The 144,179-nt window shown below is 31.1% G+C and overlaps 3 protein-coding genes across 14 annotated transcripts in view; 2 read left to right on the top strand and 1 right to left on the bottom strand.

The window, feature by feature from the left end:
• The window catches only part of LOC127729831 (V-type proton ATPase subunit G 1-like), a 7,292-nt gene extending 4,793 nt beyond the window's left edge, over positions 1 to 2,499 (top strand). Inside the window, exons 2-3 of the mRNA XM_052237758.1 lie at positions 864 to 964; positions 1,821 to 2,499. Of these exons, the coding sequence (XP_052093718.1) occupies positions 864 to 964; positions 1,821 to 1,988 (269 nt within the window). The 3' untranslated portion in view covers positions 1,989 to 2,499. The remainder of the gene's footprint in view (positions 1 to 863; positions 965 to 1,820) is intronic.
• A 25,777-nt stretch (positions 2,500 to 28,276) lies between these two features.
• Positions 28,277 to 95,289, top strand: LOC127729801 (dynamin-1-like). Of its 12 annotated transcripts, none has more exons than XM_052237696.1 (28): positions 28,277 to 28,499; positions 36,722 to 36,795; positions 38,878 to 39,027; positions 42,906 to 43,109; positions 44,035 to 44,133; positions 44,445 to 44,553; positions 45,038 to 45,232; positions 45,984 to 46,119; positions 46,816 to 46,895; positions 50,950 to 51,088; positions 55,744 to 55,901; positions 56,869 to 56,917; positions 59,255 to 59,281; positions 62,472 to 62,585; positions 67,694 to 67,803; positions 69,571 to 69,700; positions 74,301 to 74,447; positions 76,152 to 76,208; positions 76,897 to 77,075; positions 78,473 to 78,637; positions 80,126 to 80,143; positions 82,465 to 82,500; positions 82,798 to 82,830; positions 83,124 to 83,156; positions 83,436 to 83,468; positions 83,881 to 83,916; positions 84,996 to 85,037; positions 91,886 to 95,289. In XM_052237696.1, the coding sequence occupies exons 1-28, from the start codon at positions 28,336 to 28,338 to the stop codon at positions 91,965 to 91,967; spliced, it is 2,799 nt and encodes a 932-aa protein (XP_052093656.1). In that variant the 5' UTR covers positions 28,277 to 28,335; the 3' UTR covers positions 91,968 to 95,289. The 12 variants fall into 12 exon arrangements, with proteins under 12 accessions (XP_052093656.1, XP_052093655.1, XP_052093657.1 ...); XM_052237695.1 differs by lacking the exon at positions 67,694 to 67,803 and adding an exon at positions 67,064 to 67,176; XM_052237697.1 differs by lacking the exon at positions 67,694 to 67,803 and adding an exon at positions 66,670 to 66,776.
• Positions 95,290 to 109,379: 14,090 nt separating this feature from the next.
• LOC127729818 (LIM/homeobox protein Lhx3-like) lies at positions 109,380 to 140,005 on the bottom strand. Its single transcript, XM_052237735.1, has 5 exons — positions 139,852 to 140,005; positions 128,440 to 128,614; positions 114,832 to 115,034; positions 112,082 to 112,402; positions 109,380 to 111,139 (listed from the first exon to the last, which is right to left on the bottom strand). The coding sequence occupies exons 1-5, from the start codon at positions 139,964 to 139,966 to the stop codon at positions 110,775 to 110,777; spliced, it is 1,179 nt and encodes a 392-aa protein (XP_052093695.1). The 5' UTR covers positions 139,967 to 140,005; the 3' UTR covers positions 109,380 to 110,774.
• Between the last annotated feature and the right edge of the window lie 4,174 nt (positions 140,006 to 144,179).

Raw genomic sequence — 144,179 nt, 5'->3', positions numbered from 1 at the left:
GCTGTGGATAGCAAACTATGAATTGTAAATAGTAAATACATGTTATTTCTAGTAAACATGGTGAATTTACATGTATATTTTAAAATATATTACAGAAAAACGCAAAGGTAATTGAAAATAAAAGAAAATATAAAAATAATGCATTTGAGAAAAAACAGAGAGGACCAAAAAATATTTGTCCTGTCCCCAAGTACCTATGGATATTTATACATGATACAGAATCCCTGAACATGCTGAATGAGTTTAAATGTAAAATGCAAAAAATCTTTATTGTTAGATACAAAACTATATCAGGACACAATTTCTTAAACTTTATGGTAAATATTTTTTATTAGTAATAAACCATTTACAAGATGTTTCGTCCACTGATCAGAATTACATTGTTTTGTACCACATAGTTTAGGGACATAATATATAGAGAAACTGCAGAAGGCCATTGGCAGAAACGTCAATACAATAATATAATGTACCCTTTTGAAATTTCTGCAGGTGGATAAATATATTTATCAACCTGGCATTTTCCATCCCAGAAAGAATTTTTGTAACTACATGTATAATATAAGAATTTTATCAATTCAAAAGATAATGCTATGATGTTTATTTGAGGGGAAAATTTGATGGGGTGCATATCACAACAATTAACTCACATTTTAATAAATATTCTACTGAAACATGTATAGGCATGATAGGAATTCACACATACTAAACCTTGCAATATCAGTAATTGATGAAGATATATACAATGATAAATAAAAAAACATTAAATGTGACTTTACAGTAGGTATTTCTTGTTAGCAAGGTAAATCCAGCCTACTAAGCCAGATGGCGCTTTACTTATAAACTGACCTCTCCTTCAATTTTAGGTAAAGCAAAAAGATTGAAGCAAGCTAAAGAAGAGGCTCAGGCTGAGATCGATGGGTACAGAAAACAGAGAGACGATCAATACAAGAAATATGAAAAATCTGTAAGTGTATTTTTTTTTTATCAATGTTTGATAAGTAAAAATTATTTATCAAATTGAAGCCCTTTGAACAAAATTACACAAATGAATTTGTTATGTTCAATAAAAGTTTTGTATTTAAATGGTATGATTAAGGAATATTCCAATAAAGTGAACTAGGGAGGATAGTAGGGACTTCCAGATTCCCCCTTCAATCAACATACGCTGACTTTGAGTAATTTTGCACTCATCTGATCAAATGGACATACATAACTGTTTTGCTCACTGTTGAAGGCCATATGTTGACCTATAGTTGTTAACCTCTATGTTATTTGTTTTCTGGTGGAGAGTTGTCTCACTGGCAATCGTACCAGATCTTATTTTTATATACAGTCCTAAATGACCTATACACCATCTCAAAAATTTAAACTTCCCTTCCTAAGTACCCTCCCAGAAACATGAGGGTCTGGATGAGGTTTACTGAGTAATGGGCAAATTATGCAGAATAAAGGCATATAAAGAATGGAGAAAAATAGGCCAAAAAAAAAAGAATAGAGAAAATTCGCCTAAAAAATTTAAGAATACAGAAATGGAGGACTCCCCCATTCAGACCCTCATACATTTAAAGGGAATAGCCCTGTATTTTGATATTTTCATACACACAAAAACCTTAAGGTCTGTATATATCCTCTGTGGACAGTTCAGCTCAGTTGTCATATATTCAACAAAATGACCCCTGTCCCTTCCTTTGAAAATCATTTTTTTATTGAGATGAGTGTTATATAATATATAACAGTGTAAACACAAAACAATGTGTACAAATGTGAAATGGTTAATAAGAAAACTTTCAAATTTATTTCATTTTATTTTATTTTTTCAGATTTTAGGTTCCCGCAGTGATATGGAATCACAGATAGATGTTGACACAAAGAGAAAGTTAAAAGAGGTGGAAGAGAATGTTAGAAAGAATAAAGACATTGCAATCAAAAAATTACTTGACTTTGTTATAGACATTGAACCAGAACTACACAAAAATTACGTAGAATAATAAATTATAAGATTTATTGATATATTAATATATATGTTGTAAACAAGAGAAATTTAGTATGGTTAGATTGTTGGAGAATAAAAACATGTAGGTTCATGATAATAAACATAAATGTCCAAACATTCCATTTTTCAGTTATAGCATATTTTTCAAAACATTTGTTATTTAAAGTCAACATATATTATTGTCAAATTAGCATGATAAGTCATGACATGTTCAATAAACCATTAAATTAGATTGTTTTGTATAGACTAGGAGAATTGATAACCTTTAATAATATGCAGATTTATATTCAGGTTTTCCCTACTAACGGCAAGGAATATTACAGTTTATACTTATTCAGAATTCAGTGTTTTACACAAGTATAAAATGTTTAATAAAGAAAATGTCATCTGGAAAAAACGTGATATTTATTGTCTAAAGTGAGAAATGAGTAATGTGGTTACATTTGGTCAAACTGTTGTTTCCCTGAGAATTGTGTTTCATGCTAAATAAAAAAAAATATGTATTGCTTGTCGACTGATAATCTCTTATTTTTTATACAACACTAAACAACTTTTGGCAAATTCAAGATCCTGTCTTTATATATGTCTTAATGAAAGAATAGACATAATTAACATCTCTCAAACTTAATTTTTATGCCCCCGCTGTAGAGGAGGGGGCATTAAGTTTAACCCTTGTCAGTCTGTAAGTCCATCCGTCTGTACGTCCCAAAATTGGTTTCCGTTCTCTAACTTTAGTTTGCGACAACCAAATGTTATACAACTTATACATAATGCTTATTACCACAAAACACAGATCAAGTTTGAATTTTGGTGGCGTCACTTCTGCCTTTCTAGAGTTATGCCCCTTTACAAATGGAAAAAATGCTGAATTTTTCGTTTCCGTTCTTTAACTTAAGTTTACCTCAACCAACGGTTATGAAAATTATGCACAATGCTTATTACCACAAAACACAGATCAAGTTTGAATTTTGGTGGTGTCACTTCTACCGTTCTAGAGTTATGCCTCTTTACAAATGAAAAAAATGCTGAATTTTTCGTTTTTGTTCTCTTACTTAATTTTCCTTACTTTTATTGCGAACCCAATGAAAGTTTTCCACAGTGCCATCTCTATCTTGACCAGGTATTTAAACTTTTGCAAGTTCACCTGTCCTATTGAATAGATACAATAGCTATTGTTCTCTGTGTAGTTTATTCTCTGGGACCTTTAAATTTCTTCTTAGAGAAATCTATCATTCATTGATTAAATTACCTGAGTAAAAAAAATTTCTTATATATAGACAAAAATACTGTTTTTATACTCATTAACTGCATGTGATGATGTAGTTATTCAATATTAATAATATATTTTCATTCAGTTTAATATAAACATTGATTCAATCATAAAAAATTGATTTCTGACAAAACTTTCAACATTGTTCCTTTTAAAAAAAAATTTGTTTGACATGAATAAGAACTTGAAAATAATGATGTTTCAAATTAAGATCTTCTTAAATGTATTCTATAACTAAACAAAAAAAAATCAAATTTCAATAGGAACATTGATAAAACTTTTGTTAGAAATCAACTTTTTATGATTGAATCAATGTTTATATTAAACTGAATGAAAATATATTATTAATATTGAATAAATACATCAGCACACGCAATTAATGAGTATAAAAACAGTATTTTTGTCTATATATAAGAAATTTTTTTTACACAGGTAATTTAATCAATGAATGATAGATTTCTCTTAGAAGAAATTTAAAGGTCCCAGTGAATAAACTACACAGAGAAAAATAGCTATTGTATTCATTCAATAGGACAGGTGAACTTGCAAAAGTTTAAATACCTGGTCAAGATAGAGATGGCACTGTGGAAAACTTTCATTGGGTTCGCAATAGGTATCTTATACTTTTGTTCTGCAGTAGGAAAAAGCGCACATGTTATTTCTTGCTAACAAAGCAGGATCAATTGTATTTTCCCAGTTTAAAAAATGGTAATGAGTTCTGTGATCTCAATATTTTATTAATATATAAATACTAATATGTATATCATTCTAGTCATCATTTTGATTGGACGTTGCTTTACATGAAAATGTCATTTTTATTTTCAGGAGGAATTTAAGTCTTAGTTTTTTGTCAAAATATACAAAAAACATGATTAAAGATGGTTAATTATTTTTTTTCTGTAACTGTCAAAACACCTTTCTTCTTCATTTATAAGAAATGCTAAATTTGATTTTAATCAGAAGAATATCTGAAAGTCTTTCAGCAGATAGAATATGTCACCATATTAAAAATACCCGCTTGAATGATATTTAGTATAAACGATGATCCAACTTATGTTTCTCACACATGTTAACTTCTATGCCCTTAAGTTTAGTGCATTTTATTCTCACATTTTTTGTAAATATAGACAGGACAAAAGTCTAATGAAATCATAAGAAATTAAACAAATATTACTGTTTTTGCTGTTCCTCATCCTGAAGCTTCTGTGATGTCTCCAACAATAAAGTCCATCAAATATTGTAGAGCGAGTAATCTCGAGACTGACCCCTTTGGTGTTAACAAGTATCATTTTTATTAGCTCCCCTGGCCCAAAGAGTATATTCTGATTTTAACCGAAACTTTTACCAAAAAAAAAACATGTAATACTGGGAAAGTATGCCAGAATAATACCGGTAGTACAAAACCAAAAGAGGTAGGGTCAGTTTTCCATAAATTTATTACCTACTGAAGGCCTTTTTAGCTCACCTGACCCAAAAGGCCATGTGAGCTATTGTCTTCACTTGGCTTCCATCATCATAAACTTTTTCAAAGATCTTCTCCTCTGAAACTACTGAACTAATTTCGACCAGACTTTGAGTGAATGATCCTTATGTTATGTTATCTAGTATAACGTTTGTTTTTTTATTCCAGTTAGTCAACAAACATGGTCACCATGGCTAAAAATAGAACAAAGGGATAAAATACAGATTTTTGCTTATATCTCAAATACTAAAGCAAAAGCAGGTCAAAATCTACATGATAGAATATTTTAAGACTACTATTGACACCCCAATTTGGAGTTATTGTCCCTGACTTAGTCATTTTTATACGACCGCAAATAAAAAAAAACGAAGACACATTGGTTTTCGCACTCTAACTTTAGTTTAAGTGAATGGATCTCTATGAAATTATACCATAAGGTTCAATACCACAAAAGGAAGGTTGGGATTGATTTTGGGGGTTATGGTACCAACAGTAAAGGAATTAGGGGCCAAAAATAAGCATTTTTGTAACTTCCAGACATAACTTGTGTGTTAGTGTATGGATCTCTCTGACATTGTACCATAAGGTTCCATATCACAAAGGAAATGCTGGGATTGATTTTGGGGGTAATTGCCTCCAGATTTTATGAATTAGGGGACAAAAAACAAGCATTTTTCTAGTTTCATGACAATAACTTGTGTGTAAGTGTATGGATCTTTTTGAAATTGTACTACAAGGTTCCATATCACAAAGGGAAAGCTGGAATTGAGTTTTGGGGTAATTGTCCAAAACGTTTAGGAATAAGGGGCCAAAAATAATCATTTATCTAGTTTCCAGACAATAACTTGTGTTCAAGTGTATGGATCTCTCTGAAATTGTACTGCAAGGTACCATACCACAAAGGGCAGGCTGGGATTGATTTTGGGGGTAATTTCCTCAAAATTTTAGGAATTGGGGGCCAAACAGGGGCAAAAAACAAGCCTTTTTCTAGTTCCAGGACAATAACTTGTGTGTAAGTATATGGATCTTTATGAAATTGTACTACAAGGTTTCATATCACAAAGGGAAAGCTGGGTTTGAGTTTTGGGGTAATTGCCCTAAACAGTTAGGAATTTGGGGCCAAAAAACAAGCATTTTCCTAGTTTCCAGACAATAACTTGTGTTCAAGTGTATGGATCTCTCTGAAATTGTACTGCAAGGTACCATACCACAAAGGGAAGGCTGGGATTGAGTTTGGGGGTGATGAATCATAAGGGGGTTCAAAAAATTTGGGGGGTGATTTTTTTTTCCTTTTTTTCTTTAAAATTTTCCATTTTAAATTGGTTATTTCTGATTTATATATAAAAGCAAATAATAATGATATGGTTTGAATAGGTAAATTAAAACTTTTTAAGTTCTTAGACCACATTCATTCTGTGTCAGAAACCTATGCTGTGTCAAATATTTAATTACAATCCAAATTCAGTGCTGTATCAAGCTTAAATGTTGTGTCCATACTTGCCCCAACTGTTCAGGGTTCGACCTCTGCGGTCGTATCAAGCTGCGCCCAGCGGAGCAATTTATTATGAAATGTCTTAGTTTTTGGTTATTATCTTGAAAACTATCATTTGGCAAAGTAAGATCTACCAATAAGTTTTAAGGGCAGAATTGGTCAATTGATCCCTTATAGGAGTTATTGCCCTTGAAATACTTCAGTTTTTAATTTTTTTATCAAAACCTGTGATAGACAGAAAGTTTGATTGTTGAAAATGTTCAGCAAAATAACACCTACAAATAAGTCAACATGACCGAATTGTCAATTAATTAGATATCGGAAGATGTGGTATGAATGCCAATGAGACAACTCTCCATCCAAGTTACAATTTATAAAAGTAAACCATTATAGGTCAAGGTACGGCCTTCAACACGGAGCATTGGCTCACACCGAAGCCTTTATATGAGATATAACCCTTGGACAATTTTTTCATTTTTAAATTATTTTTTTTTGCAGAAACTATGATAGAGAGAAACTTCAAACAGTTAAAATATTCAGCTAAGTAAGCATGGTAAGACCTACAAATATGTCAAATGACCAAATTTGTCAAAAATTTTAGCGCTAATGTTAAAGAGTTAATGCCCTTAAAGATGATTTTTACCATTTTTTTTACTTTTTTGCAGAAACTATGATAGGTAGAGCCTTTAAATGGCATGTTTTAATGCACATTAATATTCACTTTAAACATTATAATGATAATTGATGCAAGATCTACACAAAAAAATACAGGTGAGCTCTAAGGAACCTCTTGTTTTAAAGGTCTTTAAATCTCTTCAAAAATATCAAAGCTATACTTTGAGGTTTCTACAAAATTATGTGGTATTTCCGAACATTTAGTAACCAGATTATAAATAGATATAGGAAGATGTGGTATGAGTGCCAATGAGACAACTCTCCATCCAAGTAACAATTTATAAAAGTATATATAAATGCTTGCTTTAAAACTGTAGTTTTTGGTAGCTGTTGGAAATTTGAGAGATTGATTAAAGGATAAAAACCAAAACCAAAGTTATGGGGGAAGTATAGGTATCGTGTACCGCCTTAATTTCAGGTATATATTCTACTCCAGGAATAAATTACCTTAGCTGTATTTTACAAAACCTCTTGGAATTTTGGGTCCTCAATGCTCTTCAACTTCGTACTTTATTTGGTCTTTTGAACTTTTTTATTCGAGTGTCACTGATGAGTCTTTTGTAGATGAAACGCACGTCTAGCGTACAATATTTTAAGCCTGGTATTTAGGTGAGTTTATATTCAATCATTTTTTGCTAGATCACTTGAAATTATGAAAATTTTCAAAATCTATGTAAAGTTTTCTTCAACTGTAATCATTCAACCGAAAAACAGTTTTGATTTTATGATTATATGTGAAAGATTAAACCATGAATAAAAGGAAGTTTTTAGGGTATGTCAATGAAGCAGCAGCCCACCAACCAAACCAATTAAAAAAATAGAGGTCAACATATGGTCTTAAACAGTAATCGAATAGCTCTAAATTGCAGCGAGTCTTTAAATCAAACCGTAAAGAAAGTCAAAGATCCGCAATAACTGACCAGAAAATTTTCTCATTTGGAACAAGAACCTATGGCAGGGTTCAACTAGTTTTCTTAGGTCTACCTCAAACAGGGTCAACTTTGTTTTATCTCCAACAGTAAAATAAATAAATGCACAAAAAAATAGAACGAATGATGAATAAATACAGGAACGACTCTATACTATAGGTATAAAATATATATATAAAAAAAACACTAGTACATTCTTTTAACAATGCTGTGAAATATCATTATTTACTGATAAATTTATTAACACATTTACCTCTCGTGTTTCTTCTTATTCCCTTTAAAAATAAATATCAGACTTGAACTGTGGTGGATAGTTGTCTCATTGGCAATCATACCACATCTTCTTATTTTTATATTAATTCTATAACAGAACAGTTTGTAGTTTATAATAATCATGAATCGAGAAGGCATTACGCCTGAAAGTACAAGTGTTCGTAATCACTTATATTTCTCCTTAACAACAGATGAAATATATATGTTACTCATTTTTCTATTCACGAAAACAGGAAGGAGACGTCGAAAATGTCAGTCAGTTACGTCGTGCATTTTTACATTGAAGTTGAGGTTACCAAGGGGGACGCAATTTTGGGAATTTATTGCGATTTATCTCCGAATTCAGCACGGTGACATATGTTTATTTGCTATCATTTGAGAAAGGGTGACAAAGGGTAGTTAATGTACAGAAATTAGAAAAATTACATCGCAAGTACGCACGATTTTCGAATGTCCATCGTCCAAGTTAAAAAAAATCTTGTCTTCAATGATAAACTATTATTCTTATATGTATTTATTTTTCCCTTATTTTCACATATCACGGCTTCACTGAAAATGAATCCAATTTTATTAATTTATGACGAACATTACCTAAGTTTTTTTAAACTTTGCTAACTTTTTTACAAAAGTGCAAAATCCCAAATTTTCAGCCTTAATTTTTTTTCGAAAACTATCACCTATGTTTTATTTGGTGATATTTTTACAACTCGCCTAGTCCTTTAACGTATTTCAAAATTATAAAAAATGACAATGCAACGAGAAACTGTACACACAGTAATGACCAGCTTGTCAAACTGGTGTTGTCTGAGTTTCGCATCCTGCTTCGTCAGAATGCGCTCGCTGACAATGGAATTGCTAGTTTTCCTCCCGAAAGTTGGTGGTTGGCTAAAAAAAAAACAAAAATCAATCAATCATTCAATTGATACAGAACTTACAATTAAAAATATGTTATTCATTTATTTAACTAAAAAATTCAATCAAACAAATCAAAAAGAAAAGTTCATACTCTCGTCAATGCCGCATATTCTTTCCGCAGATGTCACCATATTATTTTCCTTAAACGAAAATAGAATTAAGATTTCTTTGAGAGATACAATGCGAAGAAATATTATAGAAAATAAATAAACATACAAACTTCTAGATCTACTTAAATGTAATTATAAGTAGTAGCAAGAATGATCGGTTGAAGGGGAATTATCTTAGTGCATGTTGCCTCGTGATATGTATCTATAAGTAAGTCCACAGTAAGCTTGTTATAGTGGTTCTTAGTTGCGTTATGTGAACAATAGAACTATGCCCTAGGCATTCATTTAAAACAATCAAATTAAAGTTTGATACAGAATTTGAATTACAGGATAGCACAAATGCATGAATTAGTAAAATATCATACTGCAAAGTCATATCGTAATTATACAGACACTTGTGTTTGAATCGCATTTGTTAAGCTTAACCATCATAGTTCAAACGAGTATCCGCAATCATGAATGTTAATCATGTTAATGATAACTGGTGTGCTAATGATAAATTGTCTAAAGGGTGGGACAGTTTTCATCGAAATAGTGGACCACCGCTGTATCGCAGATCATGGATATTTGACCACAAAAATGCCTTCCCAAGTTTTGGAAATTTGTCATACTTACAGAAAGATCAAACTGACAGTACTGAGAAAATAGATAATTATCATGTATAATGTTTAGACAGGATAATTATACAATTAATAAGTTGTAGAATATGCTTCATTTAACCTTTCCTGAAGACACGAGCGGTCTCTTCATTTATAAAGGTTTACACAGACTCGCAGCTGGTATTAGTCTCTTTTGTGTCATGTCAAATATATCAATGGGCTGCAATTTAACATTGTTAATATAGTAATGGTAAGTAATGTATATATCATTGGGTCATAAAGTTTCATCTACTGAAACAAGTGTTGAATGACAGTTAAATAATCATTTATCGTCTAAATATAAGTTTATTACAATGTCATCGGGCTACTGGACATTTCGGGTAGTTTATTACAATGTCATCGGGCTACTAGACATTTCAGGTAAACCTTTCTAAAATTGTCCGTTTATAAATTTTGAAATAATAAAGAAACTAAGGTTTCAACTCCCTCAGGCAAAGTTGACCTTAGATGAATTTAGCTATTTGTTTTATGTATTTTTGTCATATAGCTCTTCAACTGTTTCGGTACTTATACATCCCTCGGATTTCAAATGTTTGGCTTTGAGCGTTCCTGATGAAGGTAAATCCAGAAAAGCGCTTCGGACGCATGAAATTATTAAACGTGTTCTTTTCAATTTATTACAATGTCTTCGGGCTACTGGACATTTCGGGTAGTGTATTACAATGACATCGGGCTACTGGACATTTCGGGTAGTTTATCATAATGTCATCGGGCTACTGGACATTTCGGTTCAATAAAATAGATCGATACGATAAGTCTAACACGAGTGTTGAAAAAAGTCAAAAGCAAAATCAAAAAGTTCCGACTTTGCATGTCCTGATAAAGATGATTTAAAAAAAACAGGGCGAGTGTCATTAATAGAATTTAAGTCTTGTACTTAAATTCAGTTATCACGGTGCGCTGTACCCTATATGTTTTGTTTGGTTATTAGTGAGTTTACGTATACATTTATACCATAATCTCATTGGTGGTTATACTGAACCTTTAAATCTGACTAATGAGCCTTTTTCAATTTGGATCCAAGGAGGAAGGCAGGAGACAATTGAACTCCAATATAAAACCAAAAACCCGCCATCCCTCCCAGTAAATTGACTATTTTGTAAATATAAACAAGTGTGGACACAGATTTGTGTTATTTGATCGGCCAATTTTTGTAATGACTTGTGCAGGGGTTAATTATGCAGAATGTCCGTATGTGTACATGACATTCAAATTAAACGTTTTGTTGTGTTTGGTTTGCAAATGTGGACACTGTTTTACATCAAAATAGTAACAGATACTTGGACATGTTGGAGAAGTTAAAATACAATAACAGTGAAGGACATCTCTCAGAAGAAACACTTGAGAACTTCAGTAAACATATTTGTTACTGATATTGAACATGCAATTCTTGTAAATATATTTAGAATTGGAAACTGCTTTGGTTTATGTTATCTTTTCAGGTGATGCGTGAAGCCTACGTGTATTTTGCGAAATGGACAGATGAAGAATTCCGTTGATGTAAAAAGAACTGTCGTCAAAGAATGACTTACAAATGTACTCGGATTGCATAATTCGCTGCATCAAAAAACATTTCGTTTTATAAATAGTATCATTCACTACAGATGAACAATGTAAGGGTTTTGATCCCTCACCTGTACGTGTTCCCACGGTGATCCAAATTGTTCTAATCTTATATTCAGTTACCACAATCTGTGGTAGTCATTTATATATATATTTGATAGTACGGTTGCCATAATCATCGATATGCCGGTAACCTCATATTTTCAGATATACAAGTCATGGACAGTTAAATTGCCAGCGATCTGCGGCACATACATACATTTATATTGAGATCACTTATATAAAATATGTATAAATTTAAATAATATTAAAGGCTGTGGCCAAATACTGCCAATTTGTTGTTGGGTTTTAACAAGCATCTGGGATAATAAAACAAGGGTCACTTAACATGTGTTGACACTTGGCTACTAAGGGTTATGCTAGGAGTTTAACGATTGTGTTCTATTTATTTTTAGTTATATACCGATTTTTTAAAGGTATTAGTTTCATACGATATTCACGCCATCTTGAAATTATTACGTAACAAATATCGGTTCTCATTTGTTGCCTTATGATTTTGGAAAGATTCTATAGGCTACAATGAGATATAGAATTGGGAACATGTCCCGGACAGGAGAAGATATCAAATACGGAAAACTTACAGTATGGGTATTCAAGATCCGATTCGATACCCGATTATTGAATAATTTTGCTTATGCAGTTAATTTTGATTAATTGATAATTTTGAAGTGATATGGATAAATGAATACTCAATTTCGTATTTGCTTCGCACTACTGTGTGAAGCTTTACATTTCATTCGATATTCACGTCGTCTTGAAATTATTATTAACAAATATCGGTTCTGATTGGCTGCATCTTGATTTTGCTAAGGTTGTAATAAATTACTGAGTTATCTCGACTATCAATTATACAATAATCATCAAGGATTCAACTCCGATGTCATTTCAAGTTTTTCTTTTTAATGTTTATGGGTTGCTCTTTAATTGACAAATTACTCTCATCGCTTTTAACTCATATTACTGATTGAAAAAAAGAAATGCTGACATAAAAGATAAGCACTTGACTGTACAGTATATTATATACAGCGTTTTTTTTTTCTGGAGGATACGTCTTATATATATATATATATGTTTACATGTACATGTACATGTATGTGAAATAAGATGAGATGTTTAACAAGTATACAATGTACCGAATATTTAAAATTTAAAGATCATAGCAATCTTGAGAAAATTACAAATAGAAATATCTGGATATCAGTAGTTGGTTTTTGTCTCGCCTTGGCAGAGTCAAAAAGCGAAACATAGGTATGCTGTTTCCGGCGTCAGCGGCTCGGCGACGTCAACAATGTATAAGTTTGTAATTATGTCTAGTTTATGGGGAACCACTAGTGGTAGGTCAATGATATTTGGTATGCAGTTGTATTAGCATTGGCATATCCCATTACCATGGAAACTATTTGGCTTTGCTCCCTCAGTCATGGCATATTGACTTTGAAAATTTTACTTAGAGTTTTCATGTATTAGTTTGTGATTAGGTCAGTTTAAGGAGAACCATTAGTGGTAGGTCAATGACAATTGGTATGAAGTTGTATAAGCATTTTATCACATCTCATTTCAATGGAGAATATTTGGTCCTTATCCCTCAGTCATGGTCTATTTAATTTGAATCTTTTGCTTAGTTTACATGTATTCGTTTGTGATTAGATCAGTTTATGGGGAACCACTAATGTTGAGTCAATGATATTTGGTATGCAAATGTATTGGCATTTGCTAGTTTCATTTCCATGGAGATTATATAACCTCACCCCCTCATTATGGTTCATTGACTTTGTGCACATGTTAATGTTTGTGTTTAGGTTTGTTTAAAGGGAACGACTTATGAAAGTTCAATGGTATTTGGTATGCGGTTGTATTAACATTGGCACATCTCATTTACATGGAGATTGTTTAGCCCTGTACCTTCAGTCATGGTTCATTGACTTTGAATACTTGCATAACTTGCATGTTAAAGTATTGCTATTTTAATTTCAACATTTCCATTATCAAAATAACAAATAGACGAGACATAGCTCTGTGCTAACAGTTTATTTATATACATATATAATCCAGAGTTCTCTAAATATACTACCGAAATTTACCCAAAAGAACTTACTTTCACTAAATCTAAAATAAACAGCAGTAGTTGTCCTTTTCTAGATTTGGACATTGCAATCTCTAAAGGAAAACTCCATACTAAAATTTACGACAAAAGAGACGACTTTTCATTCCCTATTGTTAATTTTCCTATTTTAGACGGCAATGTTCCTTTGGCTCCATCATACGGTTTTTATACATCCCAACTCGTTCGTTATGCCCGTGTGTGTAGTGATGTCATAGATTTTAACGAACGTAACCAATGCATCACTGGTAAATTATTAAGTCAGTGATTTCGTTACCATAAATTACGTAAAACAAACTTATTAGTAAAGGTTATCTTACCAATGTTGTAATTAGATCTTTGAATATAGTTTACATTGGCACTAATATCGATTTTGACATCAGCAAATTAAAACATAACTAAATATGTATTCTTTTCAAACGGGCTGTATAAAGACACACCCACGTTCATTTTGGTCTATAAAGAGGTTAACTCCTAACTGTCCTACTGCCTGTCGATACATTTATTTTTGGCATTGCACAATTTCTAATTTTTAAATGCTCATTTAATCAGGTGTGTGAATTTTTTCTTAATAAGATTATGAGGCAAAGTGGTATATAGGGTAGAAAAATCAAAACTTTGAACAGATTCGAAATCACCAATATAAGCATGCAATTTATCAAGTACTTCCAACGAATTTTTGACACTCCAAAAGTAATTAATCCACTATTATCAAAGGCCTTATTTGAACAATTTATTACCAGGTTTTTGATTGTACAAAGTGTACTAGTAAGTAGAATAGATAGTTTTGTAGTGGAACAATGGCTTGAAGGTGAAATAAATCGATATTTTTAAGGAGTTTTGTGCAGCTTCGGAAGCCAGTACATAGTTGAAACTTTCATTGTATTTGGTTCTGCTTGTAAAGAGGTAGCTAAAAGTTTATGTTTATTACAGATGTCATTTTCCGAAAATGAAGTCAGTTGGAATGTTTGTGAATTCGTGATTTCCTTTTTCAGAACCTCAATGTAAAATTTACGTCAAACAATAATGATATTTTTAGCAGTCTTATCAGCCGGGACAAAAACAAATTCCTTGGCGAGTTCTTTTAGCTTATGTTTGATACGAGAAATAGGGCTATTATGGCTGTTGTTAGGAGTAAAATGTTCTTTAAAATGTTGAATACATATATCAACTATGTTCATTATCGAATTAAAAAAAGAATCTAATGATTTATTGTCAGTTTTTTTCTCGTTTTAATCCATTTAGAGCAGTAAGTAAGGAGTGAGTCGTGGATGATGCTACGACACTCATTCCAATTAATAATTGACGGGGGAAGATATTTATGTACTTTACTGAGGAATGATTTCAACTCTCGGTCACGAACGACGTTAAAGTCTCCTGTTATAACATGGGAACTGGGGCCATAAATGTATTCGGAATTACTGCAATTTCATGACGTAGGTGTAATTGTCACTGATATTAACATCTTTACACACTTCGCTGTAGTCAAACACATATTTCCGGGTAGATTTATAAATAACAAATACAAATAAGAGGGAGTTCAGTATTATCAAAATAGCCAGGAATTTGTTCTTTAACAGAATGATCATTAAAAATACCGGCAATATTTACAAAAACAAAACCTTTATTTATATAGTTTCTTGTGTTACCTATTCTGACATCGGTCTCGGACTTCTTTTAAACAGAGTTTTACTGTGTGTATTGCTGTGTGTTTGTTTTTCTACATTCGCTAGAGGTATAGGGGGAGGGTTAATTTGATATCTTACAAAACATGTTTAACCCCGCCGCATTTTTGCGCCTGTCCCAAGTCAGGAGCATCTGGCCTTTGTTAGTCTTGTATGATTTTTAATTTTAGTTCATTTATATGTTTTGGAGTTTATTATGACGTCCATTATCACTGAAGTAGTACACATTTTTGTTTAGGGGCCAGCTGAAGCACGCCTCCGGATGCGGGATTTTATCGCTGTGTTGAAGACCCATTGGTGGCCTTCGGCTGTTTTCTGCTCTTTCACATATTCCCCATTTCCATTCTCAATTTTAATATAACGCGTAAAAATGTTATTAAAATTATGATGTGATACATCAACAGTGAAATAAATTTAAAATGATACCGAAACAATTTTCAATCAATAATCTAACAGATAAAGATTGCGATTTTTTTTTAATTTGGGACAGGCAAATGAGCATTTGGTGTTAACTGGCTTTATTCTATTACAAATTTCCACTTTTATCTGTAGCGTTGGAATAACAAACAACTCATAGAGAACGTACAAAAAATGTGAGCAGAAAAGGCATCTTACTTTACAAAACTTGAAAAAAAACATACCAAAAGTCCAAGTCAATCACAGTAATAAACAATGCTCACAGTAACTGAAAGCTAGCTCAAAGTATCAAGTTAACCTGCTGATGTTAGAAATCATGCAGACATACACTGTTATGGCTGCTACTGTACTTCGCTGCAGAGCTTATATAGCAACGCCATAAAAAAATAAAAGAACAAGTTATTTAAGTTGATAAGATTTTTTCAAAAGTTAGGTCAAATGACATAAATTATACATCAGCGCAAAACGAGTGACAGTCTGAGGGTTGTACGAGAAAACATATCCTGTATGTATATAAAAGAGATCTTCAAATACGGAATACAAAATAAACGTATTCTAACTAGATAATCCGTTTATTGACAGTTGGGTTACTTGTGTTTAGCCCAATTTCCCCTCTCTTTTCACCAATAATTAATCATTGGTTGATCTTCGTATTCAAACATTTTGAAAATAGCTCCCTAAAATTTTCACTCAACAAAATCGATATTAAGATTTAAAAACAAATTAAATACTTTAAAACAACATTTTGTGTTTGATCCAGCTGACAAAGAATTTTGACGTACATATAAAATCTACGCATTAAAATAAATTACTAGATTATGTAGTTTCATTCCGACTATTTTAAAAGTATGAATTATTCGAAATACTAGGGATTTTCTTATCCCAGGCATAGATTACCTTAGTCGTATTTGGAACAACTTTTTGGAATTTTGGGTTCTCAATGCTCTTCAACTTTATACATGTTTGGCTTTCTAACTTTTTTTATCTGAGCGTCACTGATGAGTCTTATGTAGATGAAACGCGCGTCTGGCGTATCAAATTATAAGCCTGGTACCTTTAATAATTATTAATCGAATAAATAGTTCATTGAAACTGGACACATTTTAATGACTTACCAAAGACCCACAACTTTTGATTTATAGCTGCACTTAATATATGTTAACATATTTTTAGTAGTAGATATTATAATTCCAATTTGTTCTTGGAGGATTCTTGGTTCTTCCAAGGAGGTTGTATCGTGACAACCTCCTTGGTCCTGCTGAGTTCTATTTTCAAGTGTACTGTATTATGTGTGCAAACAAAAACAAAAAACAAAAAAACAAGTACTTTTGCTGTCATTATTTTGTTTGTTTTCATTTTGTTTTTATTGTATTCTTTCTGGGAAATAATAGTCCTATAATTAATATTTATTCATTTATTTAAACAAAATATATCCAACCAAACAAGCTAAATAAAAAGTCCAAAATCTCGTCAATGCCACATATTCTTTTCGCAGATCATCATGTCACTATTTTATTTTCCTGAAACGAAAATAAAAATAAGATTTCTTTGAGATACAATGAGAAAAAAAAATTAAAGAAAATAAATAAACAAACAAACTTCTACTTAAATGTAATTATAAGTAGCAAGAATGATCGGTTGGAGGGAAAGTATCTTAGTGTATGGTGCTTCGAGATATGTATTTTTAAGTTAGTCCACAGTAAACTTGTTATAGCTTATTTGCGCTTTGTGAACACAAGAAATGTTACCAAGGCATTCCGTTAAAAAATAAATTAAATTTTGATACAGAATTTGAATTACAGTATAGCACAAATGCATGCATTAGTAAAATTATATATCTACACTTTTATGAATGTTTGAATCGAGGCGTATTTAAGATTAACTATCATAGTTCAAACGAGTATCCGCAATAATGTTAGTGATTAATGTTGTCTATAATAGTCTCAGATAATAAGGCAAATTGCCCCCCCCCCCCCTCCCCGACTCAGGCCAACGCCAGCGTTATACAGTCTTTCAAGTCTTCAATTACCATTGTGAATTCGAACCCCGTTCGCAGTTAGGCGCGTTTGACTCCGATATCAATTATTGCCAGTTGCCTTACCGAAAGTGGATGGTTCTCTACAGATACTCTGTCCGCCAGTAAAAATTGACCGCCAAGGTATAGCTAAAAAACTAAAAGTGGCTTTTAATTCCAAAAACCATTCAATCAATAATTTGACATGACATGTGTCTAGTCATTTCAGACAAATAAAGAAACTTACCGAAATATCTCTCTCAACATTTGAACGTCTCCGATAATAACATTCAGAGACTCTGCATCTTCCATCATATATTTATCTATTTCTCCTATTGTTGCGTCTGTGAAAATAGTAATGAATAGTACAATGTATTATAATATTAGAAACGATATTCTTAACTCTGTTCAGTCTTTAAGTCTGTTCTCAATATTTGTTTTTTGTATATAAACATAACACATTCATTTGGTAGTTGTACACATAAATCCTCCGCAGTTTCTTCAGCCACAATATATGCTTAATAAATTAATATCGGATTTCTTTAAAAAGAACAAGTCCTCGACTGGCAATATTCCTAAATGTATATATAAATGTTTAAGTGTATAAATATGTACCGTCTCCATTTTTGTCACCGTAAATTTACATACTTGTTTCACATTTTGTCATACCGAGGCATAGTTTACTATTCTGTTGGGTTTTGCTCATTGATGAAGGCCATACGGCGACCTATATTTGATAACAGCAAACCCACGTCCTTTGGTGTCTGGTAGATAGTTGGTCTTATGGTCTAATTAATACCACATCTTCTTATAACCATAAGTGGGTTATAAGGTGCTGAGACATCAACCGCAACAACTTTGCACTATAGCACCGTACCCGAGCTGAGCTATAAAAGATATGTCATTCGTCAGTAATCGGTCAGTCCTCACAAGGGAGACTCGTTCTATCTTATCACTAGGACTCGACCAAGTACAGTCAAACGCGCTCATATCCAATCTGATCGAATTTAAGTTTAAAAGAAAAATGAAAAAAAAGCTTACCGAAACGTCCTCGGATTTCGGCCAGCTCGCCATACAAATCACTACCATAGTCTCTAAATTTCAAATCAAAATCCAACAAGCTGAAAGCTGAATATTATCCGAACCAACTGTCTTTTAAATAATCTACATCATCTTTTATCTGCTCAAGATCTTTCTTGTCTGGCATTCTTTCTTTAATTTTCATATACCTCCTTTTCATGATCTTTGTCGTCACGTTCATTTCCTTTATCATACATTCTGTGTCTGTAATTAAAATTTATAGATATGGCGTTGCTGTCATGGAATATAAGTTCCTTTAAAATACCAGTTCCAGATGAAGATATATATTCTAGAATATTATTTCCATTGGAAGAAATATTACAGTATTTACGGATAAAGGGTATGTAACGTTCGCACCAACAAGAAGAGATTAAAGCATTTTTTATAACAGAGGAGGATTATTCATACGTCGAAACTGCTAAATTTTTTATCCCATGCTGAAAGCTGACTTTTGATAAAAAATTTTAATGTATATTTTTTTTTATGCTTTAATTGGGTAGCTTCATTAAATCATTTTTTAATGCTTTTCGACAACGACTACTGTAAATTCCTGAATATGTATGTAATATTTGCTGCTGAATATTAAACAGCCCAAAATATGTAAATTCTTCTTTCGAAAATTACCCGAGTAAAAGTGTGATACTGATATTTCTTCATCACCATTGCTGCATTGACCAACAACTGTTTTCATTTCTGAAAAGTAGTAATAAGAGAAACGAAGCTAGTGAAACAATATTAAGCAATTTGTAAAATCATTTTTAAAACGTGCATTTGTTTTTGTTAACTTTTTGTAAGGGGAAGAGGGGGTAAGATTGAAAGAAAACCTCTTTTTGTAGGGCGGTTAATTCATTGTTTTTCTTTTTAGAATTTTCTTGATCAGTTTTGTAATTTGACAGTGTTGCTAGCTTTTTGTCCATTTCGCCCTTTCAGTAAGTATTTTCTGTTGACCATGCAGACATGTTTTTTTATCAACCGTTCTTGTCTTCAGACGGATAGGACCTTTCGAATGTTCACTTATTTATTTTCCTCTTTCATTCAAAGGATACGGTATTAAAAAACAGATATATATATATATATATATATATGTGGTATTCTGAAAGATTTGATAACGACTTAAACAAAAATTTGCATAAGGTCACATGATGGATTCTGTCAGTTAGTGAAAACCGTATGTAGTTCTATAGACGGCCTTACTATTGTGTGTGTGTTGTTGGGTTTATGTCACAATGACGTATACCAACATCTGCCATTCTGCAATAGAACTCTTCAAACTGCACAGAACATGACAAATAACTAATACTTTACCTTCAATTTCTCTCCATAGCAATCTGAACTGACAGGCAGCAGCTAAGAACAATCCACAAATCAAAGTGATCATGATTGTGTCATTCCAAGTGAAAACATATCCAAACGAAGTTTCCTAGAAAAAAAACGTTACAATAAATCAACACTAATATATAGTATCATATGTTACTGTTTGGAACTATCCCACTTATATAACACATTGTGTTTTAGTTCGGATTTAAATCAGCACAAATGTATATGATATTACTAGTTAAAGTCATACGATACTTCAAAATAAAAAAAAAAGTTGAATGTGTTTTATATACTTGAATGGCTAAGTTTTACTATAAAACAAGTGTACGTGGACATTCTTGTAAAAGAAAATCCTTTAACTTATCAAAATCTTCAATCTGATTAAAATTCTGATCCATATTAACTCACGTGCTCGTATGAGTATAACGAAATGAGAGAAGTATATTTTAATTAGATTGCAAAATCTTCAGAAATGTACTGCTATTTAATTACTGTCTTCCCGTATTCAAATTCGCCGATATTAACCATATGAAGTGACCTTGAAGTGATGAAAGAATGTAAAAAACGTGCACTGGAAGGTAAATAGTAATAATTGTTTCTTAAAGAACACATTAGATACACCAAATCGTTTAACTACTGTTTAAGATGAAAAGTTTAATTAACAAATAGGAACGCATGGAAAATATGAAAAGTTATTAACATAACTTTTTCAAATCATTTATTTTTCACGTACTCCATGATTTTTTGTTAACTGCTTTATCAATGTCACGATCCGGTAAACTTCGGCAATACATTAGAAAGTTAACTAGCTTGTGATCAACAATCACTGAATGAAATATTATTTGTCGATAAGATAATACGTTACATGCAGCAAACAACGGTAACAGATTTACAAATTTGCTGTACTCGCTTGCAAAATCCATTGAATCGGAATGTCAATCGGAAAAGGAGATATAAATTACATAGAAAAAACTATTGCTATAATGGCAATCGGGAACACAATGTATATTGTATCTGCCGTACTGATTACTAATAGGGTGTATTTATCCAAAACGCCTCGTTTAGGACGGAGTCACTAGGCAAAATCAATTGCTTTAATGGCAATCTGGAACACAGTTTCTATTGTATCTGCCGTAGTGATAACTAATAAGGTGAAGATTCAAAACGTCTCGTTTAGGACGGAGTCAAAAGGCGACATATCTTGTCCACCCTGAACTAGCCTTTTTTATTGGCAGTTAGGGTCGTATTTCCAATCTCGTAGGAACCATCCCTTAACGAACTCATGTAGTTATGGGCTTTGATTGCAGATATAATTATTTTTTTATGCATGTAAGAATATGAAGATTAATCAATCTAAAGTGAATTATCATAAATGTTTGTGATTTATTCAAAACGCAACGAGAGTTCGATTGTAATGTTACTTTTAACAACAGTAGAATCGCTTGCATTTGGGGTATCGTTGTGTAAAAGTTTATAATCGTTTCCAAAGTGGGAATATAAGCGAAGTTCAAAATTAATTGTTATGAAAAATCTCAAAAAAAGTGAAATTGTGATACGTCAAAATGTGATCAAGCGTATAAAATAATGTCAAAACAAAACTTCATATCTATGGTGAATATTTAATTTACCTCATAATCGACGAACTCTTGGTCAATAGTATCAAATGTAAATTCAGCTTCCATGCTGAAAAAAATAAAAAGATAAAATAATTTTCAATATAATAACCCTTTTTGTTGCTTATATGCATATATACATGCAAGGTTTTTTCTAAATGAAAATCAAAGCAAAATGTACAACATAATGTAACGTTACTGTTACAGTGGGCTCCAATGCTTTCACTGAATCTAGTGTTACTAAAATATCTAACCGTGACAACACGTGGTACTAGTATGTCGGCTGAAAACATCTTTGTTACCGGTATTCTGATACATACAGACGCGTACGGAATACGTGCATTTTTTTTTTAATGAATTAGATATCACGGATAGAAAATGTAAATCAAAAAAAATAGTTATGCGAGAATTAAACTGCTTAATAATTTTTTAATATTAATTGTATTTTTTTCATTATGCAATAAAATACAACCGGCAGTTGCAAGTATAAGATGTATCCAAACAAACACTACTAGCGGGAGTTTTTAGAGTGTTAAAGAAAATACAACCGGCAGTTGCAAGTATTAGATGCATGATCCAAACAAACACTGCCTGTGGCATTCTTTATAGTAATATAGAAAATACAACCGGCAGTTGCAAGTATTAGATGCATCCAAACAAACACGACCAGCGGCAGTCCTTCGCGTTAAAGCTTACCTAATTTTATCTTCCGGATTATTCGTTTGCTGTAGAATCATTACCGACATAAAGGATGCCAACCAAACAACAACAGCCATGTCGATAATTGATGATAACTTTGTAGCTTTAAACAAGACTGAAGTAAACTAATAACGCAGCAAAGAAGACACCCGAAAAAAAACACCCTCCACGACGTGCGGTTGCGGTCGCGAATGAAGGCCATGTAACGTCATAGTTACTTTTACAATGCGACTGTTACATGCGCAGTCCGTCCGTTGATCTACAGAGCTCATCATCCAAGGTATAGATAAAGGGTCTAATCTTATTTTCGATTGCAAACAGTCGTCATGAACATACATGTAATATTTGCCACTGGAGTTAAGCAAATATCAATCAATTAATTCCATTTCCATGGTTCAGTGATTAGCATTGTTGTTAAATGCGATCTGTACCGATGTGTTGAAATTCATTTTAATGCTTTAGAGTCAGCTTACCACATGTGCTTTATTTATTTACTTCTCGTTCGATTCGCCCTTGTATGTAACAACGTATTTGATTTTTAACGAAAGAAATCTCTGTTATACTGAAACATTATAACACCAGGGTTTTCGATATCACAAACTTGTCAAAACATTTATTAAATTTTATCATCGATACAAGGACATCGTCAATATAAATCAACGTGAGGTATTTTATACGTTCAGGTATTTCACATCCCACCTTTTATGGTGATATTCTATACAAAGCACAAAAATGTCGTCATTCACTTCAAAAGCTAACCAAATCTTTAAACAGACTAATTCAGAATTCAGAAGGTATAGTTACGATACTGTCATTAAAGATGGCATTTTTGGAATTAATATTGATTTACTCATATAGGGTTTATGTATTGGAAATAAATACATTTATTCTAAAACCAGTTATTGGCATTATACGGGTTAAGTTCTTCTCGTGTATTTTATGATAATATGATACTAAACCCTTAACGGGAGGGATTGTTCTGATGAAGACATAATCAGTTTAATTGAGGTCTGGAGCTGGCATGTCAGTAACTGCTAGTAGCCCTTTGTTAATTTATGTTGATTATTGTCATTTAGCTTAGTTTCTTTTGTTACCTCTTCTAACATAGGACTCGGACTTCTTTTTAACTGAATTTTACTGTACGTATTGCTGTGTGTTTGTTTATTCCACATTGGCTACCTCTAAAGGTATAGGGAGATGGTTGAGATCTCACAAAACATGTTTAACCCCGCCGCATTTTTGCGCCTGTCCCAAATCAGGAGCCTCTGGCCTTTGTTAGTCTTGTGAATTTTTTTTTTATTTTTGTTAATTTATATGTTTCGGAGTTAAGTTTGACATCCATTTTCGCTGAACTAGTAAACATTGTTTTTTAGGGGCCAGCTGAAGCCCGCCTCCGGGTGCGGGATTTTCTCGCTGTGTTGAAGACACATTGGTGGCCTTGGGCTGTTTTCTGCTCTTTGGTCGGGTTGTTGTCTCTTTGACCATGTTGACGCATTCCCCGTTTCCATTCTCAATGATATTCTAAATTCAATTTTGGTAGACAAAAATGATTCAAGACCGGTCTGAATTTCAATCTGAGTGTGTTCTTCGTCATAACACTACACACAATATGCATCATTCTGAAGCAGTGAGCTCTATACGATTTAGCATGCTTCTGGTGGTTGAAGCTGCATTTGACTAATCTGTTTATGAAAAATTTCTCTGGGCATACTGACATTTCTTCATAAAAATGGTATGATTGACAATAAGACAACTCTCCACCAGAGACAAAATTACGTAGAAATTAGCAACTATAGGTCACCGTACGGCCTTCAACAAGTCAGTCAATACTGACTGATTTAGCTTCATAAATTACTGGGTTATCTCCGACTACCATGCAATCATACAATAATCATTAAGGATTCGACTCCGATGTCAGTTCAAGTTTTTTTGTGGTTACGAGTTGCTGTTTAAATGACTCATATTACTGATTGAAAAAGAAATGCTGATCTAAAAATTAAGTACTTTGCTGTACAGTATATTATACAGTGTTTTTTCTGGAGGATACGTCTTGTATATATGTATACAGTATAATAGAAATAAGATGAGATGTTTAACAAGTATACAATGTATCGAATAATATTTAAAGATCATAGCAATCTTCAGAAAAATAGAGATAAAAGTAGCTGGATATCAGTATACTAAATTTGTAGCTTTGAAATAAGGTTTATACATTAAATATTTTATCATTTGATAAATTAGATAAATTCCCCATGAAAGCCAAAGGCCCTTATACATGTTTGACAAATATATATAATATAACGCGTAATTTTTTTAAAAATTATAATGAGATACATCATGCAACAATGAAATAAATCAAAAATGATACCAAATCAACTTTCAATCAATAGCCTAACAGATAAAGATTGCAAAATAATTAAAGACTTCTTCATTTGGACATGCAAATGAGTATTTGGTTGGTTAACTGGCTTTATTTCATTCCAACCTTCCACTTTTATCTGTAGCGTTGAAATAACAAATGACTCATATATATATATATCTAAAGAACGTACAAAAATTGTGAACAGAAAAAGCTTTTAACTTTACAAAACCTGTACAAAACATACCAAAAGTCCAAGTACAATCACAATAATAAACAATGCTCGCAGTAACTGAAAGCAAGCTCAAAGTATTTAACCTGCTGATATTAAAAAATCCTACAGACATACACTATAACATCGGCTGCTGAACTTCGGTGGATAACTTATATAGCAACGCCATAAAAAAGTAAAAGAACAAGTTATTTAAGTTGATAAGATTTTTTTCATAAGTCAGGTCAAATGACATAAACTATACATCAGTGCAAAACGAGTGACAGTCTGATAGTTGTACGAGAAAACATATCCTTTATGTATATAAAAGAGATCTTTAAATACAGAATACAAAATGGACGTATTCTAACAAGATTATCTGTTTTATTGACAGTTAGGTTATTTGTGTTAAGCCCCATTCCCCCGTCTCTTTTAATCAAGATTTGATCACTGGTTAATCTTCGTTTTAAACATTTTGCAAACAGCTCCTAAAAACATTAACTCCAGGAAATTGATATTAAGATTTAAAAACAAATTAAATACTTTAAAACAACATTTTGTGTTTGATCCAGCTGACAAAGCACCTAAACTGTTGTCGTTGTTTTGACGTACGTATAAAATCTAAGCTTTAAATGTAATACTAGATTATGTTAATTGCATTCCTACTATTTTAATTGAATAAATAGTTGATTGAAACTGAACAAATTTTAACGACTTGCCAAAGACTAACAAATTTTGATTTATATCTGCACTTAATATACGTTAACAGATATTTAGTAGTAGATATTGGAATTCCAATTTGTACCAGGAGGATTCTGGGAGCTGCCAAGGCGGTTACAATGCCAATGAAGTTGTATATATACAACCTCCTTTGTCCTGCTGAGTTCCATTTTGTACTGTAACATGTGTGCAAAGAAATAAAAACAAGTACTTTTGCTTTGTCATTATTTTGTTTGTATATATTTGTTTTTATTGTATTCTTTGTGGGAAATTATAGTCCTGTAATTAGTATTCCTATGTGACCAACTCTGTCCTCCTTTGAATAGTTTTAATTTTTTTGCACTAATGTTAATTGTTAAACAATGGGATAATAAAATGTAAAACAACACAAATGAGAAAACTAATGACTCTAAATAAGCTAAAAACTTTTTTGCAGACAGCAACCAACGACAACCGCTTGACTAAAGGCTCGTGTCTTGAGACAGGCAATTAAATCATTTGGCGGGCCAGGGTTAGACAAGTTTGTGAGCCTCTAGGACAATGGTTTGACAGTACAGCCTTAAAGCGAATGTATAGCTGTAATGTCCGTATTGTAGTGAGTTTACTCTTTTGGACCTTTTGAAATCATTCGATATGGTATCGACATCTGGATTTTGACAAAGAAAAAAACTGTTGTTGAGTACTAGCAATATAAAAAGGAAGGAACGCTGTTCATTAGCTGTCAAACGGATGTTAGACAAGTGGAAGAATCTTATTTGGTATTTTCTTTTCCTAATCATGACCTGGAAGACATTCTCACAGAGTTGTTAAAAGTGAATAATTGCATAAATTATGATAAATTGCAGATGATACAATATAATTGGTATCTGAAACAAAAAAATGTTTGCTACAATTATTCAATATATTGTGAAAAATCTAGATTAGAAATAAATGTAAATAAAACGAAGATGATGACATTCGGTAAAAAAGGGGGATAATCATAAATCAGAATAATAAAAAGATTGTTTACAATTTTTTTTAAAGGTCAGGTGTAAATGATAATAATAATAATAATAAGCTCATTCAAGCAAATGAAGATCGATTAATTTTCTATCATCAATTCATTCATATTAAAAATTTATGACAGTAACGCGTATAAAGCTTTGGTGTGCGGTAGAATAGCTCCGGGTCGTAATTTAGCTCTAAAAAGGGAATTGTTATTTCCATCAGTAAAACATTGAAAAACCAAGATATTTTGTTTTACTTAAAAAAAAACCAAGCACAAGCACACCTTTTATCTTATTTTCCAATTGTTGTTAAAAACTGTGCTATTTAAGAAAGCATACAATTGCCTACGACTTTATATAAACAATAACTGTACTATTTTCGCATCCACACTTCATTTTCGTGATTTATGTCTGTTAAAAAAAATCTGGAATCTTTCAAGTTTGCAAATAGGTAACGTGAGGGTACACAAATTGCACCTATTTTTTCACCTACTTTTATTTATGATCAAGACAAAAGTTTCCATTCTGTGTTTATTATGTATCCTTAATTACTATAGTTCCACAACTTTAATTTTAAATCCATATTGAATAATAGAAAACTGGGTTTGAACCAAACGAACCATGATTTTCTGTAATAAGGAATACCCAAATTGCATCCATGCTTAAATTTACTACGTAAAAATCGAATAATTGATGTTTTTTTTTTATTTCTCCAAATATTTAGAACAATTTGACAATAGTCCATGCTTCCTATTAAGTTTTTAAGAAATGGGGATGCCTGTAACATATTTTAAATGCTTCTTTTCAAAGTTTTACCTTTTGTGGAAGTAGACGTTACAGTAGATTTTACTTTTTCCAGTGAATACTTCATCTTTTGATATAAACCGTAAACGTTTTGTGTATTTTTAAATATATTTAGCTATGTTGAAAGACGTGCATAATGTCAAATCATAAAAAATACAAAATGTTTAGTCTTGAAGAACACTTGTAAGATTTCCGCTCGGCTATTTTTGCTAAATGGGTGCAATTTAGATACTCGCCGTGGTGCAATCTGGGTACCGTGATGTTCAGTAAGGGGGATTTTAACTGTACACATAATACAATAATATGTCTCTGGTTATGCAAAGCAAGACAGTGAAGCGTATACAAACTTTATTTTATTTTATTATTCCTCAAAGGTTTTAAATCATGAAACAATAAGCTCATCATCAACATTAGTATCATCATCAGACACAAGATACATACTGCATTTCATAGGTCTGTTATTATTATTATTATTATTATTATTATTATTATTATTATTATTATTAAGATGAAATAAGGATTGAAACAGGTGCTAAATATTTGGTGAGAATAGAAAACATGAAAAGATTTTAGATTTAATATATATCGCGTAATTATCAAAAATAATATATGAGTAATCAATAAATCATTCAGGTAATATCCGTGTGTAAATGTGTCATATTATATTTTAAAAATAGAGTAACCTCCCTTGATATTTTCAAATAAGAAAATAAAATGTATTTTAAATGAAAACAGACTACATTTTGGAATAAATTTTCAATGTAATAAAGATAAATCATTAAAAATGTTTCAGGTATCCTTTTGATTGATGATGTTAGTGGGGGAGCCCGACTGTTATCATTTTGAAATGATATAAGCGGCCTCGCATAATCATTTGTCCGCCATGAAGTAAACTATTCAGAAGGGTAGACAGACGGAAGTAACGAAAATGTCAGGAAATGTTGGCATGGAGCAGCTTATTCCCATTGTGAATAAGCTGCAGGATGCCTTTTCATCTCTAGGAACACCATTATCTTTAGATTTACCTCAAATCGCCGTAGTAGGAAGTCAAAGTGCAGGAAAAAGTAGTGTACTAGAAAATTTTGTAGGAAGGTAAGATATCAATCATCAATTGATTAGTGGTTGCTGTCAGTGGTAATGACAGTCTTTTGTCAGCAATACACACAATGAATATAGCTTATATCGTCTGTTTATTATTCTACCAAACAAATTACAAAAGCACTTTATAGATAACATACAAAAAGCCTAGGACATCAAGGGGGCGTAAATCGTGTTAATTTGTTTACTTTTCACTCTTCAAATGAAATCAAAACTAAAATAAATAAACATGATTTTAACATGGATACCAAGAATATTTTGTAACAATTTATAGCTTCATATGTTACATACAGACTTCAGAAAGTAAAATCAACGAATAGGTTGCAACCACTTTCTGAATATAAATTTAGCTGAAATAATTGTTGTATATATAGGCTATTACAACTTGGTACCCTAGCTGCATATTTGTGTCACTAGATAAAACCTTTCAAAATGCTTGGTGCCATACCTGTACCCATAATCCTCTGCAGAATACCTTAAATTTGATCGATTGAGTGTTAGTTGCTTAACGTCCAGTGGCAAATATTATGTACAGTCAGGGGACTTATTGAAATAAGTGATTTTTAAATCACTTATTTAAGTAGCAAATTCGAAGTTTTGTCACAAATTGTGATTTTGTAGTTTTACCAAAATTTTAAACCACATAGATTTAGATAATATCTTTTCATTAGTAAAATTGAAAAATATGAACTTTTTGCTTCTTTTAAGTAGCAAGGTTTATGCCTTTGATGAAATCATTTAGCTGCAAATTCTATTTTAGTTGAAAAAATGCTATAATAATGGCTTTACATAATGAACTGATACTTTCTGAACAGATTTTTCCCAGCAGTGGGAGTATTTTTCCTGTAAAATTCAAGGTTTCATCTTACAGATTATGTAATAAAATTCTACTGTTCGCGATAAAAATTTCACTGTTCGGGGGGGGGGGGGGGGGGGGGGGGGGGGGGGGGGGGGGGTGTGTGTTGAAATTAGTGGGGGTTATTCAAATAATGATACTTAAAGAAGTGATTTTTTGGAAGGAAATTGAGGTATGATACTTAAACAAGTGATTTTGATGTCATTATCCTAGATTCAGTACAAGGTCATCACCTGACATGACCCGGTCATCCTATCAACACAGATGTTGGTTCTGATAATTTTAGAAACATAATTAGTCCCTGGATCATTAGTATTCTATATTTAAAGCTACAATACAATTAAATCACTTAGTCTAGTGATTAATTTGTACTACTTAAATAGGTGATTATTAAAGAAAGACATAATGTTACTTGAATCAGTGATTTAGAAAATCACTCATTTAAGTAAGTGATGTACATGTACAGGATGAGAACAAATTAACAATAAATTCAATAGGTAGGTACTGTAACAGAAGCCGTTCGGGATAAAGTTTAGGGGAAACTTGGACTGCCACTGGAAAATGATCATATATTTGATAGGGGCAGAAATTTTGCTTTGCAGTAGGCCACATACAGACCCTCAAAGAGTTGTTGCAAGGATTCTTAACTTGCAGAGAGCAGTGCAGTCTCTCTACACGAGGCATCTGATTCACAGGGGTCTCAAGCAACTAGTCATGCCAGTAGCATGTTTGTGTATACCTTTATGCCTTAAGCTTTATAGAGGAAGAGTCCCCCCATGATTGGATTTAATGTTCCCATTCTGACCAAGCAGGGTTGCATACTTGTACATGTACATCCCACACAGCCAAACAGACGCCCCACTTTGGCAAGTGTTTTAGTGCTGATCCGAAGAAGAACAAGAGTAGCCATCTGGCCATATTTATATTATCTAGTCACCCTTGAGGGACCTTAAATTGAGATACTGTGAGAATTAAAATGTATCATGTGAAAGATTCTGAGTTTGCATCTCCTTTGTCATTCCTCTGTATGCTTTATAGAAATGGCAGCAGCAACTGTCCATCACAATGACAAGTTTGAGAATTTTTTAAAAGTGTAGAATTACTAGAAACATTTTTACTGGTTGAAATGATGAAGAGTTACAGTGCAAAAAAAACTAATTGAAAAATAGGCATTTCATCTAAAACATATATGGTGCATTTATTTAGACTTATTTAGATTCTATTAACTTTTGGTTAATGGCTTTTCTAGAAATTGAATAAAATTCAAGGTAGATCCCTCTGAAAAATTCCTCAGTACCTATCTTAGAAACAATATTAATAATAATAACATGATTAATACATGTAAGGTATTCAGCATGTTCAGAAGAGTTGCTAACCAGAAATTGCTGTCTTTTATTTGATTAAGTGCATTTGCAATATTTTCCTCAAATCCAAAATATTTTTTTGTGCATAGGAGACATCTTATTTGGGCAAGTGTCCCCAACCTGATTAATGCTCTGACTTAGACTGATTGGATAAATAGAATGGTACATGTATATGTCACACAGTTATGTTCCTTGAGATAATTGAAAAGTTGTTTTTATAACAAAAATATCTGTTCTCACAACAAACACCTAGTAAAAAATTAGCAGATTTAAAAGGACTTACTTACTAATAAGCAAATGATCTTACTTGTTAATAAGCAAATGATAAGAAAAATGTCTCCCAACATTTTTGAAATGTTTACATGTTATACATGTTATATGTGAATAAATTATTTAGGCACTTATCATTGCTTGTCTCTTGTTAAAGACATATTCACATTTACATTGTAGGTGTCTTGATTTTTACATCGCGATGACCGTGAGGGCATTCCGATGTATTGTTGCCACAGAGATTTCTACTTGCGTAACTTTCGTTTTTGACTGGTAACTGATCTCTAATTATGGGACATAATCGAGTGCAAAATAACATTCCTTATCGCTTGTTATAAATTCATTTCTTCAATGAATACTCATAAAAATATGTTTTTATATGACCGCAAAAAATTTTTTGTTTAGAACATAAATTAATAATATGAAAATGTTTTGTCGTTACAAATATATATATATATAATTAGTAAAAAATCATTAATATCTATGCACACTTACAGAAAAATTGTGTTAACGCATGCGGAAGAATATCTCGAGAAAGTTTTGCGGGAAAATATGAATGCCTACTCAAATCCAATCTATTAGGAAAATCGAATTATTACAGAAGAGTGTCCACCATGCACTTGCACTGCACTATTATTAGAATAGTAGAATAGAATGATATACAAATGGATGAAAATTATAAATACATGTAACTGTTATATACAAATATTATTATATTAATATAATATATCAACAAACCAAAGTATACTAATTTGTATCACTACAATATAATAGTTATTACGGTGATGTTGAATTCCCTGTCATTTATTCATCATCCACGCACGAACTTGTCTCAGAAAAAATATATCTCTGTACATTAAATTCACTTTCAGGTATAGAGATGTGATTTTTTTTTTCTGAGACAAGTGCTTGTGACCATCCACAAGAACTTGTGGTCATCCAATGTTCAGTACTTCAGTACTTTGATTTAGGGGGTTGTTAGGTTGCTATCTTATTGGCTTATACTCCACGACTCCTTTATTCATTCATTTAAGGGCCTCAGTGGTCTAAGTAGTCGAACTACTGAACCACTAGCCTATCAACACTGAGGTTGTGAGTTTGATTCCTGCATGTGGCAGGTGCGCTCTACTCCAGTCTTAATTGACTAGGATTGTCAGTTTTCCTACCAAAGGTTGTGGTTCTCTCGGGGCACTCTGGCTTCCTCCACCAATAAAAACTGGCCGCCATGCAGCCAAGAAATAGCACAATAGTGCTGAAAGTGGTGTTAAACATCAATCAATTCTTTATTCATTTAAAATAAGTCTGTTTGTTTCCTTAATTGTGGCCTATAGTTAGGACAGTATTTATGACATTGGACATAAATCCATAGAGTTTGAAGGTACAAAGTCTTTATGGTTAACTTAAAAATGTGCTCATCATATCCAACAGCCCTAGTCCAGGCTAGTAACATTTCTAAACAGCTGTAAGGATTCGGTTAACTGACCAGTTAGTGAGTCAAGTCTACCAGAAAAGTTCTAAGAAATTTGTCTTGAGATGATTGGTTGATAGCTACAATATAGTTATTTCTATAACCCAGTGTCAGCAAACATGCCTCTGGTCAGTCAGGTCTGTGGTCAAGAGAGATAAGACTGAGTCAGATGAAATACATTATAGAAACAAATAAGGAAAGGTTGAGGAAAGGAAAAAAATAATATACAAGAAAACTTAAAAGTGGGCTAGTATCTTCTTTTTTACATTAATTGTTCTCTTACAGACAGAATACACATTTATCTTTGTGTATGTAATGTCCTTTTTGGTTTTGTTGGGTTGTTGTCTCATCTCCATATATCTGACAGTCTCAAAGACATTTTAGCAAATTTTGGAAATATATAAATGGAATTGGGATCAACACCAAAAATAATACTCATGAGTAACTGTAGGTAAATGTGTCACTGGTTTTTAAAAAGTTAAACATAGAATAAAAACAGATATGAACTCATATTTATATACAAGACATACAATTTATCTAACAATTAGAATACATTTGTATGTAATATTTATAAATATAATTATTTAAAATGATTCACATACAATGTATATCCTTTTTGGATACTTACAATGTAAGTCATGATGGCAGATATAATTTTGAATATTAGACTGACATAGTCCTTTGCCTATCATGAAGTAAATTGTTCAGGAAGAAAGGAGTAATCATAACAAACTGTAACTTGCCATGGCAGGAAATGTTGGTATGGAGCAGCTTATTCCCATTGTGAATAAGTTACAGGATGCCTTTACTACTTTAGGAACACCATTATCGTTTGATTTACCCCAGTTTGCTGTCGTAGGATGTCAAAGTGCAGGAAAGAGTAGTGTACTGGAAAATTTCGTAGGAAAGTAAGAAAATCATATAGATAAATTTGTGGAAGTTGTCAACAATGTGCACATTGTCATGGTTTTTTAGTGAAATTTTATCTAAAAAAGAATTTTTTTTCTGGGTTGATTAGTTTTTTTGAAATTTTGCTCACCAGCTGGCAGCACATCCTTGGTTGGCATAAATGGCTGTTTCTGGTCCCTAAGTTAGTCCACCTGAAATGTTTTAGAGCTGGAACCTTTATTACAGAATATTTAAACAGATGTAAATATAGCACATACATGCATTTGTCATAAAATTTAATACTTTTCATTAAAATTTTCAACAAAATACTGTCATGACTGTTTACTGGATAAAGTAATTTTTTTGAAATTTATATGTACATGGTTTTTCTATATATAGCTTAATGTATATATGTAACCTCACTTGCAGTTTTCAAGCTAGAAACTTTAAATTCTGATTATTCAACATGCAGACAGTTATATAAGCTTACACTAGTTGGTGTGTAAATTTGCATCTGACGAGTGCTGTTTTAACTTGACCGTATTCATTCATTGACCTGTAAATTAATTGTAAAGGTGGTATTTTAAATGATCCAGTAAATGAAGCATTTTCAATTAGAATTAAGTAGGTCAAATTTTAAATGCAAGTATTTGATATAAGATTGGTGAACAAAATAACCATATTGTAATCATATCTGCATTAGCAATTTGCCTTAAATTTAACCTTAAAATTTTTCTTGAAAAAATTGACTTTGTAAGCATTGCATAATTTCAATTTCTGTTAAGTGTTCATGGTTGGAGCTCTTATAATTAGCTAGTATGGCTGTAAATATACAGATAGAAAAAAAATGTCTTCCTTCAATTATTGGTCTACATTAAGAGTTGTTCCCAGATAAAACATGTATTTAGTCGTATCAATACATGTTACATGTTTTCCTTTTCCCCTCTGGCTTTTGTATCAATTATCGGTAAATACAGGCAAGCCATTAGTTTACTTCTAAGTGGATAATATTGCATAGCACTAAACAATTTGGCATTTTGCTGCAGACAAATTTGATATTTACATGATTAACATATATTTTCATATATATTCAAGATAATGCTGTCTAATATATATTAATGAATCTAATTTATTTTCCTGCACTGTCATTTTTATATTTGTGTCTTGTGTTCAGGGATCAAATTTGATATACAACTAAAAAAAGCACTGATACATGTAGTTGCTTACAATTCTTAGTCTTTTAACTGGAGGTGCACATTGTAAATTGAGATTCCATGTTAAATGGCAAAAAGATGTCCAGGCAGCACAAGTTTGAAAATCTAAAATTTTTTGAGAATTTTCCATTTTTGACACCTAAAAAAAACACTTAACAATTTCTTAGTAAAATAAACAAAAAATCCAGGCCCTTTTAAATGAGATTTCAGATTGAAAGGTCGCCTGCCAAACCCCTTCCCCCGCTCCAGGTTGCAGGTCGGATTTGACCATGTTGTAGCGACAGTAAAATGGCATCAATTTGATTTAAACATATTTGAAATGATTTTATCATGTTTATAGTACATAATGAAATTATAAGATTGTTTAACATTTGGAATTTTTTTAAGGAAGTGTACAACTTAAAGTTGTATTTAGTTACGAGGAAACACTGTATAATTTATGACTGACAATAAATCCCAGTATTCGAACATGATACAAGTATGTAAATGATGAAAAATCTTCTATTTACTACCACTTAGATGTTAAGTGAGACAAATCGTAAATCCATAATTTCCGTTACGTTTGAATAATGATAAGGTTCTGGACAAACAAGAAAATCAAACCAATCTATCTGTTTCCCTATGATAACGGTACCAGTTTCAGTATTGATTGACAGTTACTGAAATATCAATACGGTAAATATTTATTCCAGTAACAACATCCTATTGATCAGGAGAGCTATAAAAACTTTTCAATCACGACTAAAACTTTCAAAGACAACAAAAAATCTATAGTATACTGTGCGAGGAACATTGTTGGCTCTAACAGATAATTAAAAGTTGTGGAACCCGATTGAGAAAGAAAACTAATAATCAAGATTCATCATCTATTTTTTTCTGTATTGGCTTTTTTATGAATTAATGATTTTAAATAGTTTTGGATATAGAGAAAAAAATCATTTGGCTGATTATCTGTTTCTAGGACAATGTAGGAGTTATGATAAAAAAAAAACTAAAAACTTTTCTATCAATTCTTATGTTTTGATACTTTGATAGGTTGTAAGAATTTAAAGGTCCAACAAACATTAATCAGTTACTACCTATCAAAATAATGGAAACGTAAATAGACTTCTTCAGTTTCAATAAGTTCTTTTGAGTATTTTTTTTCTCAGGTTTCTGGTAGCAGTAATATATTGATTGATTGTTGTTTGTTTAACATTTAATGGCAATTATTTTATTTATACACATGTATATTTTGTTGGTGGTTAACGTACAGATTAAACAAAAGAAAGAAATTGGTAGATTTTACAAAGTGGGTCAATTTGGATGAAGGGCCACTCAAAAGAGATGTTAAATAGCGACCGAAAATTTTCATTTAAAAGACACCCTAGCTATGATCCCCAGAACAATTTTGTGAAATAGTTGTTGCAATGGTTCTTTATCATCATGATCATGCAAAGAGCATTGCATTCTCTTAACACACATCATCAGATTATCTGGTTGACATGTCTGAATATTTTAACATTCCATAAAGCCAAACTGTTCATGGAAGGTGTCAAACAAAAATAAATTTCTTATTTATTTCTCTGTTCCTTCTTACAAGATTTATTTAAAGATGCACATAATTGTCTGTAAACTGCAACACTGACTACATGGTAACTAGAGTTTTTTTTCTTCAAAATAAGCCAATGGTTTTTCTCCTGTGGTGACCTCAGGAAAGACGGACTGGTTTTTATACAACCTCTGCGGTCGTATCAAGCTGCGTCCAGCGGAGCATTTTAGTTTTAGCAGTGTTAATTTAAAACTTTTAAATCAAATGTAATTCTGCTGTTTATGAAAAATGAGATATTTACCAACATTGTACATCTGTATGTCAGTCCAGCAGAAAAAGTCAGGACCTCGCATCAGTCTTCGAAATCAGACTTTTGAAGTTACTGACTGAGAACTAAAGGAAGAATAGGATGAACAAATGTACTTAAATCCAACATGTCCAATGTATTTTAAAAAAATCAGTTTCCATGTTATATAAACTGTGCAAAGTCATAAAGGCCTGAAAACTAGTCGAATGCTTATGTTGACGACTGTCACTGCAGCACATTTGACTTTTAAATATTTTTTGATTATTTGTTGAAATTGCTGAGTATATTATTGATTAATTTATTTATTAATTTTTTCAGAGATTTTTTACCCAGAGGAAGTGGTATAGTAACAAGACGACCTTTAGTTCTACAGTTAATAAATTCTAAAGCTGGTATGATTTACTACATCTGTATCACATGGATCTTTTTGTTTAGCTGCAAAACAATTTGCACAATAATTTTATGATTTTACTTTTCAAACAACATGTTCACTCTAGAATAGTCTGACATACCTGAAGCATTTGCACTAAAACTTGACTTAAATGTTATCAAAGCCATTCAAAAAATCCTGTAACAGTTTTAACCACATTTCAGAATCTTAATGACCATGTGTTTTAAATTCACAGTTTCAGAAACTAATGCATTCTGGGTAATATTTTCAAAAGCGTACACCAAAATGTTGTGATTGGTTTAAAATGTTCTAAACAATGGCAATTGAACCAATGACGTAACGTTATTATCATTTTGGTGTACGAACAATCAGATTACCCATAGTCCTTTAGATTCTGAAAAGGCGAATTCTTACCCTCAAACTGAAAATAAATGTTACGTCACTCACTGTATTGTTAGTGTTTAGAAAGTTTTAACCAATCACAAAAATATTATCATAATGATGGACGCTTTAGAAAATATTAACCCATAACGCATCAGATTCTGAAATGACAACAGTCTTACAACTTCTAATTAGTTTACTCTTGATGCTAAATATGGAATATTTTAAAGAATGTCCTTTTCATGCACTTGATCACTTACTTTATATCATTGAGGTTAAAATATTTCGTATAGTGGAAATGTTAATGTTTACAAGAAAAGATATGTGGGGAACTGTATAAAAGTAAGACGTTACATGTACATGTACTAAATGATTGCCAATGAGACAACTTTCCTCACCGATTAACTGAAAGGTAACGGCTGTTACTACAAATTATTCCCTCTAAATAGTTTTCCCCGAAATATATTTTCATAGTGAATTGAGAGTAATAGCAGTAGAAGATGGTTGATAATTATGAATACTGGATACCTATGTCTGTAACAACTATACAAATAAAGAACAGGGGCCCAGTCTACAAGTGTTACTGAATCAAATGGTTTATTGTTCAATAAAATACGCTACAGATGAAATATTTCAAATAGAATTATCATTACTTTAAAAATACAAGGAAAATATAATTTTTTTATAAGATTTTTGCCAATAGAAGGAAATAATGCAAAAAAAGGAAGGAATTTGGTTTACACAACAGTAATGTTAATTTGTGTCATTAAAGATCACTGTGTCATTAGATAGACCTCTGATTAGTGACTCAACTTGTCTTTATTTATTTACTTCCTTGATGTATAATGGACAGTTGTTATTTTTAATAATTTCAAAACGTTCCTTTTATTAGTAAAAATCTTATACCTGTTAAGCATGTAACTGGTGTACTTGCTAGGTTTTTAATCTAGCAGATGCAAGAATATTTCAGACATTGATTAGTTAAGTGCTTCTTGGAGATTTATTAGTCCCCTACCGACGAAGTCAAAGGAGACTTTAGGTTTGCACTCCATCTGTCAGTCAGACAAATCAGTTTTCCAGACTTTTTTTCTTCTTGCTTGAAGATATTGATTTGATATTTGGTTTATTGATTAATCATGACAAATTACAGGTCAAGTTCAATTTTCACGATCTTCTCTTTGTTCAGTAAAAGCCCTTTCCCTAGAATTAAATTTTTGATGAAATACTTATTAATTAGTAGATTTCTGTTCAAAGGGAAATAACTCATTTTTTAAAAGACTTTTAAAAGACAAAATGACATTTTGGATTTTTTTCCTTTTCTTTGGTAAATTGAAGAATTTAGTGGTAGGTTTGTTTGTCATTCTTGAAGATATTGATTTGATAATTAGTATATAGTTTTATCATGACAAGTTACAGATCAAGTTGGATTTTTGTTCCAGTCTGATAATTTTGTGCAGAGTTATGGTCTTTGGACATAGAAAATTCACTTAAATAATCAGTTTTCAACAGTTTTTTCGTCATGCTTGAAGATTTTGACTTGATATTTTTTATGTAGTTCACCATGACAAGTTATAGATCAAGTTAGAATTTCGTTCCATTACAATGAATTTGTAACCAGTAGGGGACTATGTATTGCCATGCAATACTCACAGAATGCTTGTTTTTGTGATAATGTATTATAAAGTTATTATTACTTTTACAGAATATGCAGAATTTTTGCACCAGAAAAACAAATATTATTCTGATTTTGATCAAGTTCGGAAGGAGATTGAAATGGAAACAGATCGTGTTACTGGTGGAAACAAAGGCATCTCCAATATACCTATTAATCTTAGGGTTTACTCCCCTAATGGTAAGACTTGGATGTTGTATAAAGAAAGGGAAGATTATTAAGGTTAAGCAATATAATACACAAGATCTCAGTTTTTTTATAATATTAGATTGAAAAAAATCTTAGAGGATATTATGCAAACTATATAGGACTTACTGCTCATTTTACTTTCTGCCTGCATGTGTATTACATTCTGCCTGCATGTGTATTACATTCTACCTGCATGTGTATTACATTCTGCCTGCATGTGTATTACTTTCTGCCTGCATGTGTATTACATTCTGCCTGCATGTGTATTACATTCTGCCTGCATGTGTATTACATTCTGCCTGCATGTGTATTACATTCTGCCTGCATGTGTATTACATTCTGCCTGCATGTGTATTACTTTCTGCCTGCATGTGTATTACATTCTGCCTGCATGTGTATTACATTCTGCCTGCATGTGTATTACATTCTGAAGTAAGGTAGAAAAAGGGAAAACAGGTCCATTTGTAAATCACAAAATTGTAAACTACTGTGAATTCAGAAATTATTGTGAGGTTTTAATTATAAATGCGAATAATGCAATTGGGTGAGTATCGCAATAATAATAACTTGCATTTTAATATCTGATAGGTATATCTGTATGCAGCTATTCCTGCAATCCCAATAATTAATTTCGCAATTTTGTCAATTCTTCCAAAATCGCAATTCGAAAAATGAAGGCAATGATTTGTGAATTTACAGTATTTACACAAATATGACCTGAACAATTAAACTCCAGTTGTGTATAACTTTGAAACGTGCATGTCTGGTAAGTGGGCAAATATAACTATTTGTCCTGATATTTTGAAACCTGTCATCACATCTTTTTTTTTTTAATTTATTTATTATACTTCCCCCCCCCCCCCCCCCCCCCCCCCCCCCCCAAAAAAAAAGGTAAATATCGTGATTTTGGAATCTGTATGTTGTCTGTTAATATACAATTAGGGGGTACCCATTTTGTAACTACAACTACAACTCATAAACCCCTTATTACAATCTATTGTAACTTTCTCACAATCTTACCTATATATTGCTATTGATCACCTATTATTATTATACGACTGCAAAAATATTCGTCGTTGTTTGAAGACACATTGGTTTTCGCACAATAACTTTAGTTTAAGTGAATGGATCTCTATGAAATTTTTACCATAAGGTTCAATACCACAAAAGGAAGGATGGGATTGATTTTGGGGGTTATGGTACCAACAGTTAAGGAATTAGGGGCCAAAAATAAGCATTTTTCTAGTTTCCAGACAATAACTTGTGGAACGGTGTATGGATCTCTCTGAAATTATACCACAAGTTTCCATACCACAAAGGGATGGTTAGGATTTGCTTTTGGGGGTTATGGCTCAAACCGTTTAGGAATTAGGGGCAAAAAAAAGGGGGAAAACAAGGGTGTCCTGGTTAATGGACAAACACTTTAGTACAAAACATAATTTAAAGCAGTGCAAGGGAGGTAATTCAAATACATCATTTGAATTACCTCCCTTACATTGCTTTTAAATTATGTTTAAAGAAATGCATATTTATAAAGGAAGACCAGTAAAAATATCTGCAAATGTTGCATCTTTTTTTTTTTACAAAAAAATCCATATGAAAGATTTGACACCATATTTTAAATTCTATTATAAAATAGATTAAGTTAGCACTATGGTAAATTTAAATGGGTAATTATGGTTGCAACCTCCATTGGAAATTTGAATTGAGATTATGACCATGTCTTGAGGGAAAGAATTTTTTGGGGGAAAAAGGGGGAGGGGGTAAAAAGAAATTGTGGGGGTCAATTTTTTCTCATTTCAGATTTCAGAAATTAAAAAGAAATATTCTTCAAATATTATTTTTTTTGCAAAAAAAAGGTGGGGGGGGGCTTAATATGCAACAGCAAAGTGTATTGCACAGAAGCAAAAAAAAAAGGGGGGGGGGGGGTAAATTTTATATTTTGGTTTGTGGGTCGATGGGGGGTCAATTCACAACAGCAAAGTGTATTGCACAAAGGCAAAAAATTGAATATAAATTCAAATCATATAACCAATTCTAAGTTCTTTGACTACATTTATTCTGTGTCAGAAACCTTTTATGTGTCAAATATTTAATATCAATCCAAATTCAGACCTGTATCAAGCGCGAATATTGCGTCCATTTTTGCCCCATCTGTTCAGGGTTGGACCTCTGCGGTTGTATCCAGCTGCGCTCGGCAAAGCAATTTATTAAAATTATTTTTGGGGTTATCTTACCAAAGCATGGACTTTGCCATTGCTTTCTTGGGGAGGGGCTACCCAATTTCTATCTGGAACTCTTCTGTTAACAAATTTAATTATTGAACATTTCTCACAATTTAACCCATGCTGTATAATACCATTTCACACCATCCATTTTTTGGATGAGAATTTTTTTTTGGGGGGGTGGGGGTTACCTTAGGAAATCATAGACTCTGCCATTGCTTTGTCTGGGGCACCCATTTAGTATCTTAAACTCCTACTAAACCCCCTTATTAGAATCAAAATCTTCACCATGTTAATGCCATTGTACACCTCATATTTTGTTTTTTAATTATTTTTGGTGTTCATGGCCTATGCAAGGTGGGGTCATCATTTTTTGGACCTGTTAGTTTTTATACGACCGTAAAAAAAATTTGCGATCGTATATTGGTATGACGTTGGCGTCGTAGTCGTCGTCCGAAGACACATAAGTTATAGCACTCTTACTTTAGTTTAAGTGAATTGATCTCTATGAAATTTTACCATAAGGTTCAATACCACAAAAGGAAGGTTGGGATTGATTTTGGGGGTTATGGTACCAACAGTTAAGGAATTAGGGGCTAAAAAGGGGCCAAAAATAAGCATTATTCTAGTTTTATGACAATAACTTGTGTGTAAGTGTATGGATCTTTATGAAATTGTACTACAAGGTTCCATATCACAAAGGGAAAGCTGGAATTGAGTTTAGGGGTAATTGCCCAAAACGTTTAGGAATAAGGGGCCAAAAATAAGCATTTTTCTAGTTTCCAGACAATAACTTGTGTTCAATTGTATGGATCTCTCTGAAATTGTACTGCAAGGTACCATACCACAAAGGGAAGGCTGGGATTGATTTTGGGGGTAATTCCCTCAAAATTTTAGGAATTAGGGGCCAAAAAGGGGCAAAAACCAAGCATTTTTATACAACCGTTCTAGTTTCAGGACAATAACTTGTGTGTAAGTGTATGGATCTCTCTGAAATTGTACTACAAGGTTCCATATCACAAAGGGAAAGCTGGGTTTGAGTTTGGGGATATTTGCCGTAAACGTTTAGGAATTTGGGACCAAAAAGGGGCCTAAAAACAAACATTTTTCTAGTTTCCAGACAATAACTTGTGTTCAAGTGTATGGATCTCTCTGAAATTGTACTGCAAGGTACCATACTACAAAGGGAAGGCTGGGATTGAGTTTGGGGGTGATGAATCATAAGGGGGTTCAAAAAATTTTGGGGAAGGGATATTTTTTTCCTTTTTTTCCTTTTTTTTTCTTTAAGATTTTCCATTTTAAATTGGTTATTTCTGATTTATATATAAAAGCAAATAATAATGATATGGTTTGAATAGGTAAATTAAAATTTTTTAAGTTCTTAGACCACATTCATTCTGTGTCAGAAACCTATGCTGTGTCAAATATTTAAACACAATCCAAATTCAGTGCTGTATCAAGCTTGAATGTTGTGTCCATACTTGCCCCAACTGTTCAGGGTTCGACCTCTGCAGTCGTATCAAGCTGCGCCCAGCGAAGCATTTTATTCATTTCTAGTATTTGAATTATGCTAAATATTTTAAAACAAAATTTTGTTTCAGTATTCAACAGTTCATAATAATATTTTACTATTTTTCTTCACAGTACTGAACTTGACCTTGATAGATTTACCAGGTATGACAAAGGTAGCAGTCGGTAACCAGCCGGTAGATATTGAAATTCAGATCCGTTCAATGGTGTTAGAATTCATATCCAAAGACAGTTGCCTGATTTTAGCTGTATCCCCAGCTAACACAGATTTAGCCAATTCTGATGCTCTGAAGATAGCTAAAGAAGTTGATCCACAAGGTAAACTCTTGTACTAACTGCAATAAAAAAGAAAGGATATTATTTCACTACTGTGGATTCATTGATATTCGTTGGATACCAATTTTCATGGATTTCGTGGGTACAGGGAAACCACAAATTTAAATGTCTAACTAATTACAAATTTTCTAAAGGAATGTATGCAGACTTTGCCAGAACAACAAAATTAAATATCCACGAAAATGCAAGTTTTCCTTAATCCACGAAAAAATTGGTACCCATTAAAAATAAATGAATCCACATTACTCAAAGTCCCTAAACACTTGACAAAATGCAAAGCAAGGGAACAGCACTTTTATTGTTGTTCTTTATATAAGATTCACATTGAGCTCTCATCTCCCTAATAGACCAAGATGGCCCCTTATACTGTTTTGTTGATGATGAAGACCCTACATCTTCAAATTGAAGTTACATTGGTCCAAAAATTTCTTGACATGGACAATATATTTGGTGCACTTCAGGGCTTGATTGTCGACTGTCCAATCATACATTCTGTGTACTGGCCTGTGTATACATTTAATAATCAACTGGTCATTTGCACACAAAAAAAAAAATCCTGTTTGAAAGTGAAAGAACTTGTCAGTTATTTGCCAAAGATTGTTGGAACATAATGTCCATGAAATTGTATGAATGTAAAGTAAGTGGGTTCAAACAAAATAGTAAACTTATAGTTCTTTATTGTAGTAAGTATTAAAAACAAAATCAAAACTGAGATGATCAAGGCAATCTTTATTGGCAAGATTTGCAATACATATAGTATAATTAATAATGCTTAATAAATATTGAAAATTTGACATTAGTGCCCAACACTTGTATATTAAAAACAAGTGTGTTGAACTTGCTCATGAGTAACAATCATCATTGTTCATATTTGTGTGTGCCCTAATATATTTGATGTTAACTACAGGTATCCGGACCATTGGTGTTATAACTAAGTTAGATTTAATGGACGAAGGAACAGATGCAAGAGATATTTTAGAAAACAGAACTTTACCACTGAGGAGAGGTATGTGCAGAAAGTTAAAAAGTTTTTAAACTCACATTGTAAAAGTTAACAGCATTTTTGTATTTCAGCAATTTCTGCATTCACAGTTCTGCCCATTGTTCATGTATAGCAATAATAAATGCACACTTAAAATTTCTAAAAATTAAGTATATCAATTTTTAATCATGCTGCTATCTATGATCAATCAATCTAGATATTCATAATACATCATTATTTTTTTTCTCAATTGAATGTTATTTAATTTCTAAATAAAGAAATAAACTTTGATTATCATGCTTTCATCATGATGCTATTCTTACATTTTTTAACAGGTTATATTGGTGTGGTAAACAGAAGTCAGAAAGATATAGAAGGTAGAAAAGACATCCGAGCTGCCTTAGCAGGAGAGAGGAAATTTTTCCTTAGTCATCCAGCATATAGGTTTGTTTTATGCTATATGTTATAAGAGAATTTCATTTTTCAGATGATTTGGTGAAATTTTTTTTTAAATGAATTATGTGAACAATTTTGCAATTTTTTAGAATTGAATTTCATGGATTTATGAACTATTGCTAACAAGCATTTGGGAACTACACTTTCACTGCACGCAGATTATCTCCCTTTTCATTCTATTTACTTTGTAGTTGCTATGTTTTATATGAGAATTCTTACACAAAACATTTTAAGCTTAGTGGGAACTTGGGAGAAATTACATTTTGAGCTGACGTCTTGTATTTTACAGTTTTGAAGACAACAAATACACACTTGGAATTTTGTTTTATTGAAACTAAAGCTTTTTCCATTATGATTAAATTAATGAAGGAAAAAGATCATTATGATTACCTGATTCTTATATCCAAATAGATTAAGTAAATTAAATACATAGGACAAGTCTATTTATTTAAATCTTTTGAATTTTTTATAGACACATGGCAGATAGAATGGGAACACCATTTCTTCAAAGAGTCTTGAACCAGCAGTTGACCAATCACATTAAAGATACCTTACCAGCGTTGAGGAATAAATTACAGTCTCAGCTATTGGCTATGGAAAAAGATGTGGAAGAATTTAAAAACTTCAGACCAGATGACCCATCCAGAAAAACTAAAGCTATGATGCAGTATGTTGTCTAAATGAACAAAAATAGAATTGTCTGATAAATTATTGAATTTATAATTTAATGTCTATAGATAAAGTAAGGAATAGTATATCTACTTGTTCCTTTATAGTTCAATCTTTGAAAAAAAACACAGGTGTTAGTGGGGGGAAATTATGAGAAAACAGTCTTAACTATAAGCTGTGGTTATGGATAATTTATGAGATATAGCAAAATTAGATATCAACTCTCCAACACAAAAAGTCATCTATAGTAAACTAGTCATAATATAGCCTTCAACCGCAAACTAGCATTCAAGATCCAATAGACATAAGAAGAATTGGGAACTTGCCCAAAGTACCAGCAACTACTAGGTAGTTTATAAGAAAATAATAAGATATTGATAAAAATCTTTCCCAAGAGTGGAAAGCCAACCTATATATGTATAATTAAGGGTACTAGTCAGATGACAGAAATAGATTTTTTTCTTTTTCTTATATGTATATCGCTTTCATGTAAACCACAACAGTATTTTGAAGAAAAAAAATTACGTTGATTACGACTTCATTTCTGACAGTGTAAATTCATTGTCTAATATGTTGCAAGGACCAACATGATTTGTTAAGTTGCAAAAAAATCAGACAAGAAAAAATAGAATGCTCTGACAGTGCAGACAGTTAATGTAAATTGCTATGATAAAATGGACACAAAGATGCTGAACTTTTGTAGAAAATGTCAGGGAAAAAAGTTAATCATTTGTGTTTTATATTTACAGAATGTGTACACAGTTTGGTGGAGATTTTGAGAAAACTATAGAAGGTTCTGGAGCAGAAATAAGTACATTAGAACTAAGTGGTGGAGCTAAAATAAATAGAATTTTCCATGAACGATTCCCCTTTGAACTAGTCAAGGTACTTTCTACATGTTTATCGAAACAAAATTTGAAATGAACTATTCTTTTCAAAACCATTTGAAAATATACATATTTGGCAGCTTGCTCTCATTCATTGTGGGAAACTGTTGGTTCAATCACAAGCCTTGGCGGACTGAAAATGTTAAAATTGGAATTTGCTGCTATTCTGCCAAAACACAGCATTTGATAGTAATGAGGAAAACACCTCCATGTCAGGAGACATGTCTTCCTTTGAACTGTTTGCTTGTGACCAAGTTCATTTAAAATTTGACTCATGTTTGTTATAGTATGAAGCAGGGTAGATTCATTTTGCATTGTAATGTTATCATCCATGTAAAAGTTGCCAAAAATCAATCAATAAATTTGGACGTTAGCTCTGACAGGCAAGCTTTTTTCAGGTTGACATCCTATGTTGCATTGTAAATGTTTGTACTTAATAACCTTTGACAATGTGTGAATTTTTACAGTCAAGACTAACTGTCCAATCAAAACCTAGCTTGCATGCTATTCATAATGTGGCTCATTGTTAATATATGAACAGGGTTTGTAAAGTATTTGAATTTTCCAGATGGAGTTTGATGAACGTGAATTACGACGAGAGATAGGAATCATTATTAAGAACATTCATGCTATTAGGTAAGTGTGAACATGCTGAAGAAACAGTTTCAATAATATCAACATTCTGTTTTCACAGATCTACCAAAATGATTCTATATGTGAAAGGGAAATACGACGGGAAATAATGTATACAATTAAAAGTGTACGAGGTGTTAGGTGAGAACAGAACTTGCTCAGCTTTTCTAATAGCTAACACTTCTTACTGTAAATCACCTCTGTCTTGTCAATTCTTCCAGGCAATTGGTCAGTTCAATTCAATTTTAAAAAGCCATTTAAGAAAAAGTGATTGTTGAACAATATTGCTCAGGCATACCTCAGATTAATCTAAGGTATTCAAACATGATAGGTCGTTTATTTTAACAAGCATTTATTTTAAAAAAGCTATTAAAAAAATTAGATTGAACTGACCATTTGCAAGAAGACATGAACTGGGGTTAGATGTTTGATGATTTTACTTCTTGCACTCTTAGACATTTGGTACAATCGAGAGTTTATTGGATAAAGAATTTTCTGTCTTTCATCTTATGTTACTATCTTGTGTGATTAACCTTCCATAAAACACATATTTAAACTTTAAGCACAGTGATACTAACAAATAGGAGAGTTCTGGGAAAGTTGTTGTTTGAATGTGAAGGTTGAATTAGTACAATGTGACATTCTTCAGTTTTTTCACACAGTTAGAATAAACAAATGGAATGATTTAAACAGATTTCAACTAAAAAAATCAACCTCACTATTCTATTTTGAACCCGTAACATGCATGAATTTTTACAGCTGATATCACCATTTAGTTGATATTTTCATGCAGATGACATGATACTGATACCAACACTGCATAAATTACTGATGTTATCACATGACTTTAGTGTTTAAAATGAAATTGGGCATGGTAAAACAGACTTTCTCTGATTTTGGTATTGATTGAATTTTAGTGAACATGGCTTATTGCTAACATTTGATAATATATAAGTATTGAGTTAACAAAAATTGTTACAAATGTTTAATTATTTTACATGCTTGAAAACATAACAATTTCTGAAATTACTATGACTACTGTGAAGTTATTACTAATCATAGAATATTTATTTTCCTGATTTTTGTTGGTATAGGTGAACAACAGGTTTGATTGGTTGACAAAATACAAATTTATCATTGGCTTGTATGCTGAATTTATTAAAATCTTAATGTCAGGTTTCCATCAAAATTTGAACTTTATTAGTTGAAAAGAATTGAAAACTACGAAAAAATGAAGCCACTGCACAATTTTTGAAATTAACAATTTTTAAGTCATCTACATTTGTAAGAACTATTTTATAGAGTATGAAAACAAATCAAGGACCAATTTTTTATTTCATTTTTAGACCTAAAAGTTAACCCCAAATATCTTAATATCTATTCCATTCAAAAGACTATGGAGAGATAACCATATACAGCACACTGTAGTTAATAACTTCAATAGATGACTGTACTCAATAGATTAGAGATTCTACTGATTTTATATATTGTTTAATTTGATTAGTTTCTAGACCATTTCATTAATATTATGGTCCATGTAAAGGAAAAATGTGTATTTTGAAAATTTTTATTTAAGGATGTTCGCTTCTCTTGTTATAGAATTTTTGCCAGATATTCAGAATCCTCTGGTTTTATCCATGTAGTGCCATTAAAAACTTTTGCCCACTAACCTCTACTGTTCTTTTCATAATATCATTACGAAAAGTTTAAAAAGTCATATTTCAAAATCTTATAAAATCCTTGTTATTTTTTCATAGTTTTTGAAAGAAAAAATGTGCCAATGTTAAATGTATGAAAAATCTAGAGAGAATCATTTCCCGCCAAATTTTCAATGGCTTATATCTCGAAAACAAGCACATGGACCCTTAATTTTTATCTGCTTTTTAAGTTCCTTTATGTATATACTATCAATTCATTATAGTCTTTCAAAAAGCTTGTTATTTTGAAACAGAGTAGCGAACATCCTTAAAAGGAAATAAGCATCTTTAATTGTCAAGGTCCAATAAATAAGTAATTCCTATTATTGCGAACCCAATGAAAGTTTTCCACAGTGCCATCTCTATCTTGACCAGGTATTTAAACTTTTGCAAGTTCACCTGTCCTATTGAATGAATACAATAGCTATTTTTCTCTGTGTAGTTTATTCACTGGGACCTTTAAATTTCTTCTAAGAGAAATCTATCATTCATTGATTAAATTACCTGTGTAAAAAAAATTTCTTATATATAGACAAAAATACTGTTTTTATACTCATTAATTGCGTGTGCTGATGTATTTATTCAATATTAATAATATATTTTCATTCAGTTTAATATAAACATTGATTCAATCATAAAAAGTTGATTTCTAACAAAAGTTTTATCAATGTTCCTATTGAAATTTGATTTTTTTTTGTTTAGTTATAGAATACATTTAAGAAGATCTTAATTTGAAACATCATTATTTTCAAGTTCTTATTCATGTCAAACAAATTTTTTTTTAAAAGGAACAATGTTGAAAGTTTTGTCAGAAATCAATTTTTTATGATTGAATCAATGTTTATATTAAACTGAATGAAAATATATTATTAATATTGAATAACTACATCATCACATGCAGTTAATGAGTATAAAAACAGTATTTTTGTCTATATATAAGAAATTTTTTTTACTCAGGTAATTTAATCAATGAATGATAGATTTCTCTTAGAAGAAATTTAAAGGTCCCAGAGAATAAACTACACAGAGAACAATAGCTATTGTATCTATTCAATAGGACAGGTGAACTTGCAAAAGTTTAAATACCTGGTCAAGATAGAGATGGCACTGTGGAAAACTTTCATTGGGTTCGCAATAAAGGTATGTGGACATGCTAAGTCAGAAGTCAGTAGTTGTTTTTGGTTCATGTCTGTCAATACCGTTATTTGTTTTTCGTAAATTGTTTTGTTATAAATTAAGTGTTTGTTTTCTCAATTGAATTGTTTCATAGTTTTCATGTCGTGGCCTTTTATAGCTGACTATACAGTATTGGTTTTTTTTCTCATTGTTGAAGGCTGTACAGTTGCCTATAATTGCTTACATCCACTTCGTTGGAACTTTGGTGGATAGTTGTCTCATTTGCAATCATACCACATCTCCTTATTTTTAAAATGCTAGTCCATTTAAGCTCATTTAGAACCAAATGTGATTACTGTGGATTCATTATAAAACATTGGATACCAATTTTTGTGGATTTCGTTGATACAGGTAATGTTCAATGAAGAACAACTTTACTATATGCTTTTATGCAAATCTTGCAAAAACAAGTAAATACAAATTTTTCTCCAATTCACGAAAATTGGTACCCATCTAAATAAATGAATCCACCGTATGGTGTTGACATGTTTGTTTTGTTTGATAAGCGGAATTTGTTCTTTATTAAGATAAGACTTTTTTTCTGACTTAAACATATGTTGCTATTTTACAGTCCACAATGTTGGACCAATTTCAATTTTGTATTTTTTGTTATTGCAAGTTTTTTTGTTTGTTTCTCCAGCACTAATTAGATGTTAAATTGTTGTAATTTCCAGAGTTTTGTTTATGTTATAATTCTCATTTTCAAAATCTGAAGAACTAAATTTATTGTTTGTACTCAAAAATGTATAAATCAGTTGAATTTTCATTGTTTAAGACATTTTTTAGTCAGTTGAAAGATTTTGGTGTACGTTTAAGAACATATCACCCAGAGTGCATAAGATTCTGTTGTTTAGATATAGCAAATAAAATTAAATTAGAAATTTGTGTATACTATTTTTTGTACTCATTTGAAATTACCATTTAAAAGTTCATTATCTTTTATAGACTGACATAACCAGATAGCACTTTGAGCTATGTTGTACAACATTTATTTATTATTCTTTGATTGGTTCTGAATAGGAAAATCCAAATGGTCAGATTTAATTTTAAAATATACATAGCATTGGATCTGATTTAAGACAACATCTCTGATTTTTTATTTTTTTCCCACATTTAAGATTTCCCTTCATTATTTTAAATTCTGTACACCATTTTTTTGGTAAAAATTGAGAAGTCATTCAGCTGAGATGTGTTGTAAAGCACAAAACTTATAAAAAAAATAGTAGTACTAGTGTTTATAAATTTGGAATGCTTGATCCTCACATCCAACACAATGTCTTTACACCAATATAATGAGAATCTTTATTTTCTTTTAATTTCAGAACTGGATTATTCACACCAGATATGGCATTTGAAGCTGTAGTGAAAAAACAAATAGAAAAATTAAAGGGGCCGTCATTAAAGTGTGTAGATATGGTGATTTCAGAGTTAACCAATGTTGTTCATAAATGTTCTGAAAAGGTTAGTTTGTACCCAAGTTATTAAGCTCTATTTAAATTAAGAAAGGATATACATTTGCATTCATCAAAGGGACATAGAACTAATTATGACCCACAATCAATATCCAAAAGTATAACTTTCATTTTTATCCTATTTTCATTTGAATGGAGTAGACACATTATGGAAGGGTGCTGTATAACTTTTTGAAACCCCGTTTGTGCCATGTCTCTCAATGGTGGTACCACAATTTCAGTCACAGTTATAAATTATATGAGTTGTACATTTCGTTGGAACCATGTCAAATTCTACCAATACAATACCAGAAGTTACAGTTGTGTAACATTATACTTGTAAACACCTATTGATTAAGTTATAAGGATGTTTTAGAGACCAGTTAGATTAATAATCGATAAGCTGCAACAAGAAAAGATTTACTGAAATAATTTATAAGCATCGAAATAATGTCAGTGCAAAACCAGTGTATGAAAATACAGATTTATGGAGATATTTTTCTGAGAGAATGGTGTTAAAACTCAAGTATAGAACAATTATTGCTTTTCTGCACAATTTTTCACCTAATCCTTTCAGTAATCCAATACATTATGGCTTATTATAGCAAATTGTAAATTTCAATAGCCTCACAACAGCTTAAATAAAGCTGTTCTGTAAATAAATGTATTTAAAGGTCCAGAGGATCTTTTTGTTTTACCCAACCGTGCATAAGATTTTATTTTAACATTACGTATAATTATTCAGACTATCTTTCAAAAATAGTCACCACCCATCAAAAATTAATAAAAGTGTCCCATCTCCTCTGAATAAACCTGTACATTTTATGTCACAGAAACCTTCTTTTATTTATACTGTAGTTAATTATGCCCCCGCCGAAGCCGGCGGGGGCATTAAGTTTTACCCTTGTCCGTCTGTCCATACGTTGGTTTTCGTTCTCTAACTTGAGTTTGCCTCAACCAAATGTTATCAAACTTATACACAATGCTTATTACCACAAAACACAGATCAAGTTTGAATTTTGGTGGCGTCACTTTAACCGTTCTAGAGTTATGCCCTTTATAAATGGAAAAATTGCAAAATTTTTAGTTTCCGTTCTCTAACTTGAGTTTGCCTCAACCAAATGTTATGAAACTTATACACAACGCTTTATACCACAAAACACAGATCAAGTTTGAATTTGGTGGCGTCACTTTAACCGTTCTAGAGTTATGCCCTTTATAAATGGAAAAATTGCAAAATTTTTAGTTTCCGTTCTCTAACTTAAGTTTGCCTCAACCAAATGTTATGAAACTTATACACAATGCTTATTACCACAAAACACAGATCAAGTTTGAATTTTGGGGGCGTCACTTTTATCGTTCTAGAGTTATGCCCCTTTATAAATGGAAAAATTGCAAAAATTTTTAGTTTCCGTTCTCTAACTTAAGTTTGCCTCAATCAAATGTTATGAAACTTATACACAATGCTTATTACCACAAAACACAGATCAAGTTTGAATTCTGGTGGCGTCACTTTAAATGTTCTAGAGTTATGCCCCTTTATAAATGGAAAAATTGCAAAATTTTTATTTTCTTCTAAATATCAAGTAGTTTTTATACGACCGCAAAAAAATTTTTGTGGTCGTATATTGGTATGACGTTGGCGTCGTCGTCGTCGTCGTCGTCGTCGTCGTCGTCGTCGTCGTCGTCGGCGGCGTCGTCCGGCGTCGTCGTCCGAATACACATTAGTTTTCGCACTCTAACTTTAGTTTAAGTGAATGGATCTCAATGAAATTTTACCATAAGGTTCAATACCACAAAAGGAAGGTGGGGATTGATTTTGGGGGTTATGGTACTAACAGTTAAGGAATTAGGGGCCAAAAAGGGGCCAAAAATAAGCATTTTTGTAACTTCCAGACATAACTTGTGTGTAAGTATATGGATCTCTCTGACATTGTACCACAAGGTTCCATATCACAAAGGGAATGCTGGGATTGATTTTGGGGGTAATTGCCTCCAAATTTTAGGAATTAGGGGCCAAAAAGGGGCAAAAAACAAGCATTTTTCTAGTTTCATGACAATAACTTGTGTGTAAGTGTATGGATCTCTCTGACATTGTATCACAAGGTTCCATATCACAAAGGGAATACTGGGATTGATTTTTGGGGGTAATTTCCTCCAAATTTTGGGAATTAGGGGCCAAAAAGGGGCAAAAAACAAGCATTTTTCTAGTTTCAGGACAATAACTTGTTTGTAAGTGTATGGATCTTTATGAAATTGTACTGCAAGGTTCCATATCACAAAGGGAAAGCTGGGTTGGAGTTTGGGGGTAATTGCCCTAAACGTTTAGGAATTAGGGGCCAAAAAGGGACAAAAAAACAAGCATTTTTCTAGTTTCCAGACAATAACTTGTGTTCAAGTGAATGGATCTCTCTAAAATTGTACTGCAAGGTACCATACCACAAAGGGAAAGCTGGGATTGAGTGTGGGGGTGATGAATCATAAGGGGGTTCAAAAAATTTGGGGGGGGGGATTTTTTTTTCCTTTTTTTTCTTTAAAATTTTCCATTTTAAATTGGTTATTTCTGATTTATATATAAAAGCAAATAATAATGATATGGTTTGAATAGCATACATGTGAACCTCCCGACAGGAGTACAATAATCCTGTTTTCAGGAGTCTCCTCCCGACCTCCGGTTGAAGAGGAAAATTATAATCCCGTGTATGAAATTTTTCATGAATGAAAAATTTCTGCCCAACATATCATCTCAGGCATCTGGTGTAACTCACATTACCTGAAGTTATATTTTACCTGTAAATCAATTAACATGCATAATTATATGGCTTCACTTGTCAGCTTGGGTGTCAAACATACTGGTAATCAATGATTTTTTACCTCAGGCTAACTGCCGTTGTGTAACAAAAACTGTGTATTTATTTGGTTACTTCCCTTGATTTATCCTGTTTTAAGTTACTTTCCTTTTAATAATGAAAATTTTTAAAAGAATATAAATAAAATATAAATTGAACAAATAATCATAAAAGGATGGTAAATAAATGATTTTAAATGTCTTAGGACAAATAAAAAAATAATAATTTGAAAATTATTTGAGGATTCTATACTTCCTTTCAAGGCTTAAATTGAAATTTATATAATAACTATGACCCTTGTTTTACAGTTAGAATGATTTTCTGAGTATGCAATCAAAAGCTTATTTCTCCTTTTTCATTCTTCTAAGCAGTATGTAAGCACTCTTTTAGCACACTAAACCCAAATTAACATTCTCAACCACTACGGTTGTATATTGTATTAGTATTTTCAAATAAGTAAGGGACTGGCAAGTTCACACCAATCTGAGTGTTGAGAAGAAATAAAAAAAAAAAAAAAAAAAAAATCAAAAGCTATTTGCAGATAGTTAAACAAATGTTCTGGTTGCTATAAATGTTTTATAGAATATGAAGTAAAAAATTTAAAGAACATACTGAAAAAAAAAGATGTTAGATTGAACATGTAAAATATAAAGATGGAGAATCTTTATAAGTACAAGGGTACTATAAACATAATAAATTGGATGGAAAGTTGAAGAAAACACACTTTAAAAGACCATTTTTACTGCACACGGTTACATTTACGACAAAATTTATGTCGATTAAAAACCTCCTGATCTGAGTCCTAATCTCCTGACCAAAATTTCCCAATCTCCTGATCTGAGTTTCACAGTCCATCACATGTATGAATAGGTAAATTAAAAAATTATAAGTTCTTAGACCACTTTCATTCTGTGTCAGAAACCTATGCTGTGTCAAATATTTAATTACAATCCAAATTCAGTGCTGTATCAAGCTTGAATGTTGTGTCCATACTTGCCCCAACTGTTCAGGGTTTGACCTCTGCGGTCGTATCAAGCTGCGCCCCAGCGGAGCATTTTATTAAAATTGGAGTTATCTTCCTTTGCCCATGATTATAGTTGAATCAACTTCAATCAATGCTTTATACAATGCAATGTTTAATTTTGACTTCTACTGATAAAACACAGATCAAGTTCAATTTGGGTAGTGTCACTTTAACCACTATTGAGTTATGCCCGTTTATAAATAGAAAGATTGCAAAATTTTTAGTTTCCATTCTGTAACTTCTGTTTGCCCCAACCAAACATTATGAAGCCTATACACAATATTCATTACCACAAAACTAAGATCAAGTACAAATTTTTTGTTTTCGTTTTCTAACTTTAGTTTGCCTCAACCAAATGTTATGAAACTTATACACAATGCTTATTGCTACATAGTACAGATTAAGACAAAATTTGGTGGCGACACTTTTATCATTCTTGAGTTATGTCCCTTTATAAACATAGAAATTGCTGAATTTTTTAGATTGTCTTAACCAAATGTTATAAAACTTATACACAACCGTTCTAGAGTTATGCGTGTTTACAAATAGAAAAATTGCTGAATTTTTAGTTTCTGTTCTCTACTTAAGTTAGCCTCAACCAAATGTAATGAGACTTACACACAATGCTTATTACCACAAAACTCAGATCAAGTTCAAATTTTTTTTTACTGTTCTTCAGTTATGTCCCTTCATAACTATATGATATGCAAGTGGGGGTATCATCTGTGTCCACATGTGGACACTATCCACATTTATTTTAACTATTTGTCAATGTGATATATATCTTTTCAGATGAATAGATATCCACGGTTACGAGAGGAAGTGGAAAGAATTGTCAATACAAGGATTCGAGAGCAGGAACAAAGAGTAAAGGACCAATTATTGTTATTAGTTGATGTACAGCTATCATATATGAACACAAATCATGAAGATTTTATAGGATTTGCAAAGTAAGAAAAAATATATACTACTACAGGGGTGTTTAGCAACCTTCAGTAGCCATAAGGGTCTTGCATGGTTTGTGAAAAAAACTATATGATTGTAAATAAAGGATTGTTAATGGCTGAAGTTTGCAGTCTGGCATCCAGAGAATGGGACTAGAATATGACATTTAGAATTAATGCTTGAACTGATGTTAACATTAAAAGTAAATACAATACACAAGAAAATCTCATAAAAACAGAACGGAACTCCTGCAATTGTGTAATCATTATCCTTTCAAGTTACAGAAGGTTTATAAAAAAAAGAGATAAAGTGAATAGTAGTATTTTTGTTATTTTCACGGTAAGAGTTGATACTCAAAAATGAAACTAGGGCAAATATTTCAATTGAACCTGATTCTAAGGACTAATACTTTACATAAATAAATACCACCCAGAAATCACAAATTTGAATTGATGTGGCGAATTCGAAAGTTAGTCTTATGAATAACAGATGGCACAGGAAATTATACATATAATACTTACCTTTCCAAAGCTTTTTTTAAATGGTGATAGATCTTCAATTTTATAAATGATATTGGATTAAAATCATACTGTTTCATAAGTATTGTCTATTAAATTCATGCAGGAAAATTCACATTTCTCATGTTTGAAAAGTTATCCTTAGTATGTTTAATACTATAAACCATTTAATTTATGCAAGCAATTTGTTTTTTGTGAAATGCTTATATAAATCATCAGATATAAACTGCTGAGAAGTATGCTAAAAAAAAAAGAATAAATGTGAAAAAGAGGTTATTCGAAAATAAGTTGCTTTACATTATTTAAAGGAAAAAGGATTATAACAATTTTAATGACCAATGTCGGTCTGCATCTTTACAATACACAATTTATGCTCAAAATAATTTTTTTAATACTGAAAAAAAAATATTTCCTTCTGTTCATACTATTCAAGAATTGTATGTTTGTTTTTCAGAGCACAGGACAAATCAGAAAATACTGCTAAAAGAAAAGTTGGCAATCAGGTAAAGAATTGTCTCCCTTGTTATAGACATAAGTTGCAATTATCTCCCTTATAACCTCCATGTAAAGTAATGCATATTCTATCTAATTATTTTGGTTTTCTAAGAATATGTCTTATTACTGTGACTTCTATATTCAAAAGAATAATGTTTAAGGTTATCTCCCATGGAAACTTATTAACAAAGTATTGTAATTTCACATATATTTTACTGAATATAAAATGTTTTAATTCAAATGATGTCTGATTCTTATGAATATAGAAGACTTTTCAAAAGAAAAATTGTATGAAAGCTTAGTTAGGACATTTTTATAGCAATTCAAAATTACTACCTATCACCTTTAACATGACAATAACAATAAAATTTCTATACAAACTGTCAGACTGATATTTCATGATAACATTGAAGTGGAATTAAAGTTTTATAGGATTATAAGTATGCATTATTTTATCACCTTGCACTTTTACGACTTGACTATGGTTTTCTACAGTAGTTTGTTCAAATTTCTGACCAGTTGAACAGTTTGGTTTTATAAAACAAATTGCAATTTGGTCAGAATTTTGAATAAGTTGTCATAGGTGGAGAGCAATACTAACAGTCAAGTCACAGTAATTTCTGCTTCTTTTTATTTGGATCAAATTATGCACGGTACATATATGTTTATAGTTGATTCTATTTATAATCTTCAAAGAAGAAAATTGTTGATGCAAGTTGCATTTGCAAAGTAAAATTCAGTTGCCTTGTTCAGAGTGACCTATGTTTAGCACGTTAAAAGTACACACAGTTTTATCCATACATCATGAATGTCTTCTATGACATCAATTCTATAAACTATCAACAGTTGCAGTTTGATATAAATTTTAGGTAACAGAAGCAGATTTTACACTAGTATTGTTTTCTTAAAAGATAATTGATTAGATGAACACTTTTATTGCTGATAAACTTCATAAAATAATTTTGGCTTTTAATTTAAAATGCTAAATAATGTATTGCAGGTATTTAGGTTGGACATTGCAGTAGAAAATGTAATTCATCTTTACTGTGCATGTCATTCTCTAAATTCTAATATTTGCAGATTTAGTCTTGATTTTCACTAAACAGATAAATATCATCCTCTTGTTAGCTATAGTGAGAATATGTTGTATAGACATTTTTGTTTTCCTTTACAATTTTTCCTTTCTACTATATCCAAAAGATATAAACCTGATGAGGATTTCTCCCTCAGGAGCCCCATTCCCAATTAGAAAATAGAAACTGCCCCAATTAACTGTTTAAAAACATTTTCCTCTGCGACAGAGGGGGCATTAAGTACTTGTATGTCTGTACGTACATCTGTACGCCCCAAAATTTTCCTTTCTTTAGCTTTAGTTTGCCTCAACCAAATGTTATGAAATTTATACACAATGCTTATTACCACTAAACACAGATCAAGTTCGAATTTGGGTTGTGTCATTTTACCTTTCTTGGGTTATGTCCCTTTATTACGCAATATGCAAGTGGGGGCATCATCTGTGTCCCATGGACACATTCTCCATCTATTTATATGAAATATGATTATTGTTTATTTATGTTTTCATATTATGCAAAGAAACTCATTTAATGAAAAAAAAATTATCAGTTTGAAAGAGAATACCCTTTTCCAAAATGCTTTGAAAAATACTTTTTAACCCTTTTGTCAGCATGGAATTATGGTTCATTTATATAAACATTCAAAGATATTTTATGGTGCTTAAAAGGCTCTGGAATAGAAAGAATTTGGAAAAAGTGCTGAAACATGCACATCTTGAGTTTTAATGTCTAGTCTAGACAAAGTTGTCCATGCTCGACTTAAATGTGCTATTTTCAGTGTCTGCAGCATCAAGAATTGTGAAAATTTTGTGATTAGGTCAGGTAACAGGTAACCATTAGTGGTAATTTTATGACTTTTCATAGGTAGTTGTATAACGATTGGAACATCTCGCTTCTATGGAGATTATTTGACAATCCCCCCCCTCGGTCTTAGTCTATTTACTTTGAAACTCTCGCATAATTTACAAGTCACATGTCACAGGCGAGGCATATCTGTGTCAACAGTTTTTCTTGGCCATGAAAATTTCATGAGAAAGTTGTAGTTTATCTGTATTGAAAAAAGAAGTATGAACCTTTTATATATTTTTTTAATGGTGGAAGAAACCACTTGAATTTACTGACTTTTTTCACATTTTATGCTTGAGTCATGTTTGTTACTTCTTTACCAACTGGTATGTTAGTTTATTTATAAATTTTTGTAAAGACTCCCAAAGAAAATAAATTTTTCATGAATTCATACCATGAATCATATTTTAATCATTATTACATTAGGGATATAAAGAAACTTTTAAAAATCAAGTAAGTGTATAATAAATGGATTATTACACTAATGTTTAGGAATATTGGGAGCTGGTTGATAACAAAAGGATTATTACACTGTAAGCTAGGAATATGACTTTTTGCAAAGATTGGTATAGTGACTTTTAGCTATATGCTATTGTGAGGTCAGATCTCCAGATATGTCCCAATTATGGCTTTCTATTGTCTGTAGACTATAAATTTTGAAAATATGGAAAGTTGGTCTTTGACATGGCTTATTTTGTATCTATGAAAGCAAATAGATATTTAGATATTCCTAAAAAGTGTAATAAGCCATACATAAGATAGTACCATGGCATTTTTTGACCGCTTGAATATTTTGTTTTGAATGCCAGATTCAATAGAAATAGACTTAATTAATGGGTTAATTTTTTCTCATATAACAAATGTCTTTCCATGGAAATTTATTAAATTGTATTCAAGCTTTTTCTGATCAAATCATAGGCAATGGAAATTTTTGTGACAATAAAAGGACTGATGAAGTCTTTGAATGTTAAATAGTTTGTTATAAATCTGATGATAAATATAACATAATGGAGGCACATGCAATGATAAAATGTTAATTTTTTGTTTCTAAAGAGTTAAATGTAAAAAAATAAAACCCAGCTGAAGTGAAATTGAAAACAATGGTACTATGTTATAACTGAACTTACTGGTACATATATAAACATATGATACTGATTCTATATATAGCTTTAATATTAATTAGCAGTTTCTAAAAGAAGCAAGCTTCTAACCATAATCAGCTAATAATGGCTCTATTGTTAATATTAATTTTATTGAAATTGATATTAAGTTATACTGATATGATTATGACTTGAGGTTATTTTTATGCCCCCGCCACGTCTGTCCGTATGTCCCAAAGTTGGTTTCTGTTCTCTAACTTTAGATTGCCTCAACCAAATGTTATGAAACTTATACACAATGCTTATTACCACAAAACACAGATCAAGATTGAATTTTGGTGGCATCACTTTAACTGTTCTAGAGTTATGTCCCTTTACAAATGGAAAAATTGCTGAATTTTTCGTTTCCGTTCTCTAACTTTAGTTTGCCTGAACCAAATGTTATGAAACACATACACAATGCTTTTTACCACAAAACACAGATCAAGATTGAATTTTGGTGTTGTCACTTTAACCGTTCTAGAGAAATGCCCTTTTAAAAATGGAAAAATTGCTGAATTTTTCGTTTCCGTTCTCTAACTTTAGTTTGCCTCTACCAAATGTTATCAAACTTATACACAATGCTTATTACCACAAAACACAGATCAAGTTTGAATTTTGGAGGTGTCACTTTTACTGTTCTAGAGTTATGCCCCTTTATAACTTTATATGATATGCAAGTGGGGGCATCATCTGTGTCCCATGGACACATTCCCCATTTATTTTTCTCTTTAAAGAACATTAAAGAAAATTTTGAAAATTGAATTGATTATTAAGATGAGAATTTACATTTAGTATGGTTATTTTCACATATATGCATGCATTAATTTTTTTAAATTAAATTTTCACCAATATTTATCATCTTCACATCACATTTCAAAAGTATCATTACACATGTATATGCAAAAAAGTATCATTACACATGTGTACACAATAAATGGGTGCATACAGACACAGGCAAATCATGAAAAAAAATAATAATAAGGGCCAAATTTTCTCAGAAATTCTACAATAATGGGCTACTGCATATATGCTTAATAGGAAAACAATTATTGCTTACTTACCTTTATTTCACTGACACTGTAAACTGATTTCTAAATTTCATATAACATATATCTTTACATTGGAAGTACCACAACTCTTTTTTTTCTGTTGGTGCTAGTACCATGTTTGTCTTGCAATGACAAAGTTGAGAAAGCAAGACTTAGACAGTGGCAGCGTCATCAATATAAATGAATTTTATAAACTGCAAGCGAAAGGCATAATTTTATTTATAATTCTTTTGCTTCTTTTTCTCACTATATTATTTTGATATTGAAGCGCACTGGTCACACAGTATCATAGCATTATACTGAGGTAAAACTTATCAGATGCCTCAGTTTCTTGAAAATTTGTCCATTTAGTTTTCATTAATTTGCAGACCAGTATGTTACAGTATTATGTCTATTCACATTTAACTTTTCATAGCTATGCCAGCCTGCTTTAATATTTTATTTAATAACGTTTAAACTTGACATTACAAATAAATTTTTATACTATTGACAATTCTTTTACAAAGGAATACTATTTTAAATTCTCTCTCAGACACTTTGTTTTATTTTGACATTAAATTTAGCAGATGTTAATTTTTGCTTCATTTTCTTATGCATTATGCTTTACATTCATTCATTTATTTTAATCTAATTTCATGTAATGTGTTTCATATAAACTTGAGTCCAAGGTAAAAATAAATAAATAAATAGCTCAAATTGTGAATTAAATTTAGGTCGCTAAATTTATTTAGTTATCAGCAATTAAAGGAACAACATTTTACTCTGTATGCTGAAGTAAATGTTCTATTTCTTTGAATTTTGTTGTCTGGTTTAAAAAAAAAAAATATTGGTCATTCCTAGGGTAAATAAATAACTAAGAAGATGTGGGATGATTGCCAATGAAACAACTCTCCAGCAGAATTTATTAATGAACAGCAAATTTATTGTAGTGCAGAACCCAATTTTTGCCTCAAAAGTATCTTTGTCACATCACATGTTATTTCAGCAGATCTATGTACACTTTTCAAAATCCAACATGACATACTGAGATATAGTAATATACCATGACCATATGTATGACATACTGAGATATACCATGATCATATGGATGACATACTGAGATATACCATGACCATATGGATGACATATTGAGATATACCATGACCATAGGGATGACATACTGAGATATACCATGACCATATATAGGGATGACATACTGAGATATACCATGACCATATTGATGACATCCTGAGATATACCATGACCATATGGATGACATACTGAGATATACCATGACTATATGGAAGTGTGATGACCTCTACTGCAGATGATTGTACTTTGATTTTTGTCCAGGTTAAACCAAATGCTCTAAAACTGATATTTGCCTCTTTTCATAGAGTTTAAAAGTAACTGGAACATTTTCATAAATATTTTTTTTAGTTGTAATATTTTGATGTAATTTTGCATTTGTAGGTTATCAGAAAAGGATGGTTAACATTACACAATATAAGTTTTATGAAAGGAGGATCAAAAGAATTCTGGTTTGTTTTGACAACTGAATCCCTGTCATGGTTTAAAGACGAGGAGGTAAATTATTGGGGTATCAGTAGATTTATTTGAACAATGATAGCTAATGATTTGTTTGTATAAAAATATCTTTTCTAAAACTCTGTCAGTTTAGATGAAAGGAGGTGCAGGGTCTACATCGAGGAGACAGCAACCCGATGACACAATAAAAAAATCTTGCTCACGGCTGAAAAAATGTAAAACCAAGAAATAAAATTTTAAATTAAGAATGCAACAATTTAAAAAGTTTTTTTAAAAAAGCATGTGCCATAATAACTTATGCTATCTCTAAAATTTCTGAGATAATAAGTACTTATATAACAGTATTTTTATGACTTTTTCTCTGCATACTTTGGAATAGTTATTATTAAAAGAGAATCTGATAAGTTAATTGCATTATAATGCCATCATATGAACATAAGTTCTCATATTATGTAGATGTGTAATGTTAATATTCTCATCTGCTTTACCTTGAAAAGAATAACATAAAAAACAAATTTGCCAAATTCACTTTGTTATGATTCACCTTATTTTAGTAAATTTACAAATGTTCATAAATTGTAAAGTTCTATCCAAAATATTTATAATATTGGTAAATCAAATCATTGTCAAACTTTTGAAAGGTATAGGGAGGGTGTACAAAAAGATGTCCTGATTTTGTCTTCATCAGCAGTACTCCTGATCATGATCAAATGATTGAAACCCAAAGGGAAATGAAAAGTAGAATATTTTGATGTTGAACTTAGAAGCCCAAGGTTAAACTTTTTTGATATCTACATGCAAGTCAGCATTTCAAACTTAAAATTATGATTCATATTTTTGTAAATGTATGAATTTATATAGAAACATAATTTTATGGTTTAATGTGATTGTCGAGTAGTTATTACCATGATTACTGAAAGATTTATTGAACTGCCATCAGCCTAGTTATCCTTGAATATATATAAATATGTCACTTTGGGTTCATTATTATTTGCGGGTACTAAATTTTATGGATTTGTGGGTATAAGTGAACCGTAAATTCAAATTCAAAATTTCCTATGTTTATCTTGACTCCATGAAAATAAGTATCCATAAAATAAATGAATCCACTGTATCATTTAACATTTGTGATCTGTTTCATGTACTTCTTAATCCTTTCATGACTAAAGCTGTATACTTTGTGTCCATTGCAAATAACTGCATGTGTATATGTGTTTACATGCTATCTCTAATATGAAAGAGATCGGCCAATCTTACATTACCTTGCATTTAGTGTTGTTGCAGACCATGATATGTTTTAGAGAAATGCTGTAGGTTTTGTATGTAGAAGCTGTACTGGTAGAATAACTGTTCTTTGAGCATTGGTTTCTTGTAAAAATTAATGATTTTAGAAAGAAATTTTGCTTTTTTACTGTACTAGCATGTGTTGCCAAAACTTAACATGCAATTGACCTTTTCTCCCTGTACTATGAGTTTTATAGGTCAAGGTTATAGAACTTGTACATACTGTTGTCAGATTTTGAATTCCTTAGTGCAAGTATTTTGCATGTTCTCTGAAATGATTGTTGTGAAGTTAATTAACAAGAAATGTATAAGAAATGTTTTTAAGCAATTTGTAATTTTAAAGCTTTTGCATCAATTTTTAAAGTATTAAAAGTAGGAAACTTATAATACACAATCTTTTGAAATTATATGCATGGTTGGTCATTAAAGATAAGAAATACCTTCCAACCCTAACAACCCCCCACCCCACCCTTCATTTATTAAAAAAAATGACCATAATTTTAGGTTAATTGCAATGGCTAATAACTGGATTAACAGCATGAAGATTAGCTACCTAATTAACAGCATGAGCATTGTTCTGGCAAGGAAAATACTAACAAGATTAACAATTTGCCTTCAATGCAGATTGATAAATTTTTCAAATTATTTGATAACCTACATGTATATTACTACATGTAGATGAACACTAACAAATATTTATTTTGTATTTCTTCATTAACAAATAATGAAAAAAAATATATATATCGAGCTCTGAAGAAGAGGATTTTTAATGTAGGAAAAGAACATCTTCTAATTCTGACAGAATTTATTAAAATATATACCTGTATACAGAAGTTAAAATATGCTGAACAACACAATCTTAAAAAATCAAATAGTCTTTTAAATTAATGAAAGATTTGTTCAGAAATTTTGATATTGGTTCAGGGTTAGTAGTTGTTTCAGTATGGCAGTTGAAAAAGTTATATCACATAAAAAAATTTCTTTGCATCTGCCAAGCATTTCTCATAGACATGATTAAACAAATGGTATGTTTTAACAGATTTCCACATAAATAATTTGACCACACTTTTCTATTCATACTCCCTTACCCTGCTGAAAAAACTGTCATCTGGTAAGATTACCTTTAGGTTCATATTTCATGAAGACAACATGTTTTTAATTTCAAATATACTTAACTTTATGATGTAATTATGTGACGTGTGTGTTTAAAATGAGATTGGCTGAAAAAAAGACTATCTCAGAAATGCTTTAGTTTTTGACATCAAGAAAATCAAATTCTGTTATCTTAAAGTTAATTCATATATAAGTCTGTTTAGTAGTAAATTATAGTGCATATTTAATAAAAAATTCAGACTGCTTTAATAGATTATTTTCTAGTAAAATATAATTTTTTTCAAATTTTGTACAAAGTTTGTGTAGAAAATTAAAAAAAAAAAGACAAACTGATCTGCAAATAAGTGGCATGTTTCTTGTGTTGATTAGTTAAAGAAGATCTAGGACCTTCAATCAACTACAACTTCAACTCTTACTATTTTCTAGATAAATACTTTGGTACAAAACTGTCATTGTTGTTCCTTATTATATGTTATGTGTTGTAAAGCTTTCTTTTTTATCTCTTATTTTCTCAAATTTTTTGCTTTTAATCTTTTTTTTTTGTGATAAATTTTAATATCACGCTACTTGAGTGATATGGGTTTTTCTCAGTCGCGTAGAATGAGAATGTATGATGTCGTGAGCCTACATCATTGACGAAGCTTAGGTAAATAGCGATAAACAGTTTAACAATGGTCTTTCAAACTAGAAGATGTTTCTCTGCTACAACTTATCCCATTGAAAGAGATTTTAGCTGACAACCACCTTTTCTTTTGAAATACCATGGATAATCTATAAGCAGAGGAGAAAAGGGTAAATTATTTGCAGACATTTCAAATCTAAAATTGTCAGAACTTAATGTTTTTAAAATTGTATGGTCAAAAACTTGGTTCTAATAAATAGTGTCATAGATTTTAATGAAATTTGGCAGGCATACAGATTATTACAGAGTTGAACATTACGTACAGGCCTTTTATATTATTATGATTATTATCAACTATAAAATTAAAATGACCTTCCAGGTGAAGGTCACATTGCTGAGTTGAATGAAGTCTGCCCTTGATTCAGGCAGTGGCCAAAAAAGCACAAATACACATTGAATTTAGTTTGGAATATGAATTATTTGAATTAATAGCATTCATTTTGTTTTAAAACCTACATGTAGTAACAGGAGCATTGTGAATTGTATAGAATGTACAACAAATGTTAAAAATAACTGTAAATTTCAAGCAATATGCTATATGATTTTTTAGGACAGTGATTTTGAGAAATTAGCTTAGCAGAACTGAAAATCCTTTAAAAACGATCTGACTACAGGTTAAGATTAGATAATGGTAAAAAGACTTATGGGATGTATTTCATTTAGACAATAAAACAGGAACACACAAAAAAAACAATGACATCTGATCGGTATAACAACCTCTAAATTGCTCAAAGTCTAGATTTTTTTTTTTTATTTAAGTTCTGCTACCAATTCCTTATTCTCTAAATCATGAAGGACAAAATTGGTGTACTGACTTGGGACAGACACACAAACTAATGAGGTTTCACTACTTTGTTTAATCTTAACCTTCCCCACAACAAATCAATTCCAATCGTATTTTGAAAACCAGATAAATGTGTAAAGTTCTGCTTTTTTTTCCCTTTCAAATGTATATTATGCAAAAAAGTAATAATGATTTTTCACCAACTTTCAAAATCTGTTTGTGCTATAATTGAGTGTGCCTTACTAATATGTTACTTTCAGGAAGGAGACAAGAAATACATGTTAGCGCTGGAAAGTGTTAAAGTCCGAGATGTTGAAAAAATGTTGTCTAGGCGTCCAACTTTTGCTCTTTTCTCTTCAGAACATAGGTATCAATCAATGTTGTACAACCACTTCTGGTGAAAATGGATCAACCTATTTAATACAGCATGTGCATTTTTGAGCACCTTAGTCTTCCCCCTTTCCATTTTAAAAACATAGCCTCTAGAAAATAACTATATAGTTTATAGCTTCTGTTTTATTAGTTTTATTGCTGCATGTCGCTGAAGTTCTTCTCATTTTCATTTTATACCTGTAGATTTGTATTGGCATGCTTGGATTTGATTGTGTTGCACATTTTGTACCCACTAGCTTTTCATGTTTTCTAACATTCTAGGAGAAAGACAAGAAGTACATGTTAGGATTAGATAACCTTAAAGTACGGGACACTGGTGACTCAGGAATTTTGAGCAGAAGAAAAGGTTTTGCCCTTTTCAATAATGATAACAGGTTAGGTCATTCCCTTTAACCTTCCCAACTTGCTATTTTGTAAACTGGTACTATTGACTGATTATTAGTTTTTTGTGCAGAGCTCATTTTGAGTCAATACAACACCAGTTTGACCCTGCACATGCAAAGGAGATCACCAGAAAGATATTTCTGTTGTGTTTCACAAATAAGAAATGTTCAGAATGCATATTATTTCTGCCAATGAATAAATTATGCTTATTTATTTACAAAATTTTAAAATATTTCATTGAATTAATTTATATTCTTTATTTGATATATATGTAAAAATAAAATTCAATTTATGCTTATGTCAATATTTATCTAAACATTATTATTGTGAAGCGCAACATATAAGTATTTCTTGTGATGTCATTTATCCAATGAAGAAACTCCTTATGTCCACAGTAGCCTTAACATTGATTGGTCTTGCTATGGCAGCAGATAAGTATTGCACCATCATGAACTTGACCTAAATGGAAGCAAATTTTTTTGTATTATTATTGATATTAATTTCTAGGAGAAAGAGAAGAAATTTATGATTCCTTTAGATGGTTTAAAGATTAGGGACATGGAGGGCGGTTTGTTCTCACATAAGAACATGTTTGCTATATTTAACCCTGAGTCAAGGTAAGGTTGGCATGGCAACAGTAGGTGCGTTATATTTAATCAGTTTGCTGTGGTGGTAGTCTTCTAAGAAAAAATTAGAGCAATATTTTATATAAATTTCTTTAAAAACTGTTTTAAGTATATTTTTTCAATTAATATTATGATGTTATTCTGATCAGTTCAAAATATATCCATATATTATGATTCTAGTTTATTCATTTAGATTAAACAATTTTGTAAATATGTACATTCCCAAAAATACTATTGTTCACTAACTGGAATATCAATTCATATTTGTGGAATTAGAAAACCGTTATCAGGGTTAGTTTTCCAGGTGATACAAAGATAGTTATTATTTCTTTCAAGACTCAACTTGATAAAATATTGCTTAATTTCATTTTCTTTCTTTCTAAATCTTTGTTCATTTACTTTTATTTTAATGTAGGATTTTGTCACTTTAGTGCTTACTAAATATAAATATTCTAATGTCTCTAATTGGCATTGGATTTTATTAATACATTTGATTGAATCGTACCTTGTAAATTTATTTATCATTGTACTTAATAATTGGTACGTTTTAAAACATATGCACAATTTCATCATGATCACTGAAATCACATCTTCTTTAGCAAACTAAGCAAAAGGTTATGATCCATACAGGAAACTTTAAAAAGTACTCGGGGTAAACTACTTGGCATCTATTTGACATACTCTATCATGACAAGTAGGTTCTGGATCAATTATTTAAACCATTTGGCAACAAAGACTCCATACATAGTTTCTATGATTATTTTACTTTGCAAGGGAAACTTTGTGGCATTACAGGTCAATCTTATTGTTCTATTATAGACTGATTAAGACAGTTGAAGCAAAGCCAAAAATGTTCAAAATATAGATTGATTTATTAATGTTACTATATAAATGCTTATTTAACAAGTGTCTGCAGAAAGTTATTACAGTGTAATCGTAATAAATATCAGTACACCTTAAGTACAGTTTGCTATCTTAGTCACTAGTAACCTGCTTTAACTTCAATTATTCACTGCTTATACAAGGAAACATAATTTTTATGGTAGTTAGCCAGTTATAAATAGATTTTAATGTAGATTGTGTAGCAATATCTGTTATCTTGTAATATGAATATGTTTTTAAAATGTGTCAATAGTCTCATGTCATGTTTATATCAATGTTGATAATGATCAGAAGTAATGCAATAAGCCACTATGCCAGTATGGTCCGCAAATTGTTAAAAAATATCATAAAGACCTATGAGCTACGGTTCTGCTGCTAGTCAGTGGTAAGACCACTAAATGTATAAGGTTCAGCAACCACAACTTGAAAAAAGAAGGAAAAAGAAGAAAAAAAGACAGAATGGCAGCCGAATGTTTATACTGTATTTTTCATTTTTTTTTTTTTTTTTTCAGATCTTTTTTTTTTCTAATAAAAAAGTGCTTCATTTGTTTTATTACAATTTACTCATGTTCTTATTTGGAGGTCAACATACATCTTTCACAATAGACAAGCACCCAAATTTTATGACATACTTTTAAGTCATACTGAGTCAGCTGAATATGAATTCTTGCTTTATTTGTGTACTATAAAAAGAAATCATTGGTTTTTCAACCATGTATTAATTAAGTGTTTATATGCATCATAAAGTTACTATAGTTTATGAAATGGGTCTATTGCAAGGTCATCAGTGTTACCCATTATGTAAAATACCCTTAGAAATGATTTCAATCTTCTAATAGTTATTTTGAAATGATAGTCCTTATTTTTATTTTACAGAAACGTATATAAAGATTATAAACAATTAGAATTATCTGGAGAATCACAAGACGACATTGACAGCTGGAAGGCATCATTTCTCAGGGCTGGAGTATACCCTGACAGGTCACAGGAAGAAGGAAATACTACTGTAAGTAGGGCATTGTGGGAAATTACAATGCATTGTGGTATAAGTTATAGCCTGCAAATATGAATTGAAATGCTAAAAATAATGACATATTATGAAAAGGTCCAGAATGGATGTTGTTTAACAACCTTACTTTAGCAATTTCCAAAAAATATAGAATTTATTGCACTAAACGTCTGTTCACATAGAGCTTTGGAATTCATAGAGCGCATGCGTTGACAAAAAGATCTTTGAGCATAAAGTTTGTTATAACATTTTACTTATATTACTTGAATGTTTAATTTGTCGAAGTCTGCACTCTATGTTTCATAGGCCAAAATTTGATTAAATTCAGAAAGATTTGTTTAATTTACAAAAAAATCTACTTTTGGCATCTTTTATTTGTAAATATAAACATGTTACAAGAAAAGCTTAACAAAAATAGTTCAATTTCACTGACTGACGTGTCTTTTCATCAACTTGAAAATATTTTTTAGCTTTCAACAATAGACTTAATATGGACTTAATATTTGGTTTCAACTGTAACCCTTACTGAACTCACTCCTTCACAAGCTCAGTATGGACAGACTATATCCTATGCCTATTGATTAAACTTCACATTGTTTATTTTACCTGTAGAATAGATTTGAATACTTTTATTTCATTGTTTGTTTATGTACAATGACATTTGGCTGAAAATTATCAAACCTGACCATTCAAACTATTTGTCGTGAAAAAAAAGATTTTAGAAATCCTTTCAAATAACAAGGTTAGAACAAATGTAGATGACAAAATATTCAAAATTTTCAAACTTAGAAGTTTTAACCAGTTTGTGTCATAAAATAGAAAAAAAAAATCAGTTTTTTTTTAATTGAGACATGTCAATGTACATTTTACAGTTACCGTACATTCCTCTTTCAGTTTCTTTTTTAATTGAGACATGTCAATGTACATTTTACAGTTACCGTACATTCCTCTTTCAGTTTCTTTTTTAATTGAGACATGTCAATGTACATTTTACAGTTACCGTACATTCCTCCTTCAGTTTCTTTTCAGTTCTCTTATACAAAGAAAGACTGCCATATATTGTAATCTATTTAGAAGGTTTTAAATATTATAAGTTACTTTGATTGAACCATTTTAAATACTGTTGAATTATTATTATTCATTGGAAATTAAATTTCATCAGTAGTATTAAATAATGCACAAAATTATTATTGTCTTTAAAGAAACTTGAAATGCTAAAAATAGAAGAACAAAAGTTCTCTTTTCATAGCTGGCAGTATTTATTTGTGTATTAATGAAAATGTGTGCTACTTCCCTTTTAACTCAGCTGGCCCTTGTAAAGAAACTTGGGAACATTCCATTAAATTATACAAGCCACATAAAAAATATACTTAAAATCTGATCTATTGGTTTGTATTCAAAACATTTATTGAATAGGAGTATGCATAAGATTAGTATATTATAAAGATTAATTGAATGCTTTCCTATTTTCAGAGTGCCTTTCCTTGGTTACTTGTATTATTAAATGGAATTCCCCTCATGGTTATGTACTTATTGATAGTTTGTTAATTTAGAAGATTCTGTGTAGCTATTGGCAGTTTAAGAATACAAAGCATTGTGGGTATTTTCATTGTTTGTACATCAAAATGAAAATAAATTAATCACATGTTTATGAAAATATAACCCAGAATGCATTGAATTCTTAAAAGGCTAATTCATTTTGTAGCCTTTTCCTTTTCAGTTAAGAATAACCATAATTTTGTTTCTTATTTTTAGTCTGGAAGGGTATGTTGAAATTATTCTTATGAAAGCAGTAATGCCTGTATGTTATGGTGTTAAAATATTGAATGTAACTTATACTGAATCAGAATTATGCAAATTAGAGGTTGATTTAATTTATTACTGTAAATTTAGTCTTCCTAAAAGAAACCTTTTATTTTCCAATTTTTATAAGTGTTAATGTTCATGGTTGTTGTCTTTTGTTGAGAATGCAACAAGGTAATTTTGGTAATATTTTAGTCATTTGAGAGTACAATTTAATTTGCAAATACTATTTTTGATTTCTGAATAAGAAAAAAACAACAAAAATGAGCTTGTATTCAACCTTCTAATGTCCTCAATCATGATTGTGTTAGAAGAGCAAACTATGACAGCCTTTCTGGAAATGTGAGAATTTTATGCTGTTACATAAATTTTAGTGATTTGATTATTTATTACTTAAATTAGAAATAAAAATGCTAAATTTATCATTCTCAAGAGACAATTTGTGTCTTCTTTTGCTTTCTATATTTTCTTGTGGTCTTCATAAAGTTTTAGATTTGTTTTCTTCTCCAAAAAGAGGTATTATGATTTTACTTTTCTTACATGAAATGAGTTCTCCTTCTTCTTCTTTGACTTTTAAATAATTTATACTTGTACTGTTATGCTTGAGGACATCAGTTGTGAGTTGGAATCAGTTCTTAAATTCTATGATTGACACCCATGAGAATTTTTGTTGTACATGTATCTGTATGTTTTACATTCATGGGTATAGCTTTTCTAATAATTGTAGTGTTTTGTAGTTCACTCGCATGTTTTTGGTGGCTTTTTCACTAAAATGAAACTTTGATATGGAATTTCTTGAATATTTACATACATGTTGTGAAAATCAGCTCAGTATCAAATGTATATGTATATATAATAGTATTAAATAAAATTGAGAATGGAAAGGGGGAATGTGTCAATGAGACAACAACTCGACTAAAGAGCAGAAAACAGCCGAAGGCCACCAATGGGTCCTCAACACAGCGAGAAAATCTTGCACCCAGAGGCGGGCTTCAGCTGGCCCCTAAACAAAAATGTGTACTAGTTCAATGAAGGTTAGTTTTTTTTTTTTTAATTGGCAAGTAACTTCCTTATATCAAAATTTGTAAGTAAGAAAATTAAGAATTGTCTCCCATAGTTTACCTTTGGTAAGGGAGACAACTGAATGTTTATTATCATGTTTAGAAGTGAATTTTTATTTTGATGTGTGAAAGGCCATTTATGAAAGATGCTTATTAGAAGTGAACCATGACTGTGAAAACATTTATTTATAAATTTTAGCTAGTATTTCTTCTTTTGCTTTTTGTCAGCATTTTACAAAGATGAAAATTCTGGCAGTATTTACAAGTTTGCAAGTTAAAAACAAAATTGTTGTTGGGTTCCTGTATCATCTACTCTACTTTTTTATATATTGCTGAAATTTATATTATTCATTTATCAAGTGACATTAATAAGACCTCTTATACAGCATACAAGATATTGATAATTTTAGCAGAGTACAAGTATTTAAGCAATAAAAAATTGTGTTCACAGAGTGTACAGGCTCGGGTCTAATTGTTAACAAAATGTAAACTTATACAGAGAGACTTGATTTTAAGTAATACAACACTGTTTGATTTGGCAATATTTAAAAAAAAATACCTGTGAGATCATTGTCTTTATTTTCAAAAGAGTCAGTTTAATGGAGATATTAAAAAAAACACTTGCAAGATCAAAATCAGTACTTTTGTATAACAAAAAATTACTTTACAATATTTATTTTGATTTACAATAATTATTTTAATACAATGTACACAAATTTAATCACATCAATTTGTTTTGTATTTCTTATTTAACATGCATGTTACAGCTACTTTTATATTAATTAGTAGTAGAAACTTCTCTTAGTTTTCTCTACCATATAGTATAACTATATAATTGTATATCAGCTTATACTTACATTTGTAGTAGGACACAAACTGTGAAAGGGAAGGGAAACTAGTATTTATAATCAAGTAATCCTGAATAATGTTGCTTTCCATTACTTAAGATTATTAAGATAGTGCCATACACATAATTTTGATAAAAGCTTGCTATGGTAGAGAACCGTAAAATGGATTATTTTCATGATTTCAAAGACTAAACCTGTTTGGGAGGTTGCAATTTTTCCGTGTTTTACTTTTTTTTTCATTCATATCCTACATATTAAAGATAAAATGTACAAGATTGGGAACATTTTCATGATTGTATACCAATTGCGAAATATAAAAGGAAATTAAACACCTTCCAAAAATTTCCCTCTTTACAGCATTAGCTTGTTTTGATAGAGTTTAGATATGTGTCTGTTATATTAAAAACTGTATTGTTTAGTTTAAACTATATTTATTCAGATAAATCATCACATAACAATAGAATACACTTGAAATAAATATCTAGGATTTATAGAAACAAGCAACATTGCTTTAACAAATCTCTATTCTGTTATGTTTTAATTTGTTAAATAAAATGAATAGTTTAAATTGAATAGTCTTTATTTTACTTGCAAAAACATAAAAATCAGAAATTGATGGAAAAGATTTAGGTCTTTAGTTTAAAAAAAAATCAGAATCCAAATGTCCAGGATTGGAATGCATTTTTCAAATCCTATTCCTTAAAAAGAAGGTTAAATTTTAGTTTTGTGAAAATAATTTCGTTTAACAACAATTAAGCATTTATCACTTTGAACACTCATAACTTGAAACTATTTAGATATAATTCTAGAGGAATATTCTTTAGTTAAGTGAATAAATCATACTGAATGTATAAATTAGTAGTTCTATTTCATATTTGTTTTCAGGCTAAGGATGATATTGGTTCTATGGATCCACAACTTGAAAGACAGGTTGAGACTATTAGAAATTTAGTAGATTCCTACATGAAAATAGTGAACAAAACTCAGAGAGATCTGGTACCCAAAACCATCATGTTCCTATGTGTTAACAATGTAAGTACCAGTTAGTTAAAGGAATGTAACTCTGGTACCTGAGATCATAATGATTTAATAAGCTATTGATATTGAAGGTACCAGTCAGTCCAATAATGATTGGCCCTGTGACCTTCTTTGTAATAAATTAAAACAAACAGCAGTGTTCTCCTCAGAAATTTCTTATATCATCGTGGCATACAAGTAATTATGAAATACCATATTGTTTCTAGAAACAATATCATCACATCCATAACATTATCTATAAGAAACTTATTTCAGATAACATCACATTCTAATAATATAGCATCACACTATCATGATGCTAAAAGGCCCTGGTGAGAACATTGGCCAGGAGGTGTGTTCTACCAGGCTTTCATTTATGAATAGTACCTGTCTCCCCAAAACTGACATACATGTAACTTGGATTATTAAGTTAACAAACGAACCTGATATGTGACCAAACTTTTGCATGAAGAAGCACTTGGTCATTATCATAATTTGCATTTTGACCAGGGCTTCCAAAATTATTTTTAGCCAGCCGGACATTTTTTATATTATCCCGATTTTAATCCCTTAAGACTAAATAAACAAAAGGCAATATTGGTAATCAGTTGCCGAGTTGGACATCCCAATGATTGACAATAAAAAAAAGCGATATTAAACTTTCTTTGATTCAAATTCGAAGTTCTGACGTAAACTGTTTAAATTGGCAGTGCATCATTCGAAGTGTGCAACATCAGCGTACCTATATCTGCCTTAGACTCTTTATTTGGGCAAAATGACATTGTCAAAAACTTTACTTTCGTTTTTAAACCGGATGTTATCTTGATAATGGTAAAACATGGACCATAGACGGATACGTAAATTCGGTGTACGTTTGCAAAGCATGAATGAGTGTAAGTAGCTCTTTCTACGTTATTTCTGGGACTATTATACTAACTGTTAGTATAATAGTCCCAGGTTATTTCTTCAAGAAAATATTCGAAATAAACATGAGATAAAGGTATCTATGACAATTTAAGCATTTTTTGATGAAATTAGGCTGCATAATTAAATTTCACACCTACGCACACATGTACTAGTTCAAACATGTCTCTGGTTCAATCAACGTGGTTATGACGATTTTTCATTTTCACCTTTTTAATTTTTTCATCAAATGATATTTGTAAACGTATTTCTGATAATTTAAATCTTTTTGACTAAATTAATTAGATGCAAACCGCTGAAATGTAAGAAAATAACTTTGAATAGACCGATCAATGTCCGGTTCAAAATAGTTTACCTGTCACCTGAACAGGTAAATTTCAGCTGTTCGACAACTAATTAGCCTTGATTAAAATGAGAAGGTATTAAAGTAGGGGTTGTTTTGATAGTACTTAATGATCATGTCACTTTTATGACCGGAAATGTGTGGCTGTTAAAGGCAAAAGGTTGGGTCAAAAAGATAGCGAATTATGTTAAAATGACCGTCTCTTAAGAAAGCCTTGAAAACTAAAAAGTAGATGTCCATTTCATGCTTTGCCCAGCCGGACTTTTACCGGACATTATACAAATGTCCGGAATATATGACCGTTTTGGAAGCCTTGATTTTGACCTATTTGTGAATCATGGAATAAACCATTGATAATAATAAATTGTGATTTGGGCATAAGCTTGATGTTTTTATTTGAAATAATTATCATATATATTACCTGATAAGTAATTTTCTTCTTTTTTTTTCAGGTACAAGAGTTTATAGGAGCAGAATTAATGGCACATCTATACTCAACTGTTGATCAGGTATAATAAAATCTTCAGCTTGTTCTTACGTGATCTGTTGTTCAGTTTAAGTACATATCATATGTGACAGTGTTCTTAATGTTAAGAAATATAGATTCCACCACTGCAACAAGTGTGTTACGATATTTCTCCACTCGAGACAGTTAGATTTTAATATTTAAAGCGCGAGGCTTGCCAAGCTTTTTAAATAATTAAGATTTACCTAGTGGGAGTGGAGAAATATCGTAATACACGAGTTATAGTGGTGGAATCTGTTTCTCTAATGGTTTTTATCCTTCCTTTTCAAAGATTTGCAGAAAGTTGTGTTCTTTATATGTGACGTCTTCAGACATGGTCGCCTTTTTTCATGACGTTACAATAGGAAATTCAGAATACACCAAGAAAATTTGACGTCATAATTAAATTTCGACCAATCATTTGCTGAGAACAGATATTTCACTAGTGAGGAGAACAATTTTTTCACAATCGGTTGGAAAATGTGAAAATAGTGAAAAAATTAGAGAAACAGAGTTCTTGTTCATGAATTATTTAATGATGCTTTAAACATCAATCAGAATAAGTTGACAAAAGTTATGTATTTTTCTTGTTATTAAAATTTTTGGATTAAAAAAATATGCAGTCAATGAAATTGTCAATTAGTCAATGATAATTCTTTCCAGTATTAAGATAATTTTTGTATTCTAAACAGCAATCATTAATGGAGGAATCCCAAGAAGAGGCTCAGAGAAGAGAGGAGTTGTTGAGAATGTATCATGCCACAAAGGAAGCTCTAGCAATTATTGGTGATATAAATGTAACAACGAATTCGACACCTACACCCCCTCCTGTAGATAATGACTGGTTACATATTGATCAAACAACTAATGGGTATGTAGGACAGTCCAGTGGCGGATCTAGGATAGGGAATTGAGGGTTTATACCCCCTTTTACTGCCAAATTTTGAAAAAATATATCATGTTTCTCACTATTTATATGATTTTTATGCCCCCGCCATAGTGGAGGGGGCATTAAGTTTTACCCTTGTCCGTCTGTACGTCCGTCCGTATGTCCCAAAATTGGTTTCCGTTCTCCAACTTTAGTTTGCCTCAACCAAATGTTATGAAACTTATACACAATGCTTATTACCATAAAACACAGATCAAGATTGAATTTGGGTAGCGTCACTTTTACCGTTCTAGAGTTATGCCCCTTTACAAATGGAAAATTGCTGAATTTTTGTTTCTGTTCTCTAACTTTAGTTTGCCTCAACCAAATGTTATGAAACTTATGCACAATGCTGATTACCACAAAACACAGATCAAGTGTGAATTTTGTTGTCGTCACTTTTACCGTTCTAGAATTGTGCCCCTTTACAAATGGAAAAATTGCTGAATTTTTCGTTTCCGTTCTCTAACTTAAGTTTGCCTCAACCAAATGTTATGAAATTTATACACAATGCTTATTACCATAAAACTCAGATCAAGTACAAATTTGGGTAGCGTCAGTTTTACTGTTCTTGAATTATGTTCCTTTATAATGTATATGCAAGCGGGTGCATCATCTGTGTCCCATGGACACATTCCCCATTTGTTTTAAGCATATAATAGTCCGAAATTTTTTTGACTTGCTTCAATTGCCATTATTTATTACATTCTCCTTTCATAAATCCTGGATCCACCCGTGCAGTTAGAAGTCAAAACTATTACATCTCTATAGTTACTGTATATTTCATATAAAAACACATATAAAAAAAATTGTCCTGAAATTATTTTACGTTGCTTTAACAGAAATTTTCACCATGAAATTAAAAAATTCTGTAGTTTTTTAAATGATTTTGAAATATTTGTATGAATTAAACTTTTGAAGAAATCACTGTTAAAAGACAAATTTGAATGGCTGCTAAAGAGTAAAATTGAGAATGGAAATGGGGAATGTGTCAAAGAGACAACAACCTGACCAAAGTGTAGAATGGGTCTTCAACAAAGCGAGAAAATCCCACACCTGGAGGCGGGCTTCAGCTTAGAAAAGCTTGTGTAGGGAAATTTCAATATTTGTATTTCAAATTGAATAATGTATTCTCAGTATGACACATTATGATTTTTAAAAAAATGCACACATTTATGAGAATAACAGTTAAAGTTTTCATTTAAATCTGAACATGAAATAAGCTTTTGACCTATTTAAAAAAATAAATGTGTTTTTATATGAAATATGTATCTTAATTTAGAGACTCTTGTGAGCCAATTTGATGGAAAATAAAACATTTTCTATGTACTATATTACAGAGGCGGGTCAAGACCATCATCACCGAAACCATCCAGGGGTGGACCACCACCACCATTGCCAAACCGACCAGGTCCTGGTGGATCATCAATGCCATCTAGACCGGCACCATCCATTCCAAACAGACCAGCACCAACTGCACCGGGAGGTGGACCACCAATACCTGCGTATGTATAATAGAATGTATATCAAAATTAGAGTTTAAAATTTTTCGTTTTTGAAGTTTATGTATTGGGGACTGTATATTAAGAAATGTTTATATTAATGTGGAAAAAAATACTAAAAGGATGGTAACCAAATTATTAAAACTCATTTTAGAATGCAACAGCATGTACAGGAATTGTGTTTATTAATTTTTCAATATCAAGGGTTATCTGAGGTAACAAGTTTTATCATGCTTTTTTGTGTCTCAAATATAATCAATGTTATTCATGTTTCCTTCTATACATTCCTTTAATATTTAACCATATCTGTTCTCTTTAAGTATTTTGAATGCTAATGTCTACTTAGAATGGAAGGCTTGTTCATTTGGCACATGTGAAATTCTTAATAAAGAGAATGTTTTTTGTTGTTGTTGTTTTATTTAAAGAAATATGATGCATGCAATGACATGCTGCATGAACAACAGAATATAATCAAACTTAATGTTATATATGTAGTCAGATATTCAAAGCATGTACCCTAACTTGAACTGAATGTCTTCGTGGCATGTTTATACTTAAACCTTTAATAGGAAAATTAGCATGATAGAGTTAAACCTCAAGTCAACCAGAAATATCTTTTAAGACAGCTAAAGAAATATTGATATTTCATATATACATGTATGTTAACCTATTGCAACAAGCTTTAATAGCATATACTACAAATTGGCAACATGTTTAGCGTTTTACTTAAATATAGGTATGCAAAATATGTAACTCTATCCTCAACAGCTTAAATTATATATATATATGATATGCAAATGCAGCTACATGCAAATTCCTTAAGTCTGTTTATTGACCTCATGTTTATTTAAAACTCACAAATAAGTAAATGAATGCATCCAGCATTTAATAAACTATTTTCATCTTTGTCATTTTTAGCTATGGCGTTGTCAGTTTATTTTCGACTTATGAGTTTGAATGTCCCTTTGGTATCCTTCGCCTCTCTTTAAGAGTAATTGACTATAAATAATGTATGCATATAACTTAAGATGAGTCCAGCAAAGTACTACATATTTGATTTTCTTTCAAATGTTTTATAATTACAAGGAAAATTGTATTCTCAGTGTACTGTAAACCAACCTAATTTTGTCCAATACTCTTTTCAAATTAAGTTCCTTCTAAACAACTTTGCAGCAGTTTTTTGAGATTTTCATTGACATACATTGGTATTCGCATCATTTTTTCTTCTCGTAAATGTCAAATGAATTAATCACTCGAGAAAAATTCTACTATAGGGATGTTTAATTACTTTGATTTCTGAGGGTCTTTCATGGTGTGCACTGGCTTATGCCTTTTGGGGTATTTTATATACAAAAAATAGTTGGTTTACCATGTATATTGATTTATGGCGTAATGTTTGTGGTAGTATTAATTTAATTAGACATATTTTCTGTATAGATATTGTTTGATATATGTTGTGTAAATGTTGCATGTGAATCTAACATTTTACAGTTTCAACCAAAGTGGCCGGTATGTGTTTGTATTTTACTTAGCTAGATCTAGTTCTGCTTGTGGTGCTGGAATATTTGTATTAACCTATATTTCCCCTATATATATTGATATGATATACCTTTATTATACCAAATTTATGACAAAAGTAACGTTTAAAGATGTAAAAATTAATTCGAAATATTTTGTTTTGTTTTAAAATCAGTCACATTTTCTATGTTGGTGTGAGTGAATGAAAATACTGAGCAAAATCAGATAAGAGACTCTAGATATTGGTAGAAATTTGCTTAAATATGTCACATATGGACCCCTCAAGGAGTCATTGCAAGGGTTCATTGCATTTTCCAAAACTGGGGTTTCAGATTTAACTTTCCCTACCAACTGGACCCAATGTGATCAAGTTTGATTTTTTACTGGATTGTATTTTAAATATAACTAGTAATATTCAAATTGACTTTTGTCAATCAAATAAACAGTTTGTACATTTGGTATGATATTGGTATGATTGCATGTGACCTTCCTGCATAGAATTTTTAATATGATTTATTTTTAGAACTTTTGAATATTTTCCAATTTATACACAGTGGTTAACAAAATTGTATGTGTGTGCTTTTTGTCGAGCCTTCGACTTTTGTCGAAAAAGCGAGACATAGCGATCCTACATTCCGTCGGCGTCGTCGTCGTCGTTGTCGTCGGCGGCGTCCACAAATATTCACTCTGTGGTTAAAGTTTTTGAAATTTTAATAACTTTCTTACACTATCCTGGATTTCTACCAAACTTGGACAGAAGCTGGTTTATGATCATAAGATAATATTCAAAAGTAAATTTTGTAAAAAAAAAATTTCCATATTTTCCGTATTTTACTTATAAATGGACTTAGTTTTTCTGCCAAGAAACATTACATTCACTCTGTGGTTAAAGTTTTTGAAATTTTAATAACTTTCTTAAACTATCCTGGATTTCTACCAAACTTGGACAGAAGCTTGTTTATGATCATAAGATAATATTCAAAAGTAAATTTTGTAAAAAAAAAATTCCATTTTTTCTGTATTTTACTTATAAATGGACTTAGTTTTTCTGCCAAGAAACATTACATTCACTCTGTGGTTAAAGTTTTTGAAATTTTAATAACTTTCTTAAACTATCCTGGATTTCTACCAAACTTGGAAAGAAGCTTGTTTATGATCAAAAGAAAGTATCCAGAAGTAAATTTTGTAAAAAAAAAATTCCATTTTTTCCGTATTTTACTTATAAATGGACTTAGTTTTTCTGCCATGAAACATTACATTCACTCTGTGGTTAAAGTTTTTGAAATTTTAATAACTTTCTTAAACTATCCTGGATTTCTACCAAACTTGGAAAGAAGCTTGTTTATGATCAAAAGATAGTATCCAGAAGTAAATTTTGTAAAAAAGTAAAAAAAAAAATCCATTTTTTCCGTATTTTACTTATAAATGGACTTAGTTTTTCTTCCAGTTAACATTACATACAGTCTGCACTTTAAGTTTTTAAAACATTTATTAGATTCATAAACTATCCTGGATTTTTACCAAACTTGGACAGAAGCTACTTACAATCAAAAGATAGTATAGAGAGAAATATTTTTATTAATTGTTTTCCTCATTTTTTTTGAGCCTGCGATTAACAGCAAAAGTAGGCGAGACACTGGGTTCCGCGGAACCCTTACGAATTTTTAAACAGTATTACACCTTCATCATTTTATTCTCAAAATTTTTGCAGAATTTCAGATTAAAGGGAATCAGTAAAATAATCTTATGAACACTCACTTCCATTCTGGCTTAGCACCAATAACAATGAGGAATGCCAAACATTTGATAGAAGGTACCAGTTTTTGTTGGCAAGGTGGCTGAAAATATTTTTATTTACATCTATTACACTATGAAAAAATTGGTGAATGCTAGATTTAATGCACTTCAAAAAATTAAAACAATATTCATAAGTAAATTATAAAAATTAACATTAATTTTCCTTAAATTTTATGGTTGAAAATGAATAAAAATTGAAAAAGAAAAGAAGAAGCTTTAAATATGTAAAATTTTATATATCACGTTTTATGGCTGAATTTTCCCTTCTTAGGAACGAATTAAATTCCCATGTTCAGAATTTAAGTTTTTAAATACCATATGACTTGGGTATATTTGAAAAATGATATAAATTGTAGAATGTTTGCCTGTTCAATTATCCCTTATATTTATGTTGTATGAGTATTTAGTTATTAGTACAAAAAATGCACATAAATTTAAATGTTGTTTTATTTAGGATAGATTTAAGTTAAAAAAAATTAAAAAGTTATTTTTTTATTTATTTAATATAATTACAGAGCCTCCATTTACCTAGCTCAGCAGGCATCTAAAGGGTAGGTTCAATAAAACCTCTTAATTTTATCACAAAATTAATGTTTTACAATAGTATTTTTTTTTATTCATAACTGATAAGGTTTAATGCACATATACTTTAGTTATGGCAAACTCCTTTCAATGTTAAATAAAAACATCTTTTTTTTTTCCAATCTCAAAAATTTGTACATATTTTCAAACATTTTTTATGGAATAAATGACTTCCCAGAAAAAAAAATGTATTTTATAAGCATGTAGAAATGTATATTTTTTAATAAATTTAATATAACATGGACATTTTTTCTTCATATTTCTAGTGCTGCTCCCTATGCTGGAGAAATAGCCCACAGGTAGGAATATTTGTCTGTATGATCAAATTAAATTTTCAAAATGTTTTTGGATACATTAAGATAATGAAAAATATATAACATAGATGAATGAAACAAAAAATATAACTTGGTAAATGTGTAAAAATATAAAATATTGAAATTTTTCCGTGAAGTAAAAAAATGAAACACCACACAATAAAAGGAAACATCTTTTAAATAAAAATTTAAAAAAAAAGATCAATTTTAGGGAAAATACTAGAGTTTTTAAAAGTTACTTATAAGCAATGTTTCTGATCCAATATTTTCAATTGTAGTGCTGCCCCCTATGCTGCAGATATTGCAAGAAGGTAGGATAATAAAAACATGTTACTGAAATAATAAATATTATATGAGTGCACTGTAAAATAACATTTGTAGCATTTTTTCAGTTGAATTATTCTAGCATTCATTAACCTTTTTTTTTTAAATGAAGAAAAAAAAAAAGAATAAAGTAAGCTAAAGAAACAAAAATGATTAATACATTGAAGGAAAAAAACCAGATATAACTTGTTTTTGCGAAGAATATTTGAGTAAAAATTTTTTTAAAGACATTATGAAATAATATGAATCAATATTTTAAATTGTAGTGCTGCACCATATGCTGCAGATGCTGCAAGAAGGTAGGGTGTTAAGAAAAATATGAGTCTAAAATTAACATGTAAACATATCTGGTAAAAACTTTATATTGAAAATATTACATAGGTTCTTTTGTCCTTCTAAACGATCTCCTTGTATATGTACTTAAGAAACTGAAAAAAAATACAGATTATTTAAAAGTAATTGAATAAAAAACACACTTGGAACCATCCAAATTTTGCAGTTTAAAAAAAGTAGGTAAATTGCAAGGTATTGTCTTAGGTTAAAGGTTAAACACATATTTCAAAAGATTATTTCTGTTCTTAAGGAAAACTATTTTTGTTACTAATATGTGAAATTAACGTTTTTGCAATACTTTGAACTGAAACAGTTTTAATGTTAAAATATAGAATTTATGAAGGTGTAATACTGATTTTACTTCTCTAACATTTACAGTGCAGCACCACTCATAGCGCAAGGAATTGCACAAGGGTAGGTTTTTATATTGTCTTTTAGTGATTGCAGAGTTATCTTCCCTGAACAAGAGTTAGCTCCCTTTTGATTGAATAAGCAATATCTCATTTGTACTTACCATATACACTGTCTGTTCCTTTTAAATAGCTATTAACATTATGTGATTTAAGATTTAAGAAAGGATACATTTTTTGTGCTGATAAAATTTATTTGTAAATTAAGGTCATTTCATCTTGGCCAGTATTTTGAAATAGTGTAAGCCAATCAAGTGGAAGATATTTTATAGAAATTAAAGATTCGCAAAGCTGAAGTTCCTACAATTTTTGTGTTTTAGATTAAAATCGACCATTTATGATCAAATTTTTATGGTAAAAACAAAATCTTGTTTTGGTGTTAAATCCAGAAAAAGAATTTCCACACATCCATAAAATGTTTAAGACAATGGAAAGTTGCTGATCAATTAAAGCGTCTTAAAGATTTGCCCTTTACATCAAAATTGACATCCCCAAGTATGAAAGCCAACAATAATAACAATATCTGCCATAAAATCCTAAAGGTACAGGAATCGTAGAGAAACTGTTATTGTGTAATATTTTGGTTTTAAAAGTTGCTAAAGCTTCTTAATTGGAAGATATTCTGTAGATGCTTAAGAAATTTTAGTGTTTTAAATATATTATGTTGTAAAGTATCAATGAATTTCTTTATTTATGCCATGTGAGTGGATTTAAGTTATGCTTCAGTGTGGATTGCTTTATAAATTTCTTTATAATGTTTTTCAAATTATTTATTTTTGCAGATTTGAAAACGTTTATTGAAAAATGTTAGAAGTCTTTCAAAAATTTGGGTTTAAAATTTGTATTGCTTGGAATATAAATTTAAAGTGATTAGTCTAAAATTTGTGTACATATACATGATATATGTTACAGAAAAAAAAGGTATAACTTCAAGGACAAATTTTGATTAGATTTTTACTATACAATTGAACTATTAAAACATTTGATTATTATTCATCAAACCCATCCCATATGTACTGTAAAATACCTTAAAAATACATGTTACCCAAATGTTTTAAAGTCAAAATGTACACTTCGTTACAGAACAAAATCATATTTATCAAATCAGTATGGATCTCAACGAGGGTATGTTATATGAGTATCAACCTAATTTCAAATTACCATTGAATGAGGATTTTTTTACAAAGCTTCCAATTCTGCACATGATTTCTGAGAAACTATCCCAGGCATTGTTTGCTGCAAAATATATGTTACGAATGACTATATTGTAAAATTTTATTAAGAAGACATTTAATATCTAGCTGCATGTAAAAATGAAATTTTTTTGTAATTGATTTAACATATTGTTTTCCTTTATCTGCATGGGCGAATATTTAATTGTTGTTCTGAATATGTAGGATTTGTGCATGTATGTATAATCTTAGTTTAATAGCATTGAATTATTTAAAAAAAATCATTTGTATCATAATTGGCATCATCAAACTCAATAGTTGATGATGTTTCATTGTCCTTTGAAACATAAGGAAACCTAACAACTGCCTGTAATGTAAAGTTTTAGCATACAATTTCATTTCATGTATAAAATTTATACATTGATAAGATCGGAAAAATATTGATTGATATTAACATACTAAATTCTGAAGAAAAAAAATGTTTTGCTAAGTTCGGGCCTCTGGGCCTTTGATAATTATTGTGCCCTTTTTATACGACCGCAAAAATTAAAAATTTTTTGATCGTATATTGGTATGACGTTGGCGTCGTCGTCATCGTCTGGCGTCGTCCGGCATCGTCCGAAGACACATTGGTTTTCGCACTCTAACTTTAGTTTAAGTGAATGGATCTCCGTGAAATTTTACCATAAGGTTCAATACCACAAAAGGAAGGTTGGGATTGATTTTGGGGGTTATGGTACCAACAGTTAAGGAATTAGGGGCCAAAAATAAGCATTTTTGTAACTTCCAGACATAACTTGTGTGTTAGTGTATGGATCTCTCTGACATTGTACCACAAGTTTCCATATCACAAAGGGAATGCTGGGATTGGTTTTGGGGGTAATTGCCTCAAAATTTTAGGAATTAGGGGCCAAAAAAGGGGCAAAAAACAAGCATTTTTCTAGTTTCATGATAATAACTTGTGTGTAAGTGTATGGATCTTTCTGAAATTGAACTACAAGGTTCCATATCACAAAGGGAAAGCTGGAATTGAGTTTGGGGGTAATTGCCCAAAACATTTAGGAATAAGGGGCCAAAAATAGCATTTTTATAGTTTCCAGACAATTACTTGTGTTCAAGTGTATGGATCTCTCTGAAATTGTACTGCAAGGTACCATACCACAAAGGGAAGGCTGGGATTGATTTTGGGGGTAATTCCCTCAAAATTTTAGGAATAAGGGGCCAAAAAGGGGAAAAAAACAAGCATTTTTCTAGTTTCAGGACAATAACTTGTGTTCAAGTGTATGGATCTCTCTGAAATTGTACTGCAAGGTACCATACCACAAAGGGAAGGCTGGGATTGAGTTTGGGGGTGATGAATCATAAGGGGTTTCAAAAAATTGGGGGGGGGGGGGGGGGTTTCCTTTTTTTTCTTTTTTTCCTTTTTTTTTCTTTTAAAATTTTCCATTTTAAGTTGGTTATTTCTGATTTATATTTAAAAGCAAATAATAATGATATGGTAGGAGATACACACCAAACAGGATGTGTAAATTATTATATAATAAGTATTGTGCAATAGCAAGAAATTTTCAATTGCACAGTATTGCACAATAGCAAGAAATCTTTCATTGCACAGTATTGCGCAATAGCAAGAAATCTTCAATTGCACAGTATTGCGCAATAGCAAGAAATATCCAATAGCACAATATTGCGCAATAGCAAGAAATTGTCAATTGTACAGTATTGCGCAATAGCAAGAAATATTCAATTGCACAGTATTAATTGCTTATATCTTGACCAATTTCAATGGGGTTTTATTCTTGAATTCTTGGGGTTCTTTAATATGCTGAATCTAACCGTGTATTAAGTTTTTTGATTTTGGGCCCCGATTTTAAATTGGTCCACATTGAGGTCCAAAGGGTCCAAAATTAAACTTTGTTTGATTTCATCAAAAATAGAATTCTTGGGGTTCTTTGATATGCCGAATCTAACCATGTATTTAGATTCTTAATTTTTGGTTCCGTTTTCAAATTGGTCTACATTAAGGTCCAAAGGGTTCAAAATTAAACTTAGTTTGATTTTAACAAAAATTGAATTCTTAGGGTTCTTTGATATGCTGAATCTAAACATGTATTTAGATTTTTGATTATGGGCCCAGTTTTCAAGTTGGTCCAAATCGGGGTCCAAAATTAAACTTTGTTTGATTTCAACAAAAATTGAATATATAGGGTTCTTTGATATGCTGAATCTAACCATGTATTTAGATTTTTGATTTTTGGGCCCCGTTATCAACTTTGTCCACATTGAGGTCAAAAGAGTCCTAAATTAAACTTTGTTTGATTTCATCAAAAATTGAATTCTTGGGGTTCTTTGATATGCTTAATCTAACCATGTATTTAGATTTTGAATATTGGACCATAATAGGTGAATGTCCAATTTAAAATTTTTAAGTTCTTAGACCACATTCATTCTGTGTCAGAAACCTATGCTGTGTCAAATATTTAATCACAATCCAAATTCAGAGCTGTATCAAACTTGAATGTTGTGTCCATACTTGCCCCAACTGTTCAGGGTTTGACCTCTGCGGTCGTATCAAGCTGCGCCCTGCGGAGCATTTTATTCTTTTATGGTCCAGTTACATTTCAGTTTTTTACATTACATTGTTTTCCCCTGAAACTATGTAGCCAATCCAAATTAATTTTGGTAGTATATTGTATAATAGGTGCTTTATGAAACTTATATTTAGTTCTGAATCTAAGAAAAACCATGCTGTCACTTGCAAGTCCTGATTGTGGTTGGTCAAATTTCATGTTTTTCCTTACCCCCCAGGGTTTGACTGGTGTGTTGAAATATTCTTACCTTGCTGACTACCTAGTTGTTCTTTGGATGTGCAGGATATATAAATATGCAGACATGTCCAGTGGTACCATACTTTCTGTATGTAATAGGTCATGTATGGTAAATATCCTTGTGGCAAATCTTTGATTGGTCTTTGGCTGTCCTATTGCAAGAAAACATTTCAGACCCTGCTCAGCAATACCGCTTTGTCCAGTGGCCCTCTAAATTTCTGTTCATTCACATCGGTTAACCCACTATGCAGAATTTGCATAAGTACTGTAATGTTTCAACTGTACTTCTCTTGAAATATGTTCCACTGGACATTAAGCAAACAACATTTTTGATATCAAATTATTTTTTCATATTTGCCCTATAAAACCAATTTTTTTTAGACTATACAAGATTGAAGATTGGGACACCCTCTTTAAAGTTATTCTCGTTTCTTGCTGAAACAAATTTGACTAGGTCCCTGTTGAACTCTATAAGGTTTTTGTTTCGTCTCAAAACTGTTGTATTACTGAGTAAATGATAATCTAAAAAAAAAAAAAAAAAATTTTGTACAGAAAATGTTTTTAATAGCAAGTAAAGATCCAGGATTTTGAAAAAGGGGGTCCATGGCAAGCCAAGGTTTAGAGTGATACTTATAAAATGTCTTTGCCTTTTATCATATATTAAGATCCATAAAAATGGAACCCCCCCTCCCCACTCCACACACACACACCCTTTATCTGCCTCTGAATAGTGCACATTAGGTAATAATATATACTGGTAAGCTAGGTGGTAAAGAAAATGGCCGCACACATTTTGGCTATAAGTTGAAAAAAGTGTTTTAAACATAAATAACCCTAAAACTTTGCATGAAGGGGTGACCAGGTATAATCTTCACAAGAATGAAAATATGGCAAACATTCAGTGCATGATTGTTTCTTGAGAAGAAATGAAGAAGAAAAATCTACCTGTATTAAGATATGTTTAGTACATGTATTGACATAGGACTGTTTGCTGTTAAAACTAATTTGTGTTGTTAAAAATAGAAATCATGTGCAGATTTTTTTTACTGGTGATGGGGAAAAATGCATGTAAAAATTTGCTTTCCATTTTCAAATATCATCATGGAGGTATAAAAGTGTGCATGAAACCCTACAATGAGAGTCTTCATTCAATACACATTTGGAGTTATGTTTTAATTATTATGGCTATATTTCTTTGGTTTTCATTCTGTTGTGTTTTATTATAACTAAGACACTTTCTTATTTAAAACCTTATTCATTTGAAAGCACCTGTAAAGAAACAAGTTATTGGATAGAGAATTACTTATTATTATTAATAAGAAAAAGAAATCAAGCGCAAAGCTTTTTTTTATGTTCTCATTTTCAAAATTAGTTATATTTCTTAAAATATTTTTGTAAATCAATTTGATGTGGTTTACCAAGATATTACAGGCTATAGTCATTGATAATTTGAAAATTGAACTTGTATGAATACAGTCAATATATGTTTGGAAAGAATTGTCATCACAAATTGAAATATTAGTCTGAAAATTTAGGAAATATTATGGCCATACTGTTTACTAATCAGAGTTTGCTAGACATTTCTGTACTTGTGATCTCACACTTTCTGTCTTATCAGTACTCTGACAAAGACTTAATATCATTGTCAAAGTAACTTATCTGTGTGTTTGTGCTACTTCTAGCAGCTACTCATTAATATAAACAAATCTTTTGGTGTGTGCTGACTAATTGTTTAAGGGAAAGCTAGTTCCTTATTGTTTGTCATGCCTCTTTAAAGGTCCTTTGAGAAATTATTTATGAGGGAGGTTTCAAATGTTTCCAATTTTAAAAAATACGTATAAGTTTTTGTTAATGGCCAACCTTGTCCCACAGAAAAAAATCAGAAAGTAATTATATTTTGAAACTAAAAGTCCAGCTCAGATACTCTGCATGAAAAGCAGAAAATAATATCAACCATCCAAAAAATGGATGTTTTACAGTAAAATCTTTGAACTGGCACATTAGAAAGCAAGACTAAATCTATCTTTGAATAAAGTTTTGGGAAATCACTTTTTTTTCATGTTTGTGTAAGATGTTGTCTAATCATCCAATACATGTTTATTAAATTTTATGAAAATAATGCTTTATAATTTTATCCTCAAACGAATAATATAAAGACATAGTTATTCTTTTAATAGCCAAAAGATAAATGATTGGATGTGTGTTTAAAAATGGATTACTCCTTAAATTTCTAAGAATCAATTAAAGACTTTATGTTGAATGACACTGATTTTATCACTTTCTGTTTAATTTCCAGCTTTTGTGTTAGCTTGTTCTTTTATTTGAAGCTTTTGTATCTTCTCACTGTATTCAATTTGTGAGTGTGATTATTATTTGTTCTGTGTTTTTGTCTTCCTTGATTTGCATTTATTTTTATTAAAGAAGCACTTTCAGATCATAAGAATGTCAGAACTTCTGAATTTTTAGATAATATGAATTTATTTGCAGCACTCTTGTTATGTTTTCATGAATATAAGTAAAAATAAACCAAACTTGTATATGATTATTTTATTCAAGATGATTGTAGCATTTATTTGTGAAACTATTTATCATTAATTTGTATTGTTTTTAATGCAAAAAGTACAAAATTAACTTAAAAACTAACAAAAACAAAACATTAAACGGAAGAGGAATAAAAAAAATTGAGAAGTTAACATTAAATAGTGAAGAGCCCAAATATTTCAAATTTTATGAAATGAATATTTTTGTTCTCAGTATATCTTTAGATTTGCCCCTACTTGGATTTGAAAAAGACCATACAAGAACTTATGGTTTAACACATACCACAATTCCATGAGTTATAAGTACTTAGTACAACAAATTTTTATTTGAAAAAAGCATGAGAGAAAATTTGAGAACCCATCAGTATTAAAACAGAAGTAAAATCTATTTGAAACCAAAACAGTTAAGATGATGTCACATGTTTTTATTTTTATGTCCGTCTGTCCGTCCATCGTCAACATGTCGGACATTAACTCAAAAACGCTTTAACCAATTTGCATAAAACTTTGGTGAATTGTTTATATCTATTGACGTGAGCTCCCTTTCGTTTTTTATAGATTTTAGAATTTAGTTTCCGAGTTATGGGGTTTTATTCATTAAAAAAAGGGGGATTTTCCAGTTTTCGGACAATTACTCAAGAATGCTTTCACCAACTTGCAAGAAATTGTGGTGAATTGTTTATATCTATTGACATGAGCTCCCTTTCAATTTTTATATATTTTAGATTTTACGTTTCCGAGTTACATGGTTTTATTCATAAAAAAAGGGGGATTTTTCCAGTTTTCGGACAAAAAATCAAAAATGCTTTCAGCAGTTCTTATGAAACTTTGGTGAATTGTTTATATCTATTGATGTAAGCTCCGTTTAGAATTTTATAAATTTTTCATTTATCATTTCTGAGTTATGGGGTTTTATTCATTAAAAAAGGGGGGATTTTCCAGTTTTCGGACAATAACTCAAAAATGCTGTCAGCAATTCTCTGAATTGTTTATATCTATTGATGTAAGCTCTCTTTACATTTTCGTAAATTTCTGATATGACATTGAGAATTAATTGAACTTTATTTGTTTATAGTCTGACAACAGATTTACTATATTGCGCAACAGCACAGTGTATTGCACAACAGCAAGAAATCTTTAATTGAATATAAATTCAATTCATATAACCAATTTCAAGTTCTTTGACTACATTTATTCAGAAACCTATAATATGTCAAATATTTAATTACAATCCAAATTCAGACCTGTATCAAGCTTGAATATTGTGTCCATTTTTGCCCCAACTGTTCATGGTTGGACATCTGCGGGCGTATCCAGCTGCGCTCAGGGAAGCAGTTTATTTTCCTTTGCAGCCTTCTTTATTCATATCTTTATGGGGTAATCAGTAATGTATTGCAAAAACTTTTCAACATGTTTTTCAATTATTTTTTCAGACGCCCAAGTTCTGCTGGCCCTCCAGGTGTTCCTAAAATTCCAGATAGACCATCTATACCATCCAGACCAAACTTGTTATAATTATTGGACTAAATCTAGGTCGAAATTCATCGTAAAATTGACAGTTATAAGAAAGACATGTGTTAAAGTCAATGATACAAGGCACCTGATAAAAGGTGTCTGTACAATGCCACACCGATTTGTGACAGTCAGAAGGACATGTTAACGTCTATCGCTATAGTTCAAACTTTTTTTAACATATACATTGATGAATATATTTATAGTTTAGTTGCAGGTCTATGCTATGAAATGCCTAAAAATGAATGAAAGTAAAACCAGTATTGAAAAATGAAAATAGTTCAGGAAGTTGTGTATTGTCATTAAAGAGATATATGGATGGAAAATTATTTATTCAAAGTATATAAACAATGTAATCATTACCATGGCAACTAATCATTTTATAGGTAAAAATATGTGATAGAAATGTTTTTGTATTCATTACTGAATTCCATGTTACTGAAATGTTAGATATGCAATTATTTAAAAAATATTGTTCTTTTGCATAATACCTGAAATTTATCTAAGTCTTGATTATTCCTTAATTTGTTCTCATAATAAAAATGCTTGAAATAGTTGCCACTGGACGTGAAGAAAAGGAGGATTTATCAATCAGAATTTCAAGGTGCAAGACAGCTTGTTTTTTCGTTTGAATTTCACTTAATTTTATCTTTGACATGCCAATGTTTACACAATTGGTGAAATGGTAGAACTTTATATTAAAACATTAGTCCAAAGTTTGACAAAAAATGACATCAAAAATGCCAAAATCGCCAGCAGTTTGAAGTGGTTGATTATCATTGGGTTGAATGGAAAGGAAATCAGATTTGAGGTTTAATTGGGGTTGCCTTACATAGAATATTAACCAATGTGAGTTCAAGGAAATAATCAATTCATTTAAATACTTGTGAGTTGTGTAACATTTTGACTGAGAACCATTTCATGATTATGCAGAAGAAGAATATTTTGTATAGGATTTGTGTAATGTTATGTTGATAGTGTTTGTTGTTATGCTTTTGATACTGTCTCTTTATCCATTCATATATAATAATAGATATGTTACTGTATACATATATGTTATAATTGACTGTTGTCTTCACTATTGACTGTCCTCACAAGTTCAACACTAATGTATACGATACTGCTATTATTGAATCGACTGTATGCATATGTACCGCTATTTACCATCCTCCTAAAAATTTTGACCTGAATGGATACTTTTATTGATGGGATTTTGCAGGCTAGTGGTAGACCTCATGTTTTCTATCTACTCTTTTGATACACGAGATTCCAATTTCTATTTTATGAAATGAACTGCTCGTTTGACCTAGGGTCATTTGGGAGAAAACTCGTTATTGTGACTTTAAGATATTTGCTTTTTGACATCAACTTTTCCGGGAAAAATCACCAATTGGAAGATCATGTAGTGTGAATGCTGTGTATACAGATGAAAAGAACTAAATTGACAGGTCTTTGTTGAGAAATCCCTGATGATTGTGTCAAATACTCATACTTGTTTAAAAGGTATAAAATGTGTTGTCAGTTCAGGTATCAACTTTCATTCATCTAGCAAATCTTTTTTTTTTTTGTTGAAAAGTTTAATATACCTCATTTTGCTTGGTCTAAGATTCATATTGGCTTCAACTGATGTGCCCAATAACCTTTAACTTAAATGCCCAATCATCACAAATGCCAAATTTGGATACAAGTGACTACTGTGAATTCATTTATTTTCGTGGATACCAATTTTTGCGGATAAATAAAAAATTGCTTTTTTGTGGATATTTTATTTCATGGTTTTACACAAGTCTTCATAAAATTCCATGGAAAATTTGGGATTTCATAAACATTCAAATTCGACTATATCTACGAAGTCCACTGAAACTAGTATCCAACGAATAATAATGAATCCACATTCCACAGTATACATTAAAAGCAGCATTTATGATTGTTATTTGTATGGCAACATAACATTACACATGTATATTATGTATAGTAGTGTATATTTCTGTACAAATAATCAAGTTATTTATGTTAAATAGTAATGATTTTAAGTTATGATCATGATGATTCTAATCTTGTATATATCTCTTAAAAATGTTTGATAAGAAATTTATCAGAATTCAACAATTCTGTAATACATTTCATTAGAATTTAAATTCAAAATATATACACTTATTTCTTCAAATATAATTTCTTACAATACAAGAAATATCAAGGGAGATATGTATTTGGTTATTGTTTGTTTGTATTTTGGTATCTGACTAGAATACAGCTCCTTTAATAAAGACAAACAGTCCATAGAAACCTTTCATATTACAAATCACAGACTTCAAAAGTAGGCAGACTTGATAAACAACAATACAACATATAGTGTTTAGACATATGTGAAGGTCTGTTTTGGTGATTATTTTAGAAAAATCATATTCTTTTCTGTCAGTTCTTGACAAAAATGTTAATCATGTGCAAATGGTCAGCGAGAAGAAATCTCCACAATGTTGGATTTTATTTACATGTATAACCATGTACAGTATACAGCTTGGAACTAATTAGAATAATTCACAATTTCTCAATGCGTACGTTTGCCATTTAAATAACATTGAACTGCCATTCCCTTGTTAAGATCATAAAAACTGCCAGTTTTTAAATCGTTCATTGGACTTAACTGGACTTTACTCTTTGTTGGAGTTCTTTTAAGTGCTTTCGGCACTACACAGTCACACTAGACATAAAAGATATAGATAGTACTTGGCCCTTCTTTGTTTAATATTGAGATTCACATGGAAATGACATATACTAAAACCCATATATGTTTGCATATTCAATTTCATCTAATGTAGCTAAGGCATCCATTAAAAGTTAACCAATTCATTACAGTGATTCCAGAATGGCTATTAAATGATCAAAATATTCAAATTAATGCAATAAATCTGTAGAAAATGTACATAGATATTACCTTTCTTGACTATAGGGATATATATATAAAAGACATATTTATATCACTCTTTTTATGAATGAGCATGATGAATAACTGAATTTTAAATTTGCAGATAATCAGTATAATCAAGATACAAATGTACAGCATTTTTTTTTAAATTGACAAGAATTACAAATTCCATTTTATAGAAAATTTACAGTTAAGAGTTGGGTTAGGGATTTATGTTTATTTTACAGGTCAAACAATTGAATGCTGTACTTCTTTAATGATTTTATGAGATATCTGTACAAGATAGAATTTGAAGATTAGTCACACAATTGTGCAATGTTGTAATATAAAGATGTAAAAACTTTGTGATATATTATGAATGTCATTGATATTAGATTAAAAGAGATGTATAAAAATTGAGATGTTCTTTCTTGATTGACATGCATTTAAGAGACTTGGGTACACTCATCATAGATACCAGAATTAATATTTTGTCTACAAAAGTGACACTCATATAAAAAAAGTTAAAGAGGTAAAATTAGACTTATCACCAGGTTTGTACTAACATGAGTAACACGACAGGTGCCACATGTGGAGCAGGATCTGCTTACCCTTCCAAAGCACCTTAGATTACCCCCAGTTTTTGGTAGGATGAAATTTGAAAAAAAGGCAGGATGAAAATTTATGCAAAAAAAGTCAGGATAAACTAATAAAAAAAAAAAAAAGATGGTACCGAATAGAGTGGGGGGTATGTGAGCATGCTTACAAAGGTTCTTTTAATACTAATGGAGTTGATTATCAAAATAGTTGTATATAGTCTGTAGGTCCTTACTTGAATCTTGTACCTGTGCCAGTTTAACACTCGATACTGACTTTCATTTTCATGGTTGACTGATTGAGAGTCGGGATGGGGGTTTACAGTAAAGAGGCTAATGGGCTAAAAATATAAAGAATAGAGAAAAATAGGGCTAAAATAAAAAAAAAAAGAGAATAATAGGCAAAAAGATAAAAAGAATAGAGAAAAATAAACTAAAAAGTTAAAGAATAAAGTCAAATATAAACTTTTTGTTTTAAGCTTGAAAACTATGATGCAAAAAAATGATGTTTTCAGACATTGATCTTATATTGTTTTATATACTGCAACTATAAAAGGCTACAATAACAGCCTTTAAATTAATTACACAAAAATAGATAATATTTCATGTCCTTTTAATGAGCCCATGATTATGAAGGAAATTGATTGACATGAAATTCACATTGTACTAAAATATGTCTCTACAAGGTCGGGCAGATGTTTTTTTGTAGCTCACCTGGCCCTTTCTCATCACTTGGCGTCCGTTGTCGTCGTCTTTGTCTGTTAGCTTTTACAAAAATCTCCTCTGAATCTACTTGGCCAAATTTAACCAAACTTGGCCACAATCATCAATGGGGTATCTTGTTAAAAGAATGTGTCCGATGACCCCGCATGCCAATCGAGATGGCCCACATGGCTTAAAATAGAACATAGGGGAAAAATGCAAGTTTTGTCCTTTATTTTGAAAATCGTTATAAATAGAGAAAATCTGACAAAGCAAAAATGTTCGGAATGTTGAGCTCTACCAATTGTCCATTGATGTCAAAACTGTCAGACGACTTCTTATAGGAGTTATTGCCCTTAAATGACAAATTTTACCATTTTTTTCATTTTTGCCTATTATCTTGAAAACTAATAGATAGAGAGAAACTTACAATTGAAAAAATGATCAGCAAGACAAATTCTACAAATAAGTCTAAACATGGTCGAAATTGTTAGTCGACTCCTTATTAGAGTTATTGCCCTTTGATGATGATTTTTTAATTTTTTGCGTTTTTGCTTATTATCTTACAAATTATAATAGGTAGATAGAAACTTAAAAAAACAAAAATGATCAGCAAGACAAAATCTACAATTAAAACAAATGGTGGAAATCGTCCGACGACTCCTTATTGAAATTATTGCCCTTTAATGACGATTTTTACCATTTTTTTGCGGTTTGCCTTATATGATAAAAATTATAATAGATAGATAGAAACTTAAATAAACAAAAATGATCAGCAAGACCAGATCTACTAACAAGTCAAATTTTGCCGATATAGTTAGTAGACTGTCTCTCTTTATAGGAGTGATTGCCTTTAAATGAGGATTTTGTTAACCTTCTTTTGTGTTTTGAGCAAAAACTAAAGAAGATAGAGAGAAACTAGACACACTAAGTGATCAGCAATACAAGATCAACAAAACAGAGATTTTTGTCATGAATTCTTTTCTCGTCTACAATGTTGGAGAGTGTCCTTTGTTGAATATGCATATAGACCAAGGTGAGCGACACAGGCTCTTTAGAGCCTCTAGATTGTGTTTTTGGCAAAAACTAAAGAAGGTAGAGAAAATGTAAACAGATGAAATGATCCAGTAATACAAGATCAACAAAAACGAGATTTTTGTAATGAATTCTATTTTAGTCTACAATGTTAAAGAGTGTCAATTGATGAAGATGCACATAGAGCTAGGTGAGCGACACATGCTGTTTAGATCCTCTAGTAAAATTGACTTGCAAAAGACATCTTACTTTCATTGTTCAGAGACATATTCTCTTGTAAACAAACAACACTGAAAACTCAAATTTTGATAATGATACATGAATATCAAAATAAGGAGATGTGGTATGATTGCCAATGAGACAACTACTAGTAATGAGAAAACCCCATCATCATATCCAGTAGATGAGTTAATAAATCATAAATGTAATTAAACACCAAATCTAGTAGACTCGTAAAGGAAAGAAATTAAACACAACATCCAGTCGACGAATACAGAAATTTTATTAAACACTTTGCCCAGTAGATGAGTTAAAAAATATTTAAACACCACATCCTGTAGACGAATCGAGAAATGTGTTTAAACACCACATCCAATATGTAAGTTAAGGTTTTTCTAACACCTAGGAGATGAATTAAACAATCAGATTAAACACCATATCCAGAAGATGAATACAGTAATATCATCAAACATAATATCCGGTAAATAAATTGAGAAGTGTATAGAATAGAAAAATAAAGGATATGGGGTATCCAACCATGACACAAAATCAGTTTATGTTTCTGCTCACAGTATAATTGTGGATTGCAGAGTTTTGGTACTGAACCAATACTTCCTTTTCACATCGAGACGGCTTGCACACAGTTTTAATTAATGAGCAGCTTTTCTAAAACTTAATCATGGATGAGTGTAAATCTTGAAAAATGATTCGGGCGCACAAAATGTATAAAGTATTATTTTCAATTCCGAAGTTTGAAATTGCGATCTTTCATGTAGAAACACAATCAACAAAACAACAAAGAAGAAAAGGTGAACACCCAGGAAATATTGAAAAACTAAGTTATCTCTCTTTTAACTATTTCTTGACTTCTTGGTTCTGAGTTATAACAAATGTATTAACGAGAAATAATCTGAATGTTCATAGTAATCTTTGTCCTTTTTGGAATTTTTTATTACAAAATTGTTTCTTCAATCTTCATAAATAATAAAAATAAACATCAATCAATCAATCATCATCACCATCGAACCAAAATGTATGACAAAAATAAACATTTTCCATTGGATTATTGTTATTTTTAATTCCTTTACACGATTGTGATATAATTGTTTTGTTGTATATGACTGGGTAATTTGTAGCAAAAAAAAATTGTTCCGGCGTGACATTTGTTCCGCCGGAACCAATTTTATAGGAAATATGTTCCACCAGAATTATATCACAGAAAATATGTTCCTGCACTGTAAAATTTGTTCCGGAACTATTTTTTTTACCAAATGTGAAATAAGTTCTGGAACAAAAATCACAGCTCCATGAAATTTGTTCCAATATTAAAATTTTAATAAAAATTGAAATAAGATCCTATGATATAAGTTCCGAAGGAACATATTTCATAGAAATGAATGATAAGTTCTGCTCAAACCTATTCCGAAGGAACATATTTCATAGAAATGAATGAATAAGTTCTGCTCAAACCTATTTCATCGAAAATAAGTACCGTTGCAACATATTTCACAGCGGAAAATTTTTTTGTTACACTTAAATGATAATGCAAGCTGGATGCTGTACTGTGCTTGCATGGAGTAAATTTGCAATTGAAGGCATGATTGAAACTCTAGGATGAAGAATAGAAATAAAGGCAATGGTAATGTATCATTTTGTATTTGTGTATGCTTTATGTGGTTTTCCTCATTGTTTCCTGTTAACTGTCATGGGTGATCTAGTCATACTAAGGTTATGGCACATTTTCAAAATACTTTTGTCTTTTGTTTCTACGTGTCTTTTAATGTGATTGATCAGTTACTTTGTCCTTTTCAACTTAGTACAAATGTTCATCTTTAATTATATTTTTTTCTGAGTGATTTTTCTTATTCTCATCTTTTCTGGCTCATTAGTGTCATTTGGGTATTTTTTTTTCATCGAGTATGTAATTAAACTTTTACTATACTCAACATGATCCATATTGATTGTTTACACTTTTTATTTATTACATTATCAATTTTATACATGTACATGTTTTTATAATGTACTTGAATGATAACTTTAAACTCACTGATGACAAATGCTCAGTATTTAAGATAACTTGTATGACCAGTGAAACATATTTCACAGACAAGGAACTTATTTCACCAGGTAAGGAACAAATCTCACAAACCCGGAACTTATTGCACCAGGTGAGGAACAAATATTACACACCCAGAACTTATTTCACCTGGTTAAGTGTGGAACTTATTTTATAGAGATGGAACAAATTATATAGAAATTACCTGTGAAAAAAGTTATCCCGGAACTTATTTCCTATGATATTTATTCCACTGGAACTTTTTTCACAGGAACAAATTTTGGTTCACACCTGTCCCTGTAATCAGAAGCCTTGTCAGTGGTTGTCGTTGTCCAAAGATTTTAATAGTTACGATTGGAATCTCGTGGACATGCATATATTGTAAGGAAATATACTGTATGCCGCGTGATCCCAATTCTTCTTACTTCTAATATAAGAATCCTTCCGTTGTCCAATATATTTTTGCCAATTAATAACTTTTGTATTGATGACTGAATCGTGATCTTTGGTAGTATATATAGGTATTCAACTAATCATATAAAGGTTTAAAAAGGAAAAGCAGAACAGTGTAAATGAATCAAAAATTCATAACGACTATTCAAAATATCTCTTTATTTTCCTTTTACTTTTTGAATATCATAAATGCATTCAATTTTGTATTTTTGTTTCATTTTTGAAAAAGGTACCTGTAACAAAGAGAACTACAACCATAGCAGTAAAACACGTAAGAGTTTTACCAATATGGATCAGAGTTATGTCGCTTTGTCCGACAACTATCACTTTAAACACCTTAAACTGACGAAAACTGGAAAATCACACAATTTTTATTTAAATTTTTGTCGCCTCAACTCGCCTAAACATATCTTTACACAACTTTTAGTACTGTTAGAATATGACACAGAATTTATCTTGAACGGTGCGTCTCTTTAATTTAAGAGCTGTATAGGAAAACTCTCCAAATTTAAAAGGAAGACACACATATCGGTTAAGAAGATAGATACAATTTTCTATTGGAATGCCTATGTATGTTAAATCAAATAAAAGCCTGGTTTGACTATGGTCTTGGTTCGGACGCTGTAGAGATTCTATTTTGGTATCGTTAATTGTCTATGAGTGAGGGTTGCATTTAAACTTCGATCCTTTGTTAGTTTTATCAAGTTTTTAGTTTGCTTCCTCGTTGAGATTTGCACCACCTCGACTCTTACTCATTTATCATATTTATATTAGTATGTTCTTGTGTTAGAATTATCTAATATGACACTATTTTCGACCATTTTACACTTTGTTACACATATTTACCTGAAGAAATAACAGTGCATTCTTAGAAATAATGCAGACATTTTTTCAGATGATAGTCTTATCATTATATCCTTTCATCAAAATTGAAGCTGTTAATTTGAAAACAAAACGAAACTGCCTGTAAGACTCTTTTATAGTTACCCACTCATACAAATTTGTATTTGGATGATTCATATCAATCATTCTAGTCCGCAGTGTTACCCCTGACAGTTCCCTTACCCGTCGTATACAAGGAACAGCAACAACTGTACCACTAGCCTGTCAACACAGAGGTCGCGATTTCGAGGCTCGCATGTGGCAGGTGCGTTCGACTTCACTATTGACTTTGATCGCTAATTTTCCTACCGAAGGTCAGTGGTTCTCTACGGGCACTTCGGCTTCCTCCACAAATAAAGATTGGCCGCCACGAAATAGCCAATAGTGCTGAAAGTGGCAACAAAACACCAAAAAATCAATCAATGTATTTTATTTAAATTTTGCACATTTTTGCAAGTTTTTAGTAATTTTAAAACATCTCCATCCGTTTCCAATTTTTGTTTACCTGTTTACATGTGTACTCATTTTAGGAAGTGCTGAAATGAATGCCTCATTTATTTTTATACCATAATAAACTACAAAGCAGGAATGAGATAAACTGTAAATTATGACTAGCTTCTCGATCTGTTCTTGATTTATTACCTCTTTTAGGATAACAAATAAATTATTTACGTGCAGTACGGGTAATTATATTTTTTGCAAGCTTATTCCATAAAATAGCAATTCAATTTTTGAAATACGCTACAAGTTTCCTTTTTTAAAAATCATATGATATCTAAATTGAATATTTCAGAAATATAATCAAATACATCGCTGTAAAATTACTACAATTAAACTCGAAGGGAATCTTTATGTCATTCAAGCTTTTCAAATTCGAAGTACCGGTATTAAACGCTTGATATAGACATAAAGCACTGGCGTCACTGGTGTACATGTGTCTAAACTGAAAAAAAAATGTTCACACCTTGATGGTAACTTGCATTGCATTGCCTATCTATGAATAACTTAACATGATTAGTGTAGCGTATTTTCTGTCCATATTTTGTGGCTTTTTTGGCAAGATACTAATATCAACAAATTTTGAAAAATTAATAAAATGTTAAAACACGTTATTTTTGTTGGTAATCAAGGCTTCCAATTCATGTCTTTTAATACTTCTTTTTATTGGACCGAAAAAATGCAGGTATGCTATTATTTATGAATATTATATAGAAATACCATTCATTACCGGTTTTCTGAATATTGTCAATTAGTTGCAGGATTTTATGAGCCTGTTGAAAATAACTCATTTCTAAATTACGTTTTGGACCATTTAGACAAATTGTTCATTAAATTAATTAATTCCAGTTTTGACCTACATCGGTGTCACGCAAGTTAATATAGAAAGCGCAAGAAATTACAAAATGCTTTACATTGATCTACGAAAAGGTTTTAAGTCAGAAACATCTAGCCTTTGTTAGTCTTCCGTTTATTTAAATTTTGGTTCATTTATATGTTTGGGAGTTTAGTTTGGCGTCCATTTCGATGAACTAGTATACATTATTGTTTAGGGGGCCAGCTGAAGCCCGCCTCCGGGTTCGGGATTTTCTCGCTGTGTTGAAGACCCATTGGTGGCCTTGGGCTGTTTTCTGCCCTTTGGTCGGGTTGTTGTCTCTTTGACACAAACCCCGTTTCCATTCTCAATTGTATTATAAAACATGATGAACACAATTTTATAAAAAAAAATTTCTATATAATTATAATGCTGGTCATTCTTGGTCACATTTTACACGTTTCGGATAGGGGACTAGCAAGTGTAACAAAGTCATGCATGTCAATGCCCTTTTAACGACAGTTTTGTTTTGTTTTATCGGCTTTCCTTTAATTGCCTCAAAAACAGCGTTTTCTTTTCAAACTTTCGAAATGCGGTTATAATGTACATGTGTGTATTACGGTCGACGAATCTGTATGCAATAATGGGCTATAAATTTGGTAATTTCATAAGGTAAAAAAAATAAGAGCTATATTATTTCTTATTATCTAATCTTAACACGAGTAAGTCAATAGTGGAGCAGGACACATGTTTAAAACATTTTAAATGGTCAGCAATTTTACAAAATGACTACTAATTATATTGATATGTATTTTTTTACATAAGATATGTTCTTGTTCTTGTTATAAAACACGATACCTCACGTTTATGCTATATGTAAACAAAATTTAAAAAATAAACCGTGGAGTTGTAATATCGGTGAGTCCGCAAGGAATTATGACACTTTGAATGATTGATAGTTGTTGTTTAACGCCACTTAAATCGGAGTGCCCTGAGAGAACTATCGGCAGGAAAACAGAAAATCCTAGTCATTAAAGATTGGAGTCGAGATCACATCTCGTGTACGGTGTTTAAACACATAAACTCAGTGTTGACAGACTAGTCGTTTGTTGGTGTGGTTCATAAGTGTTTCCGTTTCTCGTTTTTTATATAGATTAGACCGTTGGTTTTCCTGTTTGAATTGTTTTTCACTAGTTATTTTGGGGCCCTTTATAGCTTGCTGTTAGGTGTGAGCCAAGGCTCCGTGTTGAAGTATAATTGTTTACTTTTTACACATTGTGACTTGGATGGAGAGTTGTCTCATTGACACTCATACCACATCTTCTTATTTATAGTGACAGTGAAGGAACTACTTTTTCTCTTGATAAGTAGATGGAACTACTTAGACCACTCGGCTACCGAGGCCCCTATATATTATCTCTAGGTGTCTTTTGGTTATTTGCATTGTTTGGAGAGATCTGTTCCAATCACGTATACCCGCACATATCATTATATTCATATCATCAAATATTCATAGTAGGACCGTGAAGTAGTTGTTTTTTTCATTATCTTATAGTTCAATTGCATTTATTAATCTTCATGCACACAATGAAAGTTATATTATCTTCTTTTCTCAATGACTTTTAATGTTTTATTGCAATAAAACAGATGTTTTTAGTACCTCGTTCATTTGTATTTAGAATGTCATTCATATTTTATTTTTGATTGAAGACCGCGATGGCCAAACTTGAGGCCATTCGTTCACAGACAGAAATAAAGGTCAACATTTTCCTTTGAACATCAAACATTATTGAAAGATCACTTAGAACAAAGTACAAATTGTATCCCAGTGCTGCAGCACCAGAAAAATTTACAGATGGCTTACAGGGGCTTTCCTTGAACTGAACTATTCATATGGAGAAAAAAGTAAAATCACAAAAATACTGAACTCCGAGGAAAATTCAAAAAGGAAAGTCCCTAATCAAATGGCAAAATCAAAAGCTCAAACAGATCAAACGAATGGATAACAACTGTCATACTCCTGACTTGGTACAGGCATTTTCTTATGTAGAAAATGGTGGATTGAACCTGGTTTTATAGCTAGCTAAACCTCTCACTTGTATGACAGTCGCATAAAATTCCATTATATTGACAACGATGTGTGAACAAAAAAAAACCAGACATAATAGATAAAAATGTCAAAATAGGGGTACAGCAGTCAACATTGTATTATAATATTAATCACACTCCTTGGACATATTTTGTTTCTCCTTGCAGGATATACACTACATAATGAGAATGATAAGAAGTTATTTTTTATAAACAATTTATTTCAATCACGTCTCTCCTCCTGAACATGCCTTTAATAGCTGACTATGCGGTATGGGCTTTGCTCAATGTTGAAAGCCGTACGGTGACCTATAGTTGTTGATTTCTGTGTTATTTGGTCAAGTGTCGAGAGTTGTCTCATTGGCAATCATACCACATCTTCTTTTTATTGTGCTTAATGTGTTTTTCCCCAGGTGGTGTTGATGACAAATCTTTGGTAGTCTCTGTTGAATGTATTCGTACCTTTTCTAGATTCTCTGAGATTTACAGCTATTGCTAAATTTAAGATCGTATGTTGACTTCGAGATATCTTTTAGTTTTTTGCTGTCTCATCAACATGTACTCCTCAACTCCTTTGAATCATAATTCTGGGATTTTGATAACTTTTTCGTCACGTCCTTAAGTGAAATTTGCAACATTATTGTTACCAGCTTAGTGTTACTTGAGTGCAAACAGATAGATTTTTTAAATAAAAAAAAACATGTTAATACTGTTTTTGAATGCTTGTATTACTAAAAACATGTTTGAAGAGTAAAAATTATTAAATACGCATTTTTCCATTTTGAATGCTTTAAAATTATAAATTCACATGATCTATTGTCAACCCATTTGGTTTAAAAATACTTGAGCTTTCAACTTCACGCTACTTACCATTTTCTAAGTCAACAATCTCTTAGAATAACCTGGCATGATGTGTTGTAAAATCCGTTTGTATACTTTTAAACCGGTCTGAAATTCAACTTATCTCCAATTATGATACATATATTATATAAGGTCATCATGGAAAATTAGAAAACAAAAGCGTTTATTATGAAGTTTGTAAATTATTTTAAAATAATGCTCATAGGTGTCTAAAGCATATGAGTAAACGAATTCACCGTCAAATCTTTCAGTGGGATAAAAATGTCAAAATAGGGGTACAGCAGTCAACATTGTATTATAATATTAATCACACTCCTTGGACATATTTTGTTTCTCCTTGCAGGATATACACTACATAATGAGAATGATAAGAAGTTATTTTTTATAAACAATTTATTTCAATCACGTCTCTCCTCCTGAACATGCCTTTAATAGCTGACTATGCGGTATGGGCTTTGCTCAATGTTGAAAGCCGTACGGTGACCTATAGTTGTTGATTTCTGTGTTATTTGGTCAAGTGTCGAGAGTTGTCTCATTGGCAATCATACCACATCTTCTTTTTATATAAAAGATTTGCCACTTGAAGTTAAGCAACCATCAATCAATCATTCAATCATGTATCGTCAATACAACCATTTTAACTGACTATACGGTATGGGTTTTCCTCATTGTTAAAGGCCTTGTGTTGACCTATAACTACTTAAATCCGCTTCATTTTGAATCAGATAAATGTCTCATTGGCAATTATACCACACCTCTTTATTTTCTATTGATACTATGACGTAATAAACAATTTTATATATGTTATATTTTCGTGTATTTTAGACAAAAGAGACTTGAAATTAAAATCTAGACATAGTTTCCGACGTTAGTATATGATTCACTGATTCTGTTTTCTGACATTCGGAGAAAGCAGAATATACTTACGCTATTGTTTAATTTGCTGTAAACGTTTTAGAATTTTTTTCTGGTTAATTTTGTGGCTGACTGATCGCATGTAAGTTTCATTTACCGTGTTGCCTGATTGAAAAGCATTAAGTTGGATTGAATCAGAACAAGGACTGAATGTTCATAATCAAACACAAAGTGATCAAATAGGAGGGTCTGGATGATGAACAATCAGCTGGGGTCATTTCTGTGATCTTTGATCATTTTTCTCTTTTCTTTCTTTTTGTGTCCATTATTCTTCTCTAATCAATATATGTGTGTATCCCAATATTCTCTATTCAATATCTTTCTTCTTTTTTAAACTATTTTTCTCTTTGTTGTATGTTTTTTTCCCTCGATGCTTTATGTTTTGTCCTTTGTGCTCTATTTTTGCCCATTATGTTCTATTCAGTAAACCCCATCCTGACCCTAACGTCTTATAGAATCAAATATAAAAATGTATTTATACATCCAAAATTGTCAATAAAGTAAGTTTACAAAAATAACTGCATTTGGACAATTTTGGATGTATAGATACACAGCCGCGTCTATCGTTCAATCGCGTTCTCGAATCCCGCAATGATATCTCGATTTGTGTTATTCCTCTTGAAAAAATAAAATATGTAAAGAGAATTTCCGCTCGCTAGAGAGACAGAGAAAAACAGTTAACCATTGGAAGATTCTCATCAGATTTTATACATCATAAATTAAAAAAAAAAACGTTCAAACTGTTTCCAGCGCTTTTAATCAGTGCACAAATTATATCATATTTTATGAATTAAGTGAATAAATTTACGACTTTAATCTTGAATACTTCCTCCTAGTTGAAGGTATAAACCAAACATTAACCAATCATAATACAATTTATTGGTATAACTAAATATTAAGTGAGGTTTCTGCATCCTGGATTTTGATTGGTTGATAGCCGGTGCATTTTTTAAAATTTCCTTGTATATAATGCATATCGTTCCTTTTTCACGACCGCGTAGTATATGCACAAGGGTTTATGCATTTTTACCCTCTCAGCTTTTTAGCCCTTCACGGAGACGCTTAATTGATCATTTGTGCGTTTTATTAGATTAATGCAACTGTTTTTGCTAACGACTTGATAGCAAAGGAAAAATGGAATTTAATCCAACCTTTAAATTAACCATTCCTATTTACATTCGGTATAATTAAAACCCATAAGATTCGTTATTCAAATTATAATGTAGATATTTTCACTACTTATATTATTTGTTGCCATTCTCCGAATTTCCAAATCAAGAACTTCTTTAGTGGTTGTCTTTAGTAATATTTAAAAGAGATTAAAGGGACATTCAAATTCATGAGTTGAAAATAAACTGACAACGCCATGGCAACAAAAGAAAAAGACTATAAGACAAACAGCAGTATACATAACACAACATAGAAAACTAAGGAACACGAACCCCACCAAAAACCGGGGTGATCCCAGATGCTCCGGAAGGGTTAGCAGATCCTGCTCCAAATGTGGCACCCGTCGTATTGCTCATGTAAGAATAAATCCGGTAAAATGTCTTATTTGATAGGTCACATTCGGGAAAAGAGAATGGGATTGTGGTTACGACAATTGAAACATATCTGTCGTCATCTGTGAAACAGATATCCCATAACGGTCAGCCAACTCGTGATGGCGTCAGTATAATTTTCGAAAGGATAATTTCAACTTCACCACTTGGAACTCTTGGTCTTAAAGCTTCCTTGAGAGCAGCAACCCTCTATCAAAGAAATCATGATAGAAAATGCAAGCCCTGGTATATCGTATCAACTGGGCCCTGCTTGAATGTTGCTACATAGAAATGGAAAGTTCACAATTGGGAAGCTGAAATTATCTCTTTTGTCGTAATGTTTTGTTCTCAACCGACCCTCATTGTGCTTAATGTGTTTTTCCCCAGGTGGTGTTGATGACAAATCTTTGGTAGTCTCTGTTGAATGTATTCGTACCTTTTCTAGATTCTCTGAGATTTACAGCTATTGCTAAATTTAAGATCGTATGTTGACTTCGAGATATCTTTTAGTTTTTTGCTGTCTCATCAACATGTACTCCTCAACTCCTTTGAATCATAATTCTGGGATTTTGATAACTTTTTCGTCACGTCCTTAAGTGAAATTTGCAACATTATTGTTACCAGCTTAGTGTTACTTGAGTGCAAACAGATAGATTTTTTAAATAAAAAAAAACATGTTAATACTGTTTTTGAATGCTTGTATTACTAAAAACATGTTTGAAGAGTAAAAATTATTAAATACGCATTTTTCCATTTTGAATGCTTTAAAATTATAAATTCACATGATCTATTGTCAACCCATTTGGTTTAAAAATACTTGAGCTTTCAACTTCACGCTACTTACCATTTTCTAAGTCAACAATCTCTTAGAATAACCTGGCATGATGTGTTGTAAAATCCGTTTGTATACTTTTAAACCGGTCTGAAATTCAACTTATCTCCAATTATGATACATATATTATATAAGGTCATCATGGAAAATTAGAAAACAAAAGCGTTTATTATGAAGTTTGTAAATTATTTTAAAATAATGCTCATAGGTGTCTAAAGCATATGAGTAAACGAATTCACCGTCAAATCTTTCAGTGGGATGAACACTTAAATATGATCACTGTATCCATTTAACTGTCGAAAACAGTACATCCATTGAATTACAAATGAGAGACACTTGACCATGACGAACTCAGTTGATATTTGAATTGTTTTATAATATTGTGGATAGAGCACCTGACCAATTGCTGTGACTGCCAGTTCATTCCCTCCAATACCTTTTGTTTACATTCCTGTTTTTTTTTTTAAATTAGACATAAAAAAGTATAAAAAATTCCGAAATCAAAGGTATATTCAAAGAGGGGAAGTCCATAGAAACTGACAAAATCATACGTTAACAACCAACGGAACGAGTGAAAAACAACAGTCATATTCCTAATTTATATGCATTTTTTTAATAACTTGAACAATATTTCAGAAAGTTAATTTGTAGAGAACATATTATCCACTACCAGTAAACAATGTTGTACAAAACGGTTGTCGTATGTCATACATGTTTTTCGTTAATGTTATAAATTAAATCAGGCTGTTATTTTTCTCTGTTGTATTGTTTAATATTTTCTTATCGGGGCCCTTTTAATAGCTGATAATGCGGTATGGGTTTTTTTCTCATTGTTGAAGACCTGTAGTTGTACAAAACCACCCTTTAGTCTCTTGGAGAATAATTGTCTAATTTAGCAATCATACCACGCATCTCCTTATTTATTTGGAAAGATATACAGACATGAAACGGACTTTTAAACACATGCATGTTGACAAGACTCACCCGGGTAAACAAGTTTTAAAAAAAGACGTTATACTTAAAACTTTATTTATTTTGAAAATTTTTAAGAGCACATATAAATAAATACATAAACTAAAAACAATTGTATACAAAATTCAACATAGGTAAACAAAAAATTCATAAATAATGTGGTTCAATAAATAAAATACCTCGAAATACAGAAAACGAGATGGAATGACATGAAATAAAAATTAAAACAAATAAAATCAAAACAACAACTTAAGGACTTTCACACCAATTCGAGCCCTAGTAATAATATTCATACACATGTACTTTAAACCTATATAATTGGTATGTTTTCTGTAAACGAGTCGTCGAAGTTAGTGGAATATCAGAAGTAAAATGTAGGGTAGAAAAAAAAACTACATTGATAAATGGAACATGATTCCGTCACATTCGACTATCAGAAAATATATAGAACAAAATTACATCTATAAATGGAACTAGATTCCATTCTATTGTACTTATGTTGCACTTTGTGAAAAATTTGTTTTCTTCCACTCCTTCAAATAAGAAACTTGTAGATATGATTTTGAGATATGAAATATTATTTCTTTTCACTGTGTTTACAGCTTGTAGTTTCGAAAAAAGATCAAATTTTTAGTTGCCGCAACATTTATTGTTTTCAAAATTTTATTTCTGCATCCTTTATTTAGAAAACAACCTAACTGATTTTTATGAAAATGAAATTATATTTCTAATTTGTATATATTATCAGCTTTTTCAAATAAATTTTACAACTTGAAACCGCCGGGGGACTAATAGACAAAGGTATTAGTCACAGTTGAAATGTATGTTAAAGCTATCAGATAAAATCGAAATGTAACAAGTAAAAAACCACGGTGTATCCGCGGTATCCTATACCGCATACAGCTGTTAACTGGTAACCAATTTAACCGTTAAACTCCATAAGTTTTACAGGAATCCAGTAGCGACCTAATGTACACATTACAGCAACAATAACTGTCATACACGTCGCACATATCTGGGACTATTATACTATATTATGTCCCAGCTCATACCAATAAAAAAGAACTAAATTTTCGTATTTTTTTAGGACAAATTAATAAAATGGTCACTTACGTAACTGCATAAAATTACATAAAAGAAATATTGCACATTTATAAAATATCAAACTTAGTATAACATAATATACAAATAACAAGAATATTGCACATTTCCAAATTCACAAGTATGATTAAAAAAAAGGAGAATCAATAAATTCATCTATCGTTCCAGTTTAAAGTATTTTTATATAAAAGATGTCTCATAAATTTATAAGGTGACGAATATTGTTTATATTAATTGAATTAATATATACACCATGGTCTATATAATAATTTGACTCCACCTGAAACCACCCAACAATGGCACTACACTAGACGTCATTCTTCCATTTAAAACTACAATTTTAATACACTTCCACATGACTTTGAGTATGTGGTGGATAATCCGAAAATGAATTGTTATTATCGTTGATATCAGGGGCCATCATCCGGGGACCTCCACCAAGTATGGTCATATTTTCAATTGACATTAAGTGCGAGCCAGGGTGATTGGTCATAGGAATGTTTGGAGACTGTCGACCTATAAACCCAGAAGAGTTGGGCGGAATGTTAGAAAAATGAGGCCATGAATCCATCGGAGGAGTTCCGGGTGGCACTACTGGCACCTGTCCCATGTTTGGTTCTCTGTCTAATGGCTGTCCAGAACTAAACATATCACCAGACAAACGACTGTTGTCAACATCATCGAGATCGTCAAGGTCATCATCAACTAGAATGTATTATATTTTTATGCTTTTAGAACAGATTCTATACAGGTTTGATAATTGTTACGTTTTTAATTTAGGCTTTTGTGTTGGGATGGATGTTCTGTTTGTTCGTATAATAATCCAATAGTTAAAATAGATAATTATGTATTTGTCTTTCTTTAGTAAGTCAGCAATATTCAACTTTTTTATAAATATTTTAGCGGTAATACTTACTTCAAGAATAACGACAACGTTTGTAAAAGCTTATTGTTTCTGAGACGATTTTTGCTGTTTTACTTAATCTATATTGTTTGTTGACCCGAACGTTTTGTGTATTTTTTCTCATCTGTTGGACACGAACGGATTAGATGACAATTTTTTTTATAAATTTACACGTTCTTGATCAATAAGTTGATATCACACCGTTTAAAACTACCTACTTAAAATACAAAAGGAAATGAACAGATAGTTTTAATAGCATTTTTTTCAATGCTTCTGATGAGCTTTTTTGTATATTTTTTTTAACGGACTCGATTGAATCTAGTTATCCATAAAAGTTTTGTTTTTTTTTCTCGTTCCGGACACGTCCCGGATAGTTTTAATATGTCACGTGGATTTGATATGAGTTCTTCCAATATATTTTGTTGCATATATTGAAGTGTATATTGTTTATGATTATTCAAATTTCCCATTTCAAGTTATTGAACATATGAAAAGAAAACCACTTATACACATTAACAAATCATAGACCGTTCACATTTTTTTATTGACCGCTTACATACATAACACAAAATTTACGATTTGACACCATTGAGTGTATGCTAAGAATAATCTGTACACCTACAACTCGTATACATTGGAAATGTGTGTGTCCTTGAGTGCTATCTCATCGACATTTACCAATGCCCCCTCTTATTCATATTCTATTTCGGTCTTAAGTTAATATGATTAAATTCAAAACTCACTGTATGGACAATCCAATAAACCATCATCTGATCGATCATCGGCACTCTGAGAGCTATCTGGATCACCATTACGCTTAAGTTGTCGGAAATAAGGACTCCATCTTTTCCGTCCTGCGTCCTTTTTTAGACGCTTTTCTTTCGCTCGTCTGTTTTGAAACCATACTTGAACAACCCTCATATCAAGGCTAGTTTCCGAACTTAACTGTTCTCTGACATGTCTTGCTGGCTTCGGGCTTTCGTTGTATGCTCTTTTTAATGCTTCTAGTTGCTTTGCATTTATTGTTGTTCTTGGACGTTTGTTTGCAGCATCTAAATCATACTCTGGTAATAAGATAAAACATGTTGAAACTGTAGACAGAGTACAAAAAACTCATAAAAGATACCAGGCATATAATTTTGTACGTCTTACAATTTTTTCAACGCTTATGATTGCTTTTCTCGTTCCGGACAGTTGTAATATGTCACGTGATAAATGAGTTCTTCCAATATATTTTGCTGCGTATATTGAAGTGTATTTTCCTATATAATTCTTGACATTTCTCATTTCAAATTCAAGTTTCGTCAACAAAAGACTCATTAGTGACGATCGAATTAAAAAAGTTAAAGGCAAAAAGTACAAAGTTAAATAATGAATCGCTGCAAAAAGTATATCCTCTGTTTCCGGAGGTAAACAGCCATGAATTTTTCTTATATAACTCTTTTATTTTCAAATATAAAAAAGTTAACATATTGTTGTAAAATGAAACCATACATTTTATAGTACACGATTTTCTATAAAGCTGATAATGGCATATTGAGATAGCGAGTTTATACACTCTCAAAAGAAAAAAAAACTTTTTTTATAACCCGAATTCAGTAAAACCAAAGTAATGTCAATTTTTCAAATTAAAAAAAATACATTTTTTATTTGAAAACTATCTTTTAATGTCGCTGTTAATGCTTTCATCGAGTGTGCTGTATCCTCCCAGAGGGCAATGAAAATCATCATTTTTAATTCAAGTGTGTCATTTTGAGTGACAAAGTGTATCTAATTGCAGTTTGATTATGGAAATAAACACACTACCTTTCAAGGATTAAGTAATAACAGTGATCGATCACCGAGGATCGCAGGTGTCGCAAAAAGATAAAGTATCTAAACTGAGATGAAATATTCTACCTAAAGCTACCTGCAAGGTATTAAAATCAGTTTATAGAGAATTTACCGTATTTCTCAATTCCCATGGGCTAAATGGACGTCTCAGAAGGAATATTATTCAAACCATAGAGCAATTTAAGCAAGATAGATTATGGGTTTAAAATACTATAGCTAGAACAAGTTATATTTTACGACAATGTATTATAGCAGTATCGCCGAATGACGGCATCATGACATCCGGGAAATATGAAACTTATAGGGATTCTGAAACCTTAAAAAAGCACATTATTCAAAAGAAAATTGATTTAAGAGAATTTTGTAAAACCTTAAAACAACAATGCAGAATCCTGAAATTCCAGATAGATTCTTCTTTCTAAGCTTTATTGACTTTTTATTATGTTATTAAAGGAACAAAGAAGATAACAAACTGTCATTTTATTGAAACAACCACCATCACAACTGAATACAAATTAGCAAAGCTGGTTAGTAATACTAAATCTGTACTACGAATTGTTTGCTTTGTTTTATTTTTGATTTAATAAAATTAAATTTAAAAAATGAAGAATTGCTTAAAATCAGTCTTCTGGTACAAACTAAGAGATTGATTGATAAACAGCATTCTTTTAAATTTAGAATTTTCATGAGTTTTCCTCTTTAATATAAATAAATTACACTATAAATATATGCAGCTTTCTTAGATCTGCTATTCACGGAATAAAAAATGTCTGGCGTCGAATGTTGTTGCATATGAAAGAAATCATACTGCGTAATTTACAAAATTTGGGAAATTATCATAAATTACGGAACATATCTCCCTCGTACAAAGCTCTGATTCCTTGCCCATTTCGTCCTTTTTGGTTTATAAGCCCTTTATTTTTTAAATAATTTTTGGCATCGAGCATCACTGAACAGACATAAGTTGTCGAAATGCGTATCTAGTGCAGAAAAATTGGTACCGTCAATGTTATTTCATATGTAGTTTCCAAATGCATGTTCACATTAAATCTTGTAATGGTTATATTATTTATAATGCATGTAAGTCTAGGAAAATGTTCTTTTAATCTTTCTGTTTGGTTTAACAGACTTGATAAAAATTACAATTACACTGTTTTCCTTCAATCATTATTTTTTGGTGGAGGCGAACATCAAGCTGATTATCTATAGTTCGAAGAAAGACTAAAATGTTCCGTTTGTTTCTCTGCTATGGGATTTTATACAAGTTTTATCTGGGCATTGCAAACGACCACACCTTCTTGTATTGTGTATGACGAAGAAGTAGAGCCATCGATATTAGAACTAAGAACGTCATGATTTTATATCAGTTATTTGTTTCGTTGGGCTGCTGTCTCATTGGTGTATACCCAAAATCTCATTTTTGTTTTGTTTATTTGTAGTTAAAACAATTTATAAAAACTATTTTATCTTACAAATTAGTCTGTTATAAATTTAATTGTTTTTGCGTTCAAGCCACAATTTCAATTTCACACCGGAATAGACAAATATTCTATTTCAAAAGTAAGCTTTACTTAAAAGTTCAATTCGTTTACAGGATACATGGCATTGGATTTCTTTTATTAAGTTTTCCGGTACGTTGCTGGGTTTTGTTCAAACCTACCTCTAGCTTTTGCTGATTCATAATCTGTTTTACATACAAGTTTTCTATCTTCCATCAGATAGAATTCGTCTCCAGTATTCAACTGTCTACCACACATTAAACAAGCAAAGCATTCCAGATGATAAACATTATCCTGCGCTCGGCGAACCACCTCTGTTGGTGGTATGCCCTTTTCGCATCCTGCACATTTTGTTCCAAATCGCCTGAAAAATAAAGATAAAAGAATTATTTCAACGAAAAACTGAATTATTACAAATATATTGGCAACTGTTATAATGAAACGTCTTTACAACCGATATATAAATGTTTGTTTTACCTTCTTCTCAAATAAATATAAAAAAAAAGAAACTTGTACAAAATATGAAAAGGAAGATGTGGTATGAGTGCCAATGAGTCAACTCTCCATAAAAGTCACAATGTGTAAAAAGTAACAATTATAGGTCAAAGTACGGCCTTCAACATGGAGCCTTGGCTCACACCAAACAGCAAGCTATAATGGGCCCCAAAATGACTAGTGTAAAACAATTCAAACAGGAAAACCAACGGTCTAATCTATATAAAAACGAGAAACGAGAAACACTTATGAACCACATCAACAAACGACAACCAATGAACAAGCATATCATAGTTGCGTGATAAAAATTAACTGGAGTCTTTTAGTAGACATTTAATTGATTACTAGTTATACATATAACCAAAAATACTGACTTGGTACATTGTGAGAGGGTGAGATTGCTTTAACGAAGTTCACATAAATCGGTCCTGAAGGTCAACAATAAGTTTAAAATCGGTCCTGAAAGTCAACATTGGTTAAAAATCGGTCCTGAAGAACAACCATGGTTAAAAATCGGTCCTGAAGGTCATCGGTTTCATTAATAAGTTTGTTGGTCAATTTGTAGTTCATTACCGTTTTATTTTGTACTTTTATAAACGCTTTTGGTTATAAAATCTTTTTGCAAGTTTAATGACTTTCTGTCGACCTATAGAAACTGCGATGAACTGTCTGACTTTGACTGCAATCGTGTAAATAAAAATGATATATCGCACACTTAGTTGTACAATATTTATTATGGAAGCCCATTTTTACCATTAGCAGTCTGATAACTTTGATTAAATGTATTAAATCGTTTTCTCACGGAATTACAGGTTCTTGCTCTGAAAATACTATAAAAGTGTCCGTAAAATGGGACAGAATTATCCTTGTGCAAACTTTAGAAGAGGTTAATAGAATTGTAATTATATTCATGATACAGCTATATACTACATAGCATTTGAAATACTGGTGGTTTATCTGCTTTTTAAATACAGTTATTTCTGACCAAATTGACTGTATAGAAATCTCCAAAAGTTCGAACATAAAACACACTTTGCACTTCTGATAAATACAAGTTCAAATAAATAAGAAACATGAGGCCATATACAAATCCTCGCTATATCTAAATCCCATTAAAGATTATTTTCATGAAAACTATTTAACGAACTATTGTAAAAAAGATCAGTGTCCATGTCAAGTTATTATGGCTAGGTCAAAGTCAGATGTCAAAAGCCGTCATATAGGAAATCACAGGGAGCTTTGCAGGGTAAGCCAAAGAACACCGATAAGCTATTTTTTAGAATATTTTATACATACACATACTTTTGAAACCTGTGACCATTTTCAACTTATAAAAATGGATCGAAGATGTAAGTAAACAACTCGTTCCCATCAACCGTATAAAATTTACATAGTATTCCACAGTTTTATTGGGACTATGAAGTTTGTAGTCTTGAAGAATATCAAAATGTTTTTTTAGTTTGTTCATTTATGACTGCTTCATCTTTATGCGACAAATTTTTTTTCATTTCATGAGCATCTATATCCTACATTAAATCTGTTCGGTATTATGAAAGTATGAGCAAACACGTCAATTATGACACATTAGCATAACCAATCATTGATAAAACGAAAATTGTTCAAAAAGAATTTAATATGCCTGCATGCAACAATTGTCAAAAAATTATAAACATGTCCAACATTTTATGGTTAATTATCATCTGAATTGCAAGTGATTGCAGGGTTTATAATTGAGAGTGATTATTAGATTCGACTCAATCAAAACAATTTGAGACATCCTTTCGCTCCACATCATAACTTCATTTCCTATTGTTTGTTTTTCTCATTAATCATGACACATTAAGAAAAGCAAACAAAGGATAGGCTTTGATATCTAGCAAAAATATTACATGGTGGAAAAATTACATACAATATGAAATCACTATTAGCAATAGACGAGTTTCAATTTCTTCCACTTCATTTACTGTTTACGAAAATTAGTAGAATTGAAACGATACTTTTTTTTCCAGATTTTACATGTTCTTTATCACTTAGACGTTTGACGTAATGTTTTTTTTTTTTTCTTTTTCAAAAGCGTATTCTCTGGTAATTTAAAACATTACAGTGCACATGAATTATTCAGACTGCGTCAAGACGAGGCAGCTAATCATATTAACGAAGTCAATTCATTTGAGAGAAGTGTAAATGACGAATGGACGAGAGCATTACCGGCGGGAAAAACATCAACTTACTATAATTAATTAATGGAATATCTACTAAAAAGACTCCAGTTAATGTATATCACGCAACTATGATAATATTCTTATGTACTATATATCATATGAGTTTGTTATTTTTTTTTTATTTAGAAGTCTTCATGAATGATAATTTTATTTTGTTACACACAGAACCTTATACAATTATGCTGAAGACAATACTCTCTCTGTCTTTCAGCAGTCCCTATCATGACCATCTCATATCTATATTACAAATTGAGTCTCAAGTGCTCGGACTGAGTGGTTCAAAGAAAATAAGATGCAGGCAAATCCTTATAAATTTCAGGTTATTGCTGTAGGAAAAATAACCTTTGAGAAAAACCGTCTATCCAAATTCAGCAAAATATTTTATCATGTGAAGAAACCGTCAAGTTACTTGGAATTGATATTGATTACCAACTCAAATTTGATGCACATAAAAGTAAGTTGTGTATAAAGGTATCACAACAGCTGAATGTTCTCAAGAGAATTGGATCCTATTTAACCAGATTAAACAAACTTACAATTTTCCCTACTTCATTATGAGTAATTTAAATTTTGCCCTTTGGCTTGGCATTTTTGTGCAGAGAAAAAATCTAAAAAACTAGACAAAATACAAGAAAGAGCATTAGGATTCGTCTATGACGACTATTTATCACCCTGAAACTTCTTTAGAACGCAAAGGTTCCAATCCTACAAGTGAGACGCATCAAGACAATGGGACTCGAGAATTTTTTAATAATTTGGCTCCTTTATGTTTACAAAATTTGCTTCACATTAAACACACTAAATATTTTTTTATATACAGTAACATCTTAGAATACCACAAGTAAGAACTACCTAGTATGGTAAGAAACCGTTTAGCTTCTCTGCTGCTTCTTGATGGAACAGTTTACAAGACCACTTAAGAAGACAGCTTCACAAATTTTAGAAATCTTTATCAGTCCTGTAGTGGATCGGACTGATTTTTGCTCTGTCTGCACGTAATTGTGGATACATTTTTCATGCATTTTTATGCTGCATAAATAACTTGCATTGCAACTTAAAAGTTTAACTTTTAGTAATTACGAAAATTATAGCTTTACTTTATATCATTTACTGAAAATTTTTAGTTAATTTAAAAAAAAAATATCATTCTGTTTTATAATGTGTCTTTGTGCTTCATATATATGCTTTTGGTGTTTTTGGTGTTAGCTATATACACACGTTTTCTGTTTGGTATTAAATTAATAATAAAGATCCAATTTTTTTAAATCTTGTGATACGTTTATTTGGCAATCGCCAATGGCAGTCAGCAGGGTTTAAGAACAACCGTTGTTCGACCTGTTAGTCAAATGCGTTTTGTTTAAATATACTTTTTCACTTTGTTGGTCTTTTGGAAAATGTTGTTTGTGCTGTATTTAGACCCCTCTACCAAGAAATTTGTTTTGCATGCACACGTATAAAAATTGCGGTTTTTATCCAACGCAATCATAGGTTTGAACGTTGTTTTCAATTTAGACTTATATACATGTATATATATATATATAAGTACGTCTGAACCAGTGACGACTCTACAACAGATTTTATCCATCGGATCACCAGCAGTGATGGTGATACAAGGCTGAAAATACATTCTGTATATATAATTCGTCTAAACAACAGTCAAATAATGTTAGATCTGTAAATATGCGGAAGCAAATTTTTTGTTCTTCCCTGGCCAGGATTCGAACTCATGCTACTGAGATATCGTAGCACCAAATCGCCTTGCACTATGCCCGACGCGCTAGACCACTCGACCACCTAGGCTCTATATTAAGAAAGCTTATATATACAGAATGTATTTTCAGCCTTGTATCACCATCACTGCTGGTGATCCGATGGATAAAATCTGTCGTCACTGGTTCAGACGTACTTGTAATATAACTATTTCTGTGACTGCATCTTACATTAATTTGTAGGATCCTTTACAATAGATAATTCAGCTGATCTGTAACAATTCCATCTTCATGCCTTATATATCATGTACTGTGTTACGACGCTAGATAAAAACTGACGAGGAAAGGTAACACCCGGCCACCGAAAGCTTTATTATTATAGAGTCTAGGTGCATAGTGCAAGGCGATTTGGTGCCACGATATCTCAGTAGCATGAGTTCGAATCCCGGCCAGGGAAGAACAAAAAATTTGCTTCCGCATATTTACAGATCTAACATTGTTGGGCTGTTGTTTAGACGAATTATATATATATATATATATATATATATATATATATATATATATATATATGCTTGAGTAACGTGGTGCTGTTTTATTACTATTTATTTCCATGCTGCATGCCTTGTTTTATTTGTTATTGTACATATGTTTTATTTTCGGTGAAAAAGCTAATCAGAGCTTACGTTTAAATTGTTTGTCAATATGCCGAATCAAAATAAAGTTTTACCTACTTACTTACTTAAAACAATCTTCAATGATATTATACAATCAACTTTCCGTCGCATTGGGATATAAGTTCTTGGCTTGGTTAGTATTTGTCTGTTTAACCATGAAAATGCTGTATACTTCTTCCATGTTAAAACGTTTAAGACTTCAATGCCAATTATGATAATTATAGCAACAAAGCCAGTGCATCATAAATTAATTTAAAAAATATAAACTTCCACAAATTTCTATTACTGTTACACGATTTTATTGAAGCTTTATTCTACTTGTATGTCACATCATAGATTGTATATCAATTCATCTACTAAACACTGAACTTTCAATAGTATCTGCATTATTTTGAGTAGTATAATAATTGTTCAAGATATTAATGTAAAATTATTGAAATTCATTTTATTTTGCAGATATATAAGCACTCATACTATAGTTCGCACACATTCATCATTTGATATTACATCTTTCCTATATTCTTTATTGTCGGTTTTGTATATTTTATTATTCTCGTCTTACACTAAGACCATAAGTATCTTACGGTTATATGACGGGTTGATATCAAATCTTACGAGATATCAAGTTTTTGAACTCTCAGTCAATAACTGAACAATCTACTAACTTACTTAACCCTATTTTCATAAAATAATTTCAGGTTCGATCTTTACATATTAGAATTTATACATGATTTTATCGTTTATCTTCGTATTGTGTGAACGAATAACATTTCAAAAGTGTAGACTATTATTACAGAGGGTATTAGTCGTATGCAATCTATTTTGTAATATTGCAGCAGAACTTATAGTCAAAGAATGCATCGTTTCAATATGATTGGATAAAAACTTCGAGTTTTCATGTAGAATGGTCAAATCAATTGTTTATGTAGTTTGTAGTACTTAAAAGTTTAATTGCTTGTGAACTGAGGACTCATACAATTTGTTAAGGATGGTCCTGTGACAAGAAACCCGTATGTACTTGTCAATGTTTTGTTTTGCTTATAGTATGGACGCATGGTCGATTGATTGTTGTTTGCTTAAGTCCAGTGGCAAATATTTCATGCTAGTATAGAACGATTTAATGCTATCGGCCGTATATTGATACTATATTAATTTATACTTTTATGGATTGCTCTATCACTAACTCTAATCTATCTTACACCCCTTTACATTCGTAAAAAATATTGATTTTCGAACAAATAAACGGCACACACCTGTATAATGTACACGTAATATTATATAAGCGTAACATATAAATTTATACTGCAATTTATATGTGAATATAATAAAAAGGTTTTTAGATAAACCTTAAAAAATCCGGAAAATGAGATGGCTTACAAATATTCTTTTATATACATTTGTCCATCTCCAGCTGGAGTTTTTGGCTAATATCTTAATTTTCATAATTACAGGTTCTGTGGACATCGAATATACTCAAAGAATAATCCATATGAAATCCAACGTAAGAATATTTTAGCATTCTATATAACAAATTTATAATAAGGACTTAAAATTGTAAAAAAAAAATGAAGACGGAAAAAAATTATATTTGTGTTATCAAAAGTTTGTGTATTCTGTTAAATTACATGACAGATGTGATGTTTTTCAATAAACAAACAAGCATGTCAACATTTGTAAGTTATTCTAAGGAATCCATCAATCACTAAAGTAAAATCATCGTAAGACACGCGCCAACACGTCCAGCAAACACACAGCTTTGACAAATTACTTTGCTGGACATTTTATGGTTACAGTAAACGACCTAAATTTATTCCGGAAGGATAATTGACAAGCTAGACGAACTATTTCATTTAAGTAGAATTAATTACTACGCCTTTTTTGTTTCCGATGCTCTTATTATTGATCTTTTTTTTCGAGTTTCAAAGATAAATGTATATCTAGTAAATTGTCCTTAATCATCGGCTGTAAGTTTGTAGGCTGGAAATAAATATGTAAGAAGACATTATTGTGTATATTTTTTAACCATATGATTTACCTATGCCATGTTATCATTTACACATTTTGATATATACTGAGTAAACAAAGTTTAGCAACATATATTTTAATTAAAAAACTTTGAATTATTAATTGCGGAAATATAATCGAGTGTTTGTCAAGTAAAAAATGAACTATACGGTTTATTTTTTTGTTGTTACAACTCGTTTTTCACAATATATAATTCAAGTGGCCAATGACGTTGACATATACCATACTTCCTCAATGCTTGAAATACTGAAAAACGTCCTTTAAAGCCTAACTTAAAGACAAATAGAAATTAAATGCGAACACTTACAAAAAAAAAGACTAACGAAGAGACAAGTGTGAAAATCATGTTAAAATGTTGTTAATTTTTTGTTATTTTCAATCCTAAATAGTCACGAACTTGTTCATATAACATTACGTATCAGCAGTGTGTCTAGGTATATATTTTATCAAATTATTCTGTTCAGATCATGTAAGCCTATCAACAAACGAATATAAGGCTGGTTTCATGTAATTTGCGACAAAGCATGGTTTACACTGATGTGTCATAATGGGACGAATCTTGTTAGTTAATTTTTGAATCGCTGTGGATTCACTCAAATTGACAACGATGTAATTGTTAGAATGGGATGAATCTTGTTAGTTAATTACCGAATCGCTGTGGATTCACTCATATTGACAACGATGTTATTGTTAGAATGTATAGAAATTGACGCTGAAACTAATTACAAAATATATCAAATAGTATACAATCTACAGCTTTCATCATGTACATGAACGTTATAATTTTTATTATTGTCCCAACACTTTACAGTTCTCTTTCCCGTCACTGTGTTTTTGCTTTCCCACTGATTTAAAGACAAGCACTATTTTTTTATACGAAAAAGGGGGGGGGGGGATAAAATGGCCAGTCAAATCGACAACCTGCCGAGGAAAAGGAAAAGAAAACAAAATGTCATCTTAAAATTGTGTAAGAGTTCCGGAGACATCATGACGACAAAATGTATCATATTTCTTATTCCAAATGTTAAATGTTTCTAGCTGGAAACAAAAATGAATTGTGAAAAGAAAAGAAACCACACCGGAACACACACAAATAAACATATAAATGAACTTGAACTTTATTTGTAAAACAGCAAAGTCTCTGATGTTTATGAACCCCCTTGCTAACGTCAATAATGAAAATTAAAAAGTGTATAGCAGCGTCCCGGATGATTGGGAAACCCCATGCTTACGTCAATATAAATAAAACGTACTGTTGACATCCACTTTTCCAAGAAGATCCGGGAATGACCCTCTTGTAACAAATACACCTTAAGGTCTTCTACACTTGACGTAGTCTTGAATGATCAAATAGAAGCCGTATTAATAATTTTAAAGTTCTTTCTAAATCCTAATAAAGCCTTTAATTTACATTATTCACATCTGATGATTACGGACCTTTGTTTAAACTTTAACGAAACAAAAGATTCAATGATCACGAGATTAAAATACTGAAAGCAATTTTTGTAGATGTTCTGTCTGTTTTAACAGATCAACTTGATTAAATCAGACCAGCTGATACCCATTTTATCCACTATATCGTTTAATAAATTGAGTGTTTTCGTGCACTATATTAACAAGAAATATTTTTTTCGAAATGCTCATATGGTCTATTAAATTTCGGAAAGTTGGATTTTTGTGTAAAAGTTGGACAACACTTCATATTTGAATATTTTGACACTCGCATTATAGCGTTTATTTCTGCATCTTTAAAAGAAAAGTAAATTGTAGTAGGTTGTAATATTTTCGTATTTTACAGTGAGATTGTCGGGCAATGTACGTCAGTATTTGTTATATGTCTTCACCAGATATAATTCATAATTTGTTGACTTTATATAGATTTTGCTATCATTTTTAAGTCTTTTTTGGTCATATAGCTCTTCAACGGTTTCGATTCTTATGCATCATTGGCTCATCTCAATTGGAAAAGATAATAACCGAAAACTGCAAAATTTCCTTAAAATCATCAATTCAGGGACAATAACCTAAAAATCAGATACCCGATTCGGCTGATAATTTCAGGGCAGGTAGACCTTGACCTAATGAATACTTTAACTTCTTGTCTGATTTGCTCTAAATGCTTTAGTTTTTGAGATATGTCAAAAACTGCATTTCACCCTATGTTCTATTTTTAGCCATGGCGGCCATGTTTTCTGAGGAAACAGAAAATAAAACACAAACTTTATTCTAGATAACCTAAGAATCATTTTGGTTTAATTTGGTTCAGTAGTTTCAGAGGAGAAGATTTTTTAAAGTTAAAAAACATGATAAACTAATTGTGTAAAATTGTCCTTAAAGGGCAATAACTCCTTAAGGGGTCAATTGGCAATTTTGGTCATATAAACTTATTTGTAGATCTTACTTTGCTGAACAGTTTTGCTGTTCTTTATTTATAATAATATTCAAGATAATAACCAAAAACTGCAAAATTTCCTTATAATTATCAATTTTATATTTATACTACCAATGGGTTGTTAGATTCATCTGAAAATTTCAGGGCTGATAGAACTTGACCTTATGAACATTTTTACCCCATGTCAGATTTGCTCTTAATGCTTTAGTCTTTAAAATATAACAAAAAAACTGCATTTTACCCCTATGTTCTATTTTAAGCCATGACGGCCATGTTTTTTGACGAAACAGAAAATAAAACACAAACTTTATTCTAGATACCCTAAGGATCATTCAGCTTAAGTTTGGTTGGAATTTGTTCAGTAGTTTCAGAGAAGAAGATGTTTGAAATAGTTTACACCGGACGGACGACGCCGTCCGACACCGGACGACGACGGACGCCAAGTGATGGCAAAAGCTCACCGTTCCGAATTCGGAACGGTGAGCTAAAATTGATATTGTTTGAGAGTTATATGATGGTCTGGATGGTGGTCCTCCATTTCTGTATTCTTTAATTTTCAAGCCATCTCTCTCTGTTCTTTATTTCATTTGCCCATTATTCTCTTTTCTTTATATTTCAGCTACCCATTAGTCTCTATTCTTTATTTTTTGGGCCTATTTTTCTCTATTCTTTGTTTTTATTGGGCCTTTATTCTGCACTTTTTCACATTATTCTTAAGTTTTTAAACCCAAACCAGACCCTCCTATATTCAAAGTTTACCTAGTTTCAGAAGTTAAACGGTTTGCAATGATGGAAATCAACAGAAAGTTTTTGTGATTTGATTATTTCCCATTCATTTCATAGAAAATGTACCCTTTGGGACTTCTTCTTATGTCACTTCGTGTCTTTTGACAGCATTTTGTAAATATATTGAATAATAAAACTCGAAAACAATAAAGACCAAATGTAATTTTTACTTGGAACAGGTAAACTAAACAAAGAGCAATAAATCTGCAGCACTTTTGAAATTGGACGAAACTGAAAGGTATTGCCGAAACAAAATCCACGAGCAGAGATAATTTAATGGCGATCCTTTTGAAGAAAAGGATTTTTTGGTCATTTTAAAATTCCCTTTGTATGCAAATTTGAGACAACGTATGATAAATGAAGCTTTAATTATTATTTTGATTTATATTCTGATACAGTGTATTGAGATATTTCATATTTTTATTCAGTAATGAGAAATTTGCTACTTGATGTGCCCAAAACTGCTACATATTTTATTAAGGAGAAGCAGTATTTTATTTCCCTAGCTTTTTAATTTGCAAAGCAATTTACTAACTAATTGGTGAAGATAAGCAGTATATATCATATTTTAAAAGTCTTTTTATAAATCTTTTTAGATTGGTGCATATTTGCATATTTGTAGATTGTTGTATTTGCCTTGATTGTTATTTGTGAATCTTAATACATGTTTGTGCGTGTTGAGACCATAATAAAAAATCAACCTTAAATCTTGCATAATACAAAAAATACGTTTAAGGTAATCGAGAATTTAATTTCGATCTAAGATTAGGCGAATAGCTACGAACTGAAGGAAACACCTGATTTTTAATCTGCCAGAATCCGATTTTCCTAATAGGGAGAATTAGCATCACATAGTGTTATGTGATTGTAGAAAGTTGGTCAGTTTGTAAGCTAAGATAAAAAGAATTATACAAACTGAATCAATAAGACGCTTTGTAATATGACAGACGTTACCTGTCTTTAAAGGTTATTAAGGATGTATGACATGTGTAAAATATTCATCTGGTATTAGCAGACATGCAAAGATAAGTGAAAATAGTCTTTTTTCTTTCATGCCAGTAAGAAGTTACGATTTTATTTCGTTTCAGCATGCGTTTTTTTTCTCTCATAGAAATTAGAGATTTCCTGATTACCTTAAACAAAAGAAGCTTTTGACAATATTTATTGAATAATACCACAACGTTCTTTCCAAGGAGTTATTGTAGATTACCTGCAAAAATATAAATATAAGAAGATGTGGCATGATAGCCCATGAGACAAATATCCACCAGAGTCTAAATGACGTGGCTGAAGCAGCTATAAGTCGCCGTACGGCCTTCAACGACGAGCAAAACATATACAGTGGCCAGCTACAAAAAGCACAGACAAAATGTGAAAGAATTCAAATGAGAAAAACCAACAGTTAATGAAAAACAAATATGACAGACAGCAACCAACGACAACCACTGAGTTACATGCTCCTGACTTTGGACAGGCACATACAGAGTTTGGCGGGTGTAAAAATGTATGTTTGTGTAACCCATCATTTACTCTTATAAATAATAAAATTGAATTTAATTGTTCATGCTAGTTCATTGCTAGTTTTTGGAGCCATAATCAGATTTGTTTTTCTTTTCGCGGAAATGTATTTTTTTTCCAGTGCATTCAAATTAATGCAAAACTTGATAAGACAAGATTTAAAATCAATTTTCAGTTTCGCTTCAAATTTTCATCTACTTAAGAGTTTTTTTTTTAACAAAAAAGCAATATGCATGCACTGATATGATCCAAAAAGACCGAATATTTGTATAAGACCTTGAAAATACAAAAGAAGCACGGCTAAAAGAACCGTATACATTGTTGTCAATATAATGGAATTCTATTCGAATGTCATACAAGTGAGAGGTTTAGCCAGCTATAAAACCAGGTTTAATCCACCATTTTCTACATAAGGAAATGCATGTACCAAGTCAGGAATATGATAGTTGTTTTCCATTCGTTTGATATGTCTGAGCTTTTGATTTTGCCATATGATAAAGGACATTCTGTTTTGACTTTTCTTTTGAGTTCGGTATTTTTGTTATTTTACATTTTTTTCAAGAAGATTCGAATTATTTCTGGGAATTAACCAAACGGTGCCATGCTTTATAGTTTTTGAGTGCAACTAATATCTGAAGCTTTATAGAAGAGCATATTTTCGCGTTCACTATATTTAAACTGGTCTTATGTCAGAATATCATGCTTAAGGGTATTAAGCTATAAGAAGATTAAGGTATGCCAGGGACAATTTTATCGAACCTTTCTTATAAGGTATAAAAACAGAGAATTTTATTGATGTCAATGTTGGGTTACATTATATAAGTCTCTCATATTATTTGAAAAGTACATATTTCGAGTGTATACAATTAACGCGTCTTATACATCGTGTCTGCATGGAAGTATACTTTTATGAAAAATTAACCGATCCGAACTGAGTCCTGGGAAATCTGATAAGATCCGAATTCTTAAATGTAAACAGGGAAAAAAAGACACAAAACATAGGGAAAAAAGAAAAAGTGTTTTCCTTCTCTTGAAGTAACCGACATATACGGTATTGATAGTGGAAACGTTGCGAATGTGATCAATTATTCAGAACCCATATCTCCTCAGGGACCTGCCTATCGTTACATTGGCTTAATGTATATTTCATGACCAGCTAACCTTCACGTAAGAAAATGATCCAGTTCATTGCAAAATCTTCATACGTATATATACATGGGTTGGAAATAAGGTAGTGCATTTTCTGTTAAAACCCATATATTTGTTTGATATAGATAAAACAATATCAAATCTCCGTAGTCGATTTGGACTTTGGGATGATACTATATCTACACTCTGTATAACGTTATTAAAATCAGCAGACTTCATAATAAAATAACCGTCTTTTCTTATGTAAAACAGATGTTATGCAATCTTTTCTATAATACAAAGTCTTTTTAAATCCTTTTAAGGTTTTCTTTATATGAAACTAAAAATTGCTTATTCGGCGGGACTGATATAGTTTCGAGGTAAATTCGAACGTAATTATTTACAATGACTGGTCAAATGGCGGTATCAAATCATTTGGAAGGGAGAGATTGATTGTTTGTTGCTTAACGTCCAGTGGCAAATATTTCATCCATGTTCCGGGCGATAATCGGGAGAGAAATTAAGGTCAATTGGATAATAATTCGTAAATATGCAATTCTTGTATATATATTGTAATCTAGAGAACTCCGAGTCCACGAAAAAGTCAAAACACGAAAATGTTTTAAAAACTTGCATTGTATAAAAACTTAATGAAGGATGATATATATAAAAAAGAATAAAAGCAGTTTAAATTAAAAAAAAAAAACAACAAACTAATAAGAAGACAAAAAGATCCATAAAGACAGTATATGTAAATATAATTGTCACAACAGATAAGTAACCCAAATAAGTCAGCTATAAAATCACAAAAGAAACTCACCTGAAGAAATCATCTTTGCAGTACACCATATCTCCTTTTGAAAAACATTTGTCACTTAGCTGTAGTTTACAGTCAGAACATTTTAAACATTTAGAATGCCAAGAACGTTCCAAAACTTTTAAAATAAATCTGTCTAATATAGGTTCTCCACATCCGGCACATTTTGGAATTGCAGCTGAAATAAAAGCAAATAGAATTAAGAATAAGGAATCTATCTAAGACCAACAATACAAGAATAAAGATTGACATCAGAATAATGTACAACACAGATATTCGTAATGCACTATCTGATTTTTTCGCTTTATTTACTCACTTGAAAATTTATAAATCGTAAATTTTATTTTCTAGCACTGTGTGGGTACCTCTGCTGGTGGACTGTTTGTCCCTAATGATATCATCAGACCAGTGCAGGTTTCCAAATTTTTGGATCTGAGCGTTCCTAATGAAGGTAAATCCAGAAAAGCATTTCGGATGCATCATATTTATAAATCGTTAATTTATTTTGAATTTGCGAATCACGTGTTTATAAAACAAAAGATTTTCAAGAATAAAGTGGGTAAGGTAAAAATAGGCAAAACCATAATTCCATTTCCATTAAACCTAAAATACATTTCACATTGCAGATGTAATATTGAAAACTTTGTTGTTTGTCATATACCATTCGAACAACGATGTTTTTGTAAATTATACATATCTTGAAATTAAAACAAAATGATTAAAAAAACTTTTAAAATTTATATGACAGACGTTATTATAAAAGCCCCTTATACATTACAAAAAGTTTGATTTGTTGACATCAATTTTCTGTTTCGATTCTAAGATTGGTGGGAGAGGAGACAACTTTCCATGTATGCGGAAAATAGATATAAAAAATTTCTGGTAATACACGTATTTCAAAAATAAGATCTTACATACTATATGAATGCCAACAATAATAAATTTAATAAGAGGTTATTGCTGGCAGTCTTTGGTTTGTTGGAGATTTTCTCATTAAAATGCCTACATGAAAATGCCATATTTTTGAGAAAATAAAAAACCCACAAGATCGAAATACAACTAAAAACAGCCTTAGTATCATGATAAAATCGAAAATAGAATGCCATACACTGTTTCGATTCTAGCATAACAAATTTTCAAATAACCTAGAATCATTTGAGACAAAAATAAGTTCCAAGTAATTGAGGGTGCCTGTGTGGCCGAGTGGTCTAAGAAGTTCAAAAACTGTACCACTATCCTGTCAACACTGAGGTTGTGAGGACTGTCAGTCTTCCTGCCAAATGTTAGTGATTCTCTCCGGGCACTTCGGTTTTCTCTACCAATGAAAACTGACCGCCATAAAATAAACAACAGTGACAAAAGTGGCGTAAAACGCCAAAACGCCAAATAATCAATCAATCAATCAATCAATAAAAGTAATTGATCAAGTTATTATGAAAAGTGCATGAAATTGACTTTCTCACCACACACTTTATAATTAAGTTGAAACTGATTTGAAATCTTTCAGGAATCAGACTGTTATAAAATTTTCTGATTTTCTTCATGTTCAGTAACATGAAAATAAACCAAAAAACAAACTATTTGTAATTTTAGGTGTTGTCGGACTCCGTAACTTTTCCTTGTTTGAAAAAAGAGAATTTAGTAAGAAAAAAAATTATGATTATTTTGTGGACATGAATGGATTTTTAATAAACTGATAGATCAATTTGAATAACGTATTCGGCATATTTAGCTTTAATAATTTTTTTTTAATAAAATCTATTTTTGCTGTGTTTTCTCTTGTGGATAATTTCTGTTTGATTCATTCGCATTTTAAAATTTCGCAAAAAGGTTCATATAAAACTATCTTATTAATTAAATGAATAAACAAATAGATGAATAAATAAAAAGTCGTCAACCTAGACTGTGGCATATGTATCATGACATTTAACCGACATTTAGAAGAAAATGCATTAAAATAATGAAATAATTAAATTTCAATATTTCCCAGCATGCTTGATACATCAAAGTGGATATAACAGGTTAGCAAGTTTATTCAAATTTTGGTAACATAAAATATGATATCATATTTTTCATGAATCATTGACCAATATTGGATACAAAAATTATTGGGTCTGAGATATTGACATTAATAAAATATACATTAATTAAAGAGAAGCTATAATTTTGTTAGATAATTGTCGACAATTCGATGAAACCAGTAATAAGACGGTGGCCTCGGGGTTCTAATTGTGAAATCGACACCACACGGAATCTCTTGGAAAAGCTTTGTCAACGCTGTGCACCATCTGTTGAAGAAAAACGTAGAAATATGAAAACAGACATTAAGACTGCTGTTTTAAACGGTCCATGCTGCGTCGTGTTGGGTAAAATACATGTTTCAGAAAATGCTATGAATAATATCCGCTTGTTTAACTTAAGGAAACATCGATAATTTATTCATAGATAGGGTTTGTTATGAAATATGTATCCAGATTGTGCTGGTTAAGGTTTATTGAATATGAAGAATACCGCCTCTTCAATTCTACAAATATCAAGACACCTCATTTGCATTATGTTTTGTTTCAAGATTCGCTCTGTGATTGGTCAATCGCACTGCGACTTCATTAGATTCTAAATTATGGACGTAGAAAATTAGCTCATCTCTTAATTTTGGTTTTACAAGGAACAGTTAAAGCATGCGATTTTATTTTATTTTAGTTGATATTTCTGTCTAGAATAATAGAAATGACAAGCATTTGTAAATTATCCGGTATAAACGGTACAAACATTTAAATATTTTTGGTTTGGTTCTCATATAAAACAAGTACATTAAATGTCTTCTTTTGGCCTATTGTAAGTTTTAACAGAAGTATATATATGAAGGTTCCTTCTGGAAACATCTGTATGAAAAGATATAAAGAGTTAACGTTTGCAGAGCACAACTGCCTTACTGTATGTATCATTTTACTAATAAGGATAGTCCGCATAAAAAGTATCTTTTATATCACTTTAATAATCGCCTTGAGAGGTATTAAATTGGCTTGATCTCATCTATGATCAAGATTAGCGCTATTAAAGAACAAATAAAATAATTTCATGCCATATTTTTGCGCATAAGGACGATACTATATTACCCTACTGGACAATAATTCGGGGTCAATTTCGCACGACCTTTGTTCATCGATTTTCGATCGTTATAATGACCAGTTGTAGGTTTTGAGTGACGTGGTCACTTCTGGGATAAGATGAAACTGACCCGTGCTGGCACTTGAGGATTAATAAAAGTTGGAGTGTTGACCCCGACTTCTGAAGTGCAATTTATCACTTGAAGATGAGCGGAGTGATCAACGCCTTTTGTTACAGGGAAGCACCTGTTATATGTTATTCTACCCCGAGGACGGTACATCACCTGGCTAGAGACAAACTGTCGACAATAGAATTATACCCAGCGGTTACAAATTGTGAGAAATATTACAATAACATGTATTATCGCTACAATAATAAACAATAAATAGAGATATTATATTACTGTTTCAGAATTTTACTTAAACAAACTGCATGACGTCATACTTTTTTGAATTATATGATTTTAGATAATAAATCTCAAGTAAAAAATGTCATCAACTGATTTGACTATATAAAAACAAGGATTTGTGGTAAGGATGCCAATGACACAACTATCCACCAGAGTCCAAATGTCATGTATAAGACAAATGAACAATGACTGTAGATTAAGACATTTTGTAAACTTGGTTTTTCACTTTTTTTTTAAATTGACAGTCAATGGGGAAGTTACATGATACTCTGTACAATAATGATGGTCGTTTGATAGTTTTTACTTATTAACTTACTAAGACGACTATTTTCTTTAATCCAATGTAAATCTACTAATGACTGGTATACAATCCTTTTCTATATAAAATATGTACGGCTCAAATTGAAGGAGATTTTTAAAAATTATATCACTCTGCTCTAAATTTTTGGTTAAGTTGTCACAGTGCCTTTGATGATTATATCTTCGATAGAAGTTGGGTGTTTTTTAACTGATATACATGTTACGAAAAATCAAAACAATTGTTTTTGTTAAGCTATACGAATCCGATGAACCATCACTATCGTTAATCTATTACCACCCAGACAACTTTCAGAAACAATTCAATTAGGAAAAAATCCCTTATTCCAAAGTAGTGAAATTCAAGTCTTTTCAAAATTAGTATGCTCGACTTATTTCATAAACTGTTTTGCAATGTCATAGAAATTAGCTGCTTACTTTCTTTATGGGATCTCTCGATGCAAATCGTAAAATTGTGCTTGTCATTTGTGCATTATATACAAACAAAGTGGAAACTATTAGTGAAAGTTATTTCCAACCGTTATCTTTCCCATCGGAATTCCTCTTGTCATTTTATATTTTACTTTCGGAAGCCTGAATATTCAGGCACGTGCTAAACACGTGCCTGGCCAATGTAAATTTTACAGCTATCCGTATCTACGTTAGTACGGTTTCCTGTCTCATGTGACCGACGCTGTTCAGCTTTGAATGGCACGTGATGCACATCTGGGCAATTTTCAAAACGTCTGACTAAAACATTGCTTAGAAATACTAAAACATTGAAAGTGATTCTATTTCAATTTTTAAGGTTGTTTAAACATTAAACTGTCTGATTAAGCTTAGTGTGAAAATAAGTTTCCGCATCGAATGTTCACGTTATGATTTATACAAGTTTAAAGTTCGTCTTGTATATTTTTCAAGAAGAATTTTAGTCTTCAAACTTTTGATAATATCTTAAATGGCACAATAAGACATCAGTTAGAACAGTTAGTTGAAAATTAGAATTTTATTTTTGAACTATAAGTCAAATCTTATAATAACGAAACCACACACAAATAAGCGTAACACATGTGCAGCTGATTATTTTGATCATTTAAAGCAATGACCATTCAAAATACACGTATATAATAAGCATGAAGCTGACCAGTGAATATACTATTTTAGTTTTCAACAAGTATTTGCATGATTTTAGTTTTAGAGTTGGGATTTAATAAAACAATAAATATGTTGAAGTCCCTGAAGCCATTGTCCAAACAGAAAAAAATCACTATTTACTTTATATAACGTATTAAATTTACATTTTAACGAAACATTTCACGGCTGATGGCTTCCGTGATAAAATAACAAAGCTTAGAACCGTTACTCCGCTCAATAAAAAGGTAAATTACTTCCTAGCTTCGGAAGTTTTATCTTTCAACTTGCAGGAAATATTTTGTTTTCAATCTAGTACCAGCGGAGAGCGCTCTATTCATTGTCGTACCGTCATTGTTTCCGATTTTATCTGTTTAACGCATTGACGACTTCGCCGTTAGCATGCAGACGGATTGATAGCAATTGCTTTAAAGACCTTTTTATTTCCGTTTCACCTGAGTTTTATTCTGATCAATGTTCCGTTAATATGGTTTTCAGGTAAAATTATGGATATTAGAGAGCTAAAAATTATTGCAATTAAAACAATGTTTGTTTTATTCGGAATAAAATAGACTTTCAAGTTATACAAGTAGAAAGTATCATTTAATTTGACCCTGAAATGAAGAGATTTGAATGAAATGAATAGAATCGAATGCAATGAATTATCATTAACTTCAAAATTCTTTACAATAATGTGGCGCCCTTGCAGTGGTAATTCATTATTAATTTCATCAGCGCTTAAGATAAGATTCAACAGTTTTAATTATGATGCATCACAAGAGAATTTGGAAAAAATGTTCGAGTTTGCAATGTTTGGGCATCCGAAACCTTGAACAAACGATGGCCTCGACATAACTGAAAAGTGGACTATTACCGATATCGAGTTCGCCGAAGTCATTAAATCTGAATTGCTTAACAGGTTTAATGTACATTTACTGGTATCTTATCTATGTAACTACTTGCGATTATAATACGAGCAATTTAAGTAATACTCTGATATGTAAATTTAATAAAGAAATTCTTTTTTGGATTGAAAACGTATTTTTAAACGATTTTAATGCCATATAAATATATTAGCCACGTTTGGGAAGAGTCTTGTCAAGCGAAAATCAATAGGACAGTATTTGCGACTGACTATACTAGTATACCATACTCCAGACCTGGTACATGTAGGGGTCGTTTAAAAGGGTCTTTCGGGGCATAAAACCTTAAAATTGAATGACAACCATTAATAGGTCCAATGACTATACATTCCCACTGGTAGCGTTTTTCTAGAAAGAATTGACCAGTCACAGCATTATCTTATTAACATATGTCTAACGTCTTATAGCATATGAAAAAGAAAATTATAAGAGATACACACTTTTCTGAAGTCAAATAACAAAGCAAAGTTGCATGTCAATGTATTTAATGATAATGTACTGATTTTTGATAAAAACTTTACTTCTATAAAAAAAAAATCAAAGTTTATGAGTTCTTAATTTGAGATAACTTCACACACTGATGAACATATTCAAACCAGGGTCGAATCGTCTGACTTATTTTATTCAATTTTATCGTGTCGTCAAATGGGACGATTCATCCATTTATTCTATTCAGGTGGTTTTTTTTTGACAAAATTTGTTAAATTTATGATTAACTTGTAATAATCACGAAGCAGGTGTGTCGTTTGATAGCGTGCACGCGTCAGTTACCTAGCGGGCACGTGCGGTAGAAAACCGTTATTCTGACAAGCTCGGTCGATCAACCAAGACAAGTTACAAGTTTTAACGTCTGTTTGTACTTTTCATTTGCAATGTAAATTACCTGACAACACGGAAAGCGGATTTTCTCCAAAATTCGAAAATCAATAAGATATCAATAATGCATTTCCATAGCAAAATCTCAACTCAATGTCATTCAGGTTTTTAACCAATTTTCGAGAAAAAACGTATAATATCTAGTTTCTCAACAAGAAATCTTGAAGATTATTTTACAAGTATATAATTGGTTAATACAGTTTTAGTTCTGTATTTCACCCATGCATAAAGGGATAAATGTACAGGTTATATTTAAGTTTAATGTGAGCCTAAGGGGGAGCCTCTTATTAAGGCTAAGACTATTAACGAACATACTGCAATATTTGTTCTTCTTATATATATTTTCCCATAAATCGGGCCGTTGGTTTTCTTAAGTATATGGTATGGGTTTTTGCACATTGTTGAAGGCCGCACGGTGACCTCCTATATAGATGTTAAAATCCTCGTCCTTTTGGTCTCATGTTGATAGTTGTATCACTTGGCGTTCAAACCACATCTCCTTACCTATATATATATATATATATATAGTTTCTTCTGGATATCAATATATATGTTCCTGGTTTCTTTAATCCCACAACATGTATGGCTCGCATTTGTACAATGCAGATTCCGGTACACAAAACAGAACAAAAGACATGCATGGTTGTAAAGAGTATTCCTGTAGTTACATCCAAATACACAAATACATATAAATAAATTGTAAGGGAAGGATACTAGGAGAAGTTATTTTGATCATTTTGCTAAACTTTTATCATTCACTTGATAAATAAAATGGGTTGGATACTTCTACAAACTCATCAAATATACCAGGCTTATAATACAATATACACATAAGACTCATTAATGGCGCTAGAATCATTACAGTTGGAAGGCCAAAACAGTTACGAAGTGGAATTGCATTACAAATAAAAAAAAAAAACATAGATATTAAATAACTTTTATGGCGTTCTTGCATTTTTGCTTATCAAATACGCATCATTTTTTATTTGCAGAGATAAATGCAGTATATCCTATAATCAACGAAATCATATGTGTGTGTCCGTAGAGTATACTTTTTAGAAAAAAAATATTATCTGTCAGAGTTTTAAGTAAAAAAAAAACCGATATTGAATTTTAGAATAATATGTAAAATTTAGCTTTTATAAATTATCAAAAACCCCAGAGACAATATAAAAGAATTAAAGATCTGCTTTACTTGTCCAATCTGGGTGGTAAGTTAATTTTGACGGCATCGTTTTTTCCGAAAGAAATATATTTGTAAAAAATCTTGTTAATACAAGTTCTGTTAAAATGCCAGTTGAGCAATGACTCTAGTTAAACTCTAAATATGCTGCATGGCAACATTAACTTCGGACATTTTACGCTATTGTAATTCTGTACGATGAACTGTTATCGTGTTTCTATTTTTTTTTTAACAATACAGATGTTGACGATTTTTTTTTTATCATATAAAAACACTGCATGAATGTGACCGCATCCGTTAATATCTGTGTACATGACCGTGGTGGTTTGATATATGTCAGATTGACCCGCTTAGAAGTGGCGAGTCTCAAAAGGTTGCAAAGTAGACAATCAGAAAATGAATATTACAAGACCATGGCAAAAATGACGTCGGAAAACAATCATCATCACACAAACCTCTGCATATTGAGTGGCATGTTTTGAGAAGACAAGGTGCACCGAAAGGGTTAATATTGAGAGAGTATATGTCAAAGTTACTTCTCGTCCCATAATTTCCGCTATAAATAGATAAAACTTGGTAGTAAAACAGTGAAAAGCATGTTAAAATATACGTATGGGTCTCATTCAAATAGTTCCAGCTGTACATGTGGTAACCCTTGGGGTCACGAAGGATAAAACCAGATAACAAGACACAAGTTACCCTAAGCGTACTGATATAATGACGAATTTGCGAACTATTTGTATTCAACTGATTTACCTCACTTCTGTAAAAATGCAGTCTAGTTTCATATCGTATCAAAAATTCAGATGATTTTGTAATATAATATATAAGAGTTTAAGTTGATCGGGTATAATACGAGTACATAAAATAAGCATGCAACACCATTTCAAGACAAGTTATAAAATCATATATATCGAATACACAATTTAGTACATTTTACGTCAACTATACTATATGTTATATGAATAAAAACTTTGCAAATTTATATTGATTTAGAGTTATTTTTTTTTTAGAACAGTAATCTGTATATCTATACACGTGTGAATACATTATCTAGGAATGACTAGCGGTATTCTTTTTTATCAATAAATTTTACAAGGTTAATAAGGTATGAGTATTCCAGGTAAAATAATGGTATCGATGTAAAAATGAAAAAAAAAAAAGAAACCAAACAGGTCATTTTGTAAAGGTTAATCAAAGACTTTTACATGAAAAACACCAAACCGGCCTTATGCATAAAAAAGTGCTGAAGGTTTTATGGATAATAATCGATTTAAAAGATTGACACTGTAAATCTGCAAAATTCTTATACGTTTACAAAAATATGAAAAGAAAACCCTTTCGAGGGAGGCGACAGTGGCCTCGAGATCTACATATTACGACTGAACTCTTAACTAATCCAAGAAGATTAGCATATATGCTAAATGGGCAATGTACATTTGACTTTAACTGAGAAGGGAATTCTTATTTTGAACAGACTTATTAAACATATAATACCGGTAAGGGGACACCGACGTCGTATAATGATACAATTGAAAAATGAACTTCATTAATGGACAAAAATAGTTGTTGTGTTTATTTTGTCATATTTTGTAAAAGAGAAAAAATGTTAATGCTAGTATGAATTTAGAACTTTCTTTAATATATATTTTCGTTTTGTTTTTCTGTTTAGTAAAGTGAGCAATGCGGTTTGAACTATACCAACATTTAATGTTTGGATAGGATTATGAACCATTTTTAATAAAAACTGATACAGAAAAAAGTAAGTTAAACATTTCATTATTAATTCAAATTTTAACATTAATTTCCACCTTCATCAAGTAAGGATAAAATAAAAAAGGAAGGAATCAACAAAATTCATTTTAACCATAATTTATCTTATTAATATACATCACAATTCCTACAGATAAACTTTTAAAATAAAACATCCAGCAATGGCTTGGAGAGGTTTTCTTTTACTCTTTTCCATAGTATAAACTGAATGCTTGATTCTATCTGCTTTCGGAATATACTTTTCGTGTCACAAAGTCTAGTTTAGGTTTTTAAAAGTGTACATTCTACAAAATAAAACTTATATTACGGAAACATCAATATTTCTAAAATAAACGAATAATCTATCTTATAACAAACGTTTTGAAATTTCCGACAAACAATTAAAATTTTTAGTTTCTATTTAAAAACTTCGACCAATCTTCATTTATAAGCAGAACAAAAAGCGTTTTCGAATACATTAAAACTTGTATAAAGAGGAATATATATACAATTCACTTACAAAGTATTAAAAAGTTGAATAGTTTTTAACCATCCGAACTCTAAACTAATATAAATTGGATTGTTGTGATTATCATAATTATTATATAATTAGTGAAATTCTTTAATAATAAATAAACTAATTAAAATCTCTTATTTTTCAATTTATCAATGCTAACATGGCACAAAATCAACATTATTTAAATTAATCATATTTTATTTATCCTGGAGAATCATGTACCTTGATATGTATCATTTGCTTTCAAAATTACATTCTAAAAATGAAATAATTCTTTTGATTTTAATCTTTCAGTTTTGTCATGAAAAAATCATGTTGCAATGCGGTTTTGAATGATATCTATGTCATCTCCCATTCTGTTTGTGAATACCCGCATTCTCGGAACATCTGAGGCTTTAATTGAAATTTAACAAAGTGAAACACCAGTTTCAATTATTAAGTTAACAATGACACAAAAGCGATACCATTGTGCTTTTAAACGGGGTGTTGAAATACCAATTTGATGCAAAATTAATTTTATATTAACAATAGACTGAAACAGCACAACTCTTTACCACATTGGTGACGATTTTGAAAAGAAAACCAGTGAGACATTATCTACGATGTCGGTTTGTTAACAAACTAATTCTTAATTTTAATTAAATTTGACCGACTGATCTTTAATTTATTTCCAGACCGTTGATATTGTAATATTTAGTGCAAATGAATGGTCTGCTATATTTATAAATTAAAGAATCAAAAATAAAATTAAAGAATTAAAAATTAAATTTATTCATATATTGCAAATCGTGTGGATCCTTGTCTGAATTTTATAATATTAACTCACCTTAAACTTAAAAATCTTCAACATAATTATGTTTATAACCATTTTCAACACTACATAAAAGATCCAAAATGTTAAGCGAACTAACTATAAACTTATTTTAACTATTTGTTAAAGTTGCGTCAGTGTTGAACGAAAGTTAATTTAATTCTGACTGATACCAAGTGACTATAATGCAGTTTTAATTTACAAATAATAAGCAGCAAATTCCTAATTTATCCTAATTACATAAAACAATTTATTTAATCACCCCGACATCTAACTTTCCCTCACAAATTAATTTGATTCGGGACCTGATACTGATAAAAACCAATAACTGCCAATTCAATATTGAAAAATACAGGCGGACAATCAATTTTATTAATAAAGGAAAAGGGGTATCAAATGTAAGCTTACCTTCTAAGAATTTGTTCCGACTAAGCATATCTGATAAAGAAGCCCGTGTTGGACTTCCAGGACTATCTGAACGAAAAGCCGTAGTGCCAGGTGACAGATCCGTTAAAGTGGACATGTTTCTATTCAAATATTTTCACAATTTTCCCCACTTGTCCACAAGTTTTTCAGAATGAAAACAAATTTAGTTTTTCTGTAGAAAGTCAATTCTTAATACTTTGTGTCAGTTCTAATTGGTGGAAATGGCCTGAAAGCAGCCACTAGCATCACATGACAGAGATCAATGAATATTCATTGTGTATTGATTTCTCTGGAAGTGCTATAGCTAGGTGAGATGCTGATTAAGATCGGTATGACCTCCGGTAGAGCTTCGCACGTGTCCACCTGTCAACATACAACAGGTATTATTCAAGGTGACTGATTTATCCCCTATCGCCAACAGTTCGGCTTAATTTGTGTCTAACGGAAAAGACTGGAGGAGTGATTTTTTTCTCTTTATCCGAAAATTAATGTTGTAATTTGTAAGACTGCGTTCAATTATCACTTTGTTAGAAGATCACAGAAATTCATAAATTAAAAATCCGAACTTAATACTGAATCAAATCGCAAATTAACCGAACAGAGTCTCATTCCTACTAAATTGACTTATTTCAGAAATCTGATTGGTTAATACTGGTAATTATTGTTTTCCGTTTATTTCTTTTACTTTAATTTTTTGTTTTGTTTATCTATTTTTTTTTATTATGGAAGATATAGGTGAATTATGGAGTTATAATTAATTTCAACGAACAGATAAGCCGTATAAATAAAGAGTTATATAACAACTGAATTATATCTTACGGATGTATGAAATAGATAAGTATAAAATAAACATCTAATTTGAATTTTGTCTTCATCATCAAATTATTATAATGAAAACACTTACTCAAACATGTGCAAAATAAAATTCATATCCCCGATAGCTTTTTATCTAGTGAACCGTAGGGTATGTACTTTAGCTTATAAAATCCATATTACAAACATATTTTTCATCACAAAATAACCACAGTATACAGTATAAGAATGAAGGAAATTACAAAATTTATAAACAGTTTTTTTTTTAATTTAAGAGCAGTTCTTTCATATATGCATAAGATGTCCCTTGTATATTTTTCTGTTCAATATGGCTACTGTTTACATGGATTCGCCTAACTATTATCAGTTCTTTCGTACCTTTATAAGCATTTTTTATATATAGGAAATTTGTCAGAGAAATCATGATAAATATATTGAATAAAAATACAACTATTTGTGTTTCTTCCATCCCCCTTTTTTCAATATAACGGATATGTAAATATACGGTAACACATATGCATTTAGACTCATTCAATCATGCTTTATATATTATGATCGAAATTGTATCATTTGTCTCGGTTGATCTGGTTCATAGACCAAATTAATGTATCCAGGGGCCAGTTTCACAACGCTGTCTTATTACTAAGACATGTCTTAGGATGGTCTTACACAAAGTGGTCCTAACTTAGCCATTACTTAGGACATCTCTTAAAGTTGGTCATAAAGTTAGGACTACACGAGAGGTGTCTTATGATAGTCTTAGGATAGTCATAAATTAAGATTATCAAAATGATTTATCAACAATGAACATTCGATGTATTTATAGCAAGAATGCACGATTTTATGCTTTAACCTTATTATAACCGATACAGTGACAAATTGAATTCAACTCACTTGTACAAAAAAAAATTGACATCAATTTATTCTGTTTTTTCTCCATTTGTATTTGAATTTTCATATGTATATTTGAGTATTATTAATAGATTATTTATATAAATTATACTTATTTTTTGTATTAATTTTGCAAATTATCTAATTATGGAATATTAATCAATACGTTTAGTAATTTCTACCTTTACATGAATTTTCCCATAAATCCATGTTAATATTTAAAAATTTAAAGAACTTGGGACAGGTTTAGGGTATCTTTGCTAATATCATCCTAAGTCAGCTTCAAGGCGACGTCTGAGATATGTCCTAAGATTGTCATAAGAGAATCATAAGACATGTCCTAAGATATATATCTTATATATATATATCTTATGACAGGTTGTGAAACCGACCCCAGTATTTTAATTTCTGAATAATAAAAATGATAATCTTTTTGCAATATATTTCAAATTATATCTACAACACCTATATTTTGATATTTTAAATAACAAAATAGGAAACATGACGCTATGGTTAAAATATCTAGGGAACATGACGCTATTATTAAAATGTCTTGGAAATATAACTCAATGATGAAAATATCTACCAGTTCTCCGTTGTATGGGAATAGATTACCGGGTTCTAAATCGAATTATTTTTACTTTTGTTAACAATTGCGTATCAGTCTGCTTTTGCTCTTATACATTTAATTTTCAAAATAATATTATATATAAATAAGAAGATGTGGCATGAGTGCCAATGAGACGACTATCCATCCAAGTCACAATGTGTAAAAAGTAAACAATAATAGGTCAAAGTACGGCCTTCAACACGGATCCTTAGTTTATTTTATTTTGTAATGTGTTGTCGCTTATTACGTTTAACGTGTATTATTTTTTGTTGTTGCTATTCTAGATATACCAATATTCATCCGCACGCATCGTATCTATGTAATAACCATCACCATGTTGACATTATCGTCTATGATGAAACAATTTAAAAGGATCACCAAACTAAAGCAAAATATTGCCAAGGTATAAGGAGATGTCATTTAACACCGAAATGCAATTCCGGAATTATAGCAGTCAAGAATGAAAAAAAAATATAGCAGTAAAGAATGAAAACAACACGTTATTAATTTCATGCGTCGGAAGCGCTTTTCTGGATTAACTTTGATCAGGAACGCTAAAAGTCGAATATTTGAACGCCAAGGATATATAAGAACCGAAACAGTTGACGAGCTATATTTCTTATCCGTCCTAGCACCACAATGATTCTTATCTATATCTTAACTAGTGATACGCCAGAGGACTAACAGTATATCGGTATAGTCTTCGACCAAGTTATCATATTAATGATGAATAACGCAGACATGTAACATACCCATTCTTGACTTAAGGATGTACTTAGGTCAGGTTAAGAAATTTTTGTCAGATGTTCGGACTCTTTGGTTTTTTTCCTACGATACAGGGTAAAAAAAAATTTTTTTAACACCCTTTTTTCTTTCATATAAGACTTCAATAGCTCTTAAAAGGTCATTTACCAAAATTTAAGCAGATTCTATAGATTTCTTTTCTTTCGATTTGAGACCCAAATAAAATTAAATATCTCGAAAAGGAGCTCCATAACCTATCAATATTTTTAGCTTATTTTGTTCCTTAACTAATGCTCTTCTGATGTTCTGCTTCATTGATGTTCCGTATAGAATATAAAAAAAAATCTTTTGAAGTGATTTTTAGAATTAAGCTTACACTTATGCAAATATCGAACATGAAGGATGGCAAACGTGTACAATTTGTAAGCTGCACGAATCATAAAAATGAATAAAAAAGACAAATGTTATCAATATGTATTGGAAATAAGAGCAATGTTTAACAATCATATTCTATTGAATTTGGCTGTGCCAAATTCAATTATTTATCATAGGTCGCGTCAGTATAGCCGAGGAGAGACGAGACACTTAATGAAAACGCATTCACTCTACATAGAATGGATAAAAAATCATCGTACTGTTATGACCTGTAATAATTGTTTAAAACATAAATTTGACAGATGTAATTATACTTTCTCTCTATTTGTTGTTCGATCATTGACAAAAAAACGAAATGTGAATAAATCTGAACTGTTTTGATTTTAGTGTGAATACAACTGATATAACATCTGTTGATTGTATGGAAGAATTATCTTTCGCTAAATCATGTATTTCGTATGCTATGACTGCAAACAAAATTGCACTTTTGCTGACAAATGACAACACCTCTATTTAAATAGCAATATATCTGCTGAATATGATATGTTTACAATTAAATAGTTAATAATGTTTGTGATGTTTTTGTAAAATTAAAAAAAAACAACTAATTTCTCCAACGAAATTTGACATCAACAAAAAGGCTAAGAATACGATTTTTCTATCCAGACCATATTGAAAATAAGGATATATACAAAAACCATATGAATTATAATAAAAGATTACCATAGCTAGTCAGGTTTAACCTACAAATTTCTTCGAAAAATGCCTGCACCACGTCAGGAATATATGACAGTTGTTTTTCATTCGTTTCGTTGTTTGATAAAATCTAACATTTGATTTTGTCAGTCTTTATAGACTGTCCCCTTATTGAATTTAC

The sequence above is a fragment of the Mytilus californianus genome, unplaced genomic scaffold (genome assembly GCF_021869535.1).
Source record: "Mytilus californianus isolate M0D057914Y unplaced genomic scaffold, xbMytCali1.0.p SCAF_2, whole genome shotgun sequence".
Taxonomy (NCBI): Eukaryota; Metazoa; Mollusca; class Bivalvia; order Mytilida; family Mytilidae; genus Mytilus; species Mytilus californianus.
This window is presented reverse-complemented; position numbering and strand designations above follow the sequence as displayed.

What these genes read in the sequence shown, in the direction of transcription:
- LOC127729801 (XM_052237695.1), top strand. Translation starts at nt 28,336, where the DNA reads ATGTCAGGAAATGTTGGCATGGAGCAGCTTATTCCCATTGTGAATAAG. An exon ending in AACTTTACCACTGAGGAGAG is followed by an intron (nt 44,134 to 44,444) that starts GTATGTGCAGAA and finishes ATTTTTTAACAG; the next exon opens with GTTATATTGGTGTGGTAAAC. An exon ending in AAAACTAAAGCTATGATGCA is followed by an intron (nt 45,233 to 45,983) that starts GTATGTTGTCTA and finishes TTATATTTACAG; the next exon opens with AATGTGTACACAGTTTGGTG.
- LOC127729818 (XM_052237735.1), bottom strand. Translation starts at nt 139,966, where the DNA reads ATGTCCACTTTAACGGATCTGTCACCTGGCACTACGGCTTTTCGTTCA. An exon ending in TGCAAAGATGATTTCTTCAG is followed by an intron (nt 115,035 to 128,439) that starts GTGAGTTTCTTT and finishes TTTATTTTTCAG; the next exon opens with GCGATTTGGAACAAAATGTG. An exon ending in TTTATTGGATTGTCCATACA is followed by an intron (nt 111,140 to 112,081) that starts GTGAGTTTTGAA and finishes AATACATTCTAG; the next exon opens with TTGATGATGACCTTGACGAT.